This window comes from Pollachius pollachius (genome assembly GCF_949987615.1).
Source record: "Pollachius pollachius genome assembly, chromosome: 12".
Classification (NCBI taxonomy): Eukaryota; Metazoa; Chordata; class Actinopteri; order Gadiformes; family Gadidae; genus Pollachius; species Pollachius pollachius.
The window spans coordinates 15,553,009-15,697,187 of NC_136945.1; the positions used below are offsets into that span (position 1 = coordinate 15,553,009).

Sequence of the window (144,179 nt, forward strand, 5' to 3'; positions counted from 1 at the left end):
TGCAAACACTGGGACACCTGTCTGGTTTTATGGCCTCTAAGTCAGAAGCTGTGTGGATGTGGAGCACCGGGTGTAGCCATGGCCGGCCAGCTGTGCTTGAAGAGCCGAGAGCTCCTCTCTCAGCTAGCTAGCGCACCAGAAGCAGATGTGAACACTGAACCGCTACAGGTCGGTACCGCGACCTGTACCTCAACGGGCACATTGAGGTTATTTTGTGTCTGGGGAAATCAAACGCAAGGAAGTCATTCTTGAATTGCGACATTATCCAAAGCCAAGTTGATCTGATCTGTATACCATAAGGGTGTCCGATCAATAGTGGAGGACTAATCACGTCATAGTGCAAAATAAACGCTCAATCATATTACATTGCCTATAGTGCAATCATAGCTGTTTATACATTATTTGGTAATATGAGATACTCTTTTTGGTGTAGAAATAACGACGCTTTTGTTATCCTGCAGTCAATTACTTTCATGGGCAATATCATTCCAATGCCAGCTCAAAAGTTGGCATACTTTGTAGTCACAGAACTTTTCAATAAACAGACTGGTTGAACTCATGCCAACAACCTGAGTTATATCCCTTTCATTTCTAGCCTATTATTCCAACTAATAATAACCATGAGACAATATCGAAATTACAGTTCAATATATTAGAATAGCTGCTTTTCCAAATCTTACCATGTTTGGGCAAGATTTCTCTCGGACTGATCAGTTCTAATCCTCTCACCCATTAACTCTTCATTTATAATTCATAACAAATAATCAATATGTCACAGCAAATAACATACCTGGGACCTGCTATAAGAATATGTTCTTATCACAACATGAGGAAATAAAATAAGTGAACCCCTTCTCAAACAGTGACAGAAGACTTGGTAACACTTTACAATAAGAGTACATTAAGTAAGCATTAATTAACATCAGTTAAAACCGTATTAACACTATGCTACAGCATTCAATAAGGTGCAGTGTTAGGGTTGGGGTTAGGGTTTTGGGGCAGGGTTAGGATATGGCCTGGCCCTTTTTAATAATGTATACATTAATACATTAGTTAAAATGAACACCTTCGGTCCACATGAACACCATTAGTAAATGATAACTAGACCATTAGTTCACTGTTAATCAACTGTTATTTAATGCTTTCTGCTGAATTTACTGATGTTAATCAATGGTTAATTAATGGCAAATAAATGTACCCTTAATGGAGCATGTAACCAAAGACTTTGACCATTTCTGTGAGCTTAAAACAGACATGTTTCAGGACCAAAACGCATCTCTCGCTCTCTCTCTCTCTCTCCCTCTCTCTCTCTCTCTCTCTCTCTCGCTCTCTCTCTCTCTGAGGAAGAGGAAGATGAAAGCGCGTGGTGAGAGACACCGGTCATGAATACAACCACGGGGGAACCTGAGCACCGCCACGGAGAATAATGTAGGCCAGCTGTGTCTCTCCAGCACATTCTATCACTTGCCTCCTTGTCAGTAAAGACTGAGGAATAGCCGTGTTTTTGTTTCGTTTGTTTTAATAAAACATTGTTTCGCTTGAACTAGAGTCACACTGGCCTTGGTTTGGGTTCACTTCACGACCGAGTGAGTCTGAATCAATCAGGGTGCCGCGTTTTCTTTGCTGCATGCTTCAATGGAAGCCGGTGGGAAACTGATTTACAAAACGCAACATTATTCGGTTTTTAAGACGTTTCAAAAACTACTTTTTGTTGTTTTTCCTTTTCCACATTATTTCTGGTTGGTTAACCCACTAAAATAAGTTTGAATGGCGTCACTTTAAGGGCTTTCCTTGTTCAATAGCTCATGTATCCATTTGACCGGGGTCACCATATGGTTTTGCCAAATAAATGACCGGCCCTCTCTGCTATTAAGCTTACTCTAACATAAATCTAACAAATCTTCTTCTTCTTCTGTGTTATTTCTAACTGCTTTTTTAACATAAACAGGAACTTCTAATGCAATTGATTGTCCTTTTGGTAGAAGCCCCCAGTGAACCCCCCCCCCCCCCCCCCCCCCCCCCCCCGCTCTACAGCTCAGCCATCCAGCATGGTTCCCCAGGTGTGTTATTACTGTAGTGGCTCATTTCTCATTAGCTTGGGTCCTACTCTGGGACTGTCCGAGGCGCTGCCTGCAGGGAATCTTGGGGTAACAAGCAGGAGAACCCTCTCAAAGAGTGGCATGTGGATTACTGTGCAACAAAAACCCAAGGGGGGGTTGGTGCTTTGACAAGGTTGGCTTCATTAGCCAGACTAACCTTTAAGATGTATGGCTGCCTCTCTCAGTGCCCTGGGGTCTGTTATGACTGAGAGGAAGCTGGAACAAGAATTGTGTCAAATACGCTGTCAGCGGGCAACACGGCAACATCTTGGACTCGGCCAAGTGGCATAAAGAAAAGTACCACCCGGTAGATTTTGTGAAAAGAACTGCAAGAAAGAAAACTGCGTTTTTGTTTTCTTTCTCATCAAACTATCCTTTGAGTGTCTGGTGGGGAGCTTAATGTTCAGCGATTTCTATGTTTATGAACCATTGTCAAAGTCAAAGCCCTTACAGTTATGTTCACGACAGTCCAGTGCAATAAAGCCTATCTTTGCTAATAAAGCCAGGTATTTTTCTTGCCGTAAAAAGGTGGACAGTCCTCCTCCGACTGATTTCTCAATGCAATTTTATGATTTGGGGGTCATTGGATACCCCAGACCAACAGACATATCCAACATAAAAGAACACGATAGCTGTCCTAAATGTCCTCTATGGTCTGTGAAATAATCCTGATTCCCTTCGTTCCATCCCGCAAAGATCTAACTTATCCCTGAAGCGTAGAATTCCAGGTTGTGATATGGGCGGTATAGGGTGACCTGAAACTAACTGGAAGGGGCTGTGGAATTCCTCAACAGGAATACACATTGATGTCAGATGCAGGAGGCTATGGATGAGGCTTTGAATCAGAAGTCTTAGTTCCTCACTGAATGTTTTTTCGGGTTAACCCAATGCGGACCACGCCACGCTCTCATCCAACCACATCACACCATGAGCCTGCTCTGTCTCCATTACTATGAGTCCCTCTTTGATTAGGACTCTGCCCAAGGATATCAGATGTGGATTTGCCGCGTCCACTCTGGTTTCAGCCAGGAATCTGTAGTGTCCAGCCCTTAGCTGGCCAGCTCGCCTCAGGACAATCCCCCACTCAGGTGGGGTGGCAAACCTTTGTCTCCTTCATTTCCTCCCCCTTGCTCTCCTGTGCTCTCTGGGTCATGGCTGCTTCATGCATGCCTCCTCTGCTGGCCAGAGGCCCCAACGAGGTCCAGATGTCCTCCAGATGAGGTCCGTGTCTGATAGAAGAACCCTAGCAACCTGGGAGGAAGGTTTCATCAAGCTGTTTTCCTATTTGATTTTTAAAGAGGTCCTGGAGTGGTGATGACATGCCAAGGTTTGAGCAGAAATGTAAACAAGATGTTTCAAATAGTTTAGAGTTGAGATCAAAGATTCCTCTCAAAGTATTTTTCAGCAATATCATATATAAAGATATTTGGGTGCAGGTAAGGGTTTTCTACGTGATCCTGCCCTAGTGCACATAAATGTAATGGTGGTTCCCATGCCGTGATGGAATTCAATTCTACAACTTTACAACTTATACTGTATATTTAAATGTAACTATTTCATTCTGGACTGAAAATCGCCTTAATAGAGGCAGCTTGTCTTTATTTAAACAAAATCACTTTTGATTCTTCCATGACGGTCAGCAGTTTATTGTATGTTGATGTGTAATTGCCCATGTTCAATAAAAGTCCCTATAAAACGGGTATCTTATTGTCAGATGTTGAATGCAGATGTGGCTGTTTGACGGGTGATGAATCTTTATGGGGAAGATGATCAAGCGTGAAGTATGCAGCCAGACAGCACCAAGATTGAAGATGATTTAGGGGGCTTTTTCTGGAGGAAAGGCTGATTAAACCCTAAACACCGTTTATTTTATGTCCATGTATTTAGTACTGCGTAGCCACATGCGCCTATTCCAGCAAAATAGAAGTTGTTACCCAACATGTACATTTCCTTTGTGTGAACTCTTTTCTTTCAGATCAAACGGGGAGCCGTCATCATTGACCATTTTCTAATACAAGAGAGTACATCTTCATATACATTTTTTGAAACATCAACTCAGTTGAAATGTTCCTCACTTAAAAATGTTGACCTCATACGTCATTGGTCCTTTTTGGACCAATGAAGAACTTAAATCCCTGACCAAAGAATCCAATGTTCCAACTTTTTCACGGAAACTGATCTTGCAGACTGCAAGCACACGTATGAATCAGTACTCTGTCACATCAGAAAAAGCCGAACATGACGGTTCCCCTTTAAGTAAACCCATTCATATTAATGTATTTCACACATGGAACATGCTGACCCAAGCACCAAGGCTGCACATTTTGAGAAGGTGTGACATTTACTGTAGGCGGGCCGGGTCGGGGGGTTGGTACCCTGTACAACGGGTTCAAATCCTATGGGCTTCATTTTTATTTCACCAGAACTCCCAAAAAGTGTGATTTGTGGTTAAAGTTTGAGCAGGCTAATAAAACAGCAGGAGGCAATTCCATTCCAAGTTGTTTGCTCAAGGGTGCTCAGAATGATGGTGTGGAGATCAGATGGAAACGTCCTGCAGTCATTGGGGGTCGGGGCGTTGGGGGTAGGCGCCTCAGGGAGCTATTGACGCCTACGCGGTTAAAACCAAGTGTTCACAACCACTGGCTTGATTGGACAGGTCCTCCAATATTTCCAATATCTATTTACTTAAGCAAAAATCTATACAATAGTAATATATTAATAGAATAATAAATACGACTACATTGTAAAAAAACAATGTATGTGATGAATCCTTGCCCTCCTGACTCTGGGAGGTGGGGGGGAGAGGGGGGCAACATTGTGTCTTAAGACCCCCCATACTTCACAACAATCAGAACTGACTCTTGACCCCCCAATCCCTAGTTACTACTACAATAATATAGTTACTACAATTATCTTTAATTAGATACCACTCAAACAAACATCTGACACAATATTGCTTACAGGGGCACATTTCAGGAAGCGGTATCTATGGGACTGAAATGTGTCCGTGTTATTATTATTATTCTAGCCGTACTTCTCCGTCTGCCAGAGAATCTGTGGCTTACCTTGGGTCAACATCCACTGTTACATTAGTGTTGACATAGCACATCTCAGCTCAGCGGGATCAAATGGTGTACATAGCATTTGGACACGGTGCAAGAGGTTAATATTGATGAAACCAACCAAACACATGAAAATGAACCCTGTTTGGAACGTGATGCAGTTTGTACCAGACCATACAAATTGATTGACTGGGCTTTAAGCATAGATTCGCCCTTACCAAAGCAACGTGACTTAAGAAAAGTCAGGGCTGCTAAAAAGATTCATGAAAGGTTTTATATGAACGCACTTGAGACTATGTAGCATAGTACAAAAGATTGTCAGCAAACAGTCGTTGGATAAGGCAGACACTCTCCTAGGTCAGCCCTTCGTGTTGGGGTAAAACAAATCAACTTTGTGTTTTCTTTGTGATTATCCCAATCAGGAGAGAACTGTCTTCAAGCACGTTCAAAAACTTGCAGAATAAAATGTCGTCATCTCATTGGAAATATATGAATTTCTGCTGGACTGAAATAGGCTATTACAGGCTTAACAACATAACTTAATCAAACACAATTCACGATAGAAATTGTATAAATAATATTTTATCAACGCATTAACATCCAATAAAAATCAACCACAGAGTCTGAATCTGATGTACTCATCAAAAATTACTCAACACACATTTCAAAGATTATAAATGGCCAAAAACCAATAATAGTAATAATTTCACCCCGTTAATAGGATCACCATTAAGGGACCTTCATGGCTGTTCCCACAGAGTTTTCATACTCATGACGTGTGCAGAAGTCAATAGCATGAGGGATGTCAATGGACTGAGGAGCAAGGGGCCGTGTGCGTTTCCACTCGGCGTTCGTACTCAATTCCAGCACGCTGACTCTTCCTGTTGTCTTTGGCCCCCAGATGCACTGGGCCAGAGAAACCCAATCCACACACAATGTTGCTTTTATATATGACCTGAGGAACAAGAAAAATTACCTTTTTCCCTTTAGGGTGAACTTCTGCCAAAAAGATCTGCTGTCTTGTATTAACAGCTCGCCTGAGCTCTAGTTTACGGCAATGAGTCATCCCATACTGTCGCCATCACCACCATCACCACCATCACCACCATCACCACCATCACCACCACCACCGCCCCCACCACCATGTTCCGTTGTTATCAGCCTCTCAAGCGAGTCAGGTATCTCCATGGTTTCCCGCATAACCCCCAGAAGGCTCCTCTAGGATTCACGCGAGCGAGGCCTTGCGGTGGCGTATAATCAGCTCTTATTAACGGCATGTCTGATATCAAAGCCTGTGGGCGATCGAACACCCAGGTAGAACATTCCACAGCATGAAGAAGAAAGGAAGAAAGGGGGTAGGTGGGGGTGTTAATGATAATTAAAGCCTGCCACAGGTCACAGGTTTTGATGCGGCACAATTACCACTGACACAGAAATTGCTGTAAAGTGCAGAGTAATTTCAGAAGCTGGGGCTTCGCCCCCCCCGAAACAGGTCTCCTCTTGCACCGGCCTGACAGATAAGATTGAAGCTGACACCGAGACCGAAATGGAGAGTGTGTGGTGGGGGCTTGGTATATAAAATAACAACCATTGTTGAACCGCACCGTTTGGTATGCCAAGGACATCTAGGAGTTGTCTCTGGCCCCCCCACGCTGAACTTCAGAGATGACACTTTCTAGGATGTCACTGGAGCGCAGCCAGTTGAGCATAAGCCCTCTGAAAACATCTCGACTACACTTACACCGCTGCCGCTGACAAAAGTTCTCCGGGACTCTATGCCGTCGTTACACAACACACAGTATGCTGATCTAACGAAATTAAACGTCATGCAACGATACATGCATATGTATCGAACGAGAAGTCACTCCTCATCCACGTTTTTCTCGACGAGGAAGACACCAACACCTACTGGACGAAAACCATGAAATGATGTCATGACAATTTCCTGCCTTGTGTGCGTGAGTGTGTGTATTTGTGAGTGTGTGTGTGGTTGTGTGTGCGGTAGAGCATCGGCCGGCCCTGATTACCCCCTTAAACACAGCGTCCCGGCGGCCCGCGAGCCGTGCTCATCATGTTACCGTGTATGATTTATGTGTGAACAGCTGCCGAGGTGACATGTTGTACATTAGCCACATGGCCTCCGCACCGCCCAGAGGTTAGAGCCCGCTCTCCCTCGACCCGCCCTGCTCGCCCTCGTGGGAGCCGGCCCCCTACTGGCCGCGACCCGTAATGTGTGCAGACGATCGGGTTCTTCCCATTACGTTCCCATAGGATGTGCTTTATTAATCGCAGACAGGATCCGTCAGAGGAATTGGCAATTATAATAATGACGAGATAGGCTTGTTCAAAGTTTGCATTTTTGGACTATTGCTATAGCGCCACCTTTGGGACAATCAGTGTCATATTTATTCTCTGTTAATCTTGAGTCAGCCTCCAAGCTGTAGAAGGTTTCATAAAAAGCGCGCAAACGGTTTAGGCTGTGTAAGTCAAACGTGGCGGATTAATAATAATAAAAACACCAACAATTACAATAGGTTGCCTTGCACCTTGCGCTTGGCCTCCTAATAATGCAAATAACTTAATATAGACAGACAATATGTCCATATACAGATTGCATAATAGGAGTCGTGTAAATGTAAACACAGAAAGTAAAGGTAAATATGAGACAGTTAAGGTAGAATTATTGATAGTACATGCTACATTATTGAAACTACTGAGAGGGGCAGTAGGTGGGGGTTGTCTGGTTATTTGGGTCCTAGGTTTGAAACGTGCCAAGTTTCTTCACTCCCATGGCTGGCTGGCTCATGAGCTCATGGGTTATTAAGGCGTTTGTGATCTGAAAGAGATCTATCTACGTGCAGAAGAAATGACAGCGGACGCACCCTTGACATAACCTCTGGATCAGGCAGCTGCCGAACACGGTGGTGGAGAGGGGTGGGGCTGGGTGATAGTGGTGGTGATGGTAGAGTGTCGATTTCAAATATTAATTACAGATAGTAGATAGTATTGATATGTTGTGATCTAAGGCTATGTATAATCTATATATAGATTATATATAGCCTTATATATATATGATCTATGATAGGTTGTGATCTAAGAAGTTTTGGTTGTTCTCACATTATGACCCCTAAAATGTATTTTTAAGTTGATTTAGAGGCAATGTTACAGTCTAGAAAGAAATCGCTTACTTACTAATTAGAACTGAGAAAATGCTCATAATGTAATTTTGTGCAGGTAGATCATGTAAAAAAAATTCAAACCCTTAACTTTGGGGAATTCCAAATGCTTGAAACTGTTTAAATCCTACGCCATAAGCAACGCCACACATGGTGAAATAAATGACTCGTTGCTATGCTTGATTGAGCTTCTTGTTTAGATAACAAATCACAAATGCCAGGAAGAAGGAAAAAAAAACGCTCTACCTGACAAGTCATTAAGCAGCCACTTCTCTAATGATCGCAGTTATTATGGCCATTGTCCAACGGTATGACCGGCCGCCCGACACTTAACGGACGAGGGAACAAAGGTGCTCCCGCCGCTGCTGAACTATGTCCTTTTCGTCTGTCCTGTGAACCTATCAATCAGGTCCCAGGGCCAGCAGTAGTCTCTGCACAGCAAGGTAGCGCTAACACAGGTAACACACACACACACACACACACACACGCACACACACACACACACACACACACACACGCACACACACGCACACACACACACACACACACACACATACACACAGTCGGCAGTTGGAAGACATTTAGGAACGCCAGAAAGAAAAAAAGAAAAAAGAGAAATAGGCCTATCTACATTATTATTATTTTTTGTGGTTTCCTGATAAATTCATTTCTCATTTCAAAGCAGAAACCACTGCATGAGTGTAGGTGTGGACTGGGGGTGTTGATGAAAGAGGGAGCAGGACAGAGGTCCACTGAATAAACGTAATCAGACTGAAGCAGCTTGGGTTCTCAAAGTAAAATTCAGAAGAAGGATTGGAAGGTCAAAGACACGACTTTAGATACGCTTTCAGCACTCTGACACTTATGTGCATAATGAGGTGCCCCGTCTGGCACATCAGTTTGAATTTTCAAGCCTTAAGCTAAAATATTTTCTTCCATGGGATTGTTGTTGAAACAAGGCGGCCTCATGTCAGAAGGGATAAGAGGCAGGGGAGTGGGGGTTTTCATTAAGATCAACACTGCAATAACACTGTAACATCCACTATTTCAGTGGGGTCAAAGCATTGCTTTATTTTGAATTTGACTGTCTATTTGAATTATAAGTGAAGAGAGGGCTACCATTGCCTCACATGTAGCATCTATAATACATGCAACAAACCTCAATAGGCTGTTTTCTTTGTCAACAACATGCAGACCCACAATAATTTTCACCTGTGGCGCCATCACTGAGACAAAGGTCTCAGAAGGTCTGAAACTACTTGTCCTTTCCACTGAATTCCCTTCCAGTTCTCCTTTTCCCCCTTATTTGTCATTATGTGGTGACATTGTTGTATTTGAAATGACCACCTTGTTTCAAACGTAAGACGAGGCAGAACAAAGTTTGGATATGCCTAGGATACGGTATATGTACGTTTATTTTAGGATTCTACATATATACAACTCTCTCACCAACAAAAAATCCAAGGATGCATTCTGATGAACAAGCCCTATATAGGGCTCTCTTCCAATGCTCCTCAGCCACAATAGGGTGGTTGAGGACACAGGAGTGTCAACGTCAGCCCTGCAGCAGTAGGAAGCTTGACAACACATGTACCGCCCCAGCACGGTTCCTCCGAGCTCCATCCCAGCTGAGCTGGACGCGCAGAGGCCTGCTGGGTTCCACACGCAGCGTGGGTGGGAATGGCAATCACACAACGGTACCAAAGAGACATGGAAGTGTTTAATTTCAAGACGTATATGGTAACGAGGATAAAGCTTGTCTTTGTATGGTGGCTGTTTAGGTGTCAATGATGCAGGTGGTCTCTTTCTGCATTTGTATTTGCACGTGTGTAATTCAGAGTGCTAAGTGATTATCCAAATATTTAAACTATCTAAACAATATGCAATGTAATATACACAGTTATTCCCATTGGCAGCCGCGTACGTATGTGCAAATGATCCCTGTATTAAACACTACATGGCTTAAAAATGGTGTAGATGAACGGTAAGATATTATGAATCATACTTTTATTGAACGGAGCAGAAAGCAGATACATGAGCATCCTGTTTAAGCCCTCCTCTGAGTTCTTTATGACAGAATCCAATATTGCTTGTGTTTGTATCTTTCAATTTTAAATCTAGCTTTATCTAAAACCCTTGTTGGTGTTTTGCTGCAGGGCTGCAATGCATTAGGCAGGACTTAGGCAGTGAAATCAGCAGCAGACAGAACAGTTCTGAGTCTTACTTTTACTGATGAATATTAAGAATGAGGCATCTTTTAGTCTTAGAGGATGATTGATGAGCTGACAACAATCGTTTTGTGTTGGTATATTAATGTTTGCAGAAGAGAAGAGAACTTCTTATCAGTTCTCTTCGGATTTGATGACAGAATTGCAGTAATTAAAATCCACATTCATCTTGGTTTAGTTAAGAAAAAATTAAAATGTATAACCATGGTTCTGTGCAGTGAGTGATAGATGCTTCAGGCCTCCTTTGTGGCCGCTGTGATTTCGTAGAGAATCGGGAGAACAAAGTAATTGATCGCTCCGCAATCACACCAAGGACAATGCATCTTCAACACCACATCTGCAGTACCACTAGAACTCATGCAAATGAGCAGCAAACAGTGCCTTCTCAGAGGATTCTATTGAGAATATTGTCACATACACATGTTTCAGGTGACATTCCTCTCTGGATCTTGGGCTTTAGCAGCCAGTCAAGTCCACTGTCAACCCAGGGCCTCTAACTACAAATGGAAGAGGAATGGGTAAAGATCCTGAGAATAACACGTTTTCTTTTCACTTGTGCATCGAACCTTCACACACATTCGATCCACGGATGGAGAAAGCACGTATTAATCCTTCCCCATGGTGATGAGTTGTGCTGATCTCAGACAATGCACAGTAATATTAACATTCTCCTCCCGGTATAGATTTTTATTAGCCTTAATGAAAAATATATCAAATACAGGCAGCAACACGGCAGACTCCTGTTAATCCCTGGAAGCGGTGCGATGGTGATATGGCGTCCGTGGATATTGTCCCCATGTTGGCTTTCCCTTGCCTCCGGGACAATGATTCATTTTTCCACAATCGCTTTTCTTTCTCTTTCCATAAATTGGCTACAATGCAGGGTATTGTGCTACAGTAATGACTGAGCATAGAAACAAGCCCCAGGAAAACCCAGGAAGGAAGCGGAACGTTGTGGAGACCCAAAGACGTGGAAATGAAAATATCCCCGGGCCAAACGAGAGATGATGCTGATGGGGAAGGGGGGGGGGGGGGCTGACTCTCCATCTGCCTGCTCACAGTACGCTGATGGGTTTATCAACCAAACCATACACCCCCACCACCACTCTCCTCCAACGGTGCGTTCTTCCTGCTAGAGGAAGCACAGCGGTATATGAGCATGTGCTGGTACGGCTGCGCTACAGAGCGCTAGCTAGCTAGCTGTTAAGTACCTTTCAGCACCACTGGGTCCATTAGGATGGCTTCAGTGCACAGGTACCGCTATACTGTGAGCCCATGGTGACCTACACCTAGCTTTCATCATCCTGATTGAGTTTATATATATATATACACTGAGCATTCTGTACATACTGTACATAGCAAAGTCAAGACAAAACATGAAGATTGATGAGAGAATATATAATAGCACAGAGAAACATCAAAAGCATATGCTTCAGGAATGAATGGCAGATGCTGTGCTGCTGTACTGAGATATCATGATTGATGAACCATAAGTTTAAAGGAATTGGTTTGATCTATCGTTCAGGGTTACTTTGAATGCACATTTAAAGTATTCAAGTATTTTTTTGTAGATCATTTATTTTCTATTGAAGTTTTTAAAGAATTGTTCTGATCAAATATATAACCTTAATATTCAGACTGTGACAACTGTAACGAAAGCTATTCTACCATGAACACAAAATATTAAAGTGGGTTTACAGGCCGCACTAAATAACAGCAATATGGAACAATCAAGTGAAGTCAAACTAACTAAAGGAGTGAATAAGTGGAAAAAATAAATGACTAGAATAAATAATGAAAAAACAAACCAAGTATGAAAATGTTAATAGAAATGCCTTCGGGGCGAAATACAATTAAGGAGATAACTGAAAGGTGGCATTAAAAGCTTGACATTGTAAAGGGAGCGGCAAATTAGTAATAGGGAAATAGGTGTGATAGGGAAAACGGTGTGTCTGGATGCTAGTGCCACACAATGCAGCAGCAACAGACGGATGCAGGGCTTATTACATCCCACTGTGACGTGACCGGGAACAATACAGGAGGGACATGATAGTCCTCAGAGCGGTTCTTTATTCATGAGAAACAAATGCCCCTGTCATTCAGTCCATTTCCCCCCCGTAGGTCGTCCTTATTATAACTAGCCATTAGGCCACAATTATCACCGGGTGCTGACTGACAACGCCAAACAAAATGTTAACACTAACACTTAACAGTGCAATTATACCTCTTAGCCTCCGCCTAATCCATCAGGCAAGCCACAGACCAAAAAACAACAAGATTTCTGAATTATTCAGACGTGCGATAGAATGACGGCATTTATATCAACGCCGTAATTGCTGTTGTCCCTTGGGGTATTTAGAGTGTTTTGTGAAGAATGTGGGTTTAATTTGCATTCGATATATACAAAGCCGCAAGAAGACAACGATAATGGAGGGAGAGCTATAAAGAAAATGACCAGGGAATTCCCCTTGCCAGGGTTTTGATTGCTTTGTGGGAAGCACTTTAGGATGCCGGCGTAAAGAAATGCTGCATAAAAAAAATGTTTGACTTGACCTAACTGTAAATATTGGATAATTGATATTGTAACATATGTGTAATGAGCCTCATACAAATCATGAAAAGTGACTTCTGAAAAATGACAAGTATATTAGTGGGTAATCACACTATAGCTATTGCATTATGTCGTTACCTCCACTAGGGCTACTATTAAATCATTTAGCACATGCTTTCATCCAAAGCACCTATCTTAAAAATGATGTATTACTTGCCTCCAGTTGTCAACTATAAATCATTACACAATTATTATCTACCAACAATTTGTCACCACCACCTTCATTTAAGTGATACCAACTTTTGTTTCGTGTTAAAATGTCAATACCACTTAATACAGATATCCATCTACAATAACAAATGGCATTAAAAAGGCATTAACTCTGGCAGGGTGAGGGCTTTGACTCCTAAAGAAGTCATATGCACTCATGGTTTTGAAAGTTGCTTCGGATAAAAGCGTGATGCCATGTGTTTCTTTTTAGATTAAAGTTTTAGCTTCACTCACTTTTCACCAATCCAGTGTTCCCTGTACCGTTGTAGGATTTGCACTGTATTTCTAGATTGCTTTTGCTAAAACATCTGCTGCTTACAATCTACCTCTTTTTTTCTAAGACCACTGTAATGCTGGCCCCATGTCCCCATTCAATCCTAAATGGCATTAACAATTTAAGGAAACCATAAATAATAAACCAGGATGACAATTCGAGATATCCAAGTGCTTAGACTCTGAGATCCTAGGCAAGTCTGTGGGGCCAGCTCTGTTTCTCGAGGTACAACATGAGGATGAAACGGTAAGGCTGATCAAAATGAGGTTCTTTACCCGCATGTTAACATTTGTTAACAAACAAACCTGCATTTATTCCTGGATTAAAGAACACATGGGGTATAAAGAACAAATACAAACCCTTCTGTTTAATTGCATTGGTAAGAGGAGAGTTACACAAGACTTGTCTAAAGATTATCAATATTAGAAGCAACAGTTTACCGAGAGTTTACCGTTCACTGCATGGAAACAGCTCTTTTTTATTGCGGTTGCATATAGTTCATTCAAATGGATACATTACCCTTTTAGAAAAGGACATGGACACCTACAGACCAAAGTAAATGTGGTGTGAATCTTTTTCAAATCCTTCATGGGATGAATTGTAAAGCTCCCAAATAGGCAGTAAAATGACATTATATATTAGACAAATGATTCAGTATTGTGTTTTAAAACCCCTGCGAAACCCACGCTTAATCCCAGAAAGACGATGAATGATGGAGCAGAAGTCTGCACCTTCTGGAAACAGGTATCAGGGTATCCAACTGTGGGCCATGAATCATGCGCTCAGAGTTCAGATGGGCTTTATAAATCAACAACACACACGACACATTTAGGAAGACTCTGCATCCTCCCAACCAGGATTGAGGCGCAGGCGCTATCAGTTGTCCCAGTGGGTGATGCGGTCAGATGTGACAACATTCTGTCCCTCAACCTGCTGGGATGTGCTGCTAAGCATGAGTGTTCTGTCATAAAGTAGTGTTAATACATAGAAAAAGAAGGACCTGAAGAAAGTAACAAAGAAAAAAAGAAGGATGAAAAAAAGAAGAGGGAAGAAAGAAAGAAGGAAAGAAAAGAGTGAATTCCCAGAATGACATCACCTCGACATGCCTCCAACGTCTCTCATGATCCTAATCACGGCTCAGGATAGCAGAATTCGTTCTGCTCCAGACATTGTTATACTATTTCCGAACATAAACTGTGCCCTGATGTGGGTTCCATGCCTGGAAACTGCAGGGACATTTCCAAGATGATCTTCTGTTCAGATTAATAATCGATAGCAGGTGGCGTTTACGACTTAAAAGGCTGAGGTCTCTGGTTGAAATGGCTCAGAAAATCATAATAGTATTATTTGTTTTCCCAGATGATTGAACAGTCCCTTAAACTGGCTCCACCAACACATGGCTCCTCTTTGAGGCCAGCCATCACACATGGAGCCTCCATTTGATCATTTGTTATACGAAACAAGCGAACGCTGTGTACCACTCGGATATTTATTTCCTATCTAACTTTGTTATATGTAGTTGATATTTTAAAATAATCCACAACCTATTCATAACATGTGTCTGTCAGGACAATTTGTGATGACATTTGTAACAAAACAATGGTTAGAGCTGCGCTGTCCCATGAGAAGGGTTTGTGTGTTGTGTCTTTTGTTCATGTGAACATTTGAAACTCTCATCAATAATCTCTCATGCCATTAAAATCGGCCACTAGTACAACACAGCAATTACTATCCCATTCTGGTGTCTGGTTCCCAATTGGATATATCCCACCATATCCCTGGCCAGACGAAAACCAGACTCATCTCTTCTGCTCTCTGTCTGTCTGTCTGGGTTAGAGTGACAGCATACCTCTCATGTCTGAAGGGTCCTGCTGCTGAAGGTCTTCCAGCCGCCCCCCCGTCCCAAGGCTGGTGCTCCCTGCCCCCCTGTCCCCACAGGCTACGGTTAATTGGCTCCCTCGGTCCTCTCGTCCTGTCGCCAGCACGGACCGGGCGTCTTGAAGGATCGCACGTGCCGTGGATGACAAAACACAGATATCTGTGTTGTCTCCCCCTGGCCTTCGTCCTGTTGGAGTCCACCCCAGCATGATGCCAGTCCCTCTGTCACAGTGGTGCTGAGTCTGGGTCCGCCTGGGTAGGTAATGATGATGACCGCTGTCACCCGGTGGAGAAGAGAGGATGAGGTTAGCGCACGTGTGAAGAAGGGATGAAAAGAAGGACATGGAAATAAAAGGTAAAAGAAAGCCTCCAAGTGAAGGGCAAAAGAAGGTTATGATTCCTTTCAGATCCAAACCTACTGGCATCATGAGAAGTCTGCATAAATCAAAATGCTAATTTTGTGTTGTATTTACACAAGAGCGCATGTTGCTTATAGGATTTGAAAAAGCACCGGTCACTGTGCAATACTGTAAGCCTCATTGATCACAACAGATGGGTTCTTGTCATGTTAGGATTAGCAAACAACTGTTTCTTATTCCATGTGAAGGTTGTGGTCAGAAATTAGCATTTCACTGCTTTATTTCGTTCAGATTCCAACTATGGGTTGGGTTTAGGGAACTCTTACAAAGGCAAAGTCAATGAAGTGTGTGAAACCTAATACCATGTTGATCTGCACGATAAATACTCAATCTATATGCAAATACACAGATAGTCATGCCAAAGGCCTAAATGTGTTGCACTAAAAATGTATTCATTTGATCAGTGCCATGGGCTACAGCGAATTTCATGTAATGCATATGAGCATTTCCAGCCAGCCGGAGAAAGAGCAGACATCCTGAACACTGAATCACCTTGGGAAACTTAAACCTATGGCTTTAGATGGAGATAGAAAGTAATTTGAAGTTCTCAAATTGCTTGTCGTCTAAGATTATACTATAGGTATTGTAGTTGTAGGTCTATAGTGTTATTTTTTTCCAAGGATAGTTTGAATTCATTTTATGTGGGGAAACCTCATAAGATTGCCTTCAATATTGTGATCAATGGGATTGTCTTGAAGGAAGACCTAGGATTACATATGTGAATAAAACCACAATATAACTAGGCCTACTGTGGCCTACTTGACAATAAATGTTATATGTATGTATGAAAAGTACTGTAACAAACATATTCTTCTCGTCTCTGGATGGCAGCGCACTTTAAGCTTGCATATATACCATAGTCATCCTCAACACAAGATTTAATGGATTCAAATGGGAGTCTAACGGTTGTAGGCCTAGATTTAAGAGAAACGGAGTTCGAAACGGAAGACAAATCAAACTCAACTGACTTTAGGTTATCAGTTCTGTCTTATTAATGTATATAGTGGGTTGGTTAGCAAAAAGCCTTCTATTTTCGTCAAATCCAGGAAGGGATCACTCTGAGAGGCAGTGAATCGTGACAAGTCAGACTACCGCAGGTTACCAGTGATGAAGTGTGTCTTGATCCGGCATGGCGTGACAAATGATGTTTGACCAGTTAGGCCCTAATGGTTTCCCCCCTCCTCCCGGTATAGTCTGAAGTGTTGTTATTGCATCTGTTCCTGCACATAACGCAAACACTTGGCAATAAGCTCCACCGCTTCATTGCGTGCACTGGTCTCCATTAGCAGAGATCAAACGGGACTGTTGAATGGGAACTGGCTGATTTTGGAATGAAATGTTTAGCGAGGCAACAGCTGTACGGAGTGCAGTGCGAAGCCAGCCCTTCTCTGAACCTGCGGAGTGCGTGTGTTTGTTGTGCCTACATATTTGGGTTGCCACGGCTCCCCAGCCCTGCCTCTCCCCTCCAGCCAGACAAACAGACTCCAGATACAGTCGCTTCCTAGGTAAATCACATCTGTTGTTTCACACACTCGTTATTAAAGAATATTTATGGGAAGGCGGGAGGCCATATGGGAGGTGTGAATGAAGTGGCACGTGCTAATTGGTGTACTTGCGTTGATTTAATGACGGGCTGTTTTGCCATCTTGTATTTTACTTAGAATCATTCCTAAAGAAAAAAAAAACACATGCGAAGCTTCGCACTCGTTTCGTCATGATGTGGCTCATTGTAGGCCGACATGAGGTGTGCAGTTCTTCCGAGTCCCTAGTGCGTCGCGTTGTCTCGGGAGCCATGTGATAAAATAGGCCCACTGAACCCAGGACCCCCTGTAGCCTACCTCCATATCGTGAGGAAAGGGGGGTAACACGGAGCGATTAATTGGCCACGCAGGTGATATCTGCCTGCTCAGGTTCGTTTGTGCCAACGTATTTTGGTATGCCCAATGCCTGTGGCGAGCGAAAGAATAAAATGCTAATTTAAAATGTCTTCTTCATCTCTCATTAAGATAGCTAACTCTTGCGGCCTATATGAAGAGAACCCTGTTCACTCTTTCAGCTCTTTTCAACAGCCGGTTCAGTTCAGACTTTGGAAAAAATGTCAAATGTGTTGCTGCCATCAAGAGGAGAAACGCTGTATCACAGAGTAAACCTTAAAACCGTAGATCAATCAGAAGAAGACGACAGAAGAGTTGATCTAATTAACTTAGGTTTTTACTAAAAAAATTGTGTATACATAAAACAAAATGAAATTAATGTGTAGTAAAGGAGTCACAATGAAACTTATTAGGACACCAAATATCAGTTATCCATAATAGGGGTGGGAAAAACAACTTGTAAGTATTGACGTCTTTCATAAAAACATACCGGATCAATGGATATCAATCTCCAGCCTCCTCCGATCAATACAGTTAGTGTGAAACAGGGCTTATGTACAGTGTTTCCCCTTGATATCATTTCATACAGTCACGTCTCTATAAAAGGGCCGAGGCAAAGAGGCAGTAAACACAGAGGGGGAGGCAGTATTCCTACCCCCACCGCGACAAAGCTGGCAAGTCATTTAGACCAAACGCTTTACATTAATCAAACAGACGATAATTGATGGCGCAAAGCCGGGTCAATCAAGCTCCTTGAAGCGGGCAAACATGGCCTTTCGCACCGCTTGCTTGTAGGTCGCGTGGTCCCAGACCACCGGCTCCTTCTTTTTCCTCTGGAAACGAGACACAATTTGTAAACCTTTAGTTTTTATTGGGCAGACAATGGGTTCAACACAGGGTTTGAGCCGTGCGCGTCGGTGCATCCTCACGTACCTCTACGGGTTCACATCCTAAACCGGGTCGGTCGCTGCCTTTGTGCGTTTCCCTAGAAGGGAGAGGAACAGGAGGGGTAAAATCACAGATCGTGGCTTTCATCCAGAGTCCCGCAATAACCTAACAAACGTTCCGTTAGCTTCCACCAACCTGGAGCCTCCGGCCCAGGCGTTGTGGTGGTGCGTGTGTTTCTTCTTCTTGGGCTCCGGCGACCGCAGCGGAACCGTGACCGTGACTGTCTCTTTAGCGCTCAGCTGTGGAGGACGGGGTCAGAGCCGCGTTAACACCACCGCTCGACAGGAGGCGTGTGCACAGAAATCAGCCCTCGTCTCACATCCTCCCGCTTCATGAATATCCCTTTTCAAACCCCCTAACACTCACTTCCTTCTCCTGGTTCTCCAGTGCCTCCAGCTCCCTCTTGGACCTCTTGATCTTGAGATGGATCTCCATATTTTGCTGTGGGGGGGGGGGGGGGTAGAGAATCAATGTCACACATTCATTTATGCATTGAAGAGTCACTGCTGACTACGCAGTAACTCTATAACACTTTATGAATATGAACATCCAGACTAGGAATGCACCTATACAGGTACATATTAGTTATCGGTTCGATTCCAGGCTAGAGGAGGGTGTCTGGGCATCATCCGATACCTTATCGCAATCCAATATTAAAGTGATACCACACCTTGTGGAGGTCAGAGAGCTGCTGGTGGCGGATCAGAGCGTCCTTGTTGGGGAACTGTCTCCTGCACAGCAGGCAGGCCAACTTCTTCCAGTCCGTCAGCTTGTCCTCCTTGTCCTCAGCCTGGCTCTTGAGGTTCCTTGGAGCCTCCGTCTTCTCCTCCTCCACCTCCTCGTCGCTGCCGGCGCCGTAGTCGGACGCGAGCAGGCCCAGGGATCCCATGGGCCGCTGGGCAGACCAAACACAACCACGGACGGTCGTTAAACGGCAACGAAGAACAAGTCCAAAACTCTGGTCACAAGGTTCACAGTTCAAAAGAGCTCAGTCAGAGGTCTCTGGTTAGAGACGCTTAGCTTACACTTTTTATTACGAAGCCGTCAACAGAAAGAGCGTAATTGCAAGCATCAGGGAACGGGATACGTGGAACATGACTCACCTTCAGCTTCTCATCCTTCTTTGCGGGAGCGAGAGGCTTCTTGAACAGATCGTCCCCAGCAGAGCCCTGAGTGGAGGAGGATTGAGATGAGGAAACAAAGGGGGTGTTCAAACAAATACAAGATTGACAGGCAAACCCCACCCTCTCTTCATGGCAGTACGGCACTTCCAGAAAGCAGATTCACAGCTTCATTGTTAGCGTGATGTGAAGATTATACAGTGTAAGCTGTGCGTGTCTCTCTCTAACCTTCCTCTCGAAGACGGCGAAGCCAGCGTCGGCCGCCTTGGACGACCTGCGGTCGTCGTGGACCCCCATCCTCAGCACGGGGGACGCCGCGCGGACGCTGTCCTTCTGACGGTTCTGGATCTTCGCCCAGCGCTCCATGTCCTTCATGATCTGAGCGATAGGAACACACTCGCAGCCGTCAGCGACGTCTGCGTACGAGTCGTAGGCCCGGCCAACACACAGTCCGCTCAATCCACAGTGCGTTACCTTGACGGCGGCCAGGCTCCTGGGCTTCTCCTCCTTGCCCTCCTTCTCCCTCCTGACGGACTCCTCCTCGGCGGTGAGCGTGGGGCTAGTGCCGGTGGCGCTGGGGCCCGGGGCCGCCACCGCCGCCGCCACCGCCGAGGCCGGGGAAGGGTCCGGGTCGGACACCTCGGGCGGGGCGAGGGCCTGCTCCGACGGCTTCTTCATCTCCAGGGGGGCGTCGGCGGCCGGGTTGGACAGGATGGCCTGGACCTCGGCCGTCATGGCGACAGTCTCTGTGGCGGGGGCCGGCGTACCGCCCGGCACTGGGATGTAGGTTTTGGTGTTGGTGTCCCAGTACAGGTACTCCTGCGTCTGGGCGTTGTAGAAGTACTAGAAGCGGATCCAACGGACAACAAAAACTTTAAGGTTTCCATATTTTTATCTTTTGATTAGTGCATTCAAATGATGGTGGTGTACAAGCAATCCAAATCACATTGTTTACTGTATGTATAAAATATCATTTCAAATTAGCAAGTCACCTACAATAAATGCAAATTACTTATTGGGCAATGCCTTCATGCTGCATGTTGTCGGACGAGACATTAAGCTGCTAGGAGGCCAATACGTGATCCCATGTGTTGAACTCCTGCTTACCCTGGAGCCAGGGTCGTAGTAGAGTGTGGTTTCAGGATCATAGTAGAATCCTGAAGTCGCATCATATAGGTAATTAGACACGTCCGGAGCTTCAGAACCTGAGAAAACAAATAGAAAGAGACACATATTGGTCATCGCTACCTAAGGAACATCGGTAAGCAAACCCAGCGCCTTCTTTTAAAATCCCTTCTCAAAACGATGTTGCAAAATAAATAAAATGCAATATTTTGATATACATATATACACAACATCTTAAGACTGTTTGACTTCAGGTCAACTCAGGGCTCTCTGAACGATGATAAGACTCTCAGGATTCAATAATTACTGATCAAATCTGTTTACCATAAACATAGTTCTCTGAGCCATCCAGGGTAGATGGCACTGCCGCAGCCTGGAGCCCCCCTGCCTGGAGCCCCCCGACCTGGAGGCCAGCAGCCTGGAGCCCTGCAGCCTGGTACGAGGCATCCAGCGCCGGCGTTGCACCATAGCCCACTGCCTATTGAATAGAGGTGGCAGGGGAAATTGAGTCCGTTTCAGATTCTTCTATGATTCTCAATTCACAAACCCCAAAAGCGATGTCTTATGCCTTTGTGGGTTCTACATTATTGCAATGATCGTTGTTTTAAATATAAAAATGACATAATCTTACTACACACTTTACTCTGCCTCCAAGCAACACTGCATTTCTTAGCGCACATCGGACTGGAGTAGATCCTTAAATTAGTCTACTTTTTTAATCGAAATCCAATCTTGATACCGAAAGGATTGAGCCCCTAGTAGGAGAGCGAACACAGGTGTTAACATAGTACACAGTAGTTATCTCCATGTTGACGTAACCTACCTGGTTATAACTGGAGTCCATTGGCAACAGGGGATGTAGACCGCCAGCCAACATATTTCCAGGAACTACAAACAGGACCCAAGTTTGAATTCAGTTTTTCCGTATAAACAAAACAAACATCCTATTTTGAACCCAATTAGATAGAAACTCATGTTGTATTTTTGTATTTTTGGGCGAGCACAGTTCTATTTTAGTCATGTTTGGGAGCAGAATGGGCTCAGCGTGCAGTATAGTGGGAGGCTAGTGCGTGAGTCTCCAAGAGGATGGCTAACCTTGTAACCCACCACTGACTGGTAGCGGGGGCAGCGACTGTGGGAACTGCAGAGTCTGTAAGAACTGTTGTTGCTGCTGAAATTAGAGACAAAACAATATTAATACACAGAGAAGTGAACCCTATCAACACCGCCCTCTCATTTCGGCCGTTTTAAAAAACAGAACAGAGTTGATCCTACCGCTGTCATGTTGGCGTCAGGTGGGGGGTAGCCCAAGAGCGATGTCTCCGGCTTATCGTCTCGTCTGAAACTGGAGACGAGAGCAGGAAACAACATATTTTGATGATTGGTCCAAATACATGAACAACCTGTTTCGACGCCTCTTTGGCACGGTCCCTTACTTCTGGTTCTTGAGGGGTTTGGCGACCTCGGCGTAAACTCTGACGCCATCGATGGAGAGGGGCCGGGGCTTCGTCAGGAGTTCAACCAGACGGGTCACTTGCTACATAAGGTTAGATTTGTGTTAGGACACAAGGAGGCTTTGGATTAGAAGCCGTCTTTTTGTGCAGAACCGCTTCCCAAACAAGCGAACCATGCTCAGTTAGCACTAGGGTTTGTTATTCAATCAGGAGGTGTTCCATGCAATAATTCCCCTATTTTACATATTTCGGCTTTACGTATCCACCATGAATTACATGAAATATATTTTGGCCAATTAACATTAACAAACTTACTTCACAAAGTCAACTCAAAATTGTGGTAACCATTTCACTGGTGAATAAACAAACGCAGTAAAAGCAGCATATAGCTTATCACGTTTTTAATTAAAATTGTAAAAGGCTTTATGGGAAATATGAAGTCCATGGTAATTGGTCGCCGTGATGCAAAGCACTCATTGTTCACTCACACATTGTTATGGGCACGGGTCCAGCCAAATATGCAAGAGAAAAATCGTGACTTCGAGTGAGCTTGAAGGGATGACTTTAGAGGTTAACCCGTACCTCGTGGGAGTCCATGTCCACAAAGCAGAAACATTTGGCGCCTGGTGTTTTGCCCTTGACCAGACGGACGTTCTTCTCATCCAGATAGGCAAAGGGATCCAGGCACTTCAGGATGGTCTCCACCGTGGTGGTGGGCTTCACGTTCTTGATGATCATGGCTTGAGAGAAACACAAGGGAGACGTGGACGTGTTCACTTGAGGAAGAAATCAATAAGAGTATATCCACAGCCATTATTGCTCTGGATACCACAATTTTACAGGAGCGAATACAAAGTCATTGTGAACAATCAGAAAGAGTGAATGTCAAAAGCAAATGAGGACATTCGTTAGGCAATGTGCACAACGATGAAAGCCTCGCCCTGTACTTACCAAAGTCCAATATCATTTTGGGTAATGCTGCTTATGTACACACCGCGCAAATAACAGTCAATTCTTAAAGCGAGAGCTGCAACATGGACCTACTCTTGCTCTCTTTGAAGACGGGGTCAGAGTTGTGCGGGCCCTGGCGGGGCAGGTTGCGGTTGGCCCAGGGCTCGGCCTGCTGCTGGCTGTCCTGCTGCTGCTGCTGGTCCACCTGCTGCTGCCAGGCCTCCGGGGTCATGTCCGAGCTCCGCTGCCACTGGCCCACGGGCTGGGGGGGCTCCATGAGGCCGTCCCCCTTGGAGCCGTTCAGGCCGGGCTTTGGCGCGTCTTTGACTGGCACGTCTGGAATGGGCAGCAGCGGCTTCTGGCCCTGGGGTGCGCTGGGAGTCGGTTCCTGCCGCGGGTGGGAGATGAGGATATGGGTCGAGCAGGATTCAAGGATTGAGTCTTTAGACTGGGCCAACTGGTGGTTCACAGGAAGGGGAGGGCTGGGACGTGGACTTACGAAAGCGAAGGGATTCTTTTCTGGTTGGACGTATTTCATGGAAGCTGTTTTATGGCCGACTTTGAGGGAACCCTGAAATGAGAAGAAATGAGCTCACTCACTGGGCAACTTCAAGTGCATCACCTACATAAACCCAGAGTACCCATCATGCACTATGGCAGACTAAGCCAGCCAATCCCGTCATGAAAAAAATAAATTAAAAAGGAGGCAACCATATGCAGTTATTTAACAAGGCTAGCTTCGACAAGGTTCAGAATTACAAAATATCCTTTCCTCTTCATAATGTATATAAATCAAGAGTCAGTCGTAGCACGGAAACACAATAAAAGGAATCAATGAGTCCCAAATAGGATTGACCTTCTTGTACACCAAAGGTTATCCCTTGTGAACCGCTTATACCACAAGGAAGATGTGAATTTGCAGTGAATTAAAACCAAAATGGTCCATACCAGACCATATTAAATAAAAGAATTTGACAATGTAAAGTGACGTTACTATAAGTTAGATAAGATATTTGCTATTTAAAGAACATGTGACGATAGACACTATGATCCAGGTGCTAATATAGTCAATACTCAATTTCTTCAATAAAATCTGAACTCAAACGTAAATATTTAGCCCATTTTAGAGAGTTAACGGCTTAGCAATTAATATACATAGACCCAGCCATGCATATAAAATGCAATTTAAAAGCAAGAACCACATTATATAGCCCTATGTCCAAATCATACCCGTGGCATAAATGCAAAAAAAAACAAGGATCAATATGGCTCAACGGACTTCGCAGTCAAGATGGCGCCATTGTGAAGGGACGCCCTTTTTCAGGCCCCCCTCGAATTAATGTTCATTTGTATTGCGCATTCACATTAAGATAAAAGTAGGAAAACTACACAAGCTGCCAAGTTGTGGCCTTTGAATCGTTCAAGTCACAAAAATATCCAAGCAGAAGTTAATACGTGTTCCCATAATCAATCAATAACTACACAGAACTGAATTGAACAGATGTACATCCCCTCTACATTCAGTTGCATACGACCGACATGAAACCGATATGGGATGGTGTCCCAAGATTGGCTTGAAAATGCAGGGACAGGACATTCACTTAAGACAAGGCAAAGCAGTTGAAAGACTGCAAAAGGTCTAGAATCCAGATCATGAGGATTAAGAGAGAGCCAGACCAAGTGGTTCACGACCAGCAAGTTCAGAAATGGGGTCTCTGACCATAAGAAAGAAGCCCAGAAAGGCTACGATTTTGTCAACATAGATCACATGCTGAAAGTGGAAATCCAGTCTGGGGCATCAGGAACTTCTGATGCATGATAGGAAGTATGTGGGATCATGTGAAAAAGTTGTTGCATTCAGACACAAGTTCATCACATTTGTATCCACCACTTTCCCTTGAACAGGTTGGTGCTTACAAACGCAATTAAATCATAAAATATGGTAAAGAAAAGGTCTTTCTACAAATACTGTCTGGACCAGAGGTTTTTCTGACTTAGGGCCCGAAGAGAAAATGTGATCTTCAGATAACAAGGGCAATGATTTCCTGGCACAATATCATCCCAAACATGTAGGAATCATTGAAAACTGTGGAGAACAATACAGGAAGGTTGACTGATTTCAACCTTTTTCTGAATCCAAACCGTTTTTTAAAAATAATTAGTCGCATTATTGGTTGATCACACTTCGAAATTGGCTTAAAGATTATGTAAAGAAATGCTTAAATCGCATTAGCGTTAGTAGAGTATATGATCTCGGTCTCATACAATGTAAAACAGAAAACTCCCAAGAATCCCATTAACATTAGCTATAACATGTCATTGTTAGTTGCCTCTCTGTAACCTGGGGCTGCTCAAAATGTAAATCTCAAAATAATGCCGTCGAATGACAACAATAAATAAAAGACACCACTTTTACAGGACCCCATCACCCCTTCCCCCACGTTCTACTAAAAGCCTTCTCAACCCCCCAAAATCCTGTTGGGAGAGAGGGCCTTCGTAGTGACGAGGATGGGCCACCTTGTTCGACTCCATGAAGTGGACTGCATCCTCGAGGTTTAAAAACTCCACATAGGCCGTATCGTAGCTGTAACCTGGGGACAGCATTTGAAATACAGATGGGTTTTTGTTAGTCAAAGCCAGTAAGGACAGTCACGCGGTGTATAACATAAAATAAAACAGCACGTTGTGAATGAATCGAGGAACAGTGAGCATATTTTTCTATGGACAGAATGTTTACCTTCATGACACAGAAATTCAGTGTAATTTTCATTATGTTTTTTCTCTCTTCCATCATTCGAGTGTTCACTGCACTTCTGACTTTACGATGACAAGATGCATGATAGCCAAGCCTTTGCACACAGATATCCCAAACCCAGCTACGGCCAACGTATGGTAGCCAGACAGATTTTGGCACAAGAGTTTGAAAGTGTTGCCAGACCTTAACTTTATATTATGTTTTCCTAATGAAGATATTGTTCACGTTTCCGATCTCTTAAGAAATTTTATCCTGACAGAAGGCTTAGGAAATGTAAGTGGCAACCTCTTATTTTTATGATACAATAAACTTTATCCAAGGGGAACCCATGGAGACAATGAGAAGCACTATCAAAGTAATCTATTTCACTTTCACTGACAGTGACCACTCTCTTGTTCGCCAACCATGTGATTCATGCAAAACACAATGTAGTGAACCACTCGTGATCAAACTTTTGGTGACTGACATCAAGTATGTTTAACATTGTTGCAGTGTTGAGGAAACCTCTGAGACAGCTGACAATGACCCTACATTCTCAGAAATGAAAGAAGTGACTGTTACAACACAATACCCACTCTCATACAATTGAGCGAAACTTAACACCAAGACCGGAAAAAAGCAGCGAAGAAGCTTTAGAAAAGAGGAATGCGAAAGTTCGAGTATCGTATCGGCGAGATATATCGTGGTACATTGGGGCGCTCGTTTGCCCAAAGAAAAACATTTCCATACAGCAACGTATTTCTCACCTGGAACAACACTTTTTATTTTCATCCCCTGCATGGACACTCCATCACGAACAACAAAGGCACCAAGAATCTGCAACAGTATTAGAGTTACTACCACAAAAAATAAACGTCTGAACATTGATGAGAGTGCAGTACAAAATCAAATCTTACCTGCTCCATTGTGGCAGTCTTTGGGATGCCAACTATGGATATCGTATTTGAAACTTTGTCCTCCATTGATGCACTCCTGTAATCTTGATCCTTTCCGCACACATTTTGGTGAAAATAGATTAGACAGGCAGAAGTGTCTTCATTTGCAAACAAGAGCCTACTTTGATAATACAAAAGCAATAACAGAAAAAAAAAATACTAAATCTACTAACCTGAGAGCCAGAGTCACTAAACTTTGAAGGAGGGTTGGGTTTAGTCTCTTTCAGAAGTTTGTCAGGTCTCTGAAAGTCCTCATGTTTAAAATCAAAGGGTCTTGTGGATCCTGTTCTATAATCAATGTCCCTGTAGTCCTGGTCTCGGCCCTGTGCTGCATTGCTACTTTGAAATTCTGTCGCAATCTTGCTGACCACAGGTCCCTGGTTATGTGGGGTATTATTTGGTCCTGGATAACAATCACTCTGCCCCTTAAAACCCGGGGGTGGCAGATTTTTCTCTTGATTGTAAGTGGGTCTTTGAAGAAGAATTGATGTACTTGGAGGCAGCTTGGGATCTTTTATATCGAGCCATGGCTTGCCCTTGTTCTCTACAGCAAGAGGCCCCTGAGGTGGACCCATTCCTGGGAAAGGAAGGTTGATTGGTGGTTTAATGCCCACTGCTGGGAGATTCATGGCCCCAAAGGGGCCGCCATGGGAGAAGCCAATGTCTTTTCCAGGGAATTCCAATAATGGCCTATCACGGCCTTTAAATGCTGAGGGAACTGGCAAGATTCCCTCTCTACCAAAAGCTAAAGGTCCTGGTTTGTCTGTCAAGCCCTCTAATCCTTTACTTGCGTTTGAAAATGATGTACTTTTCTGCTTGTTACGGTTCTTCCATTCTTCAGCGAGAGTCATTTCTTCACCACTTCTATAGTCCATGAGTGAACCATCCAAAAATTCCCCCTCTCCACGTGAATCTTCTGGTCCCCTTAAACCCCGTCGTTGAGGGTTTCCAACATCCGGGGGCATGTCAGACCTTGATCTCTCCCGATCATTATTGTTCCCAAAACGCAACGGAGATCGATCCCTACCCCTAAAGTCGTTCTCTGGTCCAGGACGATTTCTGAAGTCCATATCTGAATCAAATCCTCCTCTAGACTGGAAGGGAGGCGCCCCTCTTCTGTCGAACTCCATCATCCTCCTCTCACGAAGTGGCAGGTCCAGGCGGCAGCCGTCCACGTCATCCATGCCCTCCGGAGGCCTGTCACGCATGTCCCTAAAGCCATCGTTCCTCTCCATCCGGTCCATAGGAAAGGATCTCCTGCCATCCATGTTTTGATTGTTGAACCTGGGCATGTCTCCAGGGAACATATCCCTGTCTCTCATGTCCCTGTCCCTCATATCCATGAACCTGTTATTTTGCTCCCGTGATGGCATACCTCTCCCTTCCATGTTTGGAGAGTTCCTACCCCCAAAGTTCGATTGATTTAAAAGCTTGTCTTGGATAGTTTCCTCCCCCTGCCTCCTCATGTTGAAGTTGGGCTCTTCTCCAGGTCTGAATGAATCGCGGTTTGGACCTCTACCGCGCATTTCATGTGTTTCCATTTCACTCCCTCGCCCCCTTGTGTTAGGCCCATCCATCCTCCGCATGTCCATAGGTGGTATATTGTGAGGTCTTTGGCCCATATTACCCATTGGACCCATGTTCATGCCATCCCTACCTCTAAACTCAGGCATGGGACCATCTCTGCCCCCAAACATGTCTCCACGACGATCACCACTGGAATACACATTACTATGGTTAATGGAAACGCAATAACATACAAGATTAAATACACTTGGAATATTACCAAAGACATACAAGGGAAACAATAATTAACAAAAGTATTATCACTGAAGTCTCCGCCCCTGCTGTCCATTCGATAGAAATACAGAACGTACTTCTAAAAAATATATAACCTGGGGGTGTGCAGCAGCGCAAATGATATCAAGTAGATAAGCGCACAACAAATTAATCCTTACCGAAAGGGTGGCCCCCCTCGTGGTCCTTGCCCAGGTCCATCCCACATTATTCTTTACTTCTCCAACAGTCTATCACCTGGCAAGATAGTGTTCATCACAATTTCACACATTGGAAAATATATAAAACAAACATTTGCTTCTGCTAGATCTAGGACCACGGGTACACAGGGCATACTGCAACTTGCGGCTGACATCAGCAGACGGTCAACAACACGAGCATTTCAACACATCGTGTTATAGATCTGCTAATGCAAGATGAGAGGTCTACCACAGATGGACGAGCTGCGAAGGCATGGGTTCAGGCCTGCTGTGGTTCATCAAGTGACGTCTATTAGCAATAAGAGCCGCGCGATTTATGAGAATAAGCGAATCTATATCATAAGCGAGGGTAGAAACCAGTTGCTTAAATGAAGTCTACCTCATTACCAAATAAAGAAACATATCTAGAGAATGAGGTCATCGGCTAGCGTTTGCTCCAACATTAGGTTGGCTAACATTAGCAATGACGATTTATTAACCTTGTAATGAAGACGCAATAGCTCGTATTATAATAATATGAACGGCACTATACTGACAAAAGGGCAATTTCAAAGTAAATGACCTACCTGTATTATTTATTCTGATATTCTGCTAATTCTATGCAGAGGTCCAATTCGGAGTAAAGGCAATAGTTTAAAATGGAGCCTAGCCCACTTTTTCCGGGAGTGACGGCGAAGCCTAGCGTAGTTTAGTAGGAACCATGGGAGTTGTAGTTTTATCAAGGTTGGGTTATTTCCATTGACAAACGTTCCTTTTTTAGTACAATCTTTACACAAACATTTATTTCATGAAGCCAACCAAATGAGGCACATGGTGTTTTATTCATATTTGGACGTCTGTGTTTTCTCAGGGAATTCCCTCAAAGCAATCAATTATAATAATGTTTGTTGTTGGGCCTTCAATGCGAAGAACAAGTAAAGTAGGCTACCACAACGCAGGCCTATATAATATAAATAGATATGGATCATGTTTAAAGCTTGATTCACGCACGTTGGGTTGACGCATGTCTAGAATTACATAGGGCTTTGCCTTGTTATCCTATGCCGATAGTTTTCTACCGATAGACTGTTTTGTTGTGTTTTTTTGTTTTGAGTTAATGTAGGATACAAAACAATTCCAAAAGCCTTGGCTGTGTAGTCATTTTTTCTATTGAATTTAATTGTATTTTGATTCTATAAAATATATACAGTTAGTAGGCCTATATAAAATAGAATAGCATCAAATGAAGTAGGCATAGTCCATTATAAAGTAAAGCCTATCAATTCTTAGTTCTATTGTTGCCTGTGCAGTTCTTGTTAGACTATAAGTCAGTGAATCATCAAGATAAAATTCAGATTTCTTGTAAAATACTTCAGAGAAAAAAACGTTTCAGCACTTATAAAATTGCTTAATTTATTGAGAGTCACATGCACATTAACAAATATTTAGCTCAGCTAAAATCTGCCAAATACACAAATCAAGAATAAAAAATGATTCACAGAATACAATATAAAACAAGAATGCAGACTCTAAACGAATAGCTACTGGACAAAACATCAACATCAGCTGTATTAGATCCCCCAATGAAATGATCAAAATCTTTAGTAAAAAACAAAACAAGACACAAGTAAACATCACAGGATCCTTTTTTAAATATTTCAGCAGCTAAGAGTTTCAACAAAAGACCTACAGAAAACGAAACAATAACATGTTCAGCTACTGTATATTAGAGCCATCTTTTAGACTGCCTGTCAAAGAGAAACAAACATGAGACACCATGTGCGGGTCGGAATAATACTGAGAAAAAACATTTTGTGGGCCTACACAGATTGCAAAAGGCCAAAATGTTTCGCTTGAACATAGGCCCTATACGGCTGCACTTGAAAGAAACATAAATGAAGGCATTAATCGAATCGCTTATACATTAAATGATCATGTTGTGGGTCTTTCGGTAAACAAACATCCTCTTCTTGCTGCTGGGTTAAGCGGTCTTGTCTCCCAGAGTTTGTGCTGATGTCTGCCCGTTACGTCTCCCGTCGGCCTCCTCGTCTCGTGTGCCCGCCACGGCGGGTGCCTGGATGACGCCAGTGTCTGTGTCTGGAACCTGTTCCTTAGCGGAAGCCCGCTCCGTGCTGCTGGAGGCGGTCCCTGGGGCGGAGGTGGCAGGTGCAGGGCTGCTGTTTGAGGTGAGGGGTCCCGCCACAGCCCCTGGGGTGGGGCTGGAGGCTCCGGATTCCCCCTGCTCTGGGGCTCGGAGTCTCTTCATCAGGGTGGTCACCCGTACAGCTTTCTGTAAGGGGGTCAGAATGCACGGGTTAGCCCACTTCTTGTCTGACACACTGGACACGTTTGTGTTTTTGGAAAGAAGAAGAGGAATACCTTCCACTTGGCTTTAGCAAAGTTCTTTTCTATTTGTGCACAGACTCCATCCTTGATATTCTTATCAGAGGCTGCGTTCCCAGATATCCTGATCAAATAAGGGCAAACATATGGTGAGGGAATGATCTCAGGAATTGCCTATGCCATGAAAAATATCTCTTTACTGTTACTAAAATGTTATTTCATCCTGAACAATTATATCAACAATTATTGCGATGCTGAGGAAAGTCACAACATCTTAGCTTTTAAAAGAAATGATCAACGCTGTTTATGAACGGATGAAGCATCTAGTTGGGACATGTTGCTTTCTGCATTTCATTGTCTGGAACTTAAAGATATTGTGTTTTTGTTGTCTTAGTAGACCTCCCTTCAGGCTCAGTCTTTGACCAGAAATAGACTGAAAGTGTCAAAGGTTTATAAATTGACATATTATTAAAGTTGCATAAATGTTGAAAGAAAGTGTATGTATCTTAATCGTGTTGGTTTCAATGCAAAATTGAATCAAAACATCTTTTACCATTCATGACCAATAGCCTCCTGTGCGGTTAATCGCTGGTCTTGATCAACTTCCAACAAAGATGCCACTAGATTTTTGGCTGAAGAACAAAACAAAAATTAAGCATGAAGCCCTGACATTTGTTAAATTGATGCCAACTTCAAAAGACATCGAGTAATTAATATATCCCAGTTAATATATTCAACTGATACCAGAGTCTGAAATGTCATCCCAGTAGGGGGAATCAAATTCATAGTCCCCTGACAGGATCTTCAGGAAGAGGCTCTTGTCGCGGTTGTCATACTCCTCCTCTTCAGCGTCGTTATAGAAAGGAGGGTTTCCTGACAAACTGCACACAAAACAGCCGTCAAGATGAAAGGATTCGCTATGCAAATAAACGTTACACTGTGCAAACAGATGGAGGATTATTCCTCCAAATGTGTTAAAGTTCTTAAATCAGAGGAACCTTACAGTATATAGATAATGACGCCAATGGCCCAGCAGTCAACAGGCCTTCCATACCTCTGCCGCCCAACCACTTCAGGAGCTGAGTGAAAACAAATGGCATATAGTTGAGTAAAGTTGAGGTTAGACTAAATGTTAACAGTAGAAATTAACATTTAAAGGATTCGATGTAACAGGGTTTCTTGTTGATAATTACTGAAACTCCATTAGTGTACTACTAAATTAGTTATGTTTATTCAGATCTTACCAAGATATTCTGGAGTACCACATGGGTCTTTAATGAGTCCATTTTCCATCTTTGCTAATTGAAAGTCACTGATGACAATTTTTGAGTGCTTCAGACGATTGAAGTACACCAAATTCTCCAGCTAAAATGAACAAATAAATTAATCCAATCAATTGAAGTGATTTCAGCATGTTAAAGGTGGACCTATGCCAACAGTCTGGATGATTGGTCTTTCTGGGAAATAAATGCTTTTCTTTATCACTAGGTGTCAGCAATGCATCTGTATACCTTGAGGTTCCTGTGGACTACTTTCAAAGAGTGAAGGTAGGCCACCGCTTCCAACACCTGCCTCACGACATTACTGGTGTCCCTCTCGGAGTAATAGCCTTGGTCCAGGATCCAGTCAAACACCTCTCTGCCTGTAGCGCTGAAAGATATTCCATCAGGTTAAACACTTTCCCCAGTAATGGCTGCTTCTCAGCAGCCTTTTCTGGGGTAGTGGCCACAGTAATAGTTTCTGAACACAATGTTTCGTGTTAAGAAACCTCCGAAATACAAAGGCTGATTCATACAGCCAGATACAGATCCACTGTGCTTCCAAGGCTTATATTAACCATTGAGGAAGCTTGTATATCACAACCTTTTCTCCAATAATACTCACATTTCCACAAAGAGAAAGTATTCTTTCTTAGTTTCAAAAGTATCGACCAGCTGGAGTATGTTGTGATGTTTAACCCTTGGAAACAAGGAAACAAGTGGAGGAATAAGGAATAAGATAAATAAAGAAAAGGGAGAGGTAGAAGTCCCCTTTCAGAATATCACCATGGGCCGTAGGTAGTGAATAAACTGTAAATACATAAAACGTTTGTAAATACTACACAAAATTCTGCAATTGCTAGCAGATTCCATGAGGAGGCTATTCTATCAACTGCTTTCTATATATATATATACCACTATATTACCACTATACACAAAATAGCTGATTACATATCAGCATAAATTAAAAGAAATATTAATTCATCAAATTGCAGTAAAGTAATGCATGTAGCGATGTATTGTAGAATATAAAATAAAACATAATTAGATGATCATCATTTATAACGCACTCAATACTTACATCTTCAAAATCGTAATCTCATTTTTGGCAGCTTTCCTTACTTTTCTTCCATCCTTTTTAAGGAACTTTTTACAGGTGTACATTTTGAGGGTATTCCTGTCCTTTGCCCGGAATATCTCACAGAACTCCTCACTGAGAAAAACAATCAACATCAACAGAAGTACAATTATGAACTAATGACGTTACGTTATGTAACGTTATGTACGTTATGTAAATAATAAATGATCCTGCATGAAACAGTTTCACAGTACTCACGTTTTAACAATCTGTCCCAGGTCATATTTGTCAGTCACCTCTGAGGGATTATTGTAATCCTTCCTGTCCCCAAGTGTCAGACAACCGAATGGCATGGCAGCTCCGGCCCTAGCCTGCACAGTCACAAGTACAAAAACCAAGAAAGGACAACAGCAAACAGAGATTGACATACAAGGTCAAGTCTAAAGCTGTGATTCAAATTTATTTTAAGGGTTCCTATTTTACCCCAAGGGCTAGAGGGTAGATTTTGATACGGCTTGTAATGGCTAATCATATTCACACCTGGTGGAAAAATAGAGGTCCTTCAAATGATCACTTAAGGTGTAAGGTCACAAAGATGTAAGGTCATATTTAGATAGCAGTAGTTACGAATAGTTTCATTCCTAGAGCAGTGCCAAACCGTTTATCAGCAATAACAGATATTGGACCACGAAACTACACTAAACTATTAATGCTCCACCTCTTGTATTGCTAGCTGTATTGACCTAAGTTGTAAAGACAACTGCTACCATACAGTCATAACTGCAAAAGAAAATAAAAAGTCTTGCAAACCCTTTTCATATATTCTGAAACCATTAAATATAAACAGTATCAAATAAGCCACAACAATGTGATGTTCAATTGTAATACGCTTGGTTTTTATGACGAGATGGTGATTAAAATGTGATAGATTGATCTATTTATATCTTATCCTCTAACACACAGAAACGTACCAAGATAGATTTACATATTTATGTAAATCATTCATTGGTGTTTTTACACTTATGGATAAATATTAAAGTGTGAGGTTTACCATTAAAACAGGCTGAACAGCACCGGAAGTCAGTTAAAGGATCGGATCCGAAGACAATAGATAAACTTGTGCATTTATTGTTTAAAGCGATTTTCTATGCAGAATATTTAAGTCCTTGCTGTGAAAGGATGGAAGGCACTTCACTTCTGCTGCATCAGGGACCTTTCTTCTGATGCCTTTCAAAGTGATTCCACTAAATGTTTCCAGAGATAATGTTATCACCGTTTGGCTGTGGCATTGAAGGATGTTCTCAATGGGCAAAGTTAGCTGCAAGGTCTTATTCACTTTATCGTGTTCCATTTCTTGTATAAGCCACACAGGCACACGGCACTTTAGTATGATTCTACAAGCATTATGATTATGTGGTTGATTCAGTGTGGGATGTACTCCATCCCAAGGCAGATTTGTAATGATAAATTTGACAAATTGGATAAATTTGACATTTATTTTGAATGTGTTTATGGAGAGTCCTAGCCTGACATCTCCAGACCAGCCCACAAATGGGTTTTAGTCTGGAACCTCTCAGTTCATTTTCAATTTCCAAGGGGCGTTCTCGACAGGCGCAGAGCAAAATGCCCTCTGGAAGCGATTGGATAGCCATACAACCAATCAGAGAAACGAAACATGTGACACATTAGCAGCAACCATCTTGGCTGTTTATGAAAATGCTTAAACTGGGCTCACATAGAGCTCCCCCTACACTCCTCGTACCATACCCGCCCCATAATAGATAAATGGTTGTGAACGCGGGCCAGGTCTGCTGGAAATCTGTCTGAAAGGGAGGATACGCCAGAGCAAATAAGACATGAGCTCAAAGGTTTGTTGGGTTCCCATAGTAATCTCCTTTACTTGATGTTGAATCATGGAGGTTATTAAGTCCTATCAACATTGCAGATGCACCTTCTCTGTTTTGAATTCATCATTTTTATACCATGCCATATATGGCTCATCCACAATGAACTGGCGATAGTACAGTCATTTGTGTGTTGTCCGAATTCTATTTGTGGACACAGGTCTGTTGGTGAAAGTCTGTCTATTGCTGTGAAAGGCTGTGGCCATAAGCCAAAGTACAGGATTTGGTGAAAGTCTCTTCAAAGGAACTGGCAGTGCCGGCACAGATGGTCGAACAAATAAATTCTGTGCAGTTCATACATGACGACCTAACTGTTTACTCTGTGGTGCCAATCACATTTAATGTCATTAAACATGTTTTACAATGGATTATCTTTTATAATAGGTTGTCTACTCACTCAAATAAATGCAAGACCATTGTGAATTTCACGTTCCCTGATATAAAATCCCTCAGTGCCTTCATCTCTGCTTACCTTTTGGTAATGCTTTGATCGTACCAATGCTTCTCCGTACCTTGAGCATCACTGGCTTGCGTGACCAGTTGTCGGTTGCTTGGTTACCACGTGCAATACTGAATTCAATGCTACGGTTTCTCTTCAAAAGAGGAATTTGCATTATACATAAACACACAAGGTATTTATGTCATTTATTGTATGTATTTATGATATTTATGTGTTTCATCTTTTTAGACAACTCCATTAACAATTTAATGCATTTCCTACCCACTGCCCACATTTAATAAATTCATTTATAGACAGTGTATCTTCAGTACGCAAGTAGTGACTCCTGACTTATTGTCCGCCCTGTGATGCTGTTTTGAGGCTGGACTCAGTGTTTAATCTCAGACTTAAACTGACAGATGCAAAACCAACTTTTATCCAAATGGATTAATTTGTTAAAATAACATTTTCATTGTGAGTACTATGAAAAAAAGCTTGATTAGAAAAATGTGTGCAATCCACTTTGTTTTTTTTTTTTTCCCCCAAGGTTTCTGAGAACAACAATATCCCTTTTAACCAACTGTTAACATTTTTTGAAATTTTTTTAAAGTTTTTTGACCCGTCATACTGTCTTGGAAATATTAATCATACTCACTGCACACAGATGTATGCCATCTATATCATTGACGAGCAAGAAGCTGATTAATCCAATCATGAATAACATTTTTGATCTAGATTTTACTGTCACTTTGAATACAAGCGTTAGCCAAAAAGTAAATAGCTAAACATATTAATGCGATATTGAAACAACATCAACTCCCTTCCATCTTTGATGTGCCCAGGAGCATCGGTTTGATTGACCGTGACCTTCTTCTCACTGGAACTCAAGGCAAATAAACACTTATTTGATCCCCAAGCTATATTCTCCAGATTCATCGCAACACCCTGAACCAGCCGTTATTAAAATGTTGGCTTATCTTGTGGCTCCAACAACTAAAAGAATGGCATGAGCATTAAGCATCAACAAGATGCTCTTTAGAAACCTGGGTGACGTCACAGACACCGCATCTTGCAGCAATATTTTCCCATTTGTTCCTGTCTCTATTGGAGACAAAAACTATGAAATATATGAATGAGAAATTGCTTATATGCCCAATTCAATTATTCTAAATTGAAATCCAAACTACAGAGCTATGGTTGCTGATTGGGTTAAAAAATAAGAAGGAAGAACCTCAGCTTAAAGTCAGACTTCTGTATGCATCTTTTGCATTTTAGCAGTCTAAATGTGGTGTTTAGCCTGAGGAACACCCAAGTGTTTAGCACGAGTATAGGCCCCTGGCCAACAGCGCCTAATGTCGACCTTTGCTCGGATGGACCCTCCACACTCCACAAGTGTCCCCGAAGAGGCGCAGCGTCACCAGTCAAGTACAAAACGTGAAAGCTTTATCACTTCAACAGATGACCTCGCTTTTCCACACATTGTGAACTAATCAATGAAACTGCCTCATAAACCTCTCACCCAAGTCCTGGAATTAGATTCAAAACATTAAGTTCATGTTCCAGAACCGTGAAGTGCGGCAAGATCAAGTGTTTAGGGTGTGAAAGAGGAGGCTCATGTTTATTCATAAAAGACAAGGTGTCGGGGACGGTATGTAACTGTCAGCCTGTGAAATGTGATCCCGAGACATCTGCAGAGGAAAACTGGTTTCGAGCAATGCGCATTTTCTGTTGAATTTCATTTAGACAAATGATACCGAATATATAGTTGCAGATGGTTCGACTCCGCATGGTCAACCTCGGCCGATGCGCAATATTTCAGCGGATAGCCTACATTTACATGGACGTTAGCCTGGTGTTTGCATATATAACAATGATATTCATTGCACATAAAATGCAACGCGTGGATACTGATCGTTTGATTGTGAATAAGGATCGTTTGATTGTAAGAAGGTGATGGGATGTATAACACGTGCAGCAAAAGTTTTTGAAACTAATAGTGTGTTTTTCTAATCTCTCAAAAGAAGATAACACTCTATTGTATAAAAGAAAAGAAAAAAAGACAATAACTGAAATTGTTTATGCAGCGTATTGATAAATGCCCCAAATGACAAAGGCTTCAGGCTATACCCTCACTTACCTTCAGTAAGTGCACACTTGGAATAAACGCGAATAATATCCAAAATGTGGTTTCCTTCAACTTCTCCCGTAGATACTTGATAGACGGATCTCTTGAGATGGCTACAGATCCGCGCCAATTTCAACTCTGCCTCTGCATGCGAGCACCACAGACGCGTAATGGTAACTCTATGCTATGATGCAGAAAGGCGGGGATATGCATGCGTGTGTATGCATGCGTGTGTGTGTTTGCGTGTGTGTATGTGTGTGTGTGTGTGTGTGTCGGTGTGTGTCGGTGTGTTTGTTTTTGTGTGCCCGCGTAATCTGTATGTCTAGTGTACAGATGTTTTTTCAGGTAGAAGCGTGCACGCGGTCCCATACTGAAGTTTCGTATGGTTTCAAAGATGATCCAGAGATCATGATTCCACATTGAAAAGGCATGTCCAATTTTCAGTATTTTGTCAATCTGGGGCGGGGGACATTTTCTGATTAATTCGGAATATGTAGAATATGCTACTTTAATCCTTTTGAAGGTTTCACTGGAGATCCAAACCATATGTTTGTTTCTACTTTCCTGGCCACTTTCAACACCCTCGCTTTCCAGCCAATCCTGAGAATGAAATGGTTGGTTTTTGCTAATTTAATCTGTGAGCAGCGTCGGAAAAGGAACTACTTGCCCATTCTCTTTCACAGCGGAAATAAATAAATAATTCCGAATGATGTGGACCAGGCTTGGTATAGGCCTACAGCCCACAGTCAAAGGAGACCGAGTTCTACAAAGAACTAAGTGTTGTTCCTTTGACTTGGATATGGAGTTATGAGCTCTAGGTTGAAGTCTGTTCCAGTTAAATTGTCCACATTAAATGAACAACCCAATTATTATTAACTTGAAAATGTTAATGGGCGAAAAGATCATGAAAATACAGTGTAGTTTATATTTTCCCCACGTAAAATACATTGAGGCTTTCAGCTGAAGATGATGTCAATGTGAATAACATAATCAATATCATCCTCTTAAATGCTGCAGTCAGTTTCTGTTTTAAAAATAAATCCAGAACATTCAAAACACCTATAACACCTCAGTGTTGTGTCCTTGGTGTTTATATATTAAATTATTCAGATTATTGGATAGTGCACGGCAACTTGTCCACAAATACACAGAGTGGAGCAGGTAAGACACTGTTGTTAAATGGAGTCATTGCCCCATAAAGAGTCCATTGGGATGTAAGGTGACCGTCTTCAGCACTTGCTTCCCACCTGCCTACGGAAGCCAGCTGCTCGCCTCACAGTAACCATAGCAATATCCCAGGAGTTTTTTTGCTCAAACACATGACTGATCATTCAAAGTAAAGTGTGTGTGTGTGTGTGTGTGTGTGTGTGGGGGGGGGGGGGGGGGGGGGGTTGTGTTTGTGTGGGTTTGGGTGTAGGTTTTTCAATGACACTACAGATTGAGTATCTTATGGTTTAGCCTAGACTCACAAATCAGACTTTTAAATTAATATCCAATGTCTGATGGCAGACAAGCTCAAATCTGGGAGAACGGGCCTTTCATCTTATTTTTGTTTCATGTTTGTTTCGACCAATCATGTTGCTGAAGGCGGGGATCTGTGAAAATGAAATCGGAGAAAACTCGGCCAACAGTTCTAACAGTGAAAAGCTGTCTGTAAAGGTTTCCAATCAACACTGTGTAGACAGTAAACATTAAACAAGGCTTAGTTTCCTGTTGTTTCTTTACGGCCAAGGCTCTACTACGCTGCATCCCTCTAGAAGTTCTGCTGTAACATAGGTAGACTGCTAGGTCCGAGACTGACTTTGGTGCAACTTTAGGGTGACTGCTTTTCTCTAACATGGGGTCACTGTAATATTACAAAAAAATAGATTACGCTTATGAAATATGACCCTTTCTTGGACAAATTAAATATCGATCAATATTAAACAGGACAATTGTAAACTATGTCTCACCAAGTTCACGAGTAAAATGTTTTCTTAATAAGTTTAGTTGTTTGTGAAATAAGCAGTTGTGATTGACAGGCGAGATAGATGATCCGACCAATCAGCAAAGAGATGCCATAATTGGTCAGAAATATGCCGGGAGCGGTCTAAAACCCAAATTGGCTCATTCAGAGGCTGACGCAGTGAACTGGAAAATATGTTTATACAGCACACTTAGACGGAGGGATAGGACATTTCTAACAAAAAACACCCCAAAAAACGCTGTTAAACCTTTCCTACAGCACATTTAAGTTAACACTATGGGATGTTGCTACAATACTGTCATTCTGGATCCAATGTAGTTAGAAGGAAGGATAGGCCTACATAACTTTAAAATTACTACATATCACATTAGTATTTCCATTACAGTCTTGTTAAAAAGGCATATTAACAATATAAGATGTTCACAAATCATGTCTATAGATTTTCCTTCAGCACTTACCTCATCATGGATAATTATGGAAAATTACAAATATATACAATCGTAAAAAAATAAGTAACACGGCTTCTTGGACCCATTCTCAATTCCCTCCCCCCTCCCATAGGGAACACATAATGCAGTCTTTTATAGATTTATATCAGCTTTAATTATCCGCAAGCAGGCTGCTGACCGTGCTGTCGTAACAGCAACACATGAAAGTGGAATTTGCGTCACGGGGCCAGCTCACGCCGCACGCTCGTCGAGACTTGAACATGTTACCATGGCTGCACGGCTCGCGGATCCAGTGTTCCTTTCCGGTTTTGCTCCTCCATTCATCTCGCTCTTTATCCCCCCCCCCACACACACACACACACACACACACACACACACACACACACACACTCTTAAAGATGTTGCAGTCGCGCTGTCTTACTATGTTAGGTGTTTGTGGACGTGTTCGGATGAAGACTCTAAAATGGACACAGCTACGCATTTGATTAGATAGAGCATATTTATGTGGAAGGCAGCTGACGTGTGTTCGTAGCAAAACGCATTAGCAGCTACATGTGTGTCATACAGCATGATTTTGAGACGAATCCGAAGGGCTCTGTGGTTGGTTACTGAAGCGCTTTCTTTTGACCATACTGCATTGGTACTTGGGAGGAAAAAAAATTGTCAACTTAGTTGTCATAGAAACCAAACCCAATAGTCATGTTATCTGTGACAGAGGGCTTTCACTGGTTAGAGCTGTATTGCGTACAGGCAAGAATACACACTCTGACGCCTATAAGGGCTCACGATATTTCATGTCATTATCCATCAGTAGCAATTTTACAGCTTTTATATAATGATGAATAGAAACATTATCCATAGGCTACTTATGAAAGGAGGCCGATGCAGCCTTAATAGTAGGCCTACTACAAATGATACTACTAGTAATACTTGTAACCACCATCACCAGTCTAATCAACCAGTCTCATGCAGTCGAACACAGAGCAGATGCTGGACAGCTCCGGGGATGGCCTGCCCTTTGGGTTCTGTTGTCTCACCATGAATGCAAATGTGTGCACAACTCCATGCACTCTATTTAAAAAGAAAAAAGATTGAGAAAGTATTCTCCCTAAATGGACGTCTAATAAGATCCCAGATGGGATATAACCACATTTCCTGTAGGCACATCTTATCGGATATCTAATTCTGTTACGCAAACATGGTCACAAAAAATATTTCTGACGCACTCTATAGTTGTATTAAGCTGGTTATCTCCTCTTCGACGCACTTCAATCGACCTTGCATGATGAATGTGATGTGCCTGTGGAATGTGATGAGATCTTACCTAACCTAGGCCTACTATGTATACCAGTCGAACCGAAGACAAGATCATTTTCAGGGCATTGTGATACCATCCGGGGCCAGCTATATTTCCTAGTTTTGTGATGCTTTGAGGAAATTGTAAAAGGCCTGAGACCCTTTAATGGAGCAATGCATGTCAAAGCTACATCTATAATGGGCATATGATTTATGATGACATTTCATTGATTTGATGTGGTGCCTGATATAGACGTTTCACTTTAGGAATGGCATCCAGGTCGGAGATGCAGTTATTCTAATTTATGATGATACGGATGCTTAGTTTCATTTGACAGTACTCAGAACAAACAAACCGCACATACCAAACCTAATAAATAACATCGGTTGTCACAGGAAAACGTGCCAAATATATTCTTACCGCCGTTCACCATCGGCGTGGAAACGGGCAGATGGTAGCGGTGTCATGGCTCTCGGTTGGGCCGGCACGAGTGACTTCTTACTGACTCCAGGGGACCAAGTGGGGTTAGCAATTATCAAGTGGTATGCAATAAATATAGAGCTACAGTTGCATTATTTGACACGGCAGGAAGCTGGACCGACGTGAATAAGGGAATGAACATTGTGATTGGGTGTCCCTCGGCATGGGTTGACACATCTATGGCAATGCACATCAGTGGATTCCATCTAGACCAGAGCCTCTAGGGACAGCTCAGGGTTTGGAATAGAGCATCTTGTCATCGGGGTTACTTGTAAATAGAAGGAAATATATGAATAGACCAGACGCGGGCTGAAATTCATAGCAGTTTGCTAATTTTCAACCATATCTCGCAGCCTTCCTACACACCATTGGCGTCAAATGATGAGGTTGCCATGGCAACAGGCTTACAAACCACAACAGGGCTTTTGGAAGAAAAACACAAGTGCCTGTGAGGTGCTTGCACAGACTGGGGATAAGCAGAATATAATTATTCTCTCTTATCCCGCATACCATGTCTGAGATCCATTTTGAGGCCCAGATAACGAAATGAACTTGTTTTCGTACATATTGTGATCACAGACAAGTTTAACACAACATGTATACACAGAAAGCTCTTCAGAAGGGCTGGGGGCTCCAAATGAACAACTTCTCCTCAAAAAAGGGATATCACACGAGTGTGGTATTTTATATGGCAATTGAACCGAAAAGCAAAAACTCTGTAATGGTTTTGAGTGGCTGGTGGATCCTGGCTTCTCAATCAGACTAGAGGTACAGAGGTGAGTATTGAAAATAATTATTGGCAGGTTATTTATTAAAAAAAAAAAAAATGAAACGGTACCCACATATAACTATTAACCATTAGACCATTGATTGGCACCGTTAAAGAGACATGGGCCTCAACTTTGGCACTATCATTTAAAATACAGACAGACACATGTTGACACCATTCCATCCTTCTAGAGAGAGAACGGCAGTCTCTTCATCTAAGGTGTTCTTGAATGAATACAAACCTAAGCGCTGTGTATTCATTTTTAATGTTGGTCCGAAGAGATCCATCAACGTATTCACCTGACCCAAAGTACTTTTAGAGTTTTAGATGTTGTGATTCTAATCTGAGTACAAAGGCCGCGGTGGTTCATCAAAGCCTGGATGGAGACTGGCGTCTATTATTGGACCAAACAGCGGCCATGAAGGAATGTGTCCAAAACAAGCCCTCCGTCACGCTGCTCTACTGTTTATCTTATGGTGGCAGTTGTCCTCAGTGGGCTTTTATCCACCTCAAATATTTATGTTTTGCTTGCGTTTGGTTAGCATTTGAGATTTGTGAGTCATTTGGGAATGTAAATCGGGTAGATTAATAATTCAATGGATGTTTTCTGGTTTGGACAACAGTAGGCAAGTGTTTGAAATTAGTGATATTTTGTGTCATTGTATTGTGGATTCTCCTTATAAACCAGTCCCTCCAAAAAAAGGGTCTGGCGGCATTTTTTTGTGATTGTTGCGGCCAAAAGTCCTTTATTATGTGGCACGTTTTCTTAAAAAATGCGATGAAACATGCGGCATATTTATGCAATTGTATGCAATGAAATTGCGGGAACTTGCAAAAAATGCGGGAATTGGCGAAAAATGCAGCTTTTCGATGACGTTCACGTCGCGTAATAACGTCACTTCAAAACGTTCCCATGGCAACAGGGGGAAATGGCTGCTCTTGTGTGAAGTAAACGCAACATTTTTCAACTTTCTACTAAGATATATGTGACTTTTTTGCAACGAAAATGCGGGGATTATGAAATCATGCAAGCCCCGCATATTTTGCGCGGAAATCTGCAATTTATGCGGTGAAAGTGCGGCATATTTGAAAAAATGCGGCCCCTGCATGAATATGCGGACTTTGGCTGATTATGTGTTGAATTATGCGATCGCATAATCGCGTTTTTCTGGAGGGACTGATAAACGAGCAATTCAGGTTGAATCGTCGAGTATGTGACTCCAATGACCATAACTGGATTATATCATACTGTGGCGAGCAGCACGGGAAGGAAGAGACGGGAGCCCAGGTTGAACAATTAGGCAGTTCCGTGCCCCATACACCGCACGACTACGGACTGCCTTTATTAACAACCCCGAACATTACAGAAACACGGGACACCTGACCAACACACACAACACTCTCACTAATGGTCCCGATCACACTACACATCACACAACAATGGAACAACACACAATTAATAAAGACCCCAAACCCGTTAACCCCACTTAACCTAACAGAATAAATTAACAAAACCCCTTTTGTCAACTGACAACCCCGATTCCCAGAATCCCCGCGGCTCCGGAACATGGCGCCGACGACCGTGGTCGCCACAATACTTTGATCAAATCACTTTTTTTTTTTTAAGTTGAGTACCTAGATTATTCAAGGTTTTGTTAACTATTGCATTCGCAGTCCATTTTCACTGCGTCATAAGAAATATCTTGCTGCATTGCTGACTGACTCACATTAATAATTGACGTGTAGGTAAATCTTGAAGAAGTCAGTTGGTATCACCTGTGTGTAGAGCAGGAGTTCTTTGTGAAAAATACAGAAAATAAACATTGCTACTAAAATGACATTGAGCCTATTAAACAGTAAAATGCCTCTTTGTACTTCTGAGAAAAGGGAGCACATCGTTGGGTTTCAAAATGGGCCGATTTTGATTTGTTTTCTCCAAATAAGAAATCAAAGTGTGCAGCGATGGCTTGTCTTCGAGAACTTGTGTGAGGGAATATTGAGCGACTGAAGCTCGTCTGTGTCTCTGTGGCTCACTGTGTTGGCCTTGTGTCGCTGTGATGCTTTCACCACATTCAGTGTCAGCTTTTCAACACATATATGCCCATCTGTGGAGACATTCGCTAACAGCAGAGATGGGAACACACACACACACACACACACACACACACACACACACACACACACACACACACACACACACACGCACACACACACACACACACACACACACAAAACATTTCTCACCATCTGCGACCTCCCAGCACTGCAGCCTCTCTCTGAATTCTGTGCAGACAATGAGAGGAGCTGGGTAGAGGTGGGACGATGGTTCGTCTATTCAAGTATGTACTGATAACACACATGCTCAAGGATAATCCTTTCAGTCAGCAGAACAAAAAGGTGAGAAAGGCAATGGAAAGCACTTGCCCGATTTTTTTCCGCGGTGAAAAACGCAGGCTTCACGAAACGGACTTTTCTGGAGACATTATTTATAAAACTAATATCAATGAAACACTTAAATTACCCAAAAAACACTAAATTAGTTATTTCCTAAAGGTGTTACATCATGAGGATTTTCACAATAGACAGATACTCTATTACTTCAGGGTTGAACCAAGAGACCCATTTCTTGTTGCATGCTCTTAGTCTATTATACAATATTTATTCCTATCTTTGCAGATTGATTTACAAGTTGAAACCTTGAAAATCTGGAAGACCTTGAGGATTATTGAATTTCCAACTCCTTCATGACTACTTACACACGAATGAACAGAGTACATTTGCGCACCACAGTGCAAAACTGCTGCAAGGTGAGAACATTGCAATTGCGTGTGTATTCTGTGGTAGAATTTATCTCTGAGTAGCACTGTCGTTACAGGACATGAACTAATTACTATCAAGGGGGAGACTGTACAGCTGCACAGCGGAGAGCATGCAACTAATATAGCTGCATCATTTACAATACCCATAGTAGTTATTTATATGTCCTGTAAGTCAAGCACAAATATATGATGCAATGTGTGTTGAGTGGAGATTATAGTTACAATACAGGGAACTTAAATTAAAAATAGTATGATATTGCCTCAAGTGTTCTAGGATACACAACAGAACCTCATAATCCACTAAATGAGCTTCCTTATCACAGAATACTGGTAAATCAGCATCATAGGCCACTGATGAGTCAACTCTAAAAGGACATTGTGAAAGCCTTGTCTTGTTCCCTTGACGCAGAATGGGGTTTCAGATGGACATGGTCAGGGGGAAGTAGCTGGCAGTTGGAAGGGCTATGGGAGCAGTAGTGTTGGTGTGCTAGCGTTAGCTAGTCTGAAGGACGTCAACACTGAGGCTTCAGAATGGATGAGGCGCTCTGGGCAGAACACAGACGGCAGGAGACAGCAGGAGACAGAGCCCCGACAGATTCAGGGTCTGGCTTTGGAGAACACCACAACTATTGGGTTTAATAATTTAATCGTTTTTTACTCTTTTTTTTTATTTTATTTTTTTTACAAACAAACAAGAACACAGAAATAAAGTTGTTTCAGCCTTCTATCCAAGGTTGGCAAAAAAAAAAAGCCTGGTTTTCCTTTGGCTCTTTTCGTACTATATCTGAGTACTCAGAAGTGGTGAAAATCCCAGATGGCTGTGGAATACTTCTTCAATCCTCATTTTGTTCTCATTACAGTGAACCCTGAAACAGCAGGTAATGTGCCTGAACATCCAGTAAACTGGGAAGATACCGTTCTTGTATGTATCCCACAAGATGTCAGTTATTCAAAATAAGTTCATTTCAGCCTCAGTAGTACACGGCGATGGCTGACAAGCTGTTGACATAATTTGGATAATTGAAGGATTTTTCATCTAACCTGTTTGAAACTGAATATATCATGTATATCCTTATATATCATACACACACACACACACACACACACACACACACACACACACACACACACACACACACACACACACACACACACACACACACACACACCAAGATTAAGAACCACTTTCTCTGACAAATTAATCGGGCAGATTCAATTATGGCAAGCAGGTTTCTATTGATCATCTTTGACCTCAATTGAGTTATGCATTCTAATGTTTACGTTTGCTTCTCTATGCCGTCGCTGAAGGAGGTGATGGGGGCAATAAGGTGAACGAAAGAGTTTACTGCTTCGACTTTTTACCATCCCTGCACAGCTTGATCACAGGCAGCTCATCATTTTAAATCCCCACCCCAAAGCTACTGTCGAATGATTCAGGGTGATGAATGATCCGTGCAGAGAATGGTATGAATGCTCTGCTCACCAGGTTCACTTTAGTTTTCTTTCCCTTCATTCTTTCCTTCCTGCAGTGTGTGAACCGTTGTATAAACCTCCTAACCATACACACTTCCCACTAGTTACTATTAACTATTATGGTTTCCCATGCGCTGCAAGCAAGCAAGCAGATCTTCACTCCCCGCAACATGCCATTACAGTGAAGTATACCCAAGGACGTTTCGAGGTGAGGGATTCACTTTTTGGAAGTATCTTTTAATCGTCTCCTCCGCAAACATCCACTGAACACAGACTTCCTTCGGCTCAGCTAAACAAACAAATGCAAACGCCTCATCTAGTCGTTATGCTCCTGAGAGCACATGTGCAATCACAATTGTTCCGTCAAGTGCACCCCGGTGCACGGAGATAGTAGCACCACTGGGCGCGAGGTGACGAGACATGGAAATGTCTTCAGCTATTACTGTGTTCATCGCAACTAATGACTGCATTAGTGGTGCTGTGAAAAGCTTTTGGAACCAGTTAGACGTTGCCATGTTCAGCCAAACCCCCTTCTGCAGCAAGCCATGTTATCTGCAGAAGACGCTCATTTTATTCATTTGAATCAACAATTAACTACCAGGGCATGACAGGAAAACTATGAATCACATCCTGTTATTTGTATGCCATTGATTTTAAGCCATGGCTTAAGATTTAGTTCAGTGTAGTTGCTCAGCGGGTGTGACAGCTCCCGAATCTGATTTGAGGAATTGATTTTCGTTGCTGGTGTGAAAGATGTATGTGCGGTCTTTGGATCTGGTGCAGCACACTGTTGTTGCTGCAATCGTTCCTGTTCAGACCAGTGTTTAGACTGCCCTCTAGTGGCGACGAGGGGACAGTCATGGGATTACTCACAGTCTCTATACACAAAATATTTACACGGTAGAAAAATAAATGTTAACGCTGTTGATTCGCCTCCATCTTCTCTATTCGTCTCTATGGTTTAAACCACACATCCAATTTCCTTTGGATTGAGTCAGAATGAAGTGAGATAAAAAGTCTTAGTAGTGTGCGTAACAGTCTCCGGCACTGGCACTGACTAATGCGTCGACTGAACAACTTGTCACACACACACACACACACACACACACACGCACACACACACACACACACACACACACACACACACACACACACACACACACACACACACAGACACAGACAGACACACACGGATTGAATATCAAGTATAATTTCAAGCAACCCTGAATTATATTAAATCATTTCACTGCAAAAAAGACAAATATAAAAATGTACCAAAAAATCGTATGTACAATTGAGCTGCGATTGTGACAAGAAAAAAAAAAACGCCAACAGCATCAGGCTACAGGGAAAGGACAGAAAAGTGAAAATGGTAGCCCATAATGATGACATCGAGGCACAACACACCACCAGTGAACTAGGGGTTCCATCAGTCACAGGGCCGCTGTCTGCTCCGGTCCACTGGCAGTTCTATCATCCCCCTCGGAGTTGGGAGCGGAGACATGACGGGTGGACTCTGGCTGTTGACACAGCTGTCCAGTCACAGCTCTATCCCTCTCTTCTGTCTGTCTGTCCTCAGTCATGTGAAGGGGGCCCTCCGACCGGCCCCTCGGTCTAAAATAAGTCCTGTTCCGACCCAGAGTCCGACTCCTCAGCCTCATCCGCCGAGGCCGCCCGGGCGGGGTAGGGCTGGGGCGCGTCCAGGTTCACGTAGGTCACCTTCAGGCTGATGTAGTGCTCTCCCTCCAGGCACTCCATGATCTCCTGCACGATCTGCACCAGGGCCTGGAAGGGGGGCCTGGACTCCGGCTCGGGCTCCCAGCACGCTACCATGATGGAGAACCTTCCGCGAAGGAATGGATGAATGAACGGATGGATATTAGGGAGGGTTAATGTTAAATGAAGACATTAAAGCTGCAGCAAGGAAGATTCAAGAGTTGTAAAGAGCGAGCTGCTTCCTCTCTAAGCCTCTCCGCCATTGAAGTGTTGGATAGTTCACACGCCAGTGATTGACAGGCACTAATGATTCACCCTAATTGGTCAGAAATTAGCTGGGAGCTCTAAATTCGAAATGGTCTTGTATAGAGGCAGGCACCAACTAGAAACAGATATTCTCACTGAGCATTTCACTCACTTATGTCTTACAGATGGCTTTGGTATTTCCAATAAATAACCCTGCAATTATAGCTCTTCAAACTTATCAACAGCTGCTATAAGGGATGATCCATCATGATCCATACGGGAAATGAATAAGTGAACAGTGCCACTGATAACAGGGATATTAAAAGGAATACATCGTCCAAGATAAGTTTTAGGTACTCATTTTCTCCCACAGAATGGAATGCAGGAAGGAAAATGTCAGTGCTTCAATATCTCCCTGGAACATGAAGTATATCTCTGGGAGCTTATGACAACAACATGATATAATATCGCATACTTGGACTACTGAGGACAAATAAGAAAAACAATATTTTCCAATGCTTCTTTCGTGTTATTCCAGCTCATTCCTGTTATGATCGCCAGACACTGACCTATTTCCTCAATCATTCCAGGCATTGGGAGTAAATACATCCTAAACAATGCTATATGTGTATATATTCTTTCCATTACAGTGATTGGCATGCATGCATCAGAATAAACCCTATGCTCATTTGTAAATTCTGTCTGTTTGTGCAGTTTATTCCTTCCGGCCTAGGTGCCGTCGTAGTGCTAGCCAAGAGGGACTTAAGGCAGGCGTCTTACAGGGCGTCTGGACAGAACTGAGGCTGGGCCAGCCGCCGGCCCTTCAGCAAGTAATGCGTGATGTCATAGGGGTCCACGTCCGGGTAGGGTGTGGTTCCCCTGGTCAGCAGCTCCCACAGCAGGACTCCAAAGGACCACTGAAACATTTACATTTACATTTAGGGCATTTCGCAGACGCTTTTATCCAAAGCGAACAAACAAGTGAAACAATATATCGCTGTCAGTACAGTAAAGATGTTCATAGAGCCAAGTGCAAGTACTAACAATCGCTAGGCTAACCCATTCCCCGTGTACAGCAATGCTAGCAGCTACGCCAGATGTTACACAATGAAGTACTATGAATAAGTGCAATGTAGATTAAGTGTGTACAATAAGTGCGAACATTAAGTGCCAGGACGTACAACATACAATGGTGCCCGGAAAACAGCCACATGGGACATTTTGTACAGACATTCACTTGTATGGAGGAAGATTAACATATATTTACAAGCAATGGGGGGAAAAGCTTGCCTCATGAGATCATCCAGATATTCAAGTTTCCGTTTCGCACTGAGCATCAGCTTGCCCTTGGCCGTAGCAGAAATTGATTTCCAAATATGGGCGCAATCATACGTTGTTCAAAAAATTCCAGCCAATCAGTTTAACTTAATAAGTGACGCTCTTCACTCTTGTCGAATCCAGTTGGAAGTAGAGCAAAAACAGCAGATTTCTGTTAATCGTTTAACACCCTTCATTAAATTGATCTATTTCAGATTAAAACTTTATATTGCTCCACTTTCCTTGGGTAGAACCCAAGGAATGCGGTGCTCCGCATGAGCTGGAACTCCTCCCTCCCCTCCTGCCCGTACGCTTATTGATCCTATCATGGTGTTATTTTTGGAAGAAGCTTTCCACCGGTTCAGAGCCACACTGAATTGATGAGGGAAGCAGAACGGGAACTCACCAGATCAGGATGGTCTCACAAGACTACGAAAGGGCAATGGCAGCGAGCACACTTACCACATCTGACTTGGTGGTGAACTTTTGTGTTTGTAAGCTCTCGATGGCCATCCACTTGACAGGAAGCTTGGCCTTTTTATGGTCTTGTATGCTGTAGTATTCCTTGTCAAATATATCCCTGGCCATGCCAAAGTCCGCCACTTTAACTGTGAAGTTTTCATCCAGCCTGAAAAGACATTTGTTTTTTTCATCCAGCCAGAAAATATACATATATCCCCAGAACAGGTAATTTTTCGAAATCTAGCTAAAAAAAACTAAAAACAAGGTAATACAATTCCGAGAAATACGTGTTAATTGTTCATCCAAGAACACTTCACAAATTGCAGTAGAGTTGGCAGTTTCTGCGTTCACACAAGACACGTATTTACTCCATTTGAGTGGAATGCTGCCATATACACAGCACTGGCTGTGCCGTAATAGTTGACACTTTTGTGGCGAAATAACGGCAAATTAACTTTTACCGGTGATGTAACACGTGACGCAGACAAATTAGCAGAACGGATTTGCCGGCACCCATGCACACGTTCCGTTAAATTACCGGCACAGGCAGGTAGGAGAGGGGCTTCTATGTTCCATACCAATGACAATTATTAATATTCAAACTTACATGCAGTTACGTGCAGCCAGGTCCCTGTGGACAAACTTCTTTTGCGACAGGTACTCCATTCCCTTAGCGACCTGCAGGCCAAACCCAACCAGGTCCTTTACGGTCGGGTTCTGCAACAAAGAATAGGGGAATTCAACCGTAACGTAATCTCTAAGCTATTGCTATGACACACATGAGACATTGGGTCAGCGCTATTTCAGCTATGCTCATATGGCTCAACGGGTTCATTTTCCTTATCTGAAGATGACTCACCCTCTTCTCAGACCGGATGAAGTGTCTCAAGTCTCCGTGCATCATGTAGGGCAGCACCACCAGGGGGAGCCCTTCCTTGGGCAGCATGATGCCCAGCAGGGAGAGGATGTTGGCGTGGTGGAAGCCCTTCATGATGATGCCCTCCCTCAGGAACAGGTCCACCTCCTCGACATCACTGATCCCTGTAAACACAATGTGTGGTACGTCAACACACACTGCACTTCTGCTGGTCACACAACACGTCAACACACACTGCGCTTCTGCTGGTCACACAACGCATCAACACACACTGCGTTATGATAGTCACACAACACATCAACACACACTGCACTTCTGCTGGTCACACAACACGTCAACACACACTGCGTTTCTGCTGGTCACACAACGCATCAACACACACTGCGTTATGATGGTCACACAACACATCAACACACACTGCACTTCTGCTGGTCACACAACACGTCAACACACACTGCGCTTCTGCTGGTCACACAACACATCGACACACACTGCGCTTCTGCTGTTCACAAAACACGTCAACACACACTGTGCTTCTGCTGTACACACAACACATCGACACACACTGTATGTACTCTGTACACACAATACGTCAACACACACTGTACACACTCTGTACACACAACACATCGACACACACTGTACGTACTGTGTTCAAACAACAGTTCATCAACACACAATGAATGCACTCTGTGCACACAACACATAGTACATCATCACAAACTGTACATATTCTGTACAACACATCATCACACTGATTCTTTCGCTGTTCACACAACACACAAACACACTGCAGATTCGCTGTTAACACATTGCACAACAACCCACACTCTGCATACTCTGTTGACACGACACATAGCACATCAACACAGTATTTTGCATAGTGTGGACAAAACAGGGCAGGAGGTTAGCGTTGTCATTGTCTGGGCAAAGTACAGACAAAATAGGCAAAAGACACGTACTGTTCAGTGATTTCACAGCACAGTGAATCTCTTGGTCCTTGTGGTCCATCAGAAAGCCATGGTATACTGTGCCAAAGTGACCTGCATCAAAACAGGGGTTCAAGGTTACAGCGGATCGCTTCAAAGGAGAGGGTAGAAAGCGTTAAAGAAAGACGCAATAAAATCACTCCAAGTCGGGAATTAAACTCCCAAATCAGCCGTTTTCTGAGAGGAGCTCACCTTTGCCGATAACCTGGCTTTCCTCCACCTGCAGCATCTCTGTAGGGATCAGCACATCCTTGACCTCTTCCAGGAGGTCAGAGCGGAGGCTGCTCATAGACAGCGCTGGCTGTTGTATTAAGGAGAGGGATGCAGACGGGTCGAAGCCAGAAGCGTACCAGGGACCCCGGAAGAACAACCCCCCTTGGCCCGATGTCTGAATGGACAGATCTGACAGACGTTGGGACAAATGAGAGGAGAAATTAAGAAACAGTACCTCATAGAACATATTTCAGCGGTAAAGTAGATGGTGAGAGAGTGAGTGTGCAAATTAATATTCATGAATCTTTCGGAGTAGACGTACTTCTGCGGTAGTCTCCGGTAGGTGAGGTTTCCCCGTTGCCCGTGTGAATGCGGGAAGACATCCGCGACAGACGGAACTCTACCTTGTCTAGAGAATTGACAGGATACAGAATGATAAACTGAATGAATGCGGCTACACAATTCATAACGTGCCGTCGTTGTTCGACTGGCTGAAGCAACACCAGCCGAGTGACTCCTCACCTTGTTTCGTCTTCCTCAAACGGGTCATCCCAAACAAAGCCAGGGCAGCCCCCAGGACAATGGCGGCCAGGATGCCCATGACGATGCTAGCGATGATGGTGTGGTTGTGGTTGTCCATAAAGGCCACTTTGCCGATATCCGTCACGTTCCCGTTCACGCACACCTAGACACAGTAAAAGGAAACGTAGTTCATGCGATGCCAAATCAATAAGGCGTCCGTCTTGGGCTCACCGTCAGGTGAGTTCCACAGGTGTGCCAACTAATTCGACAACGTGAACAACAAACTCAATTGAGGTGGATGTTTATTTTTTTATCACCTGGACAGGTAATCCTTCAGCGGGTATGACGAGGCCTTTTGGGATTCTGCAAGTGAGCTCATTGGTCAAGACCCGGACGTGGCAGTCCACGCCTCCGATAGTCATGGTGATCCTCATACACAGATCCACTGCATTCAGATTGATGTGCTATTAAAGACAAAATAGGTCTCATGTTAAAAGGGGTTATTTTAGTGTAGCACTCCTGTCTAGGTTGGATAATGTAGTGGATGTTTTGACTCCCACAAGATATGTCCTGGGTTCGATCACTACTAACCTCACACTACATGTAGGAATCTTTTAGAAAGATGCCCAACCCCTACCTGCTGAATCTGATTTCACGGTTGGATAACATTGTCCACTAGTAAATTGTAACGGTAGAAGTTATTAATGGCTGAATCATGTTGGAGGGGCATGTCCTGTGTCATGCTCATAGTGGTGAATAGTGGGCATAGTGAGGAACATATAGTGGTGAACATACGTGCATTGAGACTTCATCATCTCCCGAGCTCAGGTACAGGACGCGCTCCTCGTTTTCAAAGGGGATGGGGGCGGCGTCCGGGTGGTAGTCGAACCGCTTGTTCCAAAGTTGCCGGGCTCCGTCCATGTCGAAGGAAATCTGCCCAACCTCCGTCTTATCCTCTGAGTGCTCCCCCGGCAGGGCCGGAGCCCTGCACTCCATGTGCGTGGCGTTCACTTTACCCTCGCACACCTGGATTGTCAGAAGAAGAATGTGTTTAGTCATTTCCCTTTGCTAAATCCTAAGACAAATTCTCACTCCCTATGGGCAATTGCCTTCTCAGCAACTCATCCCATTTTGATTCTGATGGAACAATATCTAAATCAGTTGGCCTGGGGCCACTACAAGCTAAACTATGAGACAAGCTAGACTATATCCAATGAGAATATCCTTCTTAAACTTAAAACCTACTACAAAGACATGTTCGACCGCTTATATTTTCCTCTGTGTTATATATGAATGAAGGATGAATGCTCGCTCACCAGTCGGTACGTTTCCTGGGGTGAGTTTTTGGCTTTGTACTGGACCACCTTGTGCTGCACAGAGTCAAAGTTGCGGCCTTCAACCATCAGCATGGAGCCGCTGTGGGGAAACCAAAACCAACACAATCAGTGGTTTCCTTCCTCAAACCTCCAATGACATTCAGATCACTTTTATCTTCTTCAACTTCAGAACAACTTTCACTTTCCGACCGGGGTCCACGCTCTACCTTCTGTAGCTGCATTGGGGATGCACGGTGGTTATAACGGGGTCATGCCGGTAAGAAAACTTCTTCTGGGAGGACACGAGGAAGCTGTCGATGAAGAACCGGACGGGAACGTCTTGCACCGCTGTGGACGCCTTGGAGATGCACACCACCGAAGACACGCTCCCACTCCCTTCAGTCATACTGGGAGACAGAGAAGACAGATTTGAATTGAAGTCACAACACCCTATAAGAACCATGATCAGCCATCTCAACTACCCTTATAGGGGTGCATCTACCCCTATAGAGGTAGTTGAGCCATCTACCCTCTAGCCATCTGCCCTTATAGAGCCATCAAACCCTATAGGGGTACTCCAGGACTCACAAGCCTGTCCCCAAACACTGTGCTCCACCAGAAACTGGGGACAATCTCCCAGGTTTCGTTATTAAAAATCAGTTTAACCGATTGAAAGTGACACACCTGACAATGTGGTGCCATGCAGAAGTTTTGTGTGCTTGTAAACGTTATCTTACCAGTAACACTTCATTATAAGATATTTCATTCAAAAAAACTCCTAAAAGGTTTGTTGATGTTTGACGCATTTACCTCAACCTAAATTCGATAAAACTAAATCACATAACCTTGCTCCGGAAATGCATTTCCATTGTCCAAAGCTACTCTCCCTGTGTTACAAAGTCAATCGACACATCTCCCGGTTGTGTGTCTATGGAGGATAACGGGGCCAGACATAATTTCTTGTAAGGCATACTATCCTGTAAAACGTAAGGACCGTAGGACTGTTAGTGAACGTACTCCCCACTGGATTTCACTCGCATTTGAAATTCCCAAGACGTTTGGTAGACGCTAAGATCTCAATCATCTGGTATCATGAGACTAGGGGGTTTCCAGACTTTTGTATTCTATGACCCACCAGTGGAGTACCTTTACAATACGATATAATTTATTAATTATTTAATCCCCCATAGGAGGGATTAATTGGCCACTACCCATCAAATATCTTGTAAAAAATGCTTCATTAGAAACATTTTTTGTCAAAGTATTAGGTAGCCATCCCACCAACGTGCCGAGACACACAGACCATGACACGGGAGTCTGTGATTACCTTTGAATTGGGCAGTTGATTCCACCGAAGTCTACACTTCTTCGAATCCCTGAGTTGAGATGGCTCCCGGTCAGGGTGATCATGGTTCCTCCAATCTTAGGGCCGTGGGCGGGCCTGATCTCCGTTATAATGGGCACCTGGTTAGAGTGAAGTATGAGAACATTGAGCCGAGTGACATTACATGAAACTAACTTAGCCATTTTCTTATATTTACTCTGAACAATGTACAGAATATCAGCTTGGGGGTTCAATCAAATACTTTGCTGTCAAGAGGTGTCCTTCAGTGAAATATTCTTCATAAACCCCTTACCACAAAGGAGAATCCTGATGCCTGCGCTTGGCCTTTGATGGAATAGCAGCCCCCCACCGTTGCTTCTTGCACTTCCAAGGTGACATTGAGAGCCTTGGTCGGGGTGTCTTTCTTGTGGCGGACCTTGCACACCAACCTGGGTTACCAAACACATCGTCCAGCAGAGACCAAATGAGCTAGTGCATTCCACCATGTAGATACAACACAGAAATTCCAAGATTCAGGTGAGTACATAAAATCAATTAAAAAGGCAAACTGCTTCCATGTAGTGTTGGTTTTACTGTATATATATGTATATATATATATATATATATATATATATATATATATATATATATATATTTGTATTGTTTTTTGCATATACATTTTTGTTTGGGTGCTCACTTTGTGCTGGTACTCTTGGCCTGTACGGTACACAGGGTCTCCGAGCCAACTCGGACTGTGTGGGTTTTGTCAGTGATGGCAGATGGTCCTTTGGGGGACCGAAAATCCCAGCCACACAACGTCAGCTCTGACTCAGCCCCAGTTGGTGCCGTCTTTGGAAAAAACTGTGCAAAGTAACAGGGAATGAGGACGATAATTGTAAGTGACTTCTTGGGTTGTTAAATTAACTCTGTGTCACTTGCCTAGCATTGCTAAACTTGTAGTGTGCAACTTTAGGGTGAGCAACTAAACTTCCGCTGACTGCAACCCCAACCAAAGGTTATGACTGAGTCTTCGACTAATACATATGATATCTCTTTTTATGGTTAATGACCACACGAGGGATAACAACTCACCTGATTTTAATCTATTTTTTAACAAGCAAACACCTGCTGATGTCTGGTTCAAAGTAACACACATGGGATTTATTAGTGGAGGAAAGGAGAGGGTGTCTGCGTTCTAATACCCATATTACCATACTATTTAGTAGGCCAGGAAAAGATTTAGTATGTTCCAATAAATAGTATGGAAAATGCAGTATGGCTATACTGATATATAAATATCAGGATGTTGTGTATTACATCCGGTCGCCATTCGCTGTATGCCAGCCAGCATGCTTTCTGGCTACCAGGCCCCACAATTCATACTTTGCAATCACGTGCAAAGTATGACTACTGGAGCAGAAGTTACGCCACATCGACTGGGCCAAAAACAGTTGATTTGTCACTAAAGGTGTGCTTATCACTGAAATCTCCTGTAGTATGTCCCTAGTGTATGCATACTGTGTGCACCAGTACGTACTTTGTAAGATTAGCTGCAGTACACACAGCAGGTAAAAATAAAAAGTAAGCGATTTGGAACACAGCCCATGTGTATGTGTTTATCTGTGTGATTTAAAGGGTGTTTGGCTGGGCACTTGAGTGAGGCAGTCCCTTGCATTTCAGATTAGTCAGCTCAAGGCCAGTATTTACCTAACCTCTAAGAGTCACTCCTCGAACTGCAATAAAAGTGAACCTATGAGTTATAAACAAATGACTAAAAGGACCTTCGAGTGAGTTACCAAGGCTTCTACGCCTACTCTCAGCCAAGGAGTAAAAGACATCACCTATGACCTAATCAATTCAACAATACTATGTACATTATATAATTCCATACCTAGATATAGAAAAATTAGCCCTAAAAGTGATTGATACTAAGAGCTTAACGAGGCGGCACCTAAACGGTTTAAAGCGAGAGGATTTCGTGTTTTATAGCCTAGGGCCTAGACTACTGTTTCACGTAGACAGACAAAGGCTTTCATTTTAAGAACCATTCATCTCACAGAAACTATCTCTGCGAAGTTAGGTGTGCTGAACTGAATTGTATGTAGCCTAGACAATGGGTTGAGATATCTGATGTACCCCACGGTGGTGATTGTATAGTTATGTACTCACGCTCTAAATCCTACCCAGGACCTGGGCCCAGACAAACAAATAAAGTGTAATATATTGCATATTGTAATACAATATCTTTATTCATTTGTAATGGATAATAGAGTCTCCACTGTAATCTACTGCATCCCTGCCAACTACCGTTTCTGTATCTGTTGACTCTGGAACTGTATGCCCAGACAAACAAACACACACACAAACACACACACACACACACACACACACACACACACACACACACACACACACACACACACACACACACACACACACACACACACACACACACACGCACACACACACACACGTACCCAAACACACACACACAAACACACACACACCCGTACCCAGACAAAAACATACACACACATACCCAAACACAATCAGGCACAGCGACAGATCTACCTCTGTGATAACAGGAGCGCAGGACGTCCTGGAGCATTCATGCTGCCTGGAGCAGGACCCCGAACACCAGCCACAGCCCATGAAGAGTGGGGCGGTCAGGCAGGAGGAGCAGGAGACAAAGTGGGCACAGCCGGGGCCCAGAGGGGACACGGTGAACACCTGGAGAGAGGGGGGAGAGGGGTGAGAGAGAGGCGAGGGGGCGAGGGACAAAGAGAGAGAGAGGGAGAGAGAGAGGGAGAGGGTGGAGAGGTGGTAAGAGAGAGAGAGAGAGAGATAGGGCAGGAGGGGTGAGAGAGAGAGGGTGGAGAGAGGGTGAGAGAGAGAGAGGGAGGGAGAGATGGGGCGGGAGGGGTGAGAGAGAGAGAGAGAGAGAGAGAGAGAGAGAGAGGGAGTGGGTGAGAGAGGGAGGTGTCGAGAGCAAGATAGAGGGCGGCAGGGGTGAGAGGGAGAGGGGGTGAGAGAGAGAGAGGGTGGGAGGGGTGAGAGGGCGGGAGGGGTGAGAGAGAGAGAGGGGTGAGAGAGAGAGAGAGAGAGAGTACCAAGAAATTAAAGGAAGACTAGGGGACAAGCACGTTCTGAGTGGAAGAATCATACATTGTCTAAAATGTTTGCCAAGAAAAATATCTGTGGGCGTGTGGGAGTGTGAGAGAGAGAGAGAGAGCGAGAGAGAGAGAGAGAGAGAGAGAGAGAAAGACTTCATCACACATTATGTTCGATAAGCACCTTATTCCCGGCAACAAAGAGCAGTGAGTCCTCGGTGTAAACAGACGATACGCCCGATACGGGGGTTCCTCCCAGAGAAAAGTTGGCAAAGAACACAGAGTCCAGCTTCAGGACGACCTAGAAGGAGCAGGAAGTGTCAAACTGAGGCTAGGATCTTAACCGCTAGGGGACCCATACACAATACACAACACCAACGTGGCAAAAAGAGCTGCTGTACATCAAGAAAATAATGTTAAATAAACTTAATGGATTCATAGATATTATTACAGCGCACCATACTAATGTGACCCACAGTGATTATGAGCTGCTGGTTTTTCTAAACCAACATCAAGCTTATCTTTCATTTCATGTGTACTTCATTTTTCCGCGTGGTTTTCCACTGAGACGTTTCCTTGCTGCATACCGGCTCCACCTCACAACAGATTATGTTTCCTAGGCATACACCCGAAGGTCAATTCAAGGTCCTCGTCATACCTGCAGGATCCTTCCGTCCGAGGTGCCGAAGTGACCCAGGGTGTCGTTGCCCTTGGTGGTGACCAAGACTGTGGTGAAGAGCACGTCTTGCATCTGTCTGTTGAACAGGTCCAGTCTGTAGTACGGAGTGGACACCAGGGTGGGCTTGTTACGGCACGAGTCGTTGTTTTGGGTGCTCTTTGGAGAACAGGGAATAGAGTTTGGATTTAAACCCAAGACGAATGAGTTTGTTTTGACTTTTCTTATATTTTTTCATCGGTGGACTTCCTTCTTTTTGTTTTATTTACTCTCTCTGTACTACACACAAGCAAGTCCAGACACACGCAAACACACACGCACACACACACTTTAACATTCAAACACACACAAAAATACACAAACACCCACCCACACACACACACACACACATAAACATTGAAACGCACACTAACGCACACACACACACACACACACACACACACACACACACAGACAAACATAAACATCCAAACACACACACACACACCCACACACCCACACACACACTCAAACAGACAGACAGTAAGTCGATGCAAAGACCAGCAGAGAGAGTCTGCGATCCTTCATTCGGGCGGATATTGAGGAGCTAGAGGACACGCTGCCTGTTGCAAAAAGGCTGAGAGACGAGACTGAGATCATTAAACAGCAGTGAACCCCCGCCCCGAGACAGCGCCACTATCTGGCTCGCTGCCACACAGAGCACAACTTGCTCCTACAAATGGAAAACAGATGTTCACCACTTGGCACCGTGCCACTGTTGGCTGACCCCTATGAACAGGGAATGGTTAAGGAACTACATAACAGGGATTCTTGGCATTGTTGTGCATTGGGCGTGAGGGTCAACATAGAAAACGATGGCTGATGTCTGAAGTCCGGATGATACGTGAATCCTCATCGTAAACATTCCAGGGCTGTCCAATTAGTCTGCTTGCCCCGACAGGCCTGAGAGTCCTGCTGACTGTTTGAATGGCCGCAATCCACAGGTCTTTTGACCCTCTGGCCACAAACAACACTCAGACACTTTTTGGCCCCACATGACCACCGTTTAACCAGGTAAGCCATTCAAAGAGCTTGGATTTTTCGTTTGTGGTCGGGAAATCACCGCCAGCATGTCTTTCCTTCCTCTCTGTCGGGCCCGTTTCCAGGGGAATGAATTAAAAAAACATAAAAAACAGCCAGACGCAGCCAAGCAACTCCCTTCCTCACCACACACTCAGACACGTGCACACACACACACACACACTCACCGCTGTTTTTATCAGCAGGATTTATTAGCCGTGTGTGTTGACATACTGTCCTGGTAGGCGTGTGTGTGCTTGGCTCTTTGCACACTTGAAGAAGTGGAACACTGGAGTGGGATTGCAACTCCAAAAGCCACACCTTTTCCGAGAACTGCTTCCAGTGATAACCGCGTAAGAGTAAAACAGTACTTCACCATGTCCTATGGAACAGTGTTTTCACGTCACTGTCCGGAGCGTTTACTACATCATCCTAAACTAAATGTAATCATTAACAAATGCAGACTTGATATCCGGTTTACATAAAAGGAAAGCTGAGGCAGGGAAGTATCAGGGTATTATATCTGTGCGACAAAGGCTCATGCCCCAAATAAACCCTCAAAACAATCAGCTACTTAGAGGACCTCATACCTTTGTCCTGGTGTCGTTTTGGTGGCACATTCCTTCTGACATGCACATCACGTCATCAGACAACACCCGGGGGCGAGGGGGGGGGGGGATATCGGGCAATCGTAGGAACAGCGACAAACCCCACTCTGGGATTTCCTCGTCAGACTCTTCAGCCCCTCCTCCACCTTTTGTGCTTGTTCTCACACACACCTCTCACTCCTCACACTGCTCCCACTCTCATTACTGTGTCGAGTCTGAGCTCGAGGTTGGCCCCTGTGAGTCACGCTTGACGCTGTTGTGATGTGGATGTACTTCATTGTGTTGACAAGAGAGGAGTGGAGCCAATGCTAGATACAAACACTATATCTACAGATAGGGTTTAACACTTTGACGTTGGTCATGTGAAAGAGTGTGTGTTGTGAGGAGGACAATGACTATCGATTGGGTTCAATAGTCAGGATGACTAAGCAGACAGTGCTGGCTGCCATGTCAACGGGACGGCCGGGCAGCAAACACACTGGATCATTCGTTATGAGTCAGGAATGATCTGGGTAACAAAACTGTGGAAACACCCTTGAAGACACATGAACATGCCGCCCCTTACACCAACGTGTGACGGTTTGACGGTTTGAACTCCCGGATGAGAAGGGGGACCCCCGGGGGGGGAGTACGGATGGTTCCAGAGCCACTCACCTCGTGCGGGCAGCTCTCGCAGGGCTGGAAGTGACACAGGCCCCTGGACAGCTGCTCGGTCCCCTTGGAGCAGCAGGCGGCCACGCCCCGGTCGATGGCCTGGTTCACCTTGGCCAGGGCGAAGATGCAGAAGGCCGAGTTCCTCTGGGGCACGCCGCGCTCGTCCACCTCGGCGAAGGCCCCGTACAGGAGCTTCTTGCCGGGGCTCCCCTTCAGGTTCAGCCCCAGCTGGGAGGCCAGCTCCTGGCCCACGGGGCCGTAGTGCGCCGCCTGCAGCCCGTTGAACACCACCCGGTGCTGCTCCTCCCCGCCACGCCTCTTCCTCCGCCGCCGCTTGGGGTCGAAGCGGCACTCCAGCACCACCTCCCGGTACATCCAGGCCTCCGAGTTCAGCAGGGGCAGCCGGCCCAGCCGCGTCTGCAGCGGGGAGCCGCTCTTCCCCGGGTTCTCCCGCTGCACCGACAGGAAGTACACGTGCTCCTCGGTGGCGAAGGTGTAGACGTAGTCGACGCGGTAGGACGCCCGCAGCGGGGGCAGCACCGTCAGCCCCGGCATCGCCATGTGGAAGCCATCCTCGGTGGACAGCGGCCGCAGTACCGACAGCGACCTACGGGGCCAGCGGCTCGCCAGCTCCTCATCCACGGAGCTGGCCACGAAAAAGAGGGTGGTGTGGCCCTGCTCCACCGCGCTGATCCGCGTGCCCAGCGGGCTGGCCACGCAGTCGGGGCAGTAGGCCTCCGTGTTGTCCTGCTCCTTGAACAGGCAGCGGGGCACGGGGCTCAGCTCGCTGATGTCCAGGAAGGCGCACACCCCCTGCCGCGTGCTGCCGCAGTAGTACAGGTAGGGCAGGATGAAGCCCGCCGGGTCTAGGAGGAGGACCTTGTTGTCCGTATCCACGGGGGCCGCGCGCGGCGTCGTGGCGGCGCCGCAGGGGCCGCACGTGTGACAGTCGTCGGGGCCCACTGGGCCGGTACGCACCTCCCATATCCGTTTCAGGTGTCTGTCCACTGCCTCGATGGCGTTCTGGGAGGCGATGTACACCTCACGCGTGTACTTGTTGGCTTGGATGTTCTGGATGGGATTGGCAGTTTGGAAGTGGGGCAGGATGTAGTTGACGTTAAAATCCACCAGGCGGCGAGGGGTGGTAGGACAACTGGACGTCGGCCCCGCGGCGGCGTGCGTCTGTATCAACGCGCATACTGTCAGCAAGGAGGCGACCCACGTGACCATCTCCTCTCCACCCCGCGCTCCGACCTGACAGCGTGTTACCTACAGGACTCGGTTCTCGCCCGGAACATTCCCGGGACCAGCGCGAGCAGCTCTGGGAGGAGGAGCAGGGGGGAGGAGGAGGCGCTGGGGTTAGAGAATGATGCTGCAGCTGAGATTTAACAGACTGGGTGCTCACGTACGAGTCACGGCACGGTGTTTTTTTAAACAGGGTCATAGCTAACAGTCACGCCATGGTCCATTACGTAGCATTTCATTTTTTATTTAAATAAAAAACGGTGGCGCAAACAACAGGAAAAAATAAGCAAGGTGTTTGTTATACATAGGTTAAAGGTATTGTAAGCCTTAGGCCTATAGATATATATGTATACTAGTAGTTATAGTAGGACCTGCTAGTAATAGTAGGTTCAAAGCAAAGAAAAACGGTAAATGTTGAGAAATGACAAGATAGGACATGACTGGCCATGTAGGACTGTGGAAATGTCCCACAGATCGGGAAGGTATGAACTCCAGTTTGTCAGGTTTTGTTCCGTAAAAAGAACCCAACTATCTTGTAATATAAATTTTGACTCACAATGTTTTTCCCCCTCTTGATTGCCTGTTCGACTATGTGAAAATAATCCTGTGTGTGTGATGCAACGTGTACTTTTGCACCAGCTCGGCGGACAGTGTAACGTTCATAGAAAACAGGACGCACTGCGTAAAATGTTAACCAAATAAAAGTCACCATGAAAACCACATTAATGTGAAGATCGAGATCGTTGAAAAAGAAAGAGGGCGGTCGGCACTGTTATTACGAATAGCCTGCCTATAAGCATGCATGTCTCAGAGGTAGTAGTGACTAGTTCAGTCAGATTGTTCTGTATCTCTGGACGAGAGTATAAACTATTAATCTGAATCGATAGTCTTAACGTTTATACACTCATTTCACTTACCTTCTAACAAAAACCTTGCCTCGCTCGGTGTTGCGTTCCAAAGATCCGATATGTGATTTACGAAGTGATTTGGTTTACCCTCACCCTAGTTTCACCGCCCCACCGTCGATAGCTATGAACTCACCTGACGGCCCGGGAGCGGACCGCCCCGCCCGCAACGAGGAAGTCATGCCAGACGGATTGCGAAACATCAGCATTTAAGCAATATCACCATTTACATCACAAACAGCGCAGGATTTTCCATTTAGCCGTATCTCGAGAAAAACAAATGTGATAAAAGAACAGCCTGGTCTACATCTTCTGCAACAGCACTTCTGCCAAAGTGCATTGCTTTTTTATGAGGGACATTCTTTTTAAAAAACGAACCCCCCACCTGTTCCCCCCCCTGCTCTTCTCACACCATTTTTCTTCCTAACATAACAAAGTTTACCTTGCAAGTGTTGACTTTGAAAATTATTCACACATTCGTCCAAATTTGTCACAAATTAGTTTTAAATGTCAAATTGGTAAAAAAAAAAAAAAAAAGAATTACAAGTCTCAAAGTTCAAACATTGAGCAACGTTTTTTTTAATTCTGTACTTTTCACTACAAACATTTGTCATCATGCGCCCCGACCCACACAGCTGTCCCAGGAAGGACTAACATAAACTTAAGGACTAACATAAACCACTAGCCCGTGTTTGGAGAGGAGCGTAACGCAGCCAGATGTTGCTAGGCCTTATAAGTGTCCAGAGGTGCGTTATTGTGCTGCTCTTAAAGAGAGCAATTAGAATCCCTGGAGACATAGGAAGGCATGCCCTGAAGATCCTATGTCGCCAATGTCTTCTTATGTGATTGTGTAGTACATTGTATGATAAACGAGTTAGGACTATTACATTATAGGCCTATTATCTGAAACTAAAACCACTTTTCTTTATATAATTGTATTTGTTTGTTACTTGGTGGTATTATGTATTGGTTGTAATCTAATTATGTTCAGACTAACCATTTGCAAAATAACATAGTCTACTCCCTCCCAGTTGGAATGGTTTTGCTCAAGCACCAAATGAATGAACAAACGAATAAATACAAAGAAAAGAAAAGTTAATATCCTACGCCCTTGGCGTTAGAAAACATTTAGGCTTGCGTACACAGAAGGTGACTATAAGGAGTTGTAATATAGCTCCCCCTAGCGGGCCAAGATGAGACATTGCAAGGCATTGCAAGGCATTGCAACACAAAGATAATCGAAAGTGAAACTGAATTTGCCAAATAGTTTACCAGAAACCGGTCGGATTTAATCGATACTGAGTTATTCTTTCTGCGCTTCGCTGTTCATATAGTTTTAATCTTAAGGGTTTAAAGATGTCTGAACTTGAAGATATTGACGAAGGATTTTATTCCCGGCAACTGTAAGTATAAAACAACACAGCCTATTAACATATTAACATATTAAATGCACCTTCGGAGAACCTTAATCTTTGCAGAGTTCAACAAAATGCTAAATAGGCATGCAGCGAATATAAACAATATATTGACTTATAATCACATAATGTATTATGATAATTTATTATAATACTATAATGCATTATATTATGAATTTATCATGTTCTTAATGTGTCCTTAATCATCACACACACACACACACATCCACACACACAATCACACGAACAAACACAGACACACATACCTACACACACAAACACACACACGTACTTCCTGTCGGTGCATACATACGCTCAGTCCCCTGTGGTCAATAAACTAAACAGTGAAGTGTCTGTGCCTTTAAAGGGCCCCTATTTTCCGCTGAGTCATTACAAGCCATTGCTTGTGATGGCCAATCATGCCCACACCTAATGGTAAAATAGGGGCCCTTTCAATAGTATCCTGTGTGCACAGGTATGTGTTAGGTCGTGAGGCAATGCAGCGGATGGGTGAGGCTAACATCCTGATAGCTGGCATGCGCGGCCTGGGTGTGGAGGTAGCGCACAACGTCATCCTCTCCGGGGTGAAGTCCGTCACGGTGCAGGATGAAGGACAGGTTCTGTGGGAGCACTTGAGTTCCCAGGTAGCACCGACCACCTCCCTGCTCTGTACCACTCACGCACTCATCACGCTGAAGCGTTGTTTTGTGTCTCTTTTGGTGTCAGTTAGTTGGGCCGGAAAGTTTCAACTCATTTTGCTCGACAGTTTTTCTTGCGCGAGGCCGACCTCGGCCAGAACCGGGCTGAGTGTTCCCTTCCCCGGCTGGCCAGACTGAACCCCCGCGTCCAGGTGTCTGCCCACCCTGGCCCACTGCATGAGGACATGCTCATGCAGTACCAGGTACTCACCCTAGGCTCCGGTCTCCCCGAAGTAGGGGCTGCACCATGAAACAGAAAACATTAGGGGAGTGACCTTCTCTGTATGAGTGTTTGTGTGTGTTTGCGTGTGAGTGTGCGCGTGTGTTTTTCTATTTTTAGTTTTTGCGTGTGAGTGTGCGTGCATGTGTGTGTGTGTTTATGTGTGTGTGAGTGTGCATGTGTGTTTTTCTATTTGTGTGTGAGTGTGCGTGCATGTGTGTATTTGTGCGTGTGTGTGTGCGTGTCAGTGTTTGTGTCTGGGTATGTTTGCGAGAGTGTGTATGTGAGCGTACATGTCTGTGTGTTTGTGTGTGTGTGTGTGTGTGTGTGTGTGTGTGTGTGTGTATGTGTGTGTGTGTGTGTGTGTGTGTGTGTGTTTGTCTGTTTGTATGTGCTTGTCTGTTTGTATGTGTGTGTGTGAGAGAGACGTCACATCTCCTATGGCTCCCCTAGCCCCAGTAGCTAATGTGTGGTGGTCATGACTCTGTTCTGAAGGTGGTGGTCCTCACTGACTCCACGCTGGAGGAGCAGAAGCGTCTGGGGAACCACTGCCACTCCCATGGGATCCGGTTCATAGTGGTCGACACCCGGGGACTCTGCGGGTGAGGAGTTAATACTACACCTGTTAAAGCTGTCTCTGCTGTCTCTTAAGATCTGAGAGTTGAGAAGAGAGAGGGCTGGAAAGAGCAGAAGAGAGCAATATTTGAAAACTAAACTACCCATAAAAAACGTCCTTCTCTGCTCCCGCCCTCCCTACATGGAGAGGGACTCCCTGAACCAATCAGGGGAGAGATGAACTTCCTGAACCAATCAGTGGAGAGATGCCCTGATTGGTCGGAGAAAAGAGGCCCTGATGGTTCAGAAATGAGCCAGGAGCGGTCTAAAAGACAAAATCGGCTCATTTAGATGCAGGCGCAGTCAACTCAAAACAAAAAGATATTCTCACGGCTCGTTTGCCCACTAATGGCTGACGGATGGCTTTTTCATTCCTAACAAATTACACTGAAATAAAAGCTCTTAAATCGTACCTACAGCCCATTTAACATAAATGACCTCACGGTTCATTTCAGTCAGTTGTTCTGTGACTTTGGCGAGGAGTTCACCGTGCTGGACCGGGACGGGGAGACGCCAATGACTGCGATGATCAATTACATCACTAAGGTGACGTCTTCTAACACACACTTTTCGACATTCAAGTCCACTCATTCCTTCTTTTTGTTAAGAATAAAAACAGAAAGCTGAATGCATTCATAACTATATCTACAACATTTGTTCCACTTTACATGTTGGAGTAGGAATGCGACTATTTATGCGATATACAGTTCTTCACTTGGTCGTTATGAGAATGACCGTGGTCTCTCCTCTAGGGTAATCCTGGCCTGGTGAGCTGTGTGGACGAAGAGAACCACGGTTTTCAAGAAGGCGACAAAGTTTCCTTCTCTGAGGTTCAGGGCATGGCAGATCTCAACACCATGGGTCCTCAGGAGATCAAAGTCATCAGTATGTCCGTCAACATTATACACATCTTCATGTTGTCACCTAGGTGATGCAAGATAAGTCCTAGAAAACGGTTACAGAGGACAGTTAAAAAGGATAATGATTTGATCCACAGTCATGAGCTTAGTTCAAATTCAAAGTTGTCGTCTTTATTTACACACATTGGCAAAGAATATCAACCTTTAACAAGGCACTCGCAATGATGATATCGCTGCAATGTATATGAGCTGAGAGATTGAGACGTGAACTCTGCTAACAGGTGGTCATTCGTTCTCCATCGGTGACACCTCTGGCTTTACCGAGACCGGCCATGGTGGAGTAGCGACCGAAGTCAAACAGCCCTTGACAATTAAATTTGTACGTATTCAAACTGTGTTTTAACTTCATGCCATGAATATCGAAAGGATACTTTGTGGGTGAAGAAAGGACGTTTTTCATCAATAAAGTCAAACCCCATCCACAGAAACCATTGGAAGAGGCGTTAATGGACCCTGAGTTGCTGGTCATGACTGATTATGAGAAGATTGCAAGGCACCAGACCCTGCATCTGGCCTTCCAGGGCCTCCATATGTTTGTCCAGAAGGAGCACAGACTTCCCAGGCCTACATCTCAGGTCAGTGGGGGACGCTCAAAACGTTTGTTGCAACACATCTAGAAAAGAAGATTTTATTTTGTGGTTTATGCAATTTCATCCTGTCATTCATGAGAAAATTGGGGGTAAAGCATTTATATCAGTAGACTTTTGGTTTTCCTTCACATATATATATCTGTAGATATATCTGTGACAGGGCAATATCGGTCGATAAAAACCTCCAACCAATACATCGGTCAGGCTCTAAACACCACCGTAACCTTTAGCCTACACCACAATCTATATGTACGTCATGTGGTACGACGGAGAAGTGACCGGCCCTTGGCTGTGTTCTGTCCCCACGTGACAGGCGGACGCCGCGGTGCTGCTCGACATGGTGAGGGGGCTGAACGCATCGGCCCAGCTAGAGAAGCTGGACGAAGACGTGGTTCTGCTCCTGGCCCGCACAGCCCGGGGGGACCTGGCCCCGCTCAACGCCTTCATGGGAGGGGTCGCTGCACAGGAAGTGCTGAAGGTAACTTCCTGTGGTTGTATTTGTGTATCTTTATGTTAGAAAATAAATATTCTATGCATTTGTATATTCTTCAATTTGAAATTATATAATGGCTATATAGGTTGTATATATATAGATGTAAATGATTTTTGAGCATGTGTCACCGTTTGAAGACGAATCTATATGTCTGGACAACACTCTTCTGTATGTATTTCCTTTGCAGGCCTGCAGTTGGAAGTTTAAGCCTCTTAAACAGTGGCTGTACTTTGATGCACTGGAATGTCTTCCCAAAGATGTCGACAACAAAGAGGAGCAACTGAGTGACAGCACCTTTTCACCTGTAAAGCATTTTGGACATTTCTACGATACTTTCTCAGAACACCCTATAGTTAGCTTCCTGGTTAGATATTTTAACATCTTACATACCTTCATAATTTTTTTCTAGGACGGCTCTAGGTATGACGGCCAGATCGCTGTGTTTGGCTCTAAATTCCAGGAGAGACTCGGGAAGCTCAAGTATTTCCTGGTAGGTGCATTTCTAATAGGTGTCCAACAGAGGGCGTGCTGATCATTGAAATGCGGTTCTTCAACTGTTGGAAGACGCTGACTGCTGACACATGCAGGAAGCAGTTGGATTCATGTGGCATTTCCTGTTAGTGTTAGTGAACAGAGACCTGCAACACTCTTTCTGCTGTTTCCTGTTAGTGTAATGTGTGTGTGCGCGTGTGTGTGTGCGTGCGCGCACACGTATGTGTGTGTGTGTGTGTGTGTGTGTGTGTGTGTGTGTGTGTGTGTGTGTGTGTGTGTGTGTGTGCGTGCGCGCACACGTATATGTGTGTGTGTGTGTGTGTGTGTGTGTGTGTGTGTGTGTGTGTGTGTGTGTGTGTGTGTGTGTGTGTGTGTGTGTGTGTGCACTAGCGTGAGCATGCATGTGCACATGAGTGAGTCCAGGGACAACTCACTGTGTATTTGAATCATCCACCTCAACATTCAGCGGTGGTTTTTCCCATAACCCTGTATTCCTGTCCACGTCTGGGTGTCTCTGAAGGTGGGAGCTGGTGCTATTGGCTGTGAGCTGCTGAAGAACTTTGCCCTCATGGGCCTGGGTGCTGGGGAGGGGGGACACATCACCGTCACAGACATGGACTCCATAGAGCGCTCCAACCTGAACCGGCAGTTCCTGTTCCGGTCCCAAGACATCGGAGTAAGAAGTCCACCCTCAGTTGAGCATCATAAAGCCTTATGGGTCACCGTCCCATGTTTAATTCAAGTCATGTTTCATTTATATTGCCCATTTCAAACACAATGCCACACAACACTCACACACACACACACACACACACACACACACATGGGCACGCACACATGGCATATACACGTACACACAAACAGTTTTGAACCTGCCTTAAAAAGTGTTCATTGTAGAGCCGCTCTGCCTCTTCCTGGGGCAAAGCGAACGAAATGATGGTTTGAGACTGACAATATGACTCAAAGGAAAATAATAATAATAATAATAATAATAATAATAATAATAATAATAATAATAATATAATAATAATAATATAATAATATATATAATATGATACAACTTGATACAACTTTTTCTTTTGGTGTCATGCAATCGTCACGTTTCAAAGTCAAAACCCTCCAGCCCTCTGATCTTGAATACTTACATCTCCGAGCCCATCTGCTCTATTTTGATTAATCACCCAATATTGTTTTAATTTCTTGTATGACTTACCGCACGGTGTTCCCATGACTCAGGTTCTGGCTCCCTTCTCCCATCATGACATGAACAGCACTGTCTCCCACCCCCCCCCCCCCTAGAAAATGAAGTCGTCTGTGGCGGCGGAAGCGGTGCGAGAGATGAACCCCCGTGTGAACATCACAGCCCACCAGAACCGGCTGGATCTGGACAGCGAGCGCGTCTACGATAGGTCCTTCTTCAGGGGTCTGGATGGCGTGGTTGCAGCCCTGGACAACGTGGAGGCCAGTGAGTGCTGGTGAAATACAACAGGCGCTAAACACGAATAAGGCTTTGGAGTGGTACAGCCTCAGAAACATACATCATAGATTCAAAAAGTATGCTATATGTGTGCATGCATGCAGATCCAGAAAATTTCTGTATTATATATATCCTGAATTTTTCTATATTATTTTATCAACCTTTACGTCAGGTGTCTGCCTGTATGTGTGTGTGTGTGTGTGTGTGTGTGTGTGTGTGTGTGTGTGTGTGTGTGTGTGTGTGTGTGTACCAGGAGAACATGGTAGCCCTACTCTAATTGAACACTGCATAGTGAAAGGTCCTGCAGCATGCTGTGTTTGTGTGAGCAGGGGTCCATCTGGACAAACTCTGTGTGATGCACCAGAGGCCCATGCTGGAGGGGGGGACCCTGGGGACCAAGGGCCACACTCTAGTGGTGGTCCCACATCTGACCGAGTCCTACGGACAGCCCAAGGCCGATACCGAGGGGGCCATCCCACTGTGTACGCTGAAGAACTTCCCTCACCGTATCGAACACACTCTGCAGGTGACCAATCCACAGCAACTGTGATGCTGGGTCATTGGAGAGCCTAGCAGAACCACACCAGTCTTTGCTTCACACATTTACCTCATTATTTTCCAATGCTGTTTATTTCATGTGTTTATTTGATGGGCTCCTGTATTAAATACAGGAATTGATCGAATGTGTTGTTGTGCGCTGCAGAGACATGTGTGTAACGTCGTGACTTGTAATTTCGTTCCAGTGGGCCAGAGACCAGTTTGAGGGGTGGTTCAAACACGTCCCGGAAAATGTCAATCTCTTTCTGAGGTAATTGTTACAAAGGCTTTTTGTTTATACTCTTCATATCTGAGCTGACTTATTATGCAAGTATAAAGTCCAGCCTTGTTTTTAGGTTTCTTTCCTTAGATTAGTTTATGATGATGTGGTTGCAATTTTCCATGCTATTCAGAAATTGATGATGCTGGTGAGTGGTGGTGATTATGATGATGATGATGATGATGATGATGATGATGATGATGATGATGGTGGTCATGAATAATGATGATGAGGGTGGTGATGATGGTGATGATGATGGTGGTGATGATGATGAGGGTGGTGATCAATGATGTGGAAGATGGACTGGATTGTGAGGATAAGGATTTGAATTTTAAATTTTCTGATATATCCTGTGCCGTTCTTCTTCATTCCTTTATTAATTCATAGACCCGCCAGGATTGTCTGCTATGGCAGACTGCCAGCCACTCATTGCTAGTACTGAACCACTGTGACGTTGATTCCATTATATCATAGCTTTCCATGAATTACTTGAAACGATTTTTCGTTTTAAACAAATCAAGTTTATCGAGATAATGCAATAATCATTGCATTACTAATCATCATGTATGAGATGGGTTAAAACCCTCAGCAGAGTCAGTCATTCTCCAGCTGTCTGAGATATTGGCCTGCCAGGCTCTGTAATCCAGTTACACTCAGGGAGAGAGGAGCCCTGGGGGCTCTTGAACAATTGTTTGGTCTTAGTGAGATTTCATAAAACCAAACGTAACGGAGCCCACTTGGCATTGCATGCATGTGCATCCTAGAGAACAGAGTGTGCACAGAGTGTAATAGCAAAGCTTAGCCAACCCATGCATCCCGCGTGTATCCGGAGCTCATTCAACGTCATAGTTATTGGTGTGAGACTGGGGAAAGGATGTGCACAGTGATTGGGTTACCGACATCATCCAGCTGTGGCTACGTTTAATGTCTATAGGCCCTGCGGCAACAGTAAAGGAACTCTCCTCCACACAATGTACAGCTGAAGGCCAAACTGACCTCGATATGGAAACACAGCCTTGGATAGAGAAGGTTCGTCTGCAGGGCCAAAGGGAGGATCCGGTGGGGTGTTTACACACAGACGACCCTGAGATGATAACTTATCACGTCCACAACCCCCCCCCCCCCCCCCCCCCCCCCCCCCCCCCACTCGCATCCGTGACTTTGCTTCTTCTCCTGATTATAATTAATATTTCTCGTGGTGGGTCGTGGTGCTATAATTCCTTTTTGTCTGCGCTGAACAAAAAGCCGTGGCTAACCGGCCGTTCCTCTCCGTGCCCCCCCCCCCCCCCCCCCCAGGGACCCCGGCTTCGTAGAGCGGACACTGGGCCGTGGTGAGGCCGAAGCGCTGGAGATCCTGGGGGGGGTCTTTGGAGCCCTCAGGGACGGAGCCCAGGGTCACCGGCCCACCTGCTGGGAAGACTGCGTGTGCTGGGCGCGCTGTCGGTGGGAGAGCCTGTTCAGCAATGAGCTCCAACAGCTCCTGCACTTTTTCCCCGCTGATCAGGTAGCGAAAGGCAGCGCGTCGGACGAGGCTGAGGAGGACGGCGGTTCTCACAGCTGTCGTCGGTTTGATGCAACACAAGGATGGCTTGACATGTTGGCGTTAGGCCCTGGAATGTTCCACATTGTATGTTCACAGCATTAAGAATACAACATCAAGGTTCATGCTCGAAACACAACTTAGATGTCTTCTTCCCAACATTTGTCTGGAATGCAGTTATTCAAGTCTTTTCATAGATGACGCTATTTTAAAACACATAGCTTAGAGCTGCGATCAGCAATTTTTGCTCGACCCAATAAGTTTGGGATAAATTGGGTTTGATTGAATCTCATGGTTCACCTCTCTGTTTTGGATAACTGGCAATAAGTATCAATCTGAATGCATGACAACATTAGGGGTCAATCAAAACGCAATGTCACTAACAGACTGGGGCGAGCAACAACATGCTTTTAATAAGTCTGTCTCCTTTGCATCGCAAGAATAGGAAAAGCAATCTTCAGAATGTAGTATGTAAAGGTGTATAATGCAGCAGGGTGATGTCAAACATTGCTTGGGCATCTGTGACGGGAAGGTAGGAATCATTATCCAATCAGAACCTCAGTTACCCCAGTACCACCCCCCCGCCCGAGCTAGAGCTAAGGTAACAGACATTCCTCCAACTGACACGGCTTTCATTTCATTTCATTTTTTTCCATCCAGGGTGAGTTAAAATCCTCTGGGTATCAGCGAGACCCACAGAGGAAATGTATCTTTCCCATTATGCATATTTTCTAGGAAAACATCTGCTGCTTGTATGCTGTAGACGAGTCGAAGCTTCCAAAGAAACGTTCCACTCTTTTATTGGCCCAATAAATGAGTGATAGAGATATGTTATGCATTCTGAACCCCCAAGACATTTGGATGGATGGAAATAAAACACACGCACGCATGCAGACCTACACAAACACACACACACACACACACACCTACACACACACACACACACACACACACACACACACACACACACACACACACACACACACACACACACACACACATCGCCACACACACACACACACACACACAAGCACACATATACACCCACGCACACACACACAGGCACACACAAACGACCCCAAAACACCCCCCCACACACACACATTGGCAGTTGTAGTGGCAGTTGTTTCTTCTCATTTCTCAGTTCCTCTATTCCTCTCCCACTGGTTTCGGTGGTGTCTCATGGAGTCACTTCTGACCACAGTGCGCGGAGAGGAAGTGCATTAGGCCCGCTAACGTTGGCGTGTCACCACGTCAGTTACGATTTCGGATGTCTTTCTGGCTCACAAACACGTCGATACTACCGTAACATGAATCACATTGTCAGGGAAAGACGCCACCTAGAGAAGAGACCGAGAGGAGTTGCTAGGTTACTCCACATGATCAAAGTTTAGAGGCAGATGTGTAGGAGCTTGTTTCCACTCGCTCTGATTGCATCACGGAATGGCGTGCGTGTCTGGAGATGCTAACAAGAATGAAAGCAGGGGAATTAGGAGGGTGTTTTATAACCCTCACCTGCTCATCACCCTTCTCCTGTTAATGTGAGGCTGGCTGCACTTTTACTGTCCGTTAGTTTCAACAACAGTGGACATTCTTCCACCTGAGGACTTCCCCTCTCTCATGGGTTAAGTGTGGCCTTAGATGCTTTATAGTCACGGCTTTATGGACCAGAAAACCCCCCGTGCCCCACCCCTAAGCCAACATAGGCTTATCTGCAAACACATGAGTACTGTAATGATACCCTGGCTCCAAACAAGGCCCCCCCCTCCCCCATCACACTCTCACCCACCCGTCCAGAGAGACAGACACGCAGTGGGGGACACACACAAACACACAGGCACTTCCAAACCGCAGGATCTGGGACACATACACACACACACACACACACACACACACGCACGCACGCGCGCACGCACACACACACACAGAGGCACTTTCAAACCGCAGGGTCAAACTGGGCAACAACAGGGCTCCAGGCGTCTTTGTTCCCTTATCAGACCAACAAAGTGTCTGATAACCAGCTCTAACTACCCCTTCCGTCCCGATGGGTCAGATCCCATGCTTAGTACACACTTAGCGCACACACTCTGTATGACACGCACTTCGTGAGCGTAGCTGTGTGCCGGTGCCACGCCGCTGGCCGATGCAGGGTTAATCGCACTCGTGTGTTTTAGCATGATGTGCATTATCCAAGCGAGCTGCCTTTCATTTAGTCGAGGAATGCTGGAAATCTGGGAAATAGAGTGACTCGGGCCAGCCGAGTTGGTGTGACCACCGCTGTGTGTGTGCGTGTGTGTGTGTGTGTGTGTGTGTGTGTGTGTGTGTGTGTGTGTGTGTGTGTCAGTGTTGCAGATGTGTGAGAATTGGCGTGCTTGTTTCTTCAGCTTGTGATCCCTGATGAAGAGAATCCCCATCTGCTTCTCCTTAGCTTACCACATCAGGGCTGCCTTTCTGGTCGGGGACCAAGCGATGCCCGCGCCCACTGACCTTTGACCCCGATGAAGTGAGTTCTGTCAAGTAATGTTTTTCAATCAATTGAAACCCAGTATGGATTTTAAAAACAGAACGATGAACAGGTCGTTCTAGTTCCAGGATTCATTGTGGGTGTGCTTTGTTCGCAGGAGGCCCATATGCAGTACATCGTGGCGGCGGCTAACCTCTACGCGCACATCTATGGGATCGCCGGGACAAGGGGCTGCGCTGCCATCAAAGAAACTCTGAAAGACACCCCTGTGCCCGCCTTCGTGCCCTCCTCCAAGCTCTCCGACAGGCCCATCACGGAGGAGGATCAGGACCGGGGGATCACTGACGACGGTGAGTTTTGGCGGTCGTTGGCGTTTCTGCTCGCATTTCCTCACAAGCCTCCTACAAGGCCTGTGAGCCCTCTAAAGGACTGATTATGGTTCGACGTTGACCCAACGCAAGGGGTTTTACGGACCCATTACGTCCTTTCAGACCCTCCTTGTGTCCACCACAGGGGCCTGACCTAAGTGGCTACGCCTCCCAAAAAATATAACCTTGCGTCAAGGCGACGCCACAGCAGGGAGTGTGATTGGTCAGCTCACCAAAACCCGAACCTCGGGTTTCAGTTTGCATCGAATCGTGGTAATTGCATCGACATGGAACCGTAATCAGCCCTTAAGATGGAGTGTTTCCCTGTATTGCTGCAACAGGCAAGGCCCGACTAAAGCAGCTGACAGTGGAGCTGTGTTCCCCGTCGCTGAAAGGCCCAGCGATGCACATGCACCCTGTGGAGTTTGAGAAGGTAAGCAGACGGATCCTCTTCTGCACACACCGCACATTTCAGACACCACAGAGACAGAGCGACGACCGGAGTTCCGGGGACCGGTAGTCATGCTCCGCTGTGCCGGGCCCTCAAGCTGTTTTATGGGCTGTTTTTTCTTTGGGTTTTTGGGTTTCTCTGTGACCCAAATCTGTGTTGGCCCTCCAACCGATTTCTGTGAACAAAGCTTGCCTGTCTATGTTCTGTGCTCTCTCTGTCTCGGCGTCAAACATCAGGAGGGACTTTTTTAGTTTTTAAAGTGCGCATCCTTTTTGGGGGGGGAAATAGTGCTATAAAGAACCATTGTGCGTAGTAAACAGTGTGGTCTGTATGGTTTCATTCTTTTTTTGTATTGAGCAGTTGAAGCCTTACGGCTCCCACATGGTCCACAAATCAGAGCAAGAAACCCAGGGGTCGCTGGCAGTTGAGACGCAGTGGAAATATCCCAGTTCACCAGTTACTTGTTTATCTGCAAGTTGTACCTTGTGTACCTTCACTCACCTACTAGTCCCAGAAGTTCTGCTTAAACATAGAAGGACTGCTGGCTCCTAGATGACTCACCTACCAACAGTCAAACGTGTAGTGAACACAAAGACAAGTGAAGACAAGCGAAAGAAAATCAAAGAAGAAAAGAGAAGCAGCACACTAACTAAGCCATTCCTGTGAGCTCACGTTTTCTGTTGCCCACTGTCATTCATGTGTCCCCTTTCTGACTGGCATCTGGTGAATGTTATTGCACTCTGCTTTGGGGCACTTTGACGGCTCTGTCAACTGGTCTTTTGAAGAAGAAAAGCCTGGAAGCAGATGACCCCCCCCCCCCCATAATGACATTACCTCTCACCTCGTACACTAACTCCACATAGCATCACCTTTGCACCACATCTCCCCTCGCTCCCAGCCTGCCTATGGTCACAAGCCCACCCTCCCACGTGAGTTTGATCCTAGGCTACCGCAAGGTTGCTAGTTCAATCCCCGGCTCCTTGAGGTGTGTCGAGGTGTCCCTGAGCAAGGCACCTAACCCGAACTGCTTCCGACGAGCTGGCTAATGCCTTGCATGGTTGACTCCGCCGCCGGTGTGTGAATGTGTGTATAAATGGGTGAATGTCAGGCAATATTGTAAAGCGCTTTGGATAAAAGCGCTATATAAATGCCGTCCATTTACCATTTATGATCCTCGCATGACTTTTCAAACTCTCGGCGGACAATGCAGTTAGCCCGGCCAGGTGGGTGACGCCACCCGACGATGAAGGCGCATGAGGTAAGGCGGGCAAATATCAGATATCCCCCTTGGACACAAAGACCCCTCGCTCCCTTCTCCCTCATCACACTGCCTCCCTGGCCAGGTCATACCGTGGCCGGGTGGAATGTGTGTGGGTGGAATCCAGCGCTATCGGGTTGCGCGGCCGCGTCTTACCTCACACACCCCCACACTCCCCGGCTGCCCGATGGCCTGCCCTGCAGTGACAGTCACCCCACCGATCTCTGAGGAGCCGCCATAGCAGAGGCGTGACCTCACCAGCCCCGTCTGTCACTCAGGGCACAGTTCCACTCTGAAGTCGCTTCTAATCCGATGACCGATCTGTGTGTCGGATGACGCAGTGACAAAAGGCTTGGATCTTCAAAGCTGGTCGAATCGAAACTTTCAGTTTCAGTCAATTTTCCAATGTTGTCTTTTTAACTAGTGGGAAAAACCTAGTGGTCTAACCGTGATTTGCTGTTGGCAGACTTTAATTCTTTCACGCTATATATACCTGTGTGTCTGTCCTTAGAGAAAATACATATTTTTCATGATTTAATGTCCGAATGTGAGCATGGTACCTGTGCTGAGGCCTGGCTTAAGGTCTGACCTGGTGTTCCTTGATTGTGTCTCCCCTCTGTGAACAGGACGACGACAGCAACTTCCACATGGCCTACATCACCGCCGCGTCCAACCTCCGAGCAGAGAACTACGACATCCCTCCAGCGGACCGCCTGCAGGTTTCAAACCCTAAACCCTCAAGGCCTCTCCACATGTGAATCAGAAATATGAATAGAAAAATCAATAAACTCACACATAACGAGAACAGCAAACACACTTTTAAATCCTGGAAGCCCGGCCGAGAAACAGTACGACGTCACCAACGTGGGCCGACCGGTGGCCTTGGGCAATGTTTTTCAAGTCTGTCTGTGTGTGTGTGTGTGTGTGTGTGTGTGTGTGTGTGTGTGTGTGTGTGTGTGTGTGTGTGTGTGTGTGCATGCGTGTGTGTGTGCTGCACACACCTGCCCTGAAGCCACACAGACGGCTGCCGCTCCTTTTGTTCCGTGCGCAGAACTAATCACAGCACTTTACCTGTCGCCTGGGAGCTGACACCTGAGCCCGGCCCGTACCCCCGCAGACTGGGGGCCGGCTGGCTGGGTGGGGGGGGGTGGGGGGGGTGGGGGGGGGGGACATGAGGGTGAAGTCGTGAGGGGGGCTGCGTGGAGGACAATGGGGCCACCCACCCCCCTACCCCCTCCCTCCTGTGTAACCACGCGGGAGGATTTTGATCGTGTCGGCTCTGGTCGTGTATGAGCTCACCCTCTACGACGCTACGAGTAGCCCTAGGATCCCCCCCCCCCCCCCGCATGCGACAACAACAAGTCTATCTTCCATACAAAGGAGGGCTTTTCGAACCTATGTCAACGATTATCTCTCTCTCTCTCTGTCTCTCTCTCTCCTTGCCTCTCTCTCTCTTTGACTCTCTCTCTCTCTCTCTCTCTCTCTCTCTCTCTCTCTCTCTCTCCCCCCTCCCTCCCCTCCCTACCAGAGTAAGCGCATCGCTGGGAGGATCATCCCTGCCATCGCGACCACCACGGCGGCGGTGGCCGGCCTGATGTGTCTGGAGCTGTACAAGCTGGTCCAGGGCCACCAGGAGGTCAGCTCCTACCGGGCAGCCTTCCTCAACCTGGCCGTGGACTACTTCGTCCTCTCCTACCCCTCCAGGCCGCCCAGCTTCACTGTGAGTCAACGCTCTCCCCCCCCCCCCCCCCCCCCCCCCCCAAAAAAAAAATGGATGATGGCAAATGGAAGCGTCAACTATGCAAGGCAGGAGCAGTTCAACCTTAAGTTGAAGAGTCAATGCTCACTGCTGCCCCCCCCACCCCCAACCCCCCTCAATATTTTAGTGGACTTTATTTTATTAAATGTTTTGTTTATTCGAACAGATTTATGTAGGACTTTTGTAAACTGTGGCCACCCATAGTGCTTTCCAATTAGTCCCTCAAATTTCCCCCGTTCCTACACACGTTCATAAACCTGTCGACCATGTAAGGCAACAGCCCGCTCGTCGGTAGCAGTGAGACCTAAAGTTTATATTCAGCATTCAAATGATGCCTATCTGCCGTGCGTTGCGCAGCTCTGAAATGTTGAAGACCAATGTGCAGAGTACTGTTTCAACAAACACCGTGCACTTAGCAAACGGTGCATCACGGCGATGATAAATCCCTCTTTAGGGTAGCTAGGAATGTTTTCTGAAACTCTGCTTGAGTGTGTCCAATGGCCGTTGCCCTGCATCTTGGACAAATGGTACATTCTTAAGCACTGGGTAAAACAACATAGCGGCCCACTTACCTTGAGAAGCCATATATGGACGAAATCTCTCTCCATTCATTCAAATTTGGGAAATCTGCATGGGGTCTTCTCAATATTATTACTCTAACCATTCATTCAAATTTGGGAAATCTGCATGGGGTCTTCTCAATATTATTACTCTAACTCTACTCATATTGAGTCCTTGAGTAATAGTGAAGCAGTTGAGCTTGACCTTATACTGGCTCAAAGACTGCTACAGTATAAACGGGCCCATAAAGTAAGCATTGCAAACACAGGCATAATTCAGATAACTCCCCCTGCAGAGCCAGGGCCTTCCTCCCTGGAAACTTATAAACCTGAGTCATGAATGAGTTTCTTCAGAGTACGGCCTTACAGCTAAAAGGTCGACCTGTGCATCAGCCTTCTCCTAAAGTCTGTTTTGGTGCCAAGCTAAGGGGGGCAGGTAAACTCACACGCAACTAAAACAGACAAATCCAAAGCAACACACCAAGGCCCATATGATTCATACCAGAGACAAAGAGTCTTGTTCTGGATTGAAATAATAATCCTTAACGCCCAAATCTCCCTTCGGGCATTGAAGGAAACTCCTCCTGGCCTTGCGGTCCACAGCAAATAGGTAGACTCTAGCAGACGAAAACAAACGGGTGACATCCAACAGACGGGTGACATCCAGCCTTGAAAGGTGAACATCTGCGGAGGCCATTCGTCGGAGCCTCGGCGAGGGGTGCTGGGCTGATGGCCTGTCGTTATCAGGGGGAAACTCGAGAGAGCTGGCCCTGCTGCCTCATCACTAACCCCCTGACACACCAGGGTCGAGTACGGGGGGGGGGGGGGGGGGGGGGTCCGCCTTCCCTGGGGATGTAATGGGGAAACCATGAAGTGGCTCGGAGACAGTAAAGCTCTGGTTACAGCTACGGTTACATGCAATAACGACCCCTACCACTACCCCCACCCCCACCACCACCACCACCACCACCACCCCATTCACCCACTCATGCAGCTGCATCAGAGGGTGAGGTGAAGACAGAGGCAGCTGTGGCTGTCTGCGCCCCGCAGAAGGTTCACAGTGCATCCCCCCAAAGGAAGATTAATGCACAACGCAATTCAGCGGCTGTAATGGAATCCCTCTTCTTCTGATCCGATTCTACTCCATCTTCTCTTTTTCCCCTTCTTCAACCTCGTCTTGTCAGCGCGGCATGGAAATGGTTAAGTCCTCATGCACACCGCAGCCTGAACATGCATCGCCGCATGGGGTTTAGTCCGCTCACAGCAACAAACCAGGGGGCTGACGTTATTCTTTTCCCCAGACATCTACTCTTTCTATTGAGCTTTAACGGTTGTGGGTTGTGGGTTTTTTTTCCCCTGCAGTCTCTGTGTTTGAATTGAGTTGAGTGCAGCAGGCAGAGGCCAGCCAGAGACAGCAGGCTACCAGATGGAAAAGCGCTGGCAGAAGTTCTGCGTGGACGCCTTAGGGGGAAGAGGAAAATGTTTGTGAGAGCTGAACATCAGCAGATACTAAGGTCTGTGGAAAGGACACTTACAGAGTTGGCTGTAGAAAGGATAAGAGAGAGAGAGAAAGAGAGAGAGAGAAAGAGAGAGAGAGAGGGAGAGAGAGAGAGAGAGAGAGAGAGAGAGAGGGAGAGAGAGAGGGAGAGAGAGAGAGAGAGAGAGAGAGAGAGAGAGAGTCCCTATAAAGTAAAGGAAGGTAGGCCTCTAGCAAGTTCATCAAGAGTGGGAGAATCGTACAGATTCAGAGTTTATTGCCAAGAAAAATATCTGTGGACGTGTCTCTTTTTATGAGCTTATGTTCAGCCAAGAAAGTGTTTTGAGAGCGCAGTCCCTGCAACAGAAATGACCGTGTGCAGGGTCTGTGTGTGAGATGTGTGGCTCCCCACTCCCCAGATTCATATGGTCATGATTTGGTCTCCTTCTGGAGCAGCCTTGAGGAAGAACAAACACAGGGAGGGAGAGGATTAGGTCACTTTGGTCATAGTGATGCATCTTAACTTTCCACACTACTTTAACTGTTTCAATGCAGAATGCTTAAGACCTGAGAAGTTTTCCATGTCTTGGATATTGTTGTTTTTTTATGCTAGATTGTGTTTAAACATTCTGTTTATATAATGTTTAAAGTAACATTCTGCACAGATTTGACAAACATTTTTTTTTTAGCCCACAGAAAGAATAGAGATGACTAAAACACTTTTTGGTCTCCGGTATTACGGACGATAACATGTGATTAATCATTACTTCAGAAGTGTTGGTGTAGATTTCCTCCTAAATATTACCCGCAGCCAAGCAAAAGGCACATACAGACAGAAAGCCTTATAGGGCCATGGGTACTTTCGTAATAAATGCACTTTTAAGTGACTTATCTTAACTGGCTAGACTCAAAAATCCTTTGGGATAAGATATGGTTTTATGAGACTGGCTTTGAAACCCAGAGGCAGACATGCAGCTGTTGAATATCAGCCAGGATCTGGGCTATCCAAGGCTCAACTTACCCAAGGTGACCATGCTCGCCGCGTGAGATTCCCCCCCCCCCCCCACATCATTAATATCAGATGACCAGACGTGGTTCTCACTGTTTGTCCAAGAGGCCCCCCTCTCCAGCCCATCACCCAGCCCGGTGCAGGCCTGACAGAGTATGGAAGCATGCACCTCACGGCCATTGGCCACTTGGAACCACGTGCAGCAACCATGACCTTCTGGGCAGAGGAACTGCCAAGGCCTGGATGCGTCGGTACAGTCAGCACAACTGGAAAACACGGAGGACCTCAAACCCTTCATGGCATGTGATGCTTGGACTGGTGTAGGAGGAGAGCATCTGGGTGCACACCCGATCAGAATGGGGAGATTTACTGCAGCTTGCTCACACACATCTTTGTGGGATCGAGAGCGCTTTACTTTGATCTTTTGCAAGGAAATGGATGATTGACAGTGTTATAGACAGGAAACAAGTGCCATGTTGTTTTCATGCGCATCTATGAATATGAATGTGATGAATCAGTACATCAGCAGCAAATGATCACATGCTATTCAACATGATATTTCTGTTCACTAGTCACAAGCGAATGTTATTGGGTACGCCTACCCCCTTAACTCTTATCCTGAATCGAAACATCTGTTTCCCAAAATAGGAAGTTCCCCTGCTGATGTTATCCTCTGTTTATGGAGGCTGAAATATGTAAACAGATGGGAAGCTGATTCTGTCAGCTCCACCAACGCTAAAGCAACTATCCTGCTGCTGCTGCGATTGCTCCCTAGCAGTCAGAGGAAGTTGTAAAAGGCAAACAATAACATCATTGACTAGTTTTAAATATTTAACAGTTATAAATATTTAATAAATAGGAAGCTAGCAGCTATAATGCTGCTAATGCTCCTATGTTGGCTTCAATTTATTTTATTCCCTTGGCTTCATTTTTTAGCTACAGTATTGGAAGATAGCTCTCCCAGGGCTGTTCGAGTAGCACACAATGCTATAAAATTCGATATCATTTGACATGCAATATTCACCAGCTGAGATTACGACTGTGTCAAAGCTTTCAGGAACATTTGCATACCCTGGATTGAATCTTTAAACACATTTAAGCCCCCAAGTGTGCCGCTCGGCGCTTGTGTGTTATTGTAGAGCTCTCTGACCCCCCCAGAGACGCCCCTGGGTGCACAGAAACCGAAACCTTAGACAAGAAAAACATCGAAATCCAAACTAAACTGTGTGCAGTACAGAGACCTCACCCCAGGAACACGACACAAGCGTAATTTAACTGTGCATCAGCCAATGAATCTCACCCTTCAAGAGCCTCTTCTGATCCCATTCCACTGACACCCACCGGTCACTATAATGGGTCTGGGTCATCACAGCCCAAGACCCCCTGTGACCCCACACCACCCAATGCCCCGAACCCCGCTCTGAACTTCTTGCACGTCGGCGCTCTCTGGACGGGCCCCCCCCCCCCCCCCCTGTTGTGACACCCGCTCTCCTAATTGAATTAGCGGCTTGGAGGGTCACAGTCCCCGGAGCCCCCAAAGGTCACACCCACTCACACTGCTGCACTGTTCGCTGGCAGCCAGACACTGACGGCTATTTCCTGCCTTCACAGGAAGCCCCCATATTGGAACCAGATTTCCAACCAGAGTATGTTCGGTGCTCTGGGCCTCGCTGTGTTGTTTGTCATATAGAGGAATATATATATAGGTTGTTTTACAGTGTGACTGGAGGTTGTTCTATAGGTGAACCACAGGTTGTTCTAAAGAAGGTTGTTCTATAGGAGGACCGGAGGTTGTTTTATACGAGAACCGGAGGTTGTTCTGTAGAAGGTAGTTCTACAGGAGAACCAGAGTTTTTTCTATAGGAGAACCAGAAGTTGTTCTATAGTAGGGCCGGAGAGGAAACAAAATGGAAGTTCTTGTCTGGCTTTTGATGCTCTGGGACTTATATAACCAATATTCTTGGAGAAAAAAGGTGTTTTTTCCCAGATTGTTCTTACACTCTGTTCACCACAAGTTGGTAAAAGGAGTAAACAAAGTTGTTTTGAAGCAGCCATTATAGTCCTACGCAGTTAGGGTCGTCGTTTCAGATAAAGCCCAATGTAAGAGAATCTTATCGTCAGTGGTCTGCAATCTGTTGTCGGGATTTGAGCTTGTTCGTAATTGCAGGGCATACATCTGCCGTACAACTAAATAACAGGGACCCGACCCACACAAACACACATACACACAAACACACACACATGCACGCACGCACACACACACACACACACACACACACACACACACACACACACACACACACACACACACACACACACACATACACACACACACACACACACACACACATACACACACACACACACACACACAGATTGACCCCTGCGGTGTACCTTAAGACGGCAGGGTGAACCTGATACCCAGCAGGCCTGTGTTCTCCTGAGGAGTCCCCACGTGAAGCAGTATTGTGGCGGGGGTAATTTAAGACCCCGGCCCAGTGGTGAACAGTGGTCTGGGGGATAATGATTAACCTGGGATCCTCACACACGGCGGGGGCCTTGTTTGATTTTAGTAGGTTGTATTGTAAACGGCCCCAACGTGTTGATAAGTTGTTGGTTAGGCCGTATGCTGCAGCATGTCCTTTATGCTAGCAGACAGGTTGTTCCCTCTTCAGACAGTGGTGAATAGGTTTAAAAAATATAATATTTTCTAATGAGTATTGATAGGAAAGATCATCATAAAATCAAACATGTTTTTTTGCAGCATTCCAATTATTTTATAACAGATCATCAGTAAACCTAAAATCGTGATGCTGTGAAATGATGTGGGAAAATCCGCAATTTTCTTTACGCGTCAAAAGATCACAATGGAGATTCATGTGACTTCTTGAACCTCATCTCCTTTTAAGAACTATGATGTTATTTTATGATGTAGTGTAACTTTACCCCAAGTAGTTAAAAATGCAGAGTGAAAAAGCCGTCACGAACCACAGCGAGGCATTTTACAAATTGTATTTTGATCTCTCCACAGAGCCCTCCTAATAATGAGCCGAGATTGGGCTGGTGAGGGCATGCTTGATTTGGTCGATTCACTGGAATGTTGCACGAAAACGGAACACACATGCAAGCGATTACATCGTTAAGATGGGTTTTAACGCAGCCCCACAGAGGGACGGTCCACCATGTGCAGTCCCATTAACCAGCAGCTCCTACAGACCTTGATGCGCACATCATGAACACATATTCATATACATGGAATTTATTAAATATTATTATTTAATAAAAAACACATATTTTAAATATATCGATAATTCTTTGGAGGCCTGGCAACTCCACCCACTGGTGTCAAAGCTATGTAAGCAAACAATTGTTTGATGAAGATCTGCGATCCTAACTTTATCCCTAATTCAATTCACCTTGTTCATGCCTGTCTTCACTTTCCTTTCCATTAAAACACCAAACTTGTGATACCATATGTCGATCTGTATATAGGTATTTTCTTTCTGTTCAGATAGATCCTACAACATACAGACTTTGTATGATCCAGTCACAGCCGGTGCGGGCCTTGCTGTATAAAACAGCTGAGGATGGTCCCTGTAGGCTAGAGTGACACACAGCAACAGCCAGTTATGCATGCCTACGATGACACCTCCTTAACCGCGGGATACAAATAGCAAACAAACAACTTGGTTTGAACAACTGGCCACAATTTTACTTAATGAATCAGAATTTCAGTCTCCTGGTGTGCCCATATTATCCTCTCAGCTCTCTGTTGGTTGTATTGCTTGGAGGCCTTTTAGTCATTTGTCAATGTTTCTCATTAAGGAGAAACTGTGAGAGAGTCAACCGGGAGAGTCAATTACTAGCTATACCCCTGTTGCTTCAGGTCTCTCTCTCTCTCTCTCTCTCTCTCTCTCTCTCTCTCACTCTCTGTCCATCACTCTCTCTCTCTCTCTCTCTGTCTCTCTCTCTCTCTCTCTCTCTCTCTCTCTCTCCCTCTCTCTCTTTCCCTCTCTTCTTCCCTCTCCATCTCTCTCTCTTTCATTTTTTCTAACCCTAATTCTTTGTATTCCATTCTCTGTGCCACACACACACACACACACACACACACACACACGCACACACACACACACACACACACACACACACACACACACACACACACACAGACCAGCCTTGGCCTCATACAGGAACACAAGGGGCCTCAGCATGGCCACACTGTATGTAGCGGAGTGTGGCAGGTGGCCCGTGACCACGGCAACAACAACAGACGATTAACACACAAAGAGCGCAGCGTCACACTTCCTCCGTGACAACGGTCATGCTGCCGTGTGACTGAATGCGCTCTATATAAAGACGCAGTCTGCATGTACGTTCGGCCGCGCTGAATGAGTAACATGATTGAGCGTTTTCTTCTAAATGCCACTTCTATTTCCCCTCAAAATGACCACCTTTGTCACCGTGAAACCAGAGCGTTTTCATTGTGTGCAAAGGGCCTGAATCACGCTGCGTGTGGAAGACCTCAAAAACAAAGGTTTAAGAATACACAACCACCGTCTGTGTTCGCCTTCCAGAGTGTATAAAACGTGTTTCTCAGGGATCATTTCTCAGTCCAGTCCTTTGTTGTGGTTCTCTGTTTTTATTTTCCGACCCAGCTTCAAACCACAGAGTCCTGAGTGACACCCCCTGAGGTCAGACATTTACCCCAAATGGTGGTCCCGTCGTCTCTGGAGACACCCCTGATTTCCTGCCCTGTCTGGCTTTCTGGCACCGGTGCCTTCTGAGCTCCAACCAGTACAAAAGGGGAGCAATTACCCTAAAGCCAGTTGTAGGGTCCATGCTAAGACGCTGTAAAACAGCCCCCGGGTCAGTCTAACAGACTGCGTCGTTCTGCCCCATTTGCCTCTCATACCTCTGTGAGTCCACTTCACCCCGTGTTCCACGCTTGCCTTTGCTTTCACATCTTGTCCTGTGAATCTTGACGCCTGGTTTTAGAGTTTGTTGGTGCTTGGCTTGTGCTGACCCCATGTAGCTCCGCCACCAAGCTATCTGACCAGATATCTATCCAGCAGTGATCCATCCAGCAACCAAACGCATCGCAGCATCTCATGTTGACAACCACGGGACACTTTGGATTGATGTCACGGATATCACCTGCCGACAAGGCTAACCGAATGACACGTTAAGGCTTTGCTACGAACAGGGATGCCCTTTGGTGGTTCATTCAGCAGGGAGAGAGAGAATCAATCGTGCCAACGGCAGCAGCAGAGCACAGGACGTCCTGCGAATACTCACGTAATGCTGTGCAGGAACGAACAGGTTAACCCGCCATAGATTCATATGACCGGCCCCAGACTCTGTTTGATCACGTTGGGATGAGGGGAATACTGTACATTTTGCACATTTTGTCGGGCATGTTTTTTAATAGATTTGATTTCAAAAAAATATGTAGGCACACAGATTGGAAGGCAGATAGACAGACGGCTGCAAAGACATCCAGAGAGAGAGAGAGAGAGATAGGGAGAGAGAGATGGAGAGTGACATAGAGAAAGAAAAATAAGGAGAGATATATAATACAAAAAGTGTAGACAAAAGAAATTATTCAATGAACCTTAAATCATTCATTATTAAAATAAATGATACTATAAGACTTGTATGAAATAAAACTAAATAGTCACTCAAAGTAGCTTGCCAGGTGTGCATCACATTAAGCACTTGGGTTTGACTTTTCTGCTGACTCTCAATGTGTGTCATCCATTTGGTGTGTTTGTGTCCGTGCATGTGTGGGTGCATGCCTGTGTGTGCTAATGTGTGTGCTAATATGTGTTGTTTGTGTGTGTGTGTGTGTGTGTGTGTGTGTGTGTGTGTGTGTGTGTGTGTGTGTATGTGTGTGTGTGTGTGTGTGTGTGTGTGTGCATGTCCCTGCTTGCATGCGTGTGCATCAGTGGGCTTGCATGAGTGTGCGTGTATGTGTGTGTTTGCGTGAGCATCTTCGAGCCTGTCTAAACTGCAGGCTCCAACATGCCAGTGGCCCCCGTTCAGCAAGGAGAGGGTTTTAATATTGACTCACCCCTTTCGGCCCCCCGGGGTCATTGAAATCAGGTGAAGAACACACATATTATCTCCTCCTCTGAGCAAACCCCCACTTAGCTTCTGTTTGCTGCTTTACACGTCAATGAGCACCTCTCAAAAGGAAAGGCTGGCTTTTAGCCACTCTGTTGATGGGCCCGGCGCCCCCGCCCTGGCCCCTCTGTTTGCTCTCCTGATCTCAATGGGCATCCCATAATAACAACAACAGTTATTATCACAAATGTCAATCTTAAACCTTGGGTGCATCTTTCTCCCCGGCCAGTGACAGTGTTGACTCCTGTATGTGTTTCTAAGCCGTGTGAAAGAGTGTGTCTTGTCTCTGGGGTGTAGGGCTGGATCGATGATGAGTGGTCTTCACGGGGGGCAGACAGAGAGGTTTAGGTCCATCTGCCTCTTTGTGGATCATACAAAGAACCAAGGGATCAATAGTGATCGGATATCGGCAGTTTGGCGCCTTCACATGCATATGAGAGAGGCAGAACTTCATGGGGTTCTGGTGTTTGTTGTGTTTGAAGTGTGGACATTCAATATGCATGACATATGTCTTCAGATCTGTGGATCTGGGCCGGCTGCTGTGAATTAACATACAGCTTGTTTGGACAGTTTGGGAGCTCTGTTTCCCTTGAATCCATCTAGTTCTCTATATTATACAGTTTTCAAACAACAATACATTCATTTGTTTTCTATTTATTCAAACAAATGTAATGAAATACAATAAGATAATGAGGTTTCACCAATCAATTGAATATGAGTTTCCACATTGAATAAATTCAATGCTTGTCTTGAAGTGTTATTTGTTTGGCCATTGACCAAAAAGATGGTCAAAATGATCCATTTCATGCAGGAAAGAGAATATATTTTCTTTTACATTTACCACATTGGTGACATAACACACACACACACACACACGTGCGCGCACATGCACGCACGCACACACACACAAACACACACACACACACGCGCACACAGAGTCTTAAAAAGGGACATGACAGTTTTCGATTGGAACAAAAAAGAGGAAATTGTTCTGGGCATTTATTTTTTCAATTTTGTCAGTCTGTAGTTCTCATGACAATGGTGATGGATAATTGTTTCCAGTTTCCAAGTATGATGTACGATTGTTATGTATAGTATGAATACCTGGCACTACTTTCAGCTCCAATTATATGTGTATCCAATACTGCAGGGCACTGAGATAGTCACTGTATCGAAGACTGCAGGGTATTGTGATAGTAATTGTGTATCAAAGACTGCAGGGTATTGTGATAGTCATTGTGTATCTTAAGTCGGCAGTGTAGTGAGATAGTCATCGTGTATCTAAGTCTTCAGTGTAGTATTAAGTTTGATGTGTATATAAGACTGCAATGTAGATAGATAGTCTTTGTGGACCAATGATTGAAGTGTAGTGGGATAGTCATTGAGTTTCTAAGACTGACGTGTAGCGAGATAGTCATCCTGTAACTAAGACTGAAGTGTAGTGAGATAGTTATTGTGTATCTCAGTCTACAGTGTAATGAGATAGTCATTGTGTACCTAAGTTTACAGTGTAATGAGATAGTTATTGTGTATCTAAGTCTACAGTGTAGTGAGATAGTCATTGTGTATCAAAGATTGCAGAGTCGTGAGATAGTTATCCCTTCCACTTAGCCTCTGGCTTATCAAAGTCTGCCCTCGGAACCTAGTTTCCTGTCAGTGAGAATTCCTCATTGTGTTAAAGAGCAACAGCCCACACCATAGACTGTGATTACAAGCATGGAAGGAGGAAGCCACTCTAAAATTGCTGGTGTGATGATAATCAGGGAAACAAGCTCAGGTTAGGTGTCCAATTATGAGAAAGTCATGGGGTCACTGGACTTTTTTGTCTTACCTCCTCTGCTCCGGTAAAATTTCCATGCCTTTTGATTGTCATGGTGCAAACTCTTGTAAACTTATTAAAGCCTCATACTGAAAATATGTTTGTACGGAGAGGGCAGAAATGCCGCCCGGTGAATCCCTCTGTGCTCTGAATCGCTGGTGCCTCAGCCCGGGTTTCCCCAGGAAGAGCAGTAAACTCTGACTGTCCAACTTCCTGCCGTACAGGAAGTAGCTCAGAGGTCCTGGTGTCCAAAGTTTCTCCACATTCTGGTAAAGGATTAGGATCACTTGCTAGAGGGACAGAAGATCTCAAATGAATCATGGAAACAGCCTTAGTCAGTGGTTCTCAAACTTTTAACAGTCATGTACCCTCTGTGACCCCCAGCATCACGGACGGCACACTGACATTTTTCTGTTCTTAATTCTGCTGCTTTACCAAAAAGTGAACACAGATGTACATGTACATAACATATAAAGATGAGACATCATAACCAAAATCCGGGAGCAATGTAATCTTATTCTACATAAGGCGATGAAGAGCAATGTATAACAGGAATTTTGTTTTCCTTTGCGTGGGAACATTAAGATTGCTTTTATTGGTCATTGATATTGATATCAAAAATATTAATAAATGTGTCTGTTCTTAACTCATTAACTAACCTTACTGACCAAGAGGAATAACGACTTTTAGGCAAAACATATCTGTTGTCTTGGCAAAGTTTATCAACGACCGACAACGAGCTGAGTAGATCTCTCAGTGAGTTTCCCGTCAGACGAGGAAGGGGTGTGGTGATATACCGGGCTGCATTCATTTATTTATGGTACTAAGACTTCAGTCAGCCGTTGGGAATGTAATTCACTGATTCATTTCAAGTACCCCCTAAAATCAATCCAGTAACCCTAGTACCAGTACTACCACTAGAACCCCACTGTCACAAGAGAACAAACATTGTCCGAATTGACAAACATAAAGAAATTCAAAAATTATATATTTAATATCATACAAGATAACAGAAAATGAGTTCATACAATGGTTTTTCTTTTACACATATGGTATTTCAAACATCTAAGAATTTATACCTGATTATTATAGAAAATAAAATAAATATGGAGTGATCAGCAGACGTAAATGACTCACCCTTTTTGTTCTAAGAAGCATAATTACGGTATGGGAAAAGAGTTTAAGCCATTTTTAATAACAGCCGGTGATATGTGGACAGCATATCTTGGCTGTGGCCCAACATCCGAGGAGACATAATATAAATACAAGGCTTGGTCTATGCCTTTAAAAGGGCAGTGAAGAGGTAGTTCAAACATTTAAAACACCGCCTATGAATCCAGCTTTACTTCTATTCTAGTTCAAACAAAGCAGCTGTCACACTGGAGCGAGTTTTGATCCAACATGTGTGCTATATGATTTTATCAACATTGTTTTAAGGAAACAATTTAGAATTTAGGACCCTTAGGATCTTGAAAGGAAAAGCATTTTATAAAGCAATTTCAAACTTTCAATATAAACTCATTTTCATCCACTCATTCTACACATAGCAGGTTTCAAAACACCAACATCTCTTGGCTGTGGCAGAGAGCGAGAGAATTGGATTTTCTTCTCCTTCTGAGAAGCGGGGACGTTTCTACGTCAGTTTTCTAAGAGGGAGTTATCCAGGGCTTTGGGAGACTTGGTAATTGTTTCCAGCAGCCGTGCTGCTTCCAGCTTTCTGCCTGATCCCTGCCAGCCGACCAATGGAGCGGGGCGGTGACGTCGCTCTGCTTCGCAAGACGGACGGAGGCCTCTGATTGGCTTGAGGTTTCTCCTGCTGTGGTGGGACAGATATTAAACAAGTCAGGAAGGGAGGGGGAAGAGTAAAAATAGCCCGCTGGACCGTTTCCTTTGTTGAAAATCGACATCAGCTGTACATTGTTTGAAATCTGCAAGCCAGAGAAACAGTCTGCACAACGTCTCGGTTATAGTCAACTCATTCACCACACCGCGGTACGAGACTGGTGCGGGTTTGGATGAAATACACGCTTGAATCCTGTCACTAACCCGTGTGTGTTGACAGTAAAGCCAGGCAGTACGACCAGCCTCAGACCCATAAATGGTTTTAAGCAAAGTGCATCAACCACATGATATTTAAGCTGTCTTCTATCCTTGAATAATGACATCAAATAAGGATTTTATTACAACTTTTAAATTTGTTCTTCAGTAAAATAAGTTTTTTAATACAACTTTCAAGTTTCTTCATCAGTAAAATAAGGATTTTAATGCAACTTTCAAATTAGTTCATCAGTAAAATAAGGATTTTAATACAATACTTTTAAGTTTGTTCCTCAGTAAAATAATGACAACTTTCAGTGGATGTCCCGGTGTGACTTCAGGCTCAGTGTGCCTGGCCTGTGGGTCCGTATAACGCCCCCCCCCCCCCGAGCCCCCATCAAACCTGAGCCCACAGGCAGCACAGAAGCCAAGCTGGCCCTCAGGCTGCTGCAGCACAGATAATCAGATCCAGGCTCACTTCTTTAAGCACGATGGTCTCTGTGTTCACATCCCAAGCCCCTCCCTCTTTGTTTTTATTGCCCCATTACTGGTCAGCTGACGATGCGCTCCCTCCGAAACGCACACGTGCATCTAGCAACGTCTACCGTCAACACATGGGCAGCGAGGGTCATGTGGTCTATAGCATCCGGTGGGGGGGGGGGGGGGGGGGGGCGCAGATGGACGCAGTTGAGCACAGTTGAGGGTTGATGGTTGACCAGATAAAATGGATCGTTCTGCACCTTCAGGAGCCGTGCATTCTGTCTGTGGTGAGGGATCTGTGGTGGGGATGGGGGGCGGGGGGGGGGGGGCTTTGCTTTGGGAGAATTTGATCCTCTCTGGAGATGCAAGTCCCCACGTCTGATCCGATGAGATAACAGAGGGTGGAGGCCCCGGGCCACAGCCGCTATAGAAAGGTGGAGGTGTGGGGGTGTGCTGGTGATGGGGGTTGGCAGGAGGAATGTACTTTTATCCTGCACCTATCCAGGTAGCCTTCTACGCTACTTTCATTGGTGCCGTGAGGTTATTTCATGATGGTTTGTGTCTTACTCACTTGTGTCTTCAAAGGTTGTGTCTTACTCACTTGTGTCTTAAAATATGATGCTAATGTAAGAAGTGTACCTCTGGGTGTACGAAAACTACTATAAACTGCACTGCTGGCTTGTAGCCGGGTCACTTATGTCATCGCAGCGATGCATGTGCACCATCCATTCAAAATAGCATGTGTTATGTAGTCATCATAAATGATACACTTTCGTTGGCCACCAATGCAGGCTGTGTCTTTCCACAAGAGTCATTGGGTTTCTCGACTGTTAAATACCAGGGGAAAACCTTTTCAGAAAAAAGGGAACGAAGGGAAATATGCTCCCTGAACTCTGGAGTCAGAGGTTGTTTACTGCGACACCGCTCTGCAATTTGGCACAGAGTCTGGAAAAGAGCCCCTTATGGTGCTCGTCCACGGCCACGAGCAAAACATTTACATTCCAAAGCGGTGGCTTTCATGGCTGTACTCTCTGTCTGTAGATAAGGCCAGCCTCCATAGGCTCCCTGGGAGGCTGGAGAAAGCCGTGGTGGTTCCAGGGGTTAGACCCTGAAGGAAGAGACACTGGCTCTCATTCACCCGACGGAAGCAGGGTCTTGACCCGGGCCCTTGGGGTCAGTGTGGCGGGGCCGTGGCCGGCCTGTGATCAGCATCAGCTGTCCCCGCATATGTCACCCCACTTGGGAGCTGCTGGAGATTGAAACACATGCACCAAAGCACAGACACTCACACTCGCACACACGCACACATACACGCACACCACACAAACACACATGCACTGACACAGACAAATTATTAATCTTTTATGCTCTGAGCGTTTAATTTAAATTTAATGTGTGTGTGTGTGTGTGGCTGTGTGTCTGAGAGTGTGTATGTGTGTGTGTGTGTATTTGTATGTTTGTGTGTGTCTGTGCGTATGCATGTGTGTGTGTATTTGTATATGTGTGTGTGTGTGTTCATGTGTGTGTCTGTGTGTATTTCTATGTGAGTGTGCGTGCATGCATGTGTGTATATTTGTATGTGTGTTTGTGTGTGTGTTTTTGTGTGTGTGTGTGTGTGTGCGTGTGGGTGTGGGTGTATTTGTGTGTGTGTGTGTGTGTGTGTGTGTGTGTGTGTGTGTGTGTGTGTGTGTGTGCACGTTCATGAGTCTGACTCCATGTGTGGCGCGTCTCTCGGCAGGTTGCAGGAAGGGAGTTTACCCTGTGGGACGACTTCCCGGTGGAGGGCCGACGGGACGCGCAGCAGGAAATGACCTTGGAGGGGCTGCTTATACATATGAAGGTACAGGCCTGACTCCCCCACGCAACACACACACACACACACACACACACACACACACACACACACACACACACACACACACACACACACTCACACACACACTACCATATACACAGACAAACACAAACACACACACACACACACACTCATACAAACACACACACACACACACACACACACACACACACACACACATACACTCCGACATACACAGACAAACACAAACACACACACACACACACACACACGCTGCGACATACACAGACAAACAGAAACACACACACACACATTCACACGCACTCACACATACACGGACAAACACACACACACACTCATATACACATACACACGATGTAAAAGCTCTGATTGGTTGATTGACCTCAGCTGCTCCATGTATAAAAGCATGGGTTGAGCGTCCCCTTTATATTAACCTGTTCATCGTCCTTCCACTGTTCATCTACCCTTTTTTCATTTTTTGTTTGTGGCCTTTTTACAGCTGCCTGTCAGTGTTTGTCAGTGTCTGTCATAGTGTCTGCTACTTAGCTACTTTACATCAACCGTAGACAGATCGGTCCCCTTCCCAAGGGAGTCATTCTCTGTATACTTAGAACCTGTATAAGCGTCGAGGTCATCTTCAGGATAAATGCCAGTGGGCCATCAGTCGTTTCTTCAATGCAAGACAATACTTGCCCTGAACTTAACTTTGGCTTTCTGGTTCCTCTCTAGTTGTTTTCCAAAGGGGAATAGGAATCAAAGGGGAAGAGGATTTTGGCAAAAAACAAAATACTCCCATTTTGCTCCAGTTGTATTTCTATCTTGGTCTCACCCGGACAGACCTTGTATTGTTTGTAGGGAGGCTTAGCGTTTCCCTTCTGAGGGGTTGTTTGTGGGTTGCATGTGTCCTCAAACAACCACCCTCTGATGGTCAGAGGAAGTGGGACTGGTTGGTGACTTCTCTGTCGTACACTTTTATTATTCATCCCATTTTAAAAACTGCTCTTTTAATCCTTTGCAGGCAGAGTACAACCTGCAAGTCAGCAGTCTGTACTACGGGCCTGCTATTCTCTACAGCGTTACCTCCGAACACAAGGACAGACTGAGGCAGAGGTATGTCTGATCAAACACAGAACCCAAACATGCAATTATCACACACTTCCACCGGGCCTGTGTTTTGGGAAAGCAGTGTGAGGAGCTAAAAATGGATGCACTCAAGGGCATCATTTTGTGTTCATTTTCTATTGTATATTTAATTATATGACATAGATATATATATCAGTGTTTTATATTGTTTGTTTTTTTTATTCTTTTTTTATTCAGAATAAGAAATGTGGGTAAAAAAGCGACTTCAGGAATGACAAATGTTTCTACGTCTTCAATATAAAAGCAAACACACGAGGACATGCACAAATGCACACACATACAAATACCTATGCACGCACGCACGCAATCACACATGCACACACACACACCGGTGTGCTGCACGCACCAGTGAGGCGCGGTGTGTGTTTGTTTAGACACTCAGGGCAGGACAGGGCTGCTTCCTCTGTGGTGGTGAGGGGGGACAGTGTTGAGGGATCTATCACGAGACCCCGTGGCTCACTTCACACCCCCCCGACGGAGAACCGCGATGTCTCCTCTTCGAGTTCCCCCTCGGGTAGTCTGTCCAAGACCCACAGAATAGTTTCATCTACCCTGTTTTCGTATTTCTTCCTTCACAAACGCCTGCAGCTGTCGGGGCATGTCTGGTGTTTAATAGTCCGTGCCACTTCTTCATCCTCATCTTCATTATAACCCTGAAGGTGGGGGCGAGCTCTCTGCTGCCAGAGACTCTCAGCACTGCGAGCCTTTCGGGCCCCGAGGACATGCATATATGCAGCAGCACAACACCCAGAAGCCAGCAAGATGAATGACTCACCTTTGAGTCTGAACTAGTATCTGGGGGATGATGCACAGCCATGCTGAAACCCCATCATCCTGTCCGACAATATTCAAATGTTCATTTCGTCTTGGGGCCCGAGACTCCCAGTGCCCACTTTTTGTGTTTACTTCATCTTTAATCTCCGGAGTGGCTGTTGTGTATGTTTATCTTGGCTTCTGTGTTGACACCCGGGTCCCAGGGGAGCATGGAGATCCTAGGGGCCCGGGGAGGAGACCAGGAGTAGGGTAGAGAGATCCTGGTGTAGCGGATGATGGTCCTTCTAGAAGTCACATCCTGGACTCTCAACCTGAGTACCTGCATCCTACACGTCCTGTGTCGGGTTGGGTTTGAGAGGAACTGGAGGGACTGGACTGACATGATAAACACACATCTGATAACGGCTACAGATGTCCTCCTCTGATCTGAACTAACAACACTGGAATGGCTGACAGACTCCAACCAGCTGTTTTGTTTTTTTAATGGAGAGGTTGACCTTTTGACACACTACACTTTGTGGCGAAATGATTATAATCAAATCAGGACTAAACTTAATAAAACACAGTGGCAAATATAACGTAACCAAAGAGCCACTTTGGATGATAAAAGAAACACAAAATAAAATGAAATAAATAAGAAACGACTTTGGTTTTCATCGTTTTGTATTTTATCAAATCAATGAATGAACTTAATTGAGCCTGAAATATGACTATATTACTAATTACAATGATTCAAATATTACTAAATTTAGCTAATCCTCTAACCCTATCCCCCCCCTAACGATCCAACCCTAACCCTTTCTCTCCTCAGTGTGTCTGATGTGGTGAGGCTGGTCACCAAATCAGATATTCCTCCACACACACACGTTCTGGAGATCTACGCCTCGTTTGCTGAAGACGAGGACTGTGAGACCGTTCCACCCATCAGGTACCTGTTCCAGTGAGGTCACTGAGGTCACCAGCGGAGCTCTTTTCTTCATTTCTTTTGAAGATCCAATGGTATAACGGTCAATGGGGTTTCAAATATTGGGCAGAGACAATTAAACTACAGATTTTTTCCTCCCTTCTGTCATTATGTGAAATTAAAGGTTTTAATGTGCTTGTATTTTTTAAAATAAACTTTTAGGCCATCTGTATGTTTTAAGTGCAATTGTGTCCAGTCACACAATTGCAATGTTCTATGCAATTGATAGGCTCTTCACTCCTATAAACCATCAGATGTACCAAAGACAGTGATATGCTTTCTCTTAAGTCTGAGGTTAAAACACCTCTATCCTGCCAGGCCTTAAAAACATCTATTATTTGGATTTTTATTACTACCAAATATTATTCAATTGTGGATGTTCTGGAGAACAGGATATCTGTAGAACTGTATTAGTATTTTAGTTTTCATGTAGGGGGCCAATTGTATCTGTATGTGGGGCTGTCAATCTGTATTCATTTATCAAGCTTCTCAGTGGCTCCAGCGGCCAAGGTAATTTGATCTTAAAGTTAATCAACGATGCAAATAGATTTCCATTGTTAATGCTGTGACTGTTTCTGTTGATGATTAGCTGCTTTCATGACCAAGTGTTACAATAAAGGTGAATCTGCCAATGAGGAACATTCGTCTTTCACTTCACTTCTCCAACGGGATTTGCATATAGAGAGAGAACCACAGAATGACGGTGCTGTTTCAGCCAAGTCAACTGCCTAGGTTTGGGGAACCTTTCGAACATGTCCTTCCTAGCAACCAGTGCTAGGAACAGCACACTCCGAAATCGCTCTCCTCCCTCCTCCCCACACCCACAGGTGTGTTCCTCTCACCTGCCTATCTGCATCACAATGCCCCCACCCCCACCTTGCCTTTTCTGCTCATCAACATACAGTTTTCCTGGACAAAGGCTGACTGTTCTCCACCCCTTTGCCCTCACATAGCTCCAAGCCATGGTATGAGACAGGCTTTCATCAGTGTGTTAGCAGGACACTGCATTACGTTACAACCCCCGTTTATATCGCCGATGAGCCGCATCGGGCGATATAAAAAACATATTACCTTTTTTACCTCTATGAACCAAATTCCGACAAACACATTTTTCATATTAAATAGAAAACCCCTTTTATTGCAACAGCATACAAAAAAATGTACCAACATACCAGATGTCAAATTCGAATATCCTTCTATATACATTTATGGAACAGGGTTCGTTCTCCAACGCAGTGACAGCGGCGTGGTTCAGATGTATCCAATGATATCGTTGCATATGATGGGCTGCCGGCTGCCGCTCTTCATCAGGGCGTTGAACTGGTAGAAGTCTGTAGAGTCCAGCTGGTGGATGCCAGTGTGCGACTGGTGAAAGAAGGGTTTGAGGGCCTGGAAGCCCACGGGGCAGGACATGCGCTTGGGGGCTTCCAGGGGCCGGCTGGCCCTGTTGGGGTCCACCGGCCGGCGCCTCACCTCCACCCCCTTGGCCCTCCCTGCCAGCTTCCTGCGCATGTTCCCCAGCAGGTCCTTGGCCAGGCGGCGTCCCGCGCTGGGCTGCAGCTCCGCCGGCTCGGGGCACTCGGGCAGGTCCATCCAGTTCTTGATGAGGTCGGCGAAGCTGTTGTCCCCGAGGACCAGCGGCGAGCGGTTCCTGCTGCGGCTCAGCAGCGCCGCCGTCCAGTCCTCGGCTCCGGCGCCGGCGCCGCACGCCTCGAACGACGTCCAGCGCTCCAGGCACGCGTCCGACGTGGACTTGGGCCTCACCCGGCCCGAGGCGCCCCGGTTGGTGCGCAGGCACGCCGAGGCGGAGACCCGCACGTTCCGGGTCCTCCGCAGCACCACGCCCTCGTCCTGCCACGACGCCTCCGAGTACCCCGAGTCCAGGTCCAGGCTCTTGCGGCTGCTGGGGGACCCGGGGCCCAGCCTCCCACCCCCTGCCGCCTCCTCCTCCTCCTCCTCCTGCTCCTCCAGGGGCCCGGCCAGGCAGCAGGCCGAGTCGTAGGCGCTGGCCTCGCTGGAGCTGGACACGCGGAGCCGCGTCAGCCGGGCGTCCCGGGAAGGCCGGCTCCGGCGTTGGCAGAGCGGCGGGACGGGGAAGGACCCCGCGCAGGGCGCGCTCAGGGGCCGCGGGCGCCCCGTCTGCTTCAGGTCCTGGAGGGTTCGGATCATCTGCTCGCCCAGGCACACGCTGGAATCACCAAGACACCCCTGGAACCAAGAGAGAGAGAGCTGGGGTTAGAGATGTAGGTTCTAGAGGTTCTAGCAGAACATCGCCCGGTGTCAGGGCCGCGGTAACAGGACTCTCCTTGGACGCCCGCCCGCCCCCCCCCCCCCCCCGTCCAGCCCCTTGGCTGCGCCTAGCCCCCGAACGGTTCCCTTATGTTCCTCGCCGCGTCGGAGCCAATGAGATTCTTCGCAGCTGAGATCACTGTGGATGTGTGGCTCTGTAACAAGGCGAGCATTCCTGACAAACCTCGGAGCAACTTTATGGGTAACGTGATTCAGATTGAGCTTCACCCGTAAAGTAAAAACACTGGAACAGGATGCACATTTCATGCAGGGAAATGTACCCTCCTGCTTCTTTAAGGAAGGAGAAATAACTAATCTTTAGAGGGACGGGAGCCAACATACTAACCCTGGTTTGACCACAGGATGCAGTGAGCTTTGGGGGATTATACAATAAAGGGCTGACCGGCACCATATAATGTCCATATTATGACATGTATAATTCTATGTATTCTTTTTCGTTGTATTGACTTTTAGCAGCAATTCTAGAGCCTAACTCCATTGGTGGAAGCCACCATGCCCGACACAGTGTTGTTATCACAGCTGTGGAGCTCTCGACCATTAGGTCCCTGGTGAGGCTTGGAAGAGGAGGGCCGACTACAGACGGAGTCCCGATCTACAACAGCCGCTCAACATATGATTTAGCGTACTGTACACACACACACACACACACACACACACACACACACACACACACACACAAACACATACACACACGCACGCACTAGCGGACTAGGTCTTAGCGACACCCCCGGCATTAACTTTTGTTTATATTTACAGAACTTCTTTATATGTCAAACTGTACGCAACCATACGACAACGCTATAGCTGTGTTTGGACAAATCTGAGGCTTAAATTCCACCCCTTAGTAGTAGGTTTCTTTTGCCGGTTGGTCGTGCAGAGATGATCATGAAGGCAATGGTTTTAAAAACAGAAGTTAAAAGAAGAATAAACAAACATAAATTCTTACCATGTTTGTTATGTGCCTTAAGTGGATTCCAAGAATTCGTCAAATATTCCTTTAAAATGAAAAACAAAAGTATGAATTAGTATAGTAAAATATATCATGCATATATTGCAGGCTTACCACACATTGAACACACTACAATTCCCAACTACAATAGACTGCACAACTCACCCAAAACATTTTGTTAATAAGTACAGTAATAGGCCACTATTCAATATAATGAAGGCCTAGTCATTCCAAAGCATAACATCAATTACTGTTATAAAAACAAGACTCACCTTCGCATAAATTTGAACATAAATCCCCAATGGATTAAAATAAATCAATTTGCGCTCCTAACTTCTCCAATGAACGGTTCTCTCAGATTGCGGAGGCTGAGGCCTGCCTGCAGACTTTAGTGAGGTTCAGCCCCTCCGCCGCAGCCAGTCAGAGGGGGGCTTAGAAACCAGCCAATAGGAGGACCCCTGAAACAAGACACTTAGTTGAATTGAAGCATGTCGCTTCGAGGGGACCCATGTGGTCACCTTTCACTATAACATATATATATAGAGAGAGAGAGAGAGAGAGAGAGAGAGAGAGAGAGAGAGAGAGAGAGAGAGAGAGAGAGAGAGAGAGAGAGAGAGAGAGAGGAGAGAGAGAGAGATATTGCATCAAGATATATTCAGTGATCTTATACATTTGAAAATAAATAATTGCCATAATTACAGTAAATATTCAATTATTATTAGTTTGGTTTAGATAAATTGTTGGCAAACTAAAATATCTTTGCACTCTGAATCGCCGATGCAACTTACTTGAAATTCAGAAGCCATCGGGGATCACACGTCGCCATCTCGTGGACCACCTCGTCTTCTCCTTAAGTGATCGCCCTCGTGAGGTCAACCGATTCCACAGTATTTTGCACCTCGGTCACTCAAACGCTCAACATTCCATCCATTGTTGAATGCCATTGTCATGCAATCAATGTATAGCAATGTTTTGCAATGCAAGCTACGCCTCTGGTGATCCTTCAATTACTATGCAGATTGTGAGAAAATTCAAGAGAAAACATGCATTTTACCTTAAAAAATAACAGGGCATTTCAGTTGGATTCACTTTTAAACTATTAGGCTATGTTGTTATTTTGGTGGGAATCTTATTTCTAGTTGGCAACCTAGATATGGGCTTCAGTTCCATTCAGGCTGCAGATTTGTATTTTGTTGTGATACACATTCAAATAAAACAATTCAATCTGTACCTAACATAAATTAACCCCAACAAAGTATTCTGTTGTATAAGTATTCACTCAAACAAAGCTATTTATTTCCAATAGCGTTTCCCAAACCCAAAGTGTGTCCCAGGATGACCCATTTTTCAAAGGACCACACCACAGAAAGACCTACCAAAACATGATTTATTTCATGACAGTGGAATAGATTTGATATGCTTCCTAGTATAGTGATAAGAGTATTTGTCAAGTGAACTGACTATCAGCAGAAATAGCCCTAGTTCATACTAAGACCGCAGGCCAAAGCTCCATACCGCAAACAGATAACAAGGCAAAATACAAAACAAAAAAACATTTCATTTTAGGAGGAAATATTGGCTTTTGAAAAGCCTTGCACACTTCCTTAAATGACGATGTACGTGTGTATTTATAAGTGTGAACATATTAGTCCTTTGTCATTAAGACGATTTATCAATGGAATGTTACTCAATTAGTGTGACATACAGGCTAGTGAAGCATGGACTGTATAGTAGAGACTATGTAAACCCTTACCCTTAAAACACGTTTCCCCCAATGCTGTTGGATTTTGACAATCTAAAAAATATGTTCGGTTCATTCAAATCTTTCAATAAATCAAGAAAAAGTAAATCCATGCTTATCAGGGACAATTTACTGGTTGTCTAGCTCTAGCATGTTCTCGAAATAAAAAATAAAATAAGGTTGAAAAAGAAGAGTACAAGATATCAAAAACGTAAACTATAATAAAGAAAATGAAGAAATGGCATTTTGTTTCTGCGGTAGCGTTGGAAACCAGTGTTATGGAAGGCATACTGATTTAGCTCCATTTTATATTCATACATCTGCAAAACATAATCGTTTTTTTCTATTTCCTACTCGTATACAGCGCGGTAATTATATCCCATAAACAAATGTAATTAAAAACCCTGTCTACATATTTCGGAAAAAAAAAAAATCACACGGTCGGTAAAATTGTCTATCGATAAAAAGTCTCAAAAGAACCGGTAACATTATGACGCATGTGACAAAGGAACGCATTGAAAATAATCAAACAGTTAGTGAGTGACGCGTGTCACTGTTCCCACCCAGTGATCAAACCCCCAACCCCCCCCCCCACTCCCCCAGCGCGATGACATCACACGGCGGCGTGCTCCCGCGGCATCTAGAAAAGTCCGCAGTCCTTCAGGTTGTTCTTGATGATGACGTCGGTGACGGCGTCGAACACGAACTGCACGTTCTTGGTGTCGGTGGCGCAGGTGAAGTGGGTGTAGATCTCCTTAGTGTCCTTCTTCTTGTTCAGGTCCTCGAACTTGGTCTGGATGTAGCTGGCCGCCTCGTCATACTTGTTGGCCCCTGAGGATGGGTAAAACACACACACACGCACACACACAGACACACAGAGGGTCACACAGACACACAGACCCACAAAGACACGCACAGACACATATACAGACACACACACACATATACATGCACATTTTACAATTGATTTAAGTCCACATAAAAGACAATTAATACAGGGACAACATTTTTTTAAAGTGTACATTGACAAAATCATGTTTAAGTAGCAGGGGTCTTCATAATACAAGCATCAATACTCAATACACACACACATACACACACACACACAGAGGTAGGTCTTAGAAACACCCCCGGAATTTTTTAAGATTTAAAGAACTAAAGATTCAAGCCGTCCACAACCATACGACAAAGCTAAGGCTGTGTTTAAACTAATCTGAAGCCTAACTCCCTCGGTCAAAGGAAAGCACAAGTATCTGAAGTATTGAAGTATGTCACCTGACCTGCGTATTCTGGGTAGCAGATGGACAGCGGGCTACGGGGGATCTTCTCCTCAAACAGGTCCTTCTTGTTGAGGAAGAGGATGATGGAGGTCTCTGTGAACCACTTGTTGTTGCAGATGGAGTCAAACAGCTTCATGCTCTCGTGCATGCGGTTCTGGAACGAGAACGAGGGGCTTGGTAACTGGTTTACTACATCCAAGATGTTTGTGATGTCGTGTGCATAACAAGAAATCCTTTAAGGAGAATTTACTTTTGAGCCAATTACTTTAACAATTGCCTACAAGTACGTTGCGGATCCCCAATGTCCACATCATAGCAGTAGGCATCCTTGAACGATCCTAGATGTATCCTACGTGCATCTCCTTTAAATCCCAAAATTCGGGAAGGCCGCCAGCAGGGGGCAATATTGAGCAAACTGTCGGAAGTGGACGGTGCACAGAAAGCACATAGAAGGTGTTAGGAGTTTTTTTCTTCAGTGAATGAACGCACCCAACTCCAACCCTCCTGCTGATACTTAGTAGTGTTATGAAAGGCAAATATATCACCGTGAAAAAATAACATGTGTTTTAACATACGATGCCTCCAGGGTCGTACGGAGGCATCTGTTTTACAATGCGTTCCCATAAAGAGGGGTAATGTATCCTAGCTCTGGGGTCACAGACCCATATGGTAGCGCTGCGGCGCAGGCACCGTGCTGTGTTCAGTCCTTCTTTCTCACCATCTCCTCATCCTCGGCCAGCATGAGGTCATACGCGCTGAGCGCCACGCAGAAGATAATGGCTGTGACTCCTTCAAAACAGTGGATCCACTTCTTCCTCTCGGACCGTTGGCCACCCACGTCAAACATCCTGCCGAGAGAGAGGAAGTAGAGTGTAAAAGAGTTTGTGTGCGTCAGTGTGTGCGCTTGCACGCACATGCCGCGCGCCTGCACGTGTGTTTGCGCGTGCACTTGTGTACGCGTGTGTGACCGTGTTTAAGGTCACTAGAAAGTCAATAGAGGAAAGAGCGAGAGGGCCAGCGGAGCTGAGAAAAGACAGCCTCATTTCTCTCCCCGCCCCAAAACCGACTGCGACGCGGGGTGCAAAGTCAGGGTCTATTTTTGGCTGCACATTAACTTCTTAATGAGGTCTGATGCGGTGATCAGGACGCGGGTTTTGGCGTGAAGGTCAACAGGACGATGATGCAGAGGTTAAAGACAAGGGGAACCCTTATCTACTGAAAAAAAATCTTTGTTGTTACATCAGACAGATTCAACAGCGAGCAAAGGTGAAAAAAATATTAACCCGTGTGGCGCCCTTTGTTGATGAAAGAGATGAGTGTGTGGGGCAATCAGATTGGTTCCGATAGTTACTTCTCGGAATTGAAGTGAAATCTAAAGCAGTGACTTTCGTTTTATTGATTCTCCATCTATTATTCAGCCCCCAAAACGCCTCAGAGGCCGCTTTACGAGAATATAAATGCGAGAGAAAACAAATCACGTCTGATTACAGATGGCCCTTTCAGGGTCTTGAGCCAGAGGCAACACAACAGGCCAGACCTCTCTGGCTGATTAAACCCCTCTGAATGTTTTATCTGAGAAACAAACATTCAAAATGAACAACATCTCCCTCCCGTTACCACATAATATCCCGACTGTGTGTCTTGTGTCTTAAGTCCTGCACACATCATTCAAATTCATGTCGCAGCCTTCGCCAAAGTGCCAGGGATTCCTTGAGCAAGGCATGCCAACCGTTGTCCCACTCTGCATGAGTGTGTGCGTGGGTGAATACGAGGCATTACATGTAAGCCACATTGAATGGCTCTAGTGGCTTTTAAGGGACACTGTCTGTGTTTTCAGCCCAATTACGCTGATGTCGGCCTCACTTGAAGTGGAGGTCCTTGAAGGTGAAGTGGGTTTCCACGATGCCTGTGGTCTTCACACGCGTCCGCAGCACGTCCTGCTGGGTGGGGATGTAGTCCGCCTTGGCTATCCTTTCCAGGTCGTTCAGGTAACTGTGGGGGTAAACAGCACAGGTGAAGCACAGAACCCCACACGCTAGCGCACGGAAGGCACAGGCGAGATGCAAGAGTTGTAAAGAGAGAGAGAGAGACGAAAATAGCACAAGGTTTTAAAAATAGACCCCTATAAAAAGGTCCCTTCTCCCTCTGCTCCAGTCTCCCCATGTTTCTAAGCCATTGAGGCGTATTGTGTTTTGACCAACTGTGATTGATATGCAAGATGGATTTCTAGAACCAATAAGGGAAGAGATGCCCTGATTAGTCACATACTAGCCAGAGGTGGTCTCAAATCTAAATCATCTCAGAGGCAGGCGCAGTCCACTAGAGACATACATTGTCACAGAGCACTTCACTCACTAATAACTGACGGACGGCTATGGCATTTCTGAGCATAACTCAGAAATTGTTGCTCTTAAATCTTCCCAGGGATTTTAAAGACCACCATCCACTTATATTGGCATGGGCTCCTGTGGCTGCAATAGTGAATGAATTATCATTTCAGAACAGTGCCGTTTACTTAACTGACCTTCTGTCCACGTGAAAAAATGTCATTAAGGGGTTGAGTGTGATGGTTGGTTTGCACTTATCTATAACTATAAACACTATAAATACACTGATAGCCCCCCCGCCCATGAGAAGCTCACAGTGGCGAGATTACCATGGCAACATACTGCTTCCCCTTCAGTAGTATGTACCATATTGAAACACAATCACATACAAAGAGAGAGACAGGAATTCCAGCAGTATTCTAATAAAAAAATATGGCTTTTATGTTCCTTTTGGTTTCTTTAATATAGAGGTTTTTTCGGTTAGTCTGCTATGGCAGAAATGTGAGTCAGCATCACTGCAGCTTGTGTTTATCACTATCTTACAGGGATGGAGCATAAACACAGTGAGCAAGCATTGGCAAGCTTCTACGAAAACACAGACACATTAGGTAAAAAAGATCTGAAAACAAGATGGCGTTTTGATTTAATGTGAGGTCGTCCAATGAATATTCAGAGATCATCGCAACAAAGTTTGGAAATTGAACCGGTCTTAGAGGCGGTGATAGAGTGTCTGATAGAGGCTGAAGGACACAGCTTGCTCTACTTGGCCAGGCATTACATCACCGCCCAGGCCTGCTGGGAGACCTGATGCTTTTAGTGGCTAAGCCAAGCTCCACTCCAGACGCACACACACACACGCAGGAAGATGATAGTTAATGCTATCTCTATCATACAATTTCAGTCCATTTGACTATAAAATATTAACAAACACGGATAAAAAACGATTTGTTCAACAGAACTTGCTCTTACAAGAAACATATTGTATTTAAATAATTCAGTCACTAAAAATGACATTTTTACGTGATACTTTTTGCTTGACAGTAAAACTGGTAACCTGCCCGGACTCAGCATGAACCTGGAACCTCTTCGCCACTCAAGATAAAGTCACCTTTTAATGATCCTGCTCCTTATATGGAGCTTTTCACAGGTTCCTGATTATAATTATTTATAACCTCATACTTCTAGTCTTTTTTCCCTAGGTGATTTCACAAGTAAATTAATCTCCTTGCATTGACTGCACAGAGCACCGAAACATAAAACCTTATCTTATATTTATCAGAGCTAAACAATATAATCATGATAAAAGCAACTTGGTAGGAGGTATGATTGAGTTTCTTTTCTTTCTTGTAACAATTCTTACCATTGATTTCCTTGGTTTTCCCTGAGGTGTGTTTCTGCAAGGGTTAATTAGTTAATTGGCTTTTGGCTGTGTGTGGTTAACTGATTGCTTCAGCAGCTACCAGCTGTTTTTTAAAGGCCAGTGAGAGAAGCCCAGTCCCCACTTCAATCTCAGCACAATGTGTGTGTGCGTGTGCGCGCGCGTGTGTGCGTGCGTGCGTGTGTGTGTGCACGCACACATACATACATATAAAGGTTATGTTTAATTACACGTATTATCCTTTCAATAAAGTTGTCGTGTGTATTTAAGCTGTCCAAAACAGAGGCGGGAGGCGGTTCATTTCACGTCGTCCCCGTGCCCCTAACAACGGACCTCCAAACTCGTATCCATAAACACGTATCCTGAAGGGCTGATTATGGTTCCACGTCGACGCAACGCAGGGACCACGCAGACACTTCGACGCAGTCGTGAACCTGCTTTGGTTCTGCGTCGGGTCTTAGTGAGTTGACCAATCACAGTCCTTGCTGGTGCCTCGACGCAAGGTTACAATTTTTAGGAGGCGCACATCAGGCCCTTGTGAGGGACGCAAGGACGTAAGGGGTCCGTAATTCCCCTTAAGCTGCGTCGAGGTGGAACCATAATCAGCCCTTTAGACACGTCCAGCCGTGGCGCTTTACTCACTAGGCGGCCGAGTCGTTGAGCTGGTACTCCCGCGAGCGGGTGAAGCAGCGTTGGACACCGCGGTCGGCCCACAGGCGCCTCATGACGCGGGACAGGTCCTCGGGCAGGACGGCGTGCTCCTCCGCCTCGGCGCACAGCACAAACACCTGCCGCGCGTCGTCCTGCCGGGCGCACGCCGCGTTCACCGAAGAAGAAGACAAAACGGTGAATTAAAAAACCTAAAGTGCAATCCATGTTTTCCTCTGGGGAAGTCTTGATTGCCTCGTCATTCAGGGTCGCCCTCCATGACTCCTCAGGACACTTTGAATAAAGGTTGAATGAATAATAGAGCTGTATGCAAATCTATGGGCTTCCGTTGCTGAAGAAGGAACCGTTGGAGTGTGTCTTAGAACTGTGTTGCATCTCAGGGGTTGGTTTGCTGTTTCGACGGCTTAGGGTTAGTGGATGTCATAACGCTGGCCTTTGAACTCCTTTGAAACTTGAAATGATCAAGAACACATAAAAGTGACTAGACCTGTGCTGTGTTCCAGTACCCATACTATCCGTACTCAGTATACATAGTTTGAGTATGTAGGGCGTTCCAATTAAGATCGGGGCAAAAAGAAGTGTACTGAAAGGACCAGGATGGTGTACTCAAAACGGTCAAACCGCGGAGTGTGGATCGATGCACACTTTTCGTACTCAACGGCAGCCATCTTAGCTACGTGGCGGAAGAGGCGGAGCCAGGCTGAGCCAACATCGGCGCATTTTCCACATAGCCTGCATTAATGGAGTCATTTTGTAGTTTTTACAGCTTTTATAGCTTTTTATAGCTACTATGTGTAAAGAGATCGCCGTTCAAAGCGGGATGTTTATTGTGGGGGAGGAGCCGTGGCGGCAGTCGCGATCGTAATTTCCGGTTAGTGCACCACGGAGTATTCGATTTAGAACAACACTGACATCTGAAAATCAGCGCTCTGAGTGAGTGTGGAGAGTGTACTACGTTTAAGTGTACTAATGGAAGTATGGATATCGGAACACAGCACTGGATATGATTATGTAATATTTTGTATTTACAGATTGGTTTATATTAAACCGAAGATGTTAGAGCAGGCTATTAAAGGTTTTTCCTTTTAGTGCAGAATAGTGTAGTGGCTACAAGGGTGGAGGTCAAAAGGTCCTTGGTTCGTGTATTAAAGTTAGCCCATTATGTATATATAATGCATTATATATATATATAAAACAAGCAAGGGTGGTGCTAAAATCATAGTAAAGGAGGCATTGTTGCTAAATGTCTTTGTTCCTTTATATTTATTCTCTCTAGCGATACTTATGAATATGTTTATTCATGAGTGTGTTTTCATGTACATGACATACAATAGTGTGTGTATTTAAAAAAGTGATACCTGTATACTATGTGCCGTGTGTGGAGGCTATGACTAGACACATCAATATGGTCACAGTAATTACATAGAGGTCTGCACAGGCTATCAAGAAAGAAATAATAGGAATGAGTATAAACACCATCAACACCACGTTTAGGGAGATGAGAGTATATGTGTGCGAATTCATTCTAATGTGATATATTTTGAGACTGCTCAAGAGAGGGGGAGAGCCAAAAGACATTTCTATCTTTCAGCCTTTGTCTTAGGGGAACCTGTCTGAACGCATAGAAGGTATACCAAATATGGATCAAAAGCAGCCAATTAAGGCCATTATCAGTTTGTAGATAGCTGGCCCTTTGTTCATTAATCTCCGCTGCTCCTGACACTGCAGAAACAAAGCAAGCAACAAAGAAAATGGGCCGTTGTGACAAAAGCCTTAAGTATATCTCTGCCTACTAGCCCACTTATTTATGTGCCTCACTGGAGGGCTTCCTTGGAGCTTAGAGGCAGGAAGCAAGGCAGTTATGGCAATATGGCTTTTAGGTGTTTTTTGGGTTGCAATTTACTCTAACAAAATGCAGCAAAAAATATCCTTCTTTCGTTCTGTCTGCAGCACAATGCACACATAAAACAGAGCATCTGTCTGTGCACATGCTTGTGTGATTATATACATGTGATACTGTATCTACAACTTGTACATCTTACCTCCCTTGCAGTGTCCCCATAGTCAATCTTAAGAGTGGTCATTGCTTTAACAATGGCCATCAGAGAGTGAATGGTGTTACTGTAGACCACTGCTCTGTACTGTTTACACTCGTCTTCTGAATAGCCGTCTTCATGAATGATCCTGAGAACAGAAAACACCAAACATAACATGTTTTTATGAAACGCTGTGTAGGAGTTGGGGAAAGATGTCAGACGTTTCGGTTGAGCGTGAACGTGAGCAAACCATGTCATTCCAGTCTAACACTGTTGAGATAGGGGATGATTGCCTGCACTATGTTTTGTAAAATAACGACTAATGGGATGTGGAAAATGTGACAGTCCATTAACCCCATTAGCTGGAATATGGCTACAGTATCACGTAAACATTACACATATTACACAATTGTAGAATATTATGATTATGTTATGGCCATGTCTCATGTTCAGACTAAACACGTTTGTTCTGCCAGAGGATTCTAGTCAGAACAACACAAGGAATCCATCTAGGGCCAATAGGCCAGGCCGTCACTACATATCTCTGGCCTGGATGGACGCTGGCCTTCTTCTGTTTGTCCAGACGGAGACTGCGTTTGTGTCACTCACTTCATCTGCTTCACGATGGTGCTCTTCCCTGACTCGCCCGCACCTGTTGGGACAAACAACAGATTACAGCGTGCTTCAGTGGCTTCCATATCTATACCCTCAAGAAACTAGTTTTTTACATGTGTGTACATGCCACACTTTTGCTGAGCCTGTCCAGGACTAATCTCTGGGGTCCAGTAGTCCTATTATTTTACAGCAGGATCTTTGGGGAAAGATGTCACAGATCCTTGGCCGGAAACCACGACGGCAAGGGGTCAAGTTTTCAGAATGGTCCATCTACAATGGCCAGTCTAAACAGTGTTGATTTAAAACCTCTACAGATGTTTTCTTGACAGTGTTACTACTGCTGGCCGATATTGTGTCCTCCAATTAGGCTCTTACAAATCCCAGCCTCTGGCAACATGATTGGTCAATAAATATGAAGTGAAAGGACGTGAAACGCAAATATGAGTTTGTCTGCCATCAGACTTTAGATATGAATCTAATACCTGATTTGAGAGATGACTCCAGGACAAAGCTCAGCAAAAGTGTGTCATGGTCACAAGTAAAACATACGTTTCATGCCCATATAACAATATAAATGGTTTTCAAATGATATTAATCTAACATTTGACAATATAATATCAACTATTAACTTTCAATCATGTCATCCATAGAGGTGTCCTCATCCAGGCACTGAGCTGTGCTCATCCAGTCGAAGCTGATCAGATGAGAGCAGGTTCCTCCGAGCTACCTCAGTAATGTCAGGGGTTTCCACATGCCTGTCTCCTCCACTGCTTCCTGTCATCCCCCCGTCCACATCCTGTCACCGGGCATTACCCCGGCCAGGGCCTGATGCCCCCCAGGAACGTCATGGTCGTCATGGTCACCCATTGTCAATAGTCTGGTCTGCCACCTGACTTCGGTGCAGCTCTCTAGGAGCAGCTAGGGTCGGAGGAGATTGGATGGTTGTGTAACCCTACGACAAATTCCTTTTTTTTTTGTCCAAGCCATACCTTGCTCACAATGTACCACAATCATAAATATCATAAATTATTAATAGTTTAAATAATGTAACCTTATTCTACAAAATTAATTTAGCCTACATGGTGAAAGAATCTGAAACGGCTCACAACACAATGTCAGCTGGTGCTGTTCTGTTTTAATGAAGATGCTATGCTACGTGAAAGTGACATGACGTGATTAATGTGTGATGAAACTAATGGGCCGGGATCAATGTTTTAATTAATCCCAAGGTGCACCTGTGGACATCTAATCATTAGGCACACCCGCATGGCAGACACGTGGAATCAGTTATTAGGATAGCAGACATGAGAAGCAGAGGCCAAGGACGCCACTTGATTATCAAAAACGATTGGTCAAGTACTACTCTTCGAAATTAGTTGACGTGACTGGATGTAGTATTGATTTTATTGACTTGGCTTTTCAAGCAGCGTGAGTGCTTGCATCTTGAGTCTAGTGGTGGACATAAGATGAATCCAGTATTTTATGTAGAGATAATGTACATGTAGAATTTTTGAATGAACTAGCTGCAGACTGCTCAGTAGTGTGGTGAGCTAGCTTGTGATTGGTGAGGCGTGCGATTAGCTCACTAGTGATTGGTCAGTTAGGTGGCTAGCTAGCTAATGATAGGGTCATCCCTATGTTCCCCAGATCCTATGTTCCCCGGGTGCAAAGGGTTAGGGTCAGGTTTAGGGTTATGGTTAGGGTTAGGGTTAGGGTTAGGGTGAGGGTTAACCCTAATCCTAACCCTAACCCTACCCATAACCAATCGGAGGAGAGACATTCTAACCAATCACAGGCGAATCAGAGGCGAAAAAGGCGGTACTTGCCCCTATCATCCTATGAAAAAAAGATTTGCTCACAGGGTCCTATGTTCCCTGGTCACATACAAAGCGGGGAACATAGGACCCGGGGAACATAGATACGCTCCCCTAATGATTGGTCAGAGGTGTGGTAAGATAGCTGGTGATTGGTCATGTGGGATAAGCACACAGTGCCCTCAGGGGGTCTCACTTGCCAAGGGAGGCCAGCTAACCATTTATTATGTTCCATTTAAATCAACCCAGTAGCCCCCGAGCTCTGTGGATTGAATTGCCTCTGACTTCCCAGGAATTAGCTGGGAAAGCTGCGGTAACATCATTCCCACAACTACCAGTTAGAATGTAATCCATGCTGGGCACTGGGGGCAGGGTGAGCATAACAAGTAAGGACAGTTAGATGCTCCTGTGGTGACACAGGTAGGATTCCCAAATTGTAAAATATCTAAAAGTGAGATAATACCATAGGAAGACCATCAAATAGTTTTTTTTCATTCGTTTTTTGGTTGTTGTTTGGAGTCCTTCTGTTATATCATGTAACAACATGACACAAAATAAGTGTCATCGCCTGAAATGAATAATCAACACTAAATGCTCCAAATCTATTTTGCTGTCGTCCATTTTTTTGGTCGTGTTGTGACTGAGCCTCCTCCTCCTTGTACATCAGCTGTCAGCCCATCCCCCAGGGTCGGACTTGACCTGTCACCTCCACCGTCCGGGTGTCAAGACTTCTTCCCTTCAAGCTGACAACCACGGTCATTGAGAAGGTTAAAACCTCCTGGAGGACTTTGTGACACTGACCAAAACACACATCAATGACGTCGCTATCGCTATTTACAGCTCTGGGCCCATTCAGAGGCAGCCGGCTGAGCAACAGAAAGTGGTGTGACATATTTATAGAATAAGGGATGTCACAACCCTTTCCCCATGATGAGCTGGGCAAGGTTGAGGGTCCCATGCTCTGAAAGGGATCTTAATGTGAGAGATACACTTTGATTTTCCTATTGGATTACATTATCTGAAGAAAGGCCTGAAGTCATCCATTATGCCACCTCAATGTATAATTTTCTTTTACCATAAAGGAACCAAATTAAAATTTGCATTAAGGCGCATGCTTGCTGCACACTGCCTAAAGACTGCCTCAACACTCATAACAAAATCCTGTTTCTACTGCACAGTTGGTCTCACATCAGAAACTTTAGCAGGAGATAGTTAGCAGGATAGCCACTGTCTGATATGCAGTCAATCTCCATCTTCCTGCCTTCTTCTGCAGATGGCAACAATCCCCAGACAACATGACCCGAATAGACACAGCAAGCTAAAAATAACCACTTATTCGCGAATCACAACACTCAGATGAACTCAATTTGGTGAGTTAGTAAACTGGTAACCGCCAAGCAGAGGATAGGAAGCACAGGTGTGCCATAGTAAGCCACTAGTGAGAAGACGGAGCGGGGGTGCAGTGTGGTGTAAAACCCTGCAACAGAAGAGATGTGCTGAAAGTAGGTCATCAGACTTGGAAGGCACCCTTTCACGTTTGGGACCACATGGGGGTAGAGAGGCGTGCCAACGAGGCTAAACTCAAACCGTTGTATACCCCTGAAATTGTGTATTAAATGCCCATGTACAATCATCAAGTACTTATGCTCAATGGATCAGCAGATCATGTTTTTCTTGTTTCAATATATTTTTGGAAAAAGGGTTAAATAAAATGGAGCAGATTGGACAGAATTATTCTGAGCCATAGATAGCAGCCAAGAAACAACCAAGAAAGATTTGACCAGTACAGTTCCAATATTCCCATTCATCTACCAGTAGGCCTACAAACTACTGTGATAAATTACCCCTAGTCTTCATAAAACGATATTATTCTGGTCTTTATATCTATTATTGTTTGAACTGACGTAAGCACTAACTAAGAGTAAGATTTATCACAGGACAATCAATGGTGGTTTTGTTTTGTAAAGTTCATGGAACCCAAAGGGGACAGTTTAAGTGTGAGTCCGAGCAGAGCAGAACAGAACCGGCACAGCAGCCATGCATCGTTATGATCGAAGCATGACTTCACTTTTCTCTGGGGGGACTTTGCTTAAAAGGTCAAAAACCTGAACGCCATTTTAAATTGACATTTACAAGTGTGAGCGGGATAGAGCACGGCAGCGTCGCAGAAGGAGATGGCGGCTCAGCGCTATGGAAACAAGGGCCACGCGATCACCACTTGTCACATTAGCTACAACACACACACACACACACACACACACACACACACACACACACACAGTGGTCATCGAACACACCAGTGTACAGTGTACCTGGTGTGTCGAGACACACACTTGTTTCGGTACCATAAGTCAGTGTTTATGTTTGTGTGTGACTGAACTGGGCTCAGATAGGCTTTCCTCAAGTGTACACTGGGGATAACATATATCTGATAAACTGTGAAATACGGATGCGTTTATTGGGTCTTCCAGATGAAATGGGCGGGGCCCCAGCCTCTCCAGTGTCTGTTCTCAGATAAAGAGGCATGCAGGAGCTCAACACATAGAGCAAGTTGTGCAGGTAGAAAGCCTTCCCCTCCAGGGGAGCGAGTCACACTAGTGTTAGTGTAATGTCAACCTGACATGTCCGTTACATTAAATTCCTGCTCAACTTATACACTCAGCCGCTAACAGACTGGAAGATCACATCTTGCTTGTTAGGTGGGAAATAACGTATTTCATAATTCATAGTACGTACTCTGTATGTGGCGGATGGGATGAGGCTGTGTAAAATGTGTTAAAGGATATATAAATATTTATGTATATATATATATATATATATATATATATATATATATATATATATATATATATTTATACATATATGTGTGTGTGTGCATATATATATAGCAGCTTTGTGTATTCATTTACAGTGTAATTAATAATTAGGCTACACATTATGTATGTATAAAAAGCCTAAATTATATATATATATATATATATATGTATAGATAAATTAAGCTGTCAATAGATAATTGAAGCTACTATATATATATATATATATATATATATATATATATATATATATATATATATATATATATATATATATGCCTATATATATATATATATATAGTAGCTATATAGTATATATATATATATATCCTCTAACACATTTCACGCCTCATCCCATCCCATCCATCAAACACAAAGCGTATACTATGAATTATGAAATATTTTATTTCCAGCCTAACAAGCCAGATGTGGTACATATGTATTTCTTTTAACACATTTCCCACAGCTTCATCCCAGCCCTGTGTGGGAGTATATCCCATATCATTCTCCTTAAATGAATAGTGGTTATGACTTGTGTTTCTACAAGATAACGCAGGTCATCATCAACAAAGCAACACGCATACACCAGTGTGCATAGATTAGAATGCTATGAGTTTCCACGTGCATTCCTGAACATTTCAGAAACATCTTCCCCCAAGGGTGTTGTCTTATTATTGGTTACATCATTGGTTCACATATGGTTCAAAAGATAAGCTCTGATGAAGGGCTTTTGCTCTGTTTTGCTGGATACAAACATGGACTGCACCAGATTATATGGGGAAGGGGAAATGCATCCGTTTCCTAACAACATTACCAAGGAGAAACAGTTATTAAAATTATTATTATACAAGCCTGGCTCCTAGCCTCACATTTCCATGAATCCATCCAAGGAGAAGCAGCATAAATCACATTCTGCCTTGTGGCTTAATATGAATTCACTCGCTCTAAGAATAGTTTATTATCTGGAGCTTAAATTAATGACATCAAAATCAATTACAGGTTTGCTATTATCACAAGTGACTCCAAGTTAGCACCAAGTCACTGAAATACATCACACAATGGGCCCAACCACATTATAATTACCTTCTGCTATAACCTGACTGCAAGCTCATTAATAGCATGGCAGCATTCCTAATTTATACGCATACTGGTGTGAAAAGACACCCGAAGAAAATCGAATAATTAAGGTGGTTTCTTCTGTAAATTAAATGGTGAGGGTCTCATCCCACTGGAATAGACATTACATTGGGGACCAAATCCACTCTCTGCCCATGGGAAAATGCCCTTTCATCCACTTTGGCAGTACATGACCGTACTTGAAGTCCAAACAGGAGACTATTCCTATATAAATGTAGTCTCCACGTCTCGTTGAATCCACTCAACGCTTTCACATCTGACGACCCCCAAGTTCACACTGTGGCAAGGTGATAGACTCCAGCAATTTCCGTGAAGCAATATATAGAACCCCAGTGTGTTCCTCTTCCCAACACAATCAAGCAGGCATACATTCCCTGGTACACACGGTCTCTCATCTACACACATACAAGGCCAATACTTCTGATCTACGCCATTAAAACACATTAATTTCCTCACGTCATTCACTTCTCCCCCCAAACCCTAGGGAAAGCATCGGATGAGATGATGCAGCACTTAAATCAAGTCAAAAATCCGGCATAGAGCAGACATTCCAGCCGCAGCATACTGAAGAGGACGCTAATTGTTCTCGCCTATATGTCTTAAAGGCGTGACTAATTTGGCCCAAGTGCAGCGGTCCTGCCTGTGGGAGGCTGGGAGCGCATCACTTGCGGATTGGTGTAGTTATCCGGTGGAAGGGCTTTGAGTCACGTCTGAGGTGCATGTGGGTGGATGTCAGTCGCGAAGCTGCAGAAATACATCATTTAAACTAAGGAGGCTTTAGGGAGTGCAGGAGTCATCTGTCTCATTGGAAGCCCATACTGACTCACTTCCTAACCCTGCTTGTATGTCAGCAGGAATATCAAAAGGTTATTACCCACGAAAAACCTACTCATTAGGGTCCACTGGTCTGCAAAAAATAACTTTATTGTGTTAAGCTATATCCGACCGAGAGAGAGAGAAAGAGAGAGAGAGAGAGAGAGAGAGAGAGAGAGAGAGAGAGAGAGAGAGAGAGAGAGATAGTTTACTACTCCTGACTGTCTTCCAGAATGACTTTTGTCATGACAACATCACCATTAACAGCTGGGAGGACAGTAAACAGCTGATGATAATCACTATAACCAAGTCGCATTAAGTACTATGGCCAACAGTAATATAGGGGTATGTCACTGTGTCTGTGTACCAGTGTCTGAGATGTGTGCATGTGTGTGTGTGTGTGTTTGTGTGTGCCTGAGTGACTGAGTGAGTGTGTGTGTGTGTGTGTGTGTGTGTGTGTGTGTGTGTGTGTCTGTGTGTGTGTGTGCGTGCATGCGTGCGTGAGAGAGAGATTGATTGAGAGTGTCTGTGTGGTGAGTGTGTGCCAGCGTGCGTGCGTGTTGCCTACTGCCTACTCAGCATAATAAATACAATCTATTAAATCTATGAATCCAAACATGGAAACATGACATTGTTTGATTTACTGTCTTGAGATTGGGGGACACATAGAATGTTGCTAGGTCTCATTTAAGTTTGTGTTCTCAAAGCAAGATAAACATTGTTTGATTTTATCTTTGACACCTTGCTATGTCGGTTATTAAGATACATATTGTATTATTCGATTTATTGCGAGGGAGGGTACGATAAACATTGTATTATTTCGCAAATAAAGAGATGCTGGGGGAACTGAATGGGTGTACAATCCACGACCCCACTTGTCCTGAGGTACTAATATGATATCTTAAATACAATGTTTGTGTCTCTATGATATTTTCAGACCTGAGGGTCGGTTGTCTTAACATATTGATCCTTACCCAAAAGCAGCAGTTTGACTTCCCTAGCAGCCTTCTCTCCGTCCTCCCGGAGGTTTTTATCAATCATTTTGGATCTCTCCGCAGCAGATTTATCTTCGGAGCTCACCGTACATCCCATAGTGCTGTAAAAAAAAAAACGCGTCCACCGACCGATTTTCCAAAGAAAAGATTTAAACGGTGCGAACAGAATGTCAAATTTCAATACCACTGCGCATCCCGTGCCAGTCCGGAGCATGAAGTCAGGTTGTTCAGTTGTTTCAGTCCAACCCCAGTGCTGGAAACGTCCGGAGTCATTTGATGTCCGAGCTACATGGCAGACATTGCAGGCGGCGTGTGTTCTGGCCCATTTCGACAGTGGGACGGCAGGTGTTACTGGGAGCAGGACGGTGGTCCTTCAACGTCTCCTTCTGAAGAAACGGTCTCACTTATCGGCCTGATCAAATCATCCGGTGGGCTACGTAATCTCGCCACTGCAGTCTCTGAGTATAAAGCAGGTATTAGTTGCAAGTTTCTTGCAACTACCCTTGAAGTGACACAAGACGGCGCAATAATCACTTTTCTTTTTCTTGTGTTATGAGTTGATCTGGTGTGATTGAGGGACCTGTGGACACTGGCCAGTGGTGGTGCCACGGGGGGCTGGATTTAAAGTGTGGGGAGCCGAGGTAGCTGCCAGTGGTTTCGTTTGAGATAATCTTGCTTTAGGCTATGTAGTTTGAGTGATCGTATAACGTTTCCTTTATTTGTAAAATTAAGGCTTTTTGATCGGTCTGCAAGTAGCATACATTCCACTCATTATGGGGGGTGTGGGCTTTGGGTCAGGATGTATTTGATAAGATGCATAATTGATGCGTAAATTTGCAAAGTGCAGGCATGTTTAATAGGTGTTCTACTATTGCATTTAATGTTTCCCCAACATCTACCTAAAAAGATAAAGACTGCCCCCAAATGGAATAAAACATCATGTTTTTTCTAAATATTACCATACATTTTCCATAAATTACAAACAAGCGTTTTAATGATTGGATTTAATATCCTTAATAATACAGCATTCATGAAGATTTTTGAATGCTTCCAAATTAATAATGATATGAAGAATGTATTCCAACATATCTTTATATGCCCTATTGGTCGGCTTGAAAAAGGCTTTAATTAACTAGATTGTGATTGAAATTTCTAGCATGAAGACCTATCAATATGTGGATTAAAGCATCGTCAATTCAAACTGTATTCAAATACTAGAATGCTCACAAAAAAATCACTGAAGTTGGCTGGAAAATCTCTTCTAATCTCTTAATCTTAATCATAGGTTAATCAGACATTTTGAAAAGCTGTTGACAATTTTTATTTATGCTGTTTGATAACCTAACCTGTTGGCTATGGGGCATAAACAGAAAGTTAGGGACACAAGTCTCTAAGAGCCAGGTCATGTTAATGTTTAGTGAATAGTGTAAACCAGCCGTGGTTGATTTCATTGGCTGAGCAGATGAAGATAATTGTGAGAAAAACGATTGATATTAATCAACACATTATCATGAATTTGCAGGTGTGGTGGATATTGGAGATCGGGAAATAACTATCAAGTTATCACAAATTATAATACACTGAAATTGATGAAAAACAATAATGGAGACACAATTATAAAAACATCTACAATTGTTTAATTGGCAATCTAAAACCAACCTGCTATTTACATTTACAAGCTAAATATGCATCACAAATATAAATGTTTTGCATTTATATACATTATTTATATAGCTTCCTCTTTCCCTCCAAAATACATATATCTCTAGTAGTTTCACAGTCCTTACAAATCAAACAAGATGTGACTATTGAAGAGATTGTTTGAGGGATATATATAGTTCAAGAAAGGCATTGCAAACCATTAGTTAGGTTGTAGCAGGCGAGGTCCTTAACCAGATGGTAAAGAATGCTGTGTTTTTCTTTAAATATGTGTGAAAACCTTATATCCCTTCCACTACTAAGTAGTGGAAGGGATGAGAGGATGAGGGGCCATACATCAACATTGCTTTCATAACGTTTAGTAATAATAAATCAATCATTATCCTAAATCAACAAATGGACAAAAGAAAAAAGGTTATAATACATAATATAGATTAGTGGCACAAATCATGACCACATCAAAAAGGACCCATTACGTTTTAGCAATAGGAATTTTAGGACGAGTTTGACACAAGACTCAAAGGTTATTAGTCCCAGAAAGTTGATCATTTAATAATTAAAATAATAACAACATGTTGTCTGAATGATAGTTGGAATTTGAATCAATCTAAAATCCAATTGAATGTGTAACAAATATTTAGTATTTTGTATCAGCCAAAAAGTAAGTCTTTCTCATCTGAAAGTCAAAGCCCAATTACTTCAGAGTACATAATACTAACACTAGGCTAAATCAAGTGAGCTACATTAACCTCGATAGGATAAGTGTGTAACCACAAACAATATAAATGATGAATATAAAAATACCACAAAACAAAACAGTGAACATGCAGCAATGCAACGTGGCACTTTTACCTAATTTATGATTAGAATGACGCATTTTCCAGGAAAATTATTATATCCAAAATAAAATGTATCAATTTGATAAGGCATGTCTTTTTTCTGTGATTTAATAGAAAACATAAGAAAACAAACTACAAGTCACTTCGTTATCCTAACATTAACGGATTGTTACAAATTGTTATTAAAATCAGCAGCAGTAGTTCATCAGTAGATTATACTGTTCTCAAACCCATTTGTTAAATTAGAAAAACTAAACAAACATTATAACGTATAGCAGTTAAATAAATATACACTTTTATTCATTTGCAATATGGGTGCCATGGGTACCACCCTCTGCACTGAAAGACACCAGATGGTAAGCCTAGAAGGCTTCTGAATACGTCATACCACAACCAGAAACTGGCAAACCTTTGAGTTACGCACAAATATAGTTGTTTTTCTAGGACGGGCTTTGCTTTCCATACCCTAGCCATGTGTAATGGCCAGTCATGGGCAGCGGTGCATTTATACTGGAAAGGCTTCATCAATGCCCAAATTGAACAATAGATTTCTGTCTTATTTCTTCATACTAACTTTGTATTTACAACCAAAAGACATGCAATGATGCCCTTTGGAATCCTGAATTTCCTGGTGATCCCGGTACACTCACAACCCCGAACAACCACAACTGAACCAGCTAGCAGTTAAGCTAGTACGTTGACCATGGACAACATATACTGCAGCGGGGGGGGGGGGGGGGGGGGGGCAATGGTATTTCATATGAACACAATGTTTTATAGTCTTATGTTGTATGCCTCACGCTCCAATCTCAGTCTACAGTCTACAATAAGAATTCCATGTATATAAAAAATACTCCCCATTTCTGGTTGCTGTCTTTAATCCATGGAAGAGGCCATGGCCCCAAATGTAATGTTTGCTTAAGATAAATAAAGATGACTCAGCAGGTAATGGCCTGGGAGAACTTTTGAAACATAAAATATATGGAGGGACGCACACTGTGTGCACGCTTTGTGTTTGCAGAGAGGGAGACCGGAGGATTTGGGGTGTATTTGTGGGAGATATCATGAATGTTGTGCGCATTCAAAGGAAGAATGAAGAGGGTGGATCTGTGACACTCTTGCTGTGCTCCACAACCACTGCACTACACTTTATAGTTACAGTGGGTGTATACCTTTTCATTCTCAGTAGATAGTGGATCCATTCAAACTGTAATCAACATAACTTAATAAATTCACAGACTATTCATACCCTGCATAATCCCAATACTTTGGCATGACCTCCCCTCCTCCCCCGGTCCAAATAGATAATACTACATTACAGAAACATTATTAAAATGACAATGTTTTATGGTAACAAGTCCTACGAAACATGTGTGACCTAACAGTCAAACTCTTCATTCAGCGATCACGCCCCGGTGTGATTCCAGTCCTTTTAATTACCCCAGCCGGCGACTCTGTGAGTCAGTGTGCCCACACAGAGCAGATGGCTTGCCTGCACTGCAAACAGAGGTGTTGTTGGGGTTCCCAAACCGTAGCAAGGAGGAGGAGGAGAAGGAGGAGGAGGAGGAGGAGGAAGAGGAGGAAGAGGAGAAGCCTCTAGTGTCCACCTGTCGAGTGTCCGGTTCCCGTTGTCCAGTCGTGGATGATGAAGCTCATGCTCATGATCATGAAGGAGACGCCCAGGGCGGCGAAGCAGGCGGCCTGGAAAAGGACACACATAACCTCTCATCCTCAGTAGTAATGCGCGATATAAACGATATACGATAAAAACGATAAAAAATGGCCTACGATAGAGATTTTAATTCTATCGCTCTGTCGCGATAATGCATGTTGATGACGCAAACTACAATGTTTAATTTTTGGTTTGGTTCAATTCCTTTTCACATTGCAATTTTCGCAACAGTGCCAGAATTCGTCAACAAATCTGCATGTGTGCAAAGAACGTTAACCCATTTGTACCGGCTGCTGTGCGGTGCAACATTGTATCTGGTAGATACAATGTTGCTCCGCGCAGCCGGTACAAATGGGTTGACGGTAAACACGCATTGATGCGCAATCCGGTCTTAAAGGTAAACAGCACAGATGCGTGATCCGGTCTGAATGGGTTAAATCATTGGACAAAAAGGTCTGGGGCGTTGTAAAGTGTTAAAGAAAAAGGGGGGGGGGGGGGGGGAGAAGCACCGGTAAAAGTAAACAATCATGGATATCCAGCGTGATATACATTGATCTGCGGACTGGTCCAACTCCTTCTCCCTCATCCTGACTCGGAATGTGTTAAATGCATCGGCATTTTTAATTTATGTTTTCCAGCATACTTTTTACTTGCTTTTGTCGGACCGGGTGGTGGCTCAACATGGAGAAAAGAGGAGACGGAATGTCTTTTGGATATCGGATCCAAATATCCAAAAGACGTTCCGTCTCCTCTTTGTTCCATGTTGAGCAACGTCTCCGAGACCACCTCTCCAGCTGGGTCAACCTCCTTTTGATGGTTAAAAATATCACGTAATCGACAAAAATCTTAACACTCAATGATCGATCATCAATTAATCATGCCCATCCCTAATTGTCAGTACAGTGTCTGTTCCTTATCTAGAACGACACCCATTTTTCCTGTTCTCTGCATCTTGGGTGGCATTTAAGGACCAAGGAATTAAACTAAGTTTAGTGCCTTTTAGAATGGTTTGCACTAAAGGAAAGAAACCCAATACTAATTTTATTTATCTGCAACATTATGTTGTATGATTCTCGAAGATTCTCGAAGTCTTCTCGAAATGACATACTATATTTCTCTTTTTTTTAAATACATTTAGCAGTTTGGCTTTCCTTAGGGTCTATGTAACCTGTTCTGAAACGGTTATTTTATGATTTTATATCGTGATATATATCGTTATCGCAAGAGGCTGCAATGTATATCGCAATATGGATTTTAGGCCATATCGCCCATCTCTAATCCTCAGCACATGAAGGAATAGAAATATCCAATCAGATCATTGAAAGTCACTGCAACTTAATGATTGCATTTAAGGCTGCTGCTGTTGTTTTTTTTCAGGACAGAAGAACGCAGAAGAGTTTGAATTCCAAGCGACATCCCTGGATTCTCCTCAAGCTAGTCTACAATTAAGGCCTTTTATGCAAAGCGACTTGCAGTGAGTTCAGATACATGTCCTTGAGGGACAGGTATGCTATCACACCCTGCTTGAGATGCCTACAGGGAGCTTGGAGTCACCCGTCCGGTCCACTAACCTTTTGGCGTGGTAGTGGCACTCCCTAGCGGCTCCGTCCCACTCCCCAGCCCACGCTACACTGTATTATTTATAGAGCTCAGTGTATTTCCTCCATCACCCATTCACTTTGTTATGGTGGCCTAGCGTGGGACTAGGGACCCACATACTCTTCAATCCAAACAACAGATCAGATCTTCGTAGAGCCTGCATGGTATATTTTGTCAACATAGAAGGGGAGCTGCTCACCTGTATCTTAGGACGGGAGTTCATGGGCTCCTGATCCGTAGGAACGATACGGATGTAGAAAACAGCCGGGAAGATGAAGATGAGGCAGGGAGCTGACGTGGCGCCTGGAGACAGAGAGGAGGGGAGAAAGAGAGGATGAATGGCAACACACGTTCAATATTACAAATGGGAATAACGAATAATAACAATAATGAGCAACACAGCACTGGTGTTTACGTTCTTTACTCATGCATATGTCAATTTCTTTTTCTGTCAATATTTGCAAAGCCCCCCTGTGTGTGTGTGTGTGTGTGTGTGTGTGTGTGTGTGTGTGTGTGTGTGTGTGTGTGTCCATATCATTAGAGAGAGTGTGTGTGTCCAATTATGTGCTGTTGCTCTGTAACTATGGTTGAATGTCCCTGAACCTGAAAATTCAACCTCAAACTGGGGAAACAACGGCCTTGATGTTGAGGACAGAGTCTAACGCAGCTGTTTACTCAAGTTCCATGTTTGTTGGACCGAATCACTAGCGGGCACGTCTTCTTACGTTTGATTTACACGAGAATTATAGACACAGTGGCAGTGGGCTCTATCGTCTGACTATTTCATTCACAAGAGTTGGCCTTAATGTGCTTCAACGTTTCTATTATTTGCTGGCAAATTATTTGCTCACTTATCTGGGTTTGTTTGACAGTTGATTAACCTTCTTATTTAAATGAGTCAAGTCAATACTGCTGATGAGATGGTGGACCGTATGACTTACAGCACACAGTGTGATAACACATCCATTACCAACTAACAATAGACAGTATATACACTAATACATTGACTGTTTCTTGTGATCATAGTTAACGGTTTACACAGAATAACCCTTTGGTCTTGGAGCTTTGTTAGCGTACTGACCGATGATGCCGAAGATGTCCAGGATGTTTGGCGCGAAGATGACCAGCATGTTGATGACGGTGAGGAGCACCACTGCGATGCCGGTGTGCCGCAGCCAGTTGAAGGCCTTGGTGGGGAACAGCATCTGCTGGATGGCTCTCCGCACCTGAGGACAAGACGATTCCATGAGATCAAGGGAAAGATCTGCAAACAGGGCTAGTTCTGTGATCTATCACGAGGAGAGCTGGTAGCACCAAAAAAGAAATAAAACCATAATATCTAAAGGAGCAAAGCAAATGGAGTGCAGATGGAGTGTTTTTTCTGCTCGCTTAGGACTGGAGCATATTCGGCATGCTGAAATTCAAAATACTATTATTTCGCTCTGATACTGCACTTTACAGCTCAGGTTTCAACAGTCAGAAAACTAAAAAGACTCTCCATGATAGAAGACAACAAAAACGTCATATTATATTACATCTCTTCATGGTCCTGCACTTTTGACCTCAACTGGATACGGTACAATGTGGAGTCTTATAATGTGTGGCCTGTTTCTCAGTCAAGGCTGAATCCATTTCTCCATCAAGGCACAGGGGAGCGTGACTCACTGGGAAGAGGACAATGGGGACGGTGAGAGTGACGGCCGTGAGCACCGCCACTCTGACGCACAGGATGAGCGTGTCATAGGGGTCGATCCGGCTGTAAGTGTGCAGGAGCTCCGGCTCTACGTTCCCTGTTGAAACAGGAAGAGGCCAGGCTTATGAGACCGGTGGAGCGATACCACAGAATGACCACTAGAGGGAGAATGGACTTGGCTCCCTGCTTGTCCTTCCTTCCACATATAGAAGAGGAGGGGGAGGAAGAGAGGGCAAGGGGGAGGAGGAGGGTGGAAGAGGTGAAGGGGACAGGAGGACGAGGGGGAAAGTGGTGGAGGGGAGAGGAGGAGGAGGTTTTTGGAGATAGAAGGGTTGCAAGGGGGTGCTCAATTTGGAGCAGGAAGTAGGCAGAGGGGGGAGGAGAAGGAGGCGGTGGAGAAGTGGCTGGGAGGAGGCAGAGGAGGGGTAGGAGGAGGAAGATGAAGAGGGGGGAGGAGAGGAGGATAGGGAGAAAGCTGTTCCCACCGTAGAAGGTCAGGTAGCCGAACAGAGCAGCCAGGAAGTACATTGTGTACATGACCAGAATGGAGATGTTGGACACCTGTTGCATCCTTTTCTTGGTTGGGCTGTGAACAGAAAAGGGGTCAGGGTTAGCGGTGCCGCTGGGCTCTGCAGTGGTTTTAATCGGTGAGTTGCAGCCCCACTCACTTGCGGAGCTCAGTGTAGATAGGCAGCACCTCAGGGTGACACACGAAGGCAAAGGCCAGGATAGGGATGGTGTACGCCGTCTGTAATAAACCAACCCAACGGACAAATCAACTCGCTGGACTAAATATGCATTCTGCTACATGTTCAAAAGTGATTACCTGAAGGAGGTGGGTGGAGGAGCAGGAGGAGGAGGAGGGGGAGGAGGAGAGTAAGAAGGAGGAGACGGAGAAGGAGGTAGAGGAGAGGAAATTACTGTTTCTACTGCAGTGCAACCTTGCATCCAGCAGCTAAAATAAGATACATTGCTTGGGATATTATGTATCTAAATCACTATATCCATGACATACATCCACCCATACAGTCCATAACATACAGAAATATGTTATAATACAGTTCATAGCTGAGACCATCCATTTTTGTTGGATATGTGCTGCCATCAAAGACATCACACTTTCCGTTTCCTTGTGTGGGTGAGCATTCGTCTCAGTCTTCATACCTTGGAACCACTTCAAAGGAGGCTTTTATTTAAAAAATTGTATCTGACAAATCCCAATCCGACAATCCCTTTCCAGTCCCCAATCTCTTTCCAAGACCAGACAAGTCACATACCAAAAAGATTAAGTGTGTTTGTGTAAGCTTTAGTCATTGGTTGGAATTCCCCCGCAGCACACACACAGTAAACTGGATGGTCTTTACAAGCCAAGTCTGCCCCAATTCACAGCTGGGGTGCCAACTTGGCCCTAGGAGGAACTACAAAACAGGGGCTTCTGGGAAGGGAGATGAGGTGAGCGTACCTGTGAGTTGATGGTCATCATGCGGGGGGCACAGTCCACATCGGCGTCACTGTGGAAGTCGTGGCTGACACTGTTGGAGATGTTGAGGTGCTCTGAGGTCGCGTTGGCCATAAACTCCTCGAATGGGCAGAGGATCTGGAACTTCTTGTAGATCACCTGCAAGCCAAAGGTAAAGGGAGGGAGGGGGGGCCTGTTAGAAGCTGGTAAAGTAAAGAGTGCGAGACAGAAACACAGGAAACCTAGCCTAACCAGAATCGAAGCCCCTTGGTCTCCTTGGCAGAGCCAGAGTGACTCATGCAGTATAGTGAGGGAGGGGGTGAAAAACAGCAGCGTGTGTTAGGGTGGAAAGCTCAATTCACACCAGAATGTTCTGACTGGTCTCCATCGTTTCCTTCAAGAAAATATGACTCTTTCCTTGCTCATATCTTACCACGTCGAGACAGGGGGACCGGACATCAACGCTAAGTTAAGAAGATTCAAAGACAATGTTACTGAAATGATGACAAGCTGTGGAGCAACCGTCTTACCGCCGTGAGAAAGAAGACCATGCAGCTCAACGAGAATCCGCTGGTGTAGCCCAGATAGCCTGGTGAAGAAACACAGCAGTCCTTATCATGTCGGGCCTTGAGTACAATCACCTGGTGGAGGATTACAGTCTTTCCAAACCTGTGGGACCTGACCTTACTTTGGCATGTGTGTGTATTTGTGTGTTTGTGTTTGTGTGTGTTAGTGTGCCGAAGCACAACCTTTTGGATGGTAAACAGAACCAGTAGTGGTGTTTAATGAGGAAAAATATATTTTCAAATTCCATTTCTCTAGCTGCCCTTTTTTGGTATTTGCCCGTTTCCTGACCCCCTCAGGGAAGTTTAGGAGCAAGGGCAACTGATAAGGCACGGCTACATCCTTCCTTAATGACACCCTGGGGAGTTCCATCAATCGTTGACTACCGTCTGGTTAACCAATACTGTAGTTTTATTGGGGAGCAGAGCTGTTCTCAGCATCCTGAGACCTGTACGCCACAGTAGAAGAAGTCCTTGCTTTTGCCAATGCATTGGACTTCTCCTTGCGAAGCTGTTAGAGAGACGCAGGGCAAACTCCCTTCTGAGACCTCGGATTATTTTATGTTTGGCCTCGGATTATTGTAAGTTTAATGTATGTTTGTTGCATGTTTGTTGTATGTATGCATATGTTTATTACTAAAATAAATGTGCCTAATAGCTCTGTTCGGTTGACGCTTTATTCTTAAACAGTTTAGAGAGAAATGATTGCCGTGGTCCAAAGTTCCACCACAGGTGAACAGAACCAGTGGTGCTAAACAGAACCAGTGGAGCTACACAGGACCAGTGATGCTAAACAGAACCAGTGATAACAAACAGGACCAGTGGTGCTAAACAGGACCAGTGGTGCTAAACAGGACCAGTGTATGGATGCTACTCACCGAGCTGTTTCATCAGCGCCAGGGGTAGGATAATGCTGACGGAGACAATCATGACCAGGTAGTTTCCGTTGATATACCACAAGCTGGAGGGGGAAGACGGAAGAACATTTTTAGTTCACCTTTAGCCGGCTCCACCTCCCTTGTTGATTCCTCCGAGAACTTTAAATAAAGGCTGAATGAATGAATAACACACGTGATCCTCCAGTTCTATTTCATGCAGGCATCAACATTCAGAGTCTGACAGCGGTCTGCCCATGCAGGTTGCCCACACACAGGTGTCTGTTTTGCTTACAGTGGTAAAGGTTGTGTCGGCGCCACCCCCTTAGTCCCAAAGTAGTAAAAAATAGACATTTGTTTACCTCTTCCATAGAGGTATATATAGGGGTAGGAGACACACTCTGCTTCTGAACTGTCAGACATACCAGAGACACAAACCAAATAGACAGGCATGCACAAAGCCTGCCTGGTTTAAAAGTAGCTGTCTAGCATTGTGTATGTGCTGTGTCTCTTGGGAGGGGAAGCCCCCTCAGGTCTCTGTGAAGGCCTGTAAGTTATTGGGCCAATCCAGGTGACCATCGTTCATCAGCGACGCACCTGCGTGATCGCCGGTTCTCTGGCTGTCTAGCCCAACTCCAACCAAATAAGCCCCTCCAACACCAAAGACAGACAGGCGGACCTGCCTCCCTGAACACTACCGATCCAACAAGCCCAATGATGTGAAGGCCTTGTTGCTAATGCCAATCGGTCATTGCATAAGGCTCTATGGTGACGTTGACAAGGTCATGTTCAGATGGTTCATGGGAGCGTTGGTAACATCCAACTGCCCTTGTTAATCCACACATAACCGCCCCTCCGCGTTACCGACGGCGACCTAGGTGTGAATAGCGAGGCGCTCGGGGGCCGCTACAAATGGTCCTCTCGGTTACGGGAGAGACATGTGTGGTCTGCGCTTGACCTCTGCGTTTGGCACCAGCATAACCAGCCATCTGTTGCTGTAATTTAAGTGTCTGTGTGTGTGTGTGTGTGTGTTAAGTGTCTGTGTTTGTGTGTGTGTGTGTGTGCGTGTGTGTGTGTGTGTGTGTGTGTGCGTGCGTGCGCGTGTGTGTTTGTGTATGTGTGACCAAGGGACAGCGCTAGAAGAGAGAGTGATAAGCAGCAGAGGCAGAAGAGAAGGTAAGAGAGGGAGACGAGAAAGCAACATTCCTCAAACCACACAACACAATAAAACATCACCAGTGTACCCTGAGACGGTGCCAAGCGCACCAGACCCCGAGCGCACCGACGGGTCTTGGCATCGTGTTGCACCGCATCCACCTGGCTCCCTCGTATCACAACACTGACTACAAAGCCCTTGGTAGAAAACAGTAGCCTGGTCATTATGATGGTCGGATCCGTGGGAAATAGATAAAATGGTGGCGCGCGGCGTGTGTTATGAGTCGGGCTGGTACCTCCCCCCCCCCCCCCCCCCCTCCCCAGGTCTTCAGCACAAGGTTTGTTTTTAGCAGCAGGCTAGGCGGGTCCTGACAGGCTATATGCAGCCCGGCCTTTGGCTGACGCATGGGGCTGTTGCAACATAGTGTAGCCCCAGTGTTTAAACAGGGTGGGATTGGTGGGTCTGTATTCCTGAACATCTAAGGCCAAACGTGGCCGCCTACCTACTCAGCCAATCCAAATCAATCAAACACGCCCCCAATGGCGTCACACCTGCGACCTACAACATTTTTTACCTTGGCCGCGGGCCCCCTGTACCGGATGAGCTACTGAGCTCCTGGGGGCCGGTGTGAGGAGATAACATAAAGACCAATAAGGATACTCACTCAGAGCTGGGATCTATCTTCAGGAAAGCTTGGATGACCAGTGGAAGTTCAGACTTCACAATGTACAGGTAGCTGGACATGGCTGTAACAGGGAGACAGGGAACACGTTGGGAAATGGGCTTACACAAACACAGAGTGACGATGTAAATGTACCATACACATGGAAATACAGAGGTTATGTTCAAGTGATTATGATTCCCTGAGGTTGCAAGGTCACGTTAAATAGAACAAACAGCCAATCAAACAGGGTCTACAAACATTTCTAGCAGAGGTAAAAAGGTTACCAGAAGTCCCAATCTCAATCTCTCGCTGTTGCCTGCTACACTGCTGGGAGAAAGCTGTTTGCCAGCTGCTTTCCAGGACATTTCAACAAAGACTCCCTTCAGTATCATGCTCAGATAACACAGACATTATAAATCAAATGTTCCAGGTAGGCCACATAAGTAAATAGATTCTTGGGAAAGGAGGTAATCCTTCATCGTGAATAGGGGATAGTTGTATTATATTAGATAGGGTTATGAATTCACAGACGCTTAGGTTAAATGAATGCTTGTACAAATGCAGACAAAGTGGATGGTTTTTCACCATGCATTCTCTCCCCTTACCACCAATATTCTGCAGGGTGATTGCGATTCCAGCTGCCATTTTTCCAGGAGTTCCAAAAGCCCTGTATCCCAGTTGTTCATAGGCCCGGATTCCTGGAAATACGTCACATACATTTTTAAAGAAGTCTCTCAGGACACTTGGAACACGGTCGTCATATTGCCCGGAAATTCCAAATAACTGGAGAAACACAAATAAATATGGGAGGAAGTAATTGTGAAGTATAAGTATGTGAACATACCGACAATGCCAGAGGATTTTAGCAGCAGATGAATGGAGTAGGAGGAGAGAACTGCGACTGCCGTCAGCAAAAACCTGGTATAAAGTACAGGAGAAGGGTTTTCACTATAGGTCACAGTATAGCCATCGCTGGGTTTCACTTCCGATTTATATGGACCAAACTCTTGAGGAGTGCTTCTTTAAAACAAGATAGGAATGCCTTCCGTAGAAATGTGGTTGGTTTATGCAAATGGTGAATTGATGTGAATAACTAGAAGTGGTTCACATGTCATCCAGAGGAAATGCAATAAACTAAATTTGAACCTTTCGCAGACCACCTCATATGCAAACAGAAAAAAAAGATAAGTCCACAGCAGTGGCTGAAAAAAGAGTGCCAGGACCCAATTTATACACAATTAGTACTACAATAAGCTCATGTCCAGTGTGAAACAGTGGATAGATAAAGTCAGACATGCTGCTTATGCTCCCAGTGAGGTTATTTAGCAAACACAAACACAAACACAGAAAATCATGAATCATTTTGACGAAATAAAGGGATTCTTTTTTATAATTTCTTTAATATGTACGTTTTCTCTTACATAATAATAGTATATATATATATATACATATATAACTCTCAGAGTTGATAGAGCAACTTTTTGATTTTGAAGTATATATAAATGTAATACGTGGATTATAAATACGTTATCCAACATTTTTGTGTTAAAGTAACACAAAAAAAATACCACAGACAAATCTTCAAACCATTTCCTTCAGACACCGCGGTGCGACCCTTCCAAGCCAAACCAGCATCGGGGACACAAGTGTTTCATTCACTGGACTGATATTTGGTTGACAGTGATTCATTCATCTCAGATGTTACAATATCATAGTGCGGCGGACGCTGCTCCATTACCTCACAAGGACATTTTTATTCCCAGGTGACACCTTCCTGAGAGGTATTAAACAAATGTGTCTCAATGGAGAGATTTTTCCCACTGCCGCAACCGTGTGTAAAACTGCCAACCTACGCCTGGACTCAAATGGCTAAATATATTCCCACCATTTCATATAATTACTCCAATGATACTTTCCCTGTCCTTTTCTGCCCCTGTCTTTCCTAGCCTAGAAGACCTGGACAGTATTTGAACGTGTGCTGGATTTTTCCCTCCTATATTTAGAGAAGAGAACTGTGGAAGAAGTCTTTGAAAGGCCTGGCCTGGTTCTGAATGGTTTGTGTCATTACACTAACCAGGGCCAGAGGGTCTGGTGTCAGGCCTAGTGCTACCCTACGCTCTTTGCTGCTGTAAGTTTCCAGCCTGGGCTGGTGGCTGGGGGTTGGGGAGCAAAGAGGGGAGCCTGGATGGAGGGTTATTCTGGGCCATGGCCTTTCTGGGACCTGTACATGATAAGGAAAGTGGAGACAGACGGGCTGAGAACAAGATATGAACCTGGCTATGTCCCAACACGGTTCTCATGACCACCTGACCGGAAAAGGTACGCCCAAATCTGGTCTGTTATGAACACCGTAGCGGTGCACCTATCGCCCATACGGATTGACCATATGGATACCATAGGAAAGAAGGGCGTTCCTAAGCATGCAGGTCAGACTTACAAGAAGAGGAGCACGCCAGTGTTGGCCATTGCATAGGCCAGGCCCAGGATTCCACTTCCCATGATGGCGTTTCCAAGGTTGAACACAGACATGCCAAATGAGGTCTTTCCCTCAAACTGCAGAGAGAAAATACCAGACATAGTATCTTAAATATGGTGTGGATTTTGTTGATTTCGTCGAATGTTGAAAGACATCTGCGTCCATACTTACGTCTGTGAATCTTTCGGGGGTTTTCCCATCGCCATTGGGCAAAAACGTTTCACTCTCCAAATTTCCACCTTCACTATCAAACCTGGGGGTGAAGGAATGGTTTGTTCTTTGCGTTACTTTGGGCTGGCTCTTGATATAAAGGAAATTCTGGAATTTCAGTGGGTTAACAATACATGCTCAGATTTTTTGGTTCTTAAAGACTTTATGGAAACAAAGACATACCTGATAGTTTGAGTGCCATTTCTGCTTTGCAATATTTGTTCCCGCAATTAGCAAGCACAAAAAGAAGGCAAACATGCATTTAGAAACACACCAAAACATCAAACCATTCATGGGTTATCATCGCCGGAGTCGTTAGGGACATGCAAACATTTATCACAAGACAAGTAAACACTCTCTTTATGGCCGTTAGACCATAGTTTCGCATTAGCTGTTTCTGGTCTACAACACCACAACTGTCTGCATTCAAGCTCAGTTGAAAGTAAAGTCACTGGCCGCACTGTATGTTATATACCAAATATGGGTAAATGTGGCTATAGTAGTACCATTTACAGAAGTAGTTAGAAAGCAGACAGAATAATGCCAAATGGTGAGAATCACAAATGGGCACCGTTTAGCACAGAGACAACACAACACTCACTGATCTTCCTCGGATATGATCTTCACAGGCACACACATGGCTTCTCCATGATCGTGACCTTTGCCATTGGATAAGATGTTCATCTCTGATTCAGCACCTTCCATGGTCGCAGTGGATGCCCGGTCTCGCTGTATTTAATGGGCCTGATCCAGTTCGGTCTAGTATCTAGAGCAGAGTGAGGACAGCTCAGCTTCATACGTTGTGTGTTTATATCATCTGACATTCATCTCATGTCATATAAAACACTAGATTCAAATTAAATGAAGAAACAGTTGTGTCACAATGTGAAACAGAAGAAAAACAAATGCCTTCCTTCAGGATAGAGGTAAAAGTTATCGTTTACTGTGTTATCTTCACAAGGGGCTTCTCAAGTCCTTGTTTCCATCTCTCATGATGACAACACCATTGATGGAGCCCAAACATGGGAGGATACATTAACAGACTCGCTACCCATTATAAATAATCCCAAAATGACAGAGAAACGTTGGTAGGGGAAACAGTAATCATGTGTGTACAGTATACCCCACTTGAATCCTCCAAGGAGGCAGTTGCATTTTAGTGGGCTCATTGTCCAAAGGAAAATTGGGCAGAAGAACACTTCTGGCTTGGGTTCCCTCAGAGACAGAGTTGCGTATTCAGGACCACTTCTGTGACCTCAGAGCATCACCAAGTGCCCGGGACAATTAGAAGGATTGTCCGCTCCTCGTTTCCCGGGGTTAACACCACGGTACTGCGGCTCAATTGTCTGCAGAGCGTCCTCTCTGCCAGCAACGTATGCTTTGCGCCATTCATGGCACTGAGGAGAGGAATTATTCAGTATTGCGGCTAACAAAACTAACGTTGGATGTTCATCACCATCTCAACAAAACAGAAAACCCACAGCAGAGTCTGCTGGCGGATAGAATAGCTCCACGCTGGGGACAAGGAGGTGACATTCTGTCATTTAGTTTTGTGTTTCATGTGTCACATCCTTTATTAAAAAACAAATAAACTTTCACCAGATGATGGTTCCAGTCCTACACAACCTGAGCTATCTACTCACAAACAAACAAAGTCTTTCTCTTGCATGAACTTTCTAACACCATGATCCGATGTAGCTGATTAGATGCCCATGTGGTGGTGGCATTGCAGTGCAAACTCATTCATAGCCACATGCATGGCCAGGAATGATGAATATGTGTGTGCCCTAACATACACGGACACACACGCACACGCACACACACACACACACACACACACACACACACACAAAAACACATACAAGACATTCTCCGCGTTGGCAATTGAAAGAACTTTTCAAGAACATATTTACGTGTCAATGTTTCTTAATGAACAAAGGAAGTTTAACAGTTCACGGTTGATCTTGTGTATGGCCTCTTGAGTTCTATAAAGTGAAACCCAGCAGTGTTGACAGCTGAGAAACCATGCTGTATTTCCAAGGACTGTGAGAATACAATTTCAGCTAAGCTGCAGTTCTAACTCTGGACTGCACCATCCAACTAAGTATTGTAATCCAAGCTCAACCTTCAGTACCCCTATAGTAGAAGACCATAGAACGACTTCTCAGTGACCTCGGCAAGTAACAGACTGTCTTCCAGCACCTTTGATGTCCGATCAATAACTCCCACTCACTGTGGTTGCTAAATAATTATTTGAACAAGCACAGTGAGTCAGTGACGTGTTGCCACTAGCAAATACATGTCACAGAGTAAATATGGCAATAATTGCTGAATATTGCCATGCAAATGTTCAGATATCTCTCAATATCTCTCCCAAAGATACATTTTGAATCAGTCAGGAGGATGTTCTCAAACAAAGGATGCTATGCAACTTTCGTTCGGTCAATAGATTCATTTTTGTTGTTGTTATTTACTCTCCGGTTGAGTCAATTCGATTTACAGCTCTTGTTACCTCTTGGCATTTATTTATTTTGAGTAGGCCCTACTACATTTCTAAGGATGTATTTTATCATTCTATATTCTACGAATATATGTTTTCATTCAACTTCCAAGGCAAACAAAAAAGAATAAACAATGTAAAATGTGTATAATATATATATATATCAGAAAACTACACGTTTAATATATATATATATATATATATATATATATATATATATATATATATATATATATATATATATATATATATATATATATAAAACGTGTAGTTTTCTGATATAAATGTCAAACAACACATTTCCAAACTTTTCTCAATTGTTTTCATTAATGACAACAATTTAGAAAGCCTAGACAGCCAACAAGGGAAGGTGACTTCCCTGTACTTTGACATAAATAGACTGTTGCACATGTTAAGGTCAGGTTTGAAATCCGATGCCATGGGAAACGCCAGTCACAATGATGATAATAATACACTACCAAGTACTCGACGTTCAACCAGGCAGCTTATACTTAGATAATACCGTTTATTTTCCATCTGATTACAGACCCCAGCTGGCTGCTTCCCATAATGGAAAGCCCCTAGCAGCACACCATGAACCACCGATATTAGAAGTCAGTCATCATACTTTATCACTCTAGGGTCAACGACAGCAGCAGCAGCAGGCCTGCTTATCTCACCACTGTCCCAACGCCTGAACCCTGTGTTCTTCCCCACCGGAGGACTGTGTCTGTGTTAAGGTAGAGGCCAAAGTCTAAATGTTTGCGCACTAACTCCGCGAGTCCGCGTTTCTGACATACACTGAGGATGACTCGCTGGAAAATTGGGGCTGAGAGTCATAACAATGACCGCACACTGACACGCGCACGCTAGCAGACCAGCGGTGCTACTTAACTGTATTGCCAAACGGTCAGTGAAGCAAGCAAATTACCACACGTTTCGCTTAGATCACATTTATCTGTCGGCGAATGAACCTGGAATTCCTTGCAATCAGACAGGTTTACATTTCAGTTATTACGAGTTGTAAACGTTCCCTCGAGAGCTTTGGTTCATCTCTTATTTTGACGTCTATTGGTTCATCTCTTATTTCGACGTCCACTCATTGATGTTGTATCCACACGTTTGGACCTCAGCTGGCCCATGTCTTCAAACAATAGTATTTGAGTTATTGGTAGTTTGCGGTGTGTTCAACTACGGTATGACCTCTAGCCTAAAACAATGTAACTTTCTCAAACTTAATCTTACAGCGTGGGGTTATCACATATAATGCCTTTAAATGAGGTCGGGTGGCACAGGGGGAAAACTAACCGGGTGCATCACCGCCTCATCTGTGGGGCCATTATGGTGGCCTGAAAGAATCGCCTTTAGAGATATATAGGGTAAGAGGCGCAATTATTACACTGAGATAGGTCTCAAGGCTCCCTATTTGTCACCCAAGGCTCCCTATTGGTCAAAAGAAGGAAACGCCAAGATCCAAGATAAAAACAAAAATCACATTGTTTTGATATGCCTTATGAAGATATCTTAAGATCGAGTGTGTTGTTCTCCAGGTATTTCTTTCTCCCCACAAACAAACACTTATTGGCTTAGCACACGGATCAACTCAGTAGGACTATGTGTTAGCAACAATATAATATTTGCTATACAAATATGACCAAGAATTTAAAAAAAAAAACTAGGTAAAAAAAAAAAAAATAGAACATGAGAACTGCTTCCTTCAAAAGCACATGGTGGTTTCATCTGGACACGAGCCGCAAGACCCGCTATTCTTACTCGATTGATGAGCTACTGCCCACAAAGGAAAAATGGAGATATGCCCAAATAGGTGGTCTGTCTTAGGGATCGCTTTGTACGTTTTTCATACAATGTTTTTGTTTTACCTTAACTTCATTGTCATTGCTGTTTCGAAAGACACTTCATACATACTATTGTTCACTGATATGTAGACCATAGCGTAGTTCCGACTTGTACATTAGAGACGGGAAAATTCCCCACGTGTAAATTGCATTGCATTCAAACAGAAGGTAATAAAGTAACCAATCTTACCAAAATAAGTATACTGTCACGCCGGTTTCCGATTAATTCCACTGACCAGTGGTAATGACTTGATAGTCAACGAAAAATCCTAATGGCAGTTCCTTGACAGTTTAAAATCCGTATTTGCGACTTTCTCTGAATAATGGTTTATTTCGCCTGGACGCTCTCGAAGGCGCAGAAAATGTGAGGACTGAAATAGAAACGATTTGTAAAGCGACAGCAGCTAAAGTGTGGGGGTCGGTTTGGGTCCGCCTCTTTTCGTGCCCAGTAGGCTCCAACCTTGTTGAGCAATTTCCCACTTTGTCTTGGCAATAATCGGCAACATTCGAAGGATGCAGACAGGGGCATAAAGAGGGGTTTTAAAATACGCGCTACACTGAATTTACGCACGTACGCAGCGAACGAATTTCTATCGGTACAGAAAAATGCCACAGGGTAGGCAAAATTACAACATGTTAACAACCAATATAGACGACTTAAAAACCGCCTTCTAGGGTTTGAAAAAGTATTTTAGAGCGCGCCCTGATATATATATATTTTTGTGAATTTTAATGAATATAACAAAAGTGTTCTGGAATGGTTATTAGAACCGATTAATGGACCAGGAATATAAAAACACTGACACTGCCATTTATGTAAAATAAACTTTCAGTAACCCCTTACTACAAAAATGTTGAAACAAAGTAACAACACACGTGTCCATGTGTGTATAGGATAGTGTGCACCCAAGGAATAACACGGACACCGAACACAAACGGTGCCTCAATAAAAAGACAAATGGTGATGTACTGGAAAAACACTTGTAGACAACATGCAGAGCAGTCAAATGTTTTTTAATGCCAATATTGTAAATATATTGTTAAAAACCTTTATAGATAAACAGGGTTTAAGTTACATGAATCAATTTAAACCTAATTTGGAAAGGAATCATTCATATGTAGGTAATAGGTTATGCCTACAAGACCACAGGAATGAGCATTGGAACCTGGCCACGTTTTCCTTACCAACAGATGGATAAACACATTTGGTATGTTACTTTTGTGTGCTGTTTTAGTATTCCCCTTGGATTTGCTGAGGCGGTTGCAGTGTGCAGCACAAGACTGTACTTCCATGTGTAGAAAATTTATATTTAATGCAGGAAATAAGGGGCTCACATGTACCCAAAGAAGAGCCTCACCATCATTTAAACCTGTTCTCACAAACATGTTTTACAATGGGAGTGAATGTGTGGGGTTCCTCCAATTACTAAGTTTTCCTCACACCACTATAGACATGTAGAGTAGCCTGGAGTTGCCCACAGGTTAACTGTGTGTAAATTGTGACGGGCTGCTCCCATTCAAGAGGGTTCATGCTGAGATAGGCCAAGGCCGCAACCAACCCTGGATAGGTAGCACAATGGATGGAAATACCCAGTGAAAGAATATAAATAAGAACCTTTTAAAATAGTGCTTACATTGTTGAATGAATGTATGTGAAATGTTTATCTGTGAGGAATCTCCTCCGGTCTGTGCTTCAAGGGTCTTAAGGAGCTAAACAGTTTGCCCCAATATGTTTAAGAAGGGGATACCCCCTATGAAAAAAGCAAGGCCATTTTGTCAATGCAACTTAAGCAAAGTCCAGCTCATACGCTCTCTCACATGGACCTTGAACATGCATCCCACCTCTCTGGCCAAAGTGTGTTTGTTTAGAAGAACCAGCTTGGGTCAAAAGGGCCCTTTACTGTAAGCACAAGGAGAAATGTCATCCGAGGGCTGTTATTTCTCTGGGTTTTGGGTGTCATATAGAAAGGAGAGAATCAGAGAAACAGAGAAGGGAACGTCAACATAAGAGCAGTACTCACAGCAGGAGATCTAAGACCTGTACAGAGATGGGCTGAATGCAGTCTGCTGGTCTTGTACAATGCAAGCAGTAAAGGGGGCTTCAGAACCCACCCCACACAAAGACATCCATGAGGACTGGCCACACCGAAGGATTGCGTTTTATTACCTAGCGAAACATCTGGGAGTAACTGAAATATAATTTTAACTTTACCAGTCTCAAAAAATATATGTCTTTAATTACAAATTCTAGGGAGCAGGAACAAGCTGTGCTTACTGGTAACTAACCACCGCTTCTCCATTTACAGGGTGCTGGTGTTGCTCTCTCGGATCCTCTCAAGCATAAACACACAAAGACCTTGATCTCCAAATCCCGAGAGCAATGCTCTCTCTGACAATTCACTATAAAGGGTACATAGCAAAGCAAACACGTTTGTCCCCCAAACCTTCCTGTCAAGTTTATCAGCAAAAGGCTTCTCCAAACAGTCCCTCTCACTTTGATGCAAGCACAAAGGCTGGTCTCCAGCCTGCTTGAAGAATGCCAGAACAATGCACTTTTTCTTGTATTAAAAAATAACAGTCAAGATTCCATACAATCCTGAAAAGTACACCTTGGCTGCTAAAGTTCTCATCAAGTATATCAAGTATGGAGTAAATCATTTTCTTACTTTAAGGGGGCTTTTACAAAAGCTTTTTACAAATAAAATGTGATATTCAATGGTGCATGAAACAATTTTTCTGCCAAATGTAACAGCTTTACTCTGTTGAGCGGACTGATGTTTGTTTAATCACACCTGCTGCTGATCCCCCTACGCTCCCATGACATAAAGACAACAAACAGAAACTTGATGCTTAGACAAAAGAAAGCAGTGTTTAAAATAATAATTGGAATGATCTCGGTAGATGTTTGCGGTTAAAACCATAAACATCTACATCCAAATCGGGCTCAAATTCCCCAAATTGATATGTTAGGGGAATGCCATGTCACCCACCTTTCACTAGTCAAGTCAAGACAAATTCATTTGTATAGCTCTTTATCACGGTCTCGAGATACTTACTCTTAGCTCTCATTTATTACAATATGTCTTAATGGATATCATTTTCTGCTTTTGATTTCTTTAATCATCCCAGGGAAAATGTTACCAATTAAATGGCCTAGCTGATGATTATAGAAGAAAGAGAATAGACACACAGAGGGCTATTGTCAGTGATGTTGGCAGGGACCGGTTGCATTGTAAACAGTGAAATGCTGAAAGTGTAGATTCAAGGGGGTATAGAAATAACAGAATCCCCATGTTTGGCCGGTACAGATAACTACACAATTGCTGGTAAAGATATGAACACACAAGCTGCTTAAACGAGAAGTATCCTCACTTCAACCGACCCCAACCAAATGCAACAGAAAATAAAAAACAGTAAAACGTTAAAAAGTTATTGATCGTGGTTAAAAGATAATCAGGCCTATTACTGTGGGTTATATTATGAGGTACTTGGTAACAAGCAGACACAAGCTATACACCTGTATGAAACATGTGATTGGATCACTGTTTAGATCTGACAGAATAGTTCAGTGATGATCTACATGTGGGCTAAAAAATAGGGAAGAAAATCTTGAGGACACTGCATTGAGTTTTTCCTCCTATTGAGCAACACATTGACCCAGCCTCCTGTTTATCGACAAATATAAAACAGGCACAGCATTGCAGCACCAAGCGTTTTAGTTGGACACACCCTCCCCTCGTAAACCAATGGTGGCCCTTATACAGAACGAACAGAAACGATCCTAGTTTATTAAGGACAGAGGGGAGCGGCATGAACAGGTTCACACAAAATGGAGAGCAGATTGCACAAGGCAGGGTAAACATGTGCCCAGGGGTGGCAGGTTAACCGTGGCAACCCGCAGGAGTCCTGCAAGAGGAGAGGATAAGTTCGCAAGAATGTGCCTCATTAAGAAATTTTAAAAAAAGATTTGTGAAGAACTGCTCCATTCATGATTCAAAGTTTGGCCCATATTTGTATACTAACCTGGTACGGAGACGGTACCGCTGGATTAGGGTCATCAACAGGGCACTCTTGTCAAGATTCATACTAGTTAATCTAATCCTATGTAACCTCCTGTCTCTAATTGGATAAAAATTAAGGATTAAAGTCAAGATTCCTTTGATGCTCAAAAGAATGAGCATCAGCACCAAATCCAGACTGGAGGCTGCTGTGAAATTAAATAATTAAATAGTTTGGAATTTGAGAAAAACTTTAAACATTACAATTATAAAATCCAGACAAAGACCAAGGACTGCCTTATGTCATTTATTTCATGTACAACATGAGACAATATTTTCATAAAAAAAACCCTGTACAATTAATGTTAACATGCTCAGACAAATAAGGACCAGAAAAAAAACCAACATTAAAACAGTAAAACACTCTGCTTATGTACAAATTAATTACAGTCCTAAACACACTTCTTCATAAGTCGACTTGTATTGGAAAGGGACATCATGTTGCTCCTAGCAGTGAGCCAGTTGTCCAATGGCAGAGGGAGCAGAGGGAGGGAGAACGTATTGACACCACAGCCGGTTCGCAGCTTTAGGACAGCAGCTCAGTACCGTGGTGGACTGCGGACCGCACTACCTCACTCGATTTCAGTGAAGCGTGCGAACATGGCTTTGCGGACTGCGTCTTTGTATGTGTCGGAGGCGGTTAGGTTGTAGTTGCTGCCTTTGGTTCCGAGACCGGCTCCCTTCGTTCTCAACTGAGCCTGGAAATTTCCAAACGATGATCAAATTAATTCCAGCCGGATTTTTGTATTTTTTCAATTCATGCACTGATTTGCTGAACATAGGATGATGCTTAACAACCAACGAAAAAACAGATATTGCGTGGTACCTGAATGGGTGCGGTGATGCCCTGCTGGTTTCGACCGAGCCCTTTGCCCTCTCTCCAGCCCATGGCCTGCAGCATCTTGTTGCCGATATTGTCACTGTTGAGGCCGTCCTTAGTGGGCTGCTCATAGTTACTGCAAGGAAATGGGACGAAGGGAGACTTAGGTTACACATCATCTTGATTAAAATCAAATCGCATAAAAAAAAAAAAAGGCCTGCATATGTAATTCTTAAGTGCCTTTGATTAAAGCATAAGCCTCCAAAAACACGCATTGAACCCGGTGACTACAGTGCAACGTTTTCTCTTGCAAGAGTCACAATCTTGAGTCAGTTCTACAGACAACTGAGTGCTAATGTTACAGGTCTGTGGAAAGTCCACAATTTGCCAAACACGCGACCATCGATACCTTCAGATTCTCTGCAAAGCGGACAGCTGAGAGAACCATTTTAAATACGCATTAATCCTGTATGAGAGAATACTTCTTTCAAAGGTTGCTCTCTAGTGTCACGGCTCAACATCGCCCATCACTTGAATGTGGAATGTGACAAGCCAGTGTGCCCCACTCTGGCCCCAAGATAATCCATAATGCACTTTCAAGTTCACCTGCAATCAGCGACTTGACTGATCAGAACAATTTAACTAAGGCTGTCATGTAATAAGGTTC

At 44.4% G+C, this 144,179-nt stretch overlaps 8 protein-coding genes across 12 annotated transcripts in view; 1 reads left to right on the forward strand and 7 right to left on the reverse strand.

Moving 5' to 3' along the window:
* Positions 1-18,150: 18,150 nt before the first annotated feature.
* Positions 18,151-29,766, reverse strand: rbm6 (RNA binding motif protein 6). Of its 2 annotated transcripts, none has more exons than XM_079747263.1 (23): positions 29,684-29,766; positions 29,079-29,154; positions 27,294-28,836; positions 27,082-27,171; positions 26,932-27,001; positions 25,948-26,021; positions 23,930-24,001; positions 23,524-23,818; positions 23,062-23,219; positions 22,462-22,562; positions 22,301-22,370; positions 22,121-22,193; positions 21,849-21,913; positions 21,350-21,503; positions 21,008-21,105; positions 20,375-20,743; positions 20,129-20,278; positions 19,883-19,948; positions 19,450-19,674; positions 19,146-19,220; positions 18,915-19,018; positions 18,765-18,816; positions 18,151-18,664 (listed from the first exon to the last, which is right to left on the reverse strand). In XM_079747263.1, exons 2-23 carry the CDS (start codon positions 29,123-29,125, stop codon positions 18,572-18,574), a joined length of 4,044 nt encoding a protein of 1,347 aa, XP_079603389.1. In that variant the 5' UTR covers positions 29,126-29,154; positions 29,684-29,766; the 3' UTR covers positions 18,151-18,571. The 2 variants fall into 2 exon arrangements, with proteins under 2 accessions (XP_079603389.1, XP_079603388.1); XM_079747262.1 differs by having other exon boundaries at positions 22,121-22,196.
* Positions 29,767-31,077: 1,311 nt separating this feature from the next.
* Positions 31,078-34,141, reverse strand: LOC307083400 (caM kinase-like vesicle-associated protein; the record flags this gene model as incomplete). Its single annotated transcript, XM_079747270.1, has 10 exons — positions 34,035-34,141; positions 33,780-33,911; positions 33,324-33,398; positions 32,951-33,089; positions 32,684-32,804; positions 32,443-32,518; positions 32,184-32,320; positions 31,993-32,071; positions 31,476-31,563; positions 31,078-31,386 (listed from the first exon to the last, which is right to left on the reverse strand). Exons 1-10 carry the CDS (start codon positions 34,127-34,129, stop codon positions 31,078-31,080), a joined length of 1,251 nt encoding a protein of 416 aa, XP_079603396.1. The 5' UTR covers positions 34,130-34,141.
* Positions 34,142-46,785: 12,644 nt separating this feature from the next.
* On the reverse strand, positions 46,786-64,869 carry LOC307083392 (macrophage-stimulating protein receptor-like). Its single transcript, XM_079747261.1, has 21 exons — positions 64,749-64,869; positions 62,587-63,907; positions 60,248-60,424; positions 59,774-59,890; positions 59,051-59,209; positions 57,177-57,340; positions 56,793-56,928; positions 56,483-56,619; positions 55,383-55,562; positions 55,156-55,255; positions 54,635-54,865; positions 54,157-54,303; positions 53,840-54,002; positions 53,640-53,726; positions 53,297-53,506; positions 53,078-53,158; positions 52,098-52,279; positions 51,846-51,955; positions 51,239-51,404; positions 50,240-50,376; positions 46,786-49,340 (listed from the first exon to the last, which is right to left on the reverse strand). Exons 2-21 carry the CDS (start codon positions 63,814-63,816, stop codon positions 49,112-49,114), a joined length of 4,143 nt encoding a protein of 1,380 aa, XP_079603387.1. The 5' UTR covers positions 63,817-63,907; positions 64,749-64,869; the 3' UTR covers positions 46,786-49,111.
* A 1,133-nt stretch (positions 64,870-66,002) lies between these two features.
* On the forward strand, positions 66,003-99,175 carry uba7 (ubiquitin-like modifier activating enzyme 7). The gene is made up of 24 exons (XM_079747264.1): positions 66,003-66,139; positions 66,627-66,795; positions 66,918-67,052; positions 67,565-67,671; positions 68,140-68,230; positions 68,437-68,569; positions 68,826-68,923; positions 69,030-69,179; positions 69,508-69,672; positions 69,875-69,991; positions 70,097-70,177; positions 70,700-70,855; positions 71,479-71,644; positions 71,986-72,182; positions 72,400-72,464; positions 73,770-73,977; positions 76,442-76,516; positions 76,635-76,827; positions 77,187-77,278; positions 79,181-79,273; positions 80,083-80,274; positions 95,557-95,658; positions 96,674-96,765; positions 98,384-99,175. Exons 1-24 carry the CDS (start codon positions 66,093-66,095, stop codon positions 98,514-98,516), a joined length of 3,057 nt encoding a protein of 1,018 aa, XP_079603390.1. The 5' UTR covers positions 66,003-66,092; the 3' UTR covers positions 98,517-99,175.
* Positions 99,176-99,654: 479 nt separating this feature from the next.
* On the reverse strand, positions 99,655-102,199 carry inka1b (inka box actin regulator 1b). Its single transcript, XM_079747267.1, has 3 exons — positions 102,068-102,199; positions 101,793-101,841; positions 99,655-100,744 (listed from the first exon to the last, which is right to left on the reverse strand). Exons 2-3 carry the CDS (start codon positions 101,793-101,795, stop codon positions 99,788-99,790), a joined length of 960 nt encoding a protein of 319 aa, XP_079603393.1. The 5' UTR covers positions 101,796-101,841; positions 102,068-102,199; the 3' UTR covers positions 99,655-99,787.
* A 1,959-nt stretch (positions 102,200-104,158) lies between these two features.
* Positions 104,159-119,510, reverse strand: LOC307083396 (guanine nucleotide-binding protein G(i) subunit alpha-2-like; the record flags this gene model as incomplete). The annotated part of the gene is made up of 8 exons (XM_079747266.1): positions 104,159-104,367; positions 104,817-104,970; positions 105,535-105,664; positions 106,680-106,808; positions 109,164-109,324; positions 111,233-111,374; positions 111,836-111,878; positions 119,393-119,510. The coding sequence occupies 8 exons, from the start codon at positions 119,508-119,510 to the stop codon at positions 104,177-104,179; spliced, it is 1,068 nt and encodes a 355-aa protein (XP_079603392.1). The 3' UTR covers positions 104,159-104,176.
* A 1,620-nt stretch (positions 119,511-121,130) lies between these two features.
* LOC307083894 (sodium-coupled neutral amino acid transporter 3-like) lies at positions 121,131-138,987 on the reverse strand. 2 transcript variants are annotated; one of them, XM_079747921.1, is made up of 17 exons: positions 138,825-138,987; positions 134,880-135,044; positions 134,462-134,482; positions 134,240-134,321; positions 134,030-134,145; positions 132,437-132,510; positions 132,198-132,290; positions 131,593-131,674; positions 129,776-129,858; positions 128,865-128,923; positions 128,338-128,493; positions 127,544-127,623; positions 127,361-127,461; positions 126,848-126,972; positions 126,264-126,408; positions 125,382-125,485; positions 121,131-123,612 (listed from the first exon to the last, which is right to left on the reverse strand). In XM_079747921.1, exons 2-17 carry the CDS (start codon positions 134,981-134,983, stop codon positions 123,508-123,510), a joined length of 1,530 nt encoding a protein of 509 aa, XP_079604047.1. In that variant the 5' UTR covers positions 134,984-135,044; positions 138,825-138,987; the 3' UTR covers positions 121,131-123,507. The 2 variants fall into 2 exon arrangements, with proteins under 2 accessions (XP_079604047.1, XP_079604048.1); XM_079747922.1 differs by lacking the exon at positions 134,462-134,482.
* A 3,936-nt stretch (positions 138,988-142,923) lies between these two features.
* rbm5 (RNA binding motif protein 5) overlaps positions 142,924-144,179 on the reverse strand; it is a 9,587-nt gene continuing 8,331 nt past the window's right edge. For all 3 annotated transcript variants that reach the window (XM_079747310.1, XM_079747309.1, XM_079747308.1), the window contains exons 24-25: positions 143,519-143,648; positions 142,924-143,390 (exon numbers count right to left, since the gene is read on the reverse strand). In XM_079747310.1, the coding sequence (XP_079603436.1) occupies positions 143,265-143,390; positions 143,519-143,648 (256 nt within the window). In that variant the 3' untranslated portion in view covers positions 142,924-143,264. The remainder of the gene's footprint in view (positions 143,391-143,518; positions 143,649-144,179) is intronic.

Coding starts and splice junctions, on each gene's coding strand:
- LOC307083392 (XM_079747261.1), bottom strand. CDS start 63,816: ATGGTCACGTGGGTCGCCTCCTTGCTGACAGTATGCGCGTTGATACAG. Junction 56,620..56,792: donor CATCAGGATTCTCCTTTGTG/GTAAGGGGTTTA, acceptor CACTCTAACCAG/GTGCCCATTATAACGGAGAT. Junction 53,159..53,296: donor AAGCCAGGTTATCGGCAAAG/GTGAGCTCCTCT, acceptor GTTTTGATGCAG/GTCACTTTGGCACAGTATAC.
- LOC307083894 (XM_079747921.1), bottom strand. CDS start 134,983: ATGGAAGGTGCTGAATCAGAGATGAACATCTTATCCAATGGCAAAGGT. Junction 134,322..134,461: donor AATGGCACTCAAACTATCAG/GTATGTCTTTGT, acceptor CTTCACCCCCAG/GTTTGATAGTGAAGGTGGAA. Junction 127,624..128,337: donor TGATGACCATCAACTCACAG/GTACGCTCACCT, acceptor GGTTTATTACAG/ACGGCGTACACCATCCCTAT.
- uba7 (XM_079747264.1), top strand. CDS start 66,093: ATGTCTGAACTTGAAGATATTGACGAAGGATTTTATTCCCGGCAACT. Junction 68,570..68,825: donor TCAGGAGATCAAAGTCATCA/GTATGTCCGTCA, acceptor CTCTGCTAACAG/GTGGTCATTCGTTCTCCATC. Junction 69,673..69,874: donor CTGCACAGGAAGTGCTGAAG/GTAACTTCCTGT, acceptor TTTCCTTTGCAG/GCCTGCAGTTGGAAGTTTAA.
- rbm6 (XM_079747262.1), bottom strand. CDS start 29,125: ATGTGGGATGGACCTGGGCAAGGACCACGAGGGGGGCCACCCTTTCG. Junction 22,371..22,461: donor AAACCCCTCAAGAACCAGAA/GTAAGGGACCGT, acceptor TCTCGTCTCCAG/TTTCAGACGAGACGATAAGC. Junction 18,817..18,914: donor GCCTGGGCCGGAGGCTCCAG/GTTGGTGGAAGC, acceptor TCTCCCTTCTAG/GGAAACGCACAAAGGCAGCG.